General features: G+C 36.2%; 5 protein-coding genes, 4 long non-coding RNA genes and 1 other non-coding gene across 12 annotated transcripts; 6 read left to right on the top strand and 4 right to left on the bottom strand.

The window, feature by feature from the left end:
- Positions 1-21,270: 21,270 nt before the first annotated feature.
- On the top strand, positions 21,271-23,678 carry 2C05 (uncharacterized). The gene is made up of 3 exons (XM_008454047.3): positions 21,271-21,552; positions 22,822-23,027; positions 23,138-23,678. Exons 1-3 carry the CDS (start codon positions 21,463-21,465, stop codon positions 23,394-23,396), a joined length of 555 nt encoding a protein of 184 aa, XP_008452269.1. The 5' UTR covers positions 21,271-21,462; the 3' UTR covers positions 23,397-23,678.
- Positions 23,679-28,968: 5,290 nt separating this feature from the next.
- Positions 28,969-30,081, top strand: LOC127150049 (uncharacterized). Of its 2 annotated transcripts, XM_051086783.1 has the most exons (4): positions 28,969-29,078; positions 29,169-29,384; positions 29,460-29,651; positions 29,733-30,081. In XM_051086783.1, exons 1-4 carry the CDS (start codon positions 29,031-29,033, stop codon positions 30,009-30,011), a joined length of 735 nt encoding a protein of 244 aa, XP_050942740.1. In that variant the 5' UTR covers positions 28,969-29,030; the 3' UTR covers positions 30,012-30,081. The 2 variants fall into 2 exon arrangements, with proteins under 2 accessions (XP_050942740.1, XP_050942739.1); XM_051086782.1 differs by having other exon boundaries at positions 29,038-29,384.
- A 6,263-nt stretch (positions 30,082-36,344) lies between these two features.
- On the bottom strand, positions 36,345-38,630 carry LOC107991200 (uncharacterized). The gene is made up of 3 exons (XR_001763130.2): positions 38,393-38,630; positions 37,623-37,723; positions 36,345-36,560 (listed from the first exon to the last, which is right to left on the bottom strand). It is a non-coding gene; the product is annotated as an uncharacterized LOC107991200 (long non-coding RNA).
- A 3,661-nt stretch (positions 38,631-42,291) lies between these two features.
- Positions 42,292-42,487, top strand: LOC127150100 (U2 spliceosomal RNA). The gene has a single exon (XR_007822117.1). It is a non-coding gene; the product is annotated as a U2 spliceosomal RNA (small nuclear RNA).
- Positions 42,488-63,472: 20,985 nt separating this feature from the next.
- On the bottom strand, positions 63,473-90,175 carry LOC103493340 (plant intracellular Ras-group-related LRR protein 6). The gene is made up of 21 exons (XM_051086784.1): positions 89,926-90,175; positions 89,740-89,803; positions 89,526-89,662; positions 89,339-89,425; positions 88,742-88,817; positions 88,283-88,357; positions 88,126-88,195; positions 87,947-88,024; positions 87,775-87,835; positions 87,577-87,655; positions 78,508-78,603; positions 78,031-78,086; positions 77,845-77,912; positions 77,673-77,743; positions 72,075-72,212; positions 66,635-66,739; positions 66,128-66,252; positions 65,912-66,008; positions 64,497-64,571; positions 63,911-63,966; positions 63,473-63,784 (listed from the first exon to the last, which is right to left on the bottom strand). Exons 1-21 carry the CDS (start codon positions 89,988-89,990, stop codon positions 63,712-63,714), a joined length of 1,752 nt encoding a protein of 583 aa, XP_050942741.1. The 5' UTR covers positions 89,991-90,175; the 3' UTR covers positions 63,473-63,711.
- Positions 90,176-106,151: 15,976 nt separating this feature from the next.
- LOC103493339 (uncharacterized) lies at positions 106,152-109,290 on the bottom strand. 2 transcript variants are annotated; one of them, XM_008454044.3, is made up of 3 exons: positions 108,800-109,290; positions 108,301-108,382; positions 106,152-106,468 (listed from the first exon to the last, which is right to left on the bottom strand). In XM_008454044.3, exons 2-3 carry the CDS (start codon positions 108,374-108,376, stop codon positions 106,365-106,367), a joined length of 180 nt encoding a protein of 59 aa, XP_008452266.1. In that variant the 5' UTR covers positions 108,377-108,382; positions 108,800-109,290; the 3' UTR covers positions 106,152-106,364. The 2 variants fall into 2 exon arrangements, with proteins under 2 accessions (XP_008452266.1, XP_008452267.1); XM_008454045.3 differs by having other exon boundaries at positions 108,301-108,391; positions 108,800-109,288.
- Positions 109,291-111,159: 1,869 nt separating this feature from the next.
- LOC127150050 (uncharacterized) lies at positions 111,160-112,617 on the top strand. Its single transcript, XR_007821979.1, has 2 exons — positions 111,160-111,893; positions 112,480-112,617. It is a non-coding gene; the product is annotated as an uncharacterized LOC127150050 (long non-coding RNA).
- Positions 112,618-113,410: 793 nt separating this feature from the next.
- Positions 113,411-113,976, top strand: LOC127150051 (uncharacterized). The gene is made up of 2 exons (XR_007821980.1): positions 113,411-113,481; positions 113,712-113,976. It is a non-coding gene; the product is annotated as an uncharacterized LOC127150051 (long non-coding RNA).
- A 13,326-nt stretch (positions 113,977-127,302) lies between these two features.
- Positions 127,303-130,865, bottom strand: LOC103493338 (vicilin-like seed storage protein At2g18540). The gene is made up of 8 exons (XM_008454043.3): positions 130,027-130,865; positions 129,730-129,775; positions 129,214-129,263; positions 129,020-129,061; positions 128,626-128,739; positions 128,057-128,135; positions 127,909-127,980; positions 127,303-127,817 (listed from the first exon to the last, which is right to left on the bottom strand). Exons 1-8 carry the CDS (start codon positions 130,662-130,664, stop codon positions 127,770-127,772), a joined length of 1,089 nt encoding a protein of 362 aa, XP_008452265.3. The 5' UTR covers positions 130,665-130,865; the 3' UTR covers positions 127,303-127,769.
- Positions 130,866-130,995: 130 nt separating this feature from the next.
- On the top strand, positions 130,996-134,693 carry LOC103493336 (uncharacterized). Its single transcript, XR_007821981.1, has 3 exons — positions 130,996-131,498; positions 133,491-133,827; positions 133,907-134,693. It is a non-coding gene; the product is annotated as an uncharacterized LOC103493336 (long non-coding RNA).
- The last annotated feature ends 9,486 nt before the right edge of the window (positions 134,694-144,179 follow it).

Consider the following 144,179-nt stretch of genomic DNA (forward strand, 5'->3'; position numbering starts at 1 on the left):
TCCTTCCCATCATTTTTATTCCCTAGTAAGTTTGTTGTCTCATTTAGAAAAGACAACACATAAAATTAAGGTCAAACTCAAACCTGATCAATTAGCCTTATTTAGGAAAACAAAGTTTGGGCACTTTTCGGACCTAAATATTGTCTTTAATGGGCCACTCATCCACTACTTACTGTTAAGGGAGGTGGAAGATGAAGGAAAGGATTCTATAAGTTTCTTACTAGGAGGCGTTGTTTGTACTTTCGGTAGGAGAGAGTTTAACATCATAACTGGACTATGGGGTCCTAAAGAAGACTATATTCAGTTGGTTGGGAATAGTCGACTGTTGGAGAAGTTTTTCAAAGACAAGGAGTGTATTTATGTTAGCAACTTAGAGGATATATTTTTGGAATACGAGGGTTTTTTCAAAGATAGGCGAACCAAAGTCGACATTGGTTTTTTCAAGATTTCTGATGATTGGAATACATTTAATAATTATGATTGGGGTCGGATTATTTTTGTACGCACGCTAAGTGCCTTGAAAAGAGCCTTGGACAAGCAATATGCCAAGGGAAAGAAGAAATCAACATAGACAAAAAAATATACTATCAATGGATTTTCACATGCATTACAGATATGTGACTTCTTAATTCTTACTTCAAAACTTATGCATACATTTAAATTTAAACGATCGTTTAGTTATTTTAAACGATCGTTTAGTTATTTTAAACGATCATTTAGTTATTTTAAACGATCGTTTCGTTATTTAAATGATCATTTAGTTATTTTAAACGATCGTTTAGTTGTTTTTTAACGATCATTTAGTTATGTTAAACGATCGTTTAGTTGTTTTCAAACGATTGTGAAACCACTTGTTTATATATCTATATATATCTTGTGGCACTTCCTAAACTTGTTTGTCAAATGTCGAATAGGTTTGGGCATATGAGTCTATACCAACCATCATTGGATGTGGTGTAGATAAAGTAAACGATCATGCCATACCACGAATGTTGAGGTGAGTGTGCCAACAATCACCAAAGTCCCAAACTATAAGCCAGGTGTTTGACTCGTCAATGGTAAGTAGCAAGCAATAGTAACTTACTTAAGGATCGCATGATTTTGTGCTTATTTCTTTGTCCTAAATACATTTGCCTTTTTCTATTTGCAATTTATAATTAAGGCGGTCATTGAGATGACACCTGAAGAGGAGCAGTTGAAAATTGCTTCAGGTGAACTTTTTGAAAACTTCCGCTCATCAACCATTATTCAGTCGAAGAATGGTGGTTCAAAACGAGTAAGAGAATTTGTTAATGATGAAGATGACTTCAAAAAGAGTAAGAAACAGAAGTCCAAGTCTAAGATGAAAAAGGTTATTCGAAATCTCAAAGATCGAGTAGCGATTGTTGAAGGGCAACTTAATAGTATAAAATCAGATATTGACGAATTGAAGGGCATGATGTCAACCATATTGAAGCACATTGGACTTCAAAGAAAGGTTAGGAATGAAACTGTTAAGTGTATTGACGTTAGTTGTTTCATATTTGGTAATTACTCATACGTTAAGTTGCATGTTCTCGCTAATTCATTTTGAGGTTCCATAGGGTGACGAAGGGGACCGCAAGGTGTCTGAAGGCTTAGTAGATCATACATTAGAAAATAAAGAAGTGGATAATGCTAAGACCGAAGATGTTGACACAGGCGGTACCCCTAATTGGTTGAGGATGCCAAAGGAGGATGAACACATTGAACTTAAAAAGAAGGTTTGGTTCCATGTTCTTGCTAATATTGATGTTTAATTTCTATCATTATCCATACTAAGGCATTATGAGCTTCCATAGGACGACGAAGATGTGTTGGAGAAGAAGGTTGATATTAGTTTAGAGGAGCCAATAGATGTCCTTGATGATGACGATGTCACAGAGATAGAACCATTTCTCACTCAACGACCACACGTTCGGCCCGCCCGTAGCAAGCGTGCAAGTGTTTACCTATCAACCTCATTCACAACTCTACCTAAACGGTCTGTGACATCAACCATCAGCACCTCTCAGTCTGAACCAATTGTTTATGATCCTATGCACAAAATACTTGACGTCCATTTAGATAGACTTCGAGCTTGGATTACAGACAAGCATACAGACGATGAGGTGCGTGAAACCTTTCATGGGAAAAAATCGAAAGTTTTTTTCAGAGACTTGTTTATGTGTTGCCGGTGGTTGGCAGATGAGGTAAGGGATTATCTTATCATTTATGCCATTATAATTTTTTCATTGTTATGGTTCTATACATTTACTGCTTACTTTTGTTTCTATTAGCATTTGGATGCACTTTTTCTTTTCATTCGTTTGAAGATTAAGGCAGCCGGGATACCTTCTTCTCAGAACTTCACAACTGCAAACACAATCTTTATGGTTTGGAATCGTCACGTTACTTTATGTATGTATTTGCGTTTGATATGTGCCTTTCGGTCAGATAATTGTGTTTGTATGTTTTTCTTTACAGCGCATTTTAGTTGCGAAGTGGCTCCTATACAAAGAATGTATTAAAGAGAATCGCCCGTTTGACTGGGACGAAGAGTATAGGTTGGTTGACTATGTTGTCAGGTCAAAAGAGGACTTCCAAGATCCTTGGGCAAGTGTTGATTACGTTTACTCTCCATTCAATGTCCATGGCAACCATTGGGTTCTATTATGCTTGGATTTGGTAAGTTGTCAAGTGAAGGTATGGGATTCGCTTCTGTTACTTACAATTGCCGAAGATATGACAAACATATTACTGCCCATTCGGGAGTTGCTGCCAAAGTTGTTAGATAGTACTAGCTTCTTTGATAGGAGAGGTAGATCATCGACATACAAGGAACCTTGGCCAGTTGTCATTGTTGACTCAATTCCACTTCAACGAAATAATAGTGATTGTGGCGTATTCACAATTAAGTATTTTGAGTACATAGTTGTTGGTGTTGGTTTAGATACATTATGTCAAGAAAACATGTCCTACTTTAGAAAACAATTAGCATTTCAATTATGGACCAACACTCCTATGTATTGAAATATTTACATAAATCACAAGTATCAATTGGCTTTTCGATTATTCTCTATGTTGCATTTCAATTAGTATCAATTGGCATTTCAATTAGTAGTATCGATTATTCTCTATGTTGCAAAACTACTTGTAACTAAACGATCGCTTAATATTTTTTATGATTTTAAGAAGATCGTTAAGACTTTTCTAAACGATCGTGTAAAGATATGTGCACGATCTTTTACATTAGTGTCATACATATAAACGATCGCTTAATACTCTTCACCTGAACGTTTAAACATCGTTTATTAAGAAGATCGTTTAGACATCGTTTATTAAGAAGATCGTTTAGACTTTACTAAACGATCGCTTAATATTTTGACGTTTATTAAGAAGATTGTTTAGACTTTACTAAACGATCGCTTAAACATATGTGCGCGATGAGTATTTCTCTACACGAATATTTTGTGATATGTATCTAAACGAATACAAATATTAACTCAAATATTCTTTCTCAATTTTGGCCACGTTTAATTGAAAATATCACAAAGTATTTATTTTATAACAAAGTTTAAAATTATAATATGTTATTCTCTCTGTAAAAATTACATAAAAAATAATATAAACGAATACAAATATTAACTCAAAAGTACAAGAACGAAATATATATTTTTTTATTTAGCAAAAGTATTTATTCACCCAAAGTTCCAGCACATATTGTTGTCTAAACAGTTTCATGTTTGGCACAGTTAGACAACCAAGGTCACTACCAGTTACAAGGCATTCAACAAATTTAGAACAGAAAATTCCACAATCCAATGGACGCCCTTTCTGTAATGTGGCCTTCGATCTGCGTATTGACCAAGGGCCATATGTGAAATGATCTGAATGGAGGTTGACTCCAATTGCAATTACGAGTGAGGCGATGCATCGTGCAGGCATTTGAAGAGCTTCATCAACAAGTTTCTGCTCAACATAATTTGGCATTGAGTCGAACACGTAGATCTTGCATTTTCTCATATCAGCTGTAATAGCCAACAAGTGTTCTTTTATGTTGATGCAGCTAATCACGTAGTTGACATCTCCCCACCTTGGTATTTGGTCGTAATCACCAACAGCTGTGTTGAAATAGTATTCCACATCTTTTTCTGTCCATATAGTTAGGTGTGCTGTTGGTTCTGTCCATTCAACTTTCATATTATCTGGTGTCACCAGATGAGTATCAAAAATATTGTTCCAAACAATGCAGTCTGGTTTATTGATTCCAAGCTTGAAGAACAAGTCAAAAAATTTAGTCAGAATATAATGATGCAGTTTAACTTCTATACAAAACAAATTAAAGAATAACAACTTACTAGAAACGAAGAATGTAATATTCTAAAAGAACGCTTGTAAAGGTGCTTGAGATGCAACATTTTATTCTGCAAGTGGAATAATAGCAAATCCAATGTCTACAAAGAAAAAATAAACGATCGTTCAGTGAATGAAAGGAGAGTATAAGCGATCGCTTAAGAAATGTACATGTGATCGTTTACTTACTAAGCGATCGTGTAATATTAACTTAACGATCGTTTAGTTAATAGAAGCGATCATTTAGTTAATATAAGCGATCGTTTAGTTAATATAAGCGATCATTTAGTTAATAGAAGCGATCGTTTGGAAAGAGTACTTACGTCTCCATGTACCCATGTGTTTTCTTCAAGCTGTCTGAAAAAGTCTTTCTTTCTGGTTGTGGAGACTACTTTCCTTTGTTCATGGGTTGTTTTTCTTGATCTTTTCCATTGTAAGTATTCCTTCCATAATTTTGGATCCACTTGCCACATCGGATTATATCTATCTACTTCTCTGATTTCCACATCTGGGATAGGTATTGTAGATTCTGATATGATTTGAGTAGATGTTGTGGGTGGATTACCTTGTTCATCTTCATCTTGCACCTTTTTATTTTCTATTTTACATAGGTTTCTTCTCTTTATTGGTTTTTCTTGTTCATCTTTATCAGGCACAGTTACTGGTTCTTTTTCAACCAAAGTAACTGCTTCATCATTTTTTTTTAATCTCAACCTGTTTTGTTATTGTTTCCTGCAATGTAATCGTATTAAACAAGTAACAAACTATTAATTCAAACGACTACAAATTTGTTGTTTATACATACCAGTTGAGATTCTTCATTTACAATTTGTACAGTTTGATCCAATGGAGCCAATTCACAAAGTGCAAGAGGTTGGCTCACAAGTGGAAGGGTAGTAATCATTTGTGGCAGGTCTGTTTCTTTCTGAATTTTATCACTTAGACTATCCGATATATCTCTTATAGTCATTAGCAAGTCTGCATCCCTACCATCTATGCTTATATCACTACCACATTCCTGTTGATGTTCCCTAAACAAAATGAGAAAAAAATGAGAATAAGAAAAAAAATACAATTGTTAGGTATTTATAAACTAGTAAACAATGAATGAAATGTTAACCTTTGGGTTTCCTCTTGATGTTCAATATGTTGTTGTTCAGTATGTTGTTCTTCAGTAGGTTGTTGTTCAGTATGTTGTTCTTAAACAACATACTCATTGTCATTCTGATCAGTATGATCATTTCCTTGATTTTCAATTTGATTCTAATCAACAAATAATAACGAACATAAAATTAAAAAAAATATTGTATTGTTAAACGATCGTGTATATAAAAGTAAACGATCACATAACTTTGATAAACAATCGTCTATCAAAGTTAAACGATCGAGTAACTTTGATAAACGATCGTCTATCAAAGTTATACGATCGTGTAACTAATGTATTATGAAAACAAATTTTACCTGGACCAATTTCTTCAGCATCTGCTTCATTTCATACAGCTCCAATGACTGCTTTGTGATTGTTTCATCCATCCTACAGACTATAGAAGTCAGTGTGGATAAATCCTTACGAACTTCTTTTATTTCCTTCTTCAGTTTCTTGTAGGATTTTGAATTACTTTGTTCTTCTTTGTCATTGGACTTCTTTGATCTGAAATGTTTCTTCTTGGTGATTGGATGCATTTCATACTCGTCAGCCACTGTTTGACTTTGTTCTCTTTGGGGTGACAATTGTTCTCTTTATGGAGATGAGTATGATTGCTCCAATGATTTGTTGTTCATTGCTCCAATGGATTCATCGTCCTCCATTTGCATGTTATCATCCCCTCGAATTTGACTCTCCATGAAAGCCTTCTCTTGGGTTGACATATTAAGTTTAGGTTGAACAACAGTCTGCAATGTAATTGTATTAAACGATCGTGTAATTGTATTAAATGATCGCTGACAAGTTTTACTTACATTTTTGTTGTCGAATATGTTCTTCTGCAGCATTTTGTAAGATGGAGCTTGCGTACAATTCCATCTCAATATCCTAGGGATTAATCCCTTACTGTTTCTTGTGGTCAGGTGCTCATTTGCAGTTAGAGTACTTTATAAGCCCACACCTACAACATTTAAACAAATATGTTAAACTTTGATGTTCAATTGACATTTACTTAAAGTGTATGAACAAATAAAAATCACCAGAAAAGCAACCACGTAGCCTTTGATGTTGTAGTATAACACTGCTTTGGAACTTGTTGTCTTCTTCAGCTCGTATGCTTCTTTTTTTCCTTAGAGACTTGTCTTTAAACTGTTGAGCAGACGAGTGTAGAAGAAAGTTGACCAATCGAAGCTTTTAAATGCTTCTTCATCATCAACTCTTCCCAAAATATCCATGTCAAACTGTGTTTTCTTATCCTTCCCGACCATCACAGTTTCTATAAAGACAGCCAAGGCGACCTTCACAGCATCGTCATCATTTGTAAACTCAAAATTCTTGAAAATTTCCTCAAATTCCAAGCATGTTATTCGTTTCTTATTTTCTTATCCGAATAGAAGACTTTGTAGGCGCTTACTATCGCTATCTTTCTCCAATGGATTCTTTGTTGGCCACAATCCAGTTATGATGTTGAATTCCTTTTGGGTAAAACGGACGTTCTTCCCCAAAATTGAGAAACAGATTCCATCTGCGTTACCGTCTTCAGGTATCTGCCTCAGCAAGAAATGATGGATCAACTAGCCGTTGAAGACCATGTTCACATTCAGCAATGGACCAAAAATTGTTTTGTCGAACATTTGCAGCTGTTTCTTGGTCAGTTTATCCTTAATAAGACTGCCGATCTTGTGCACTTGGCATGACACAGTGGCAGAGAAATCCTTGTCGCTAGGTATAGCCATCCTGAAAATATAGTTAATCAGAAAGTAGTCAATTTAACAATCTAGAGAACTATATTGAAGACAGAAGTCGAATCCGAAACCCTAAACGCTTCACAATAATAATTTAAGAACACAATGATAGTTTTTCAAGACAGAAGTCGAAACATTTGAAATATAAAGAAAGGAAAAGTGTAACGTTATAGTAGAAAAAGTTTGGGAAAATACCTTTTGACGTTGACGAAAAATATGGACTGAGACAAAAATGGTCTGAGAGAACAATGGACTGAGAGAAAACGAAGGTGAGTGATCAGTGCGGTTGTGTATTGCGAAGTGACGAAAAACGAACAAAGAAGGCGGAACGTATATATCGGTTGTTTTTACCAAAGGGGCAATATTGTAAATTCGCGTACTTTTTTTTGAAATGTTGAATCGCAGTTGTAAACAATTCGCGGGTGTGTTTCGTTATTTTAAAAGATTGTTTAGTTTTGTTTGATCGATCATTTAGTTTTGTTTAACTGATCGTTTAGTTGTTTTCAAACGATCGTTTGGTTGTTTTTACACGATGTTTTGGTTGTTTTTAATCAATCGTTTAGTTTTGTTCAACCGATCGTTTAGTTGTTATCAAACGATCGTTTACTTTAGTTTTGTTTAACCGATCGTTTAGTTGTTTTCAAACGATCGTTTGGTTGTTTTTAACCGTTCGTTTAGTTATTTTTAAACGATCATTTAGATATTTTTAAACGAACGTTTAGTTATTTTTAAACGGTCCTAAAACCAGTTTCTTGTGTTCCTAAATGAATAAGCCAATTTTTATTTTCGTCTTCTTCATCCATCTGGAAGCACAGAAAGTAAGAATTTTGGGACAAATCATTAAGAAAACACATCATTAACAAACATTCATTAATTAGTGTAATAATTAGTACATTGGTAGAGAAATTTCTAATCTTGTATGCTCGACTTGTCGTTATATGAAATTGGATTGGTACACGTTAATCTGTTGTGATCTATTTGTTTACACCGACCACACTTATGCAATTTCGGAGCTTCACTAACACTTGGAATCCTCTTTTTCTTCGGTCGACCAACTCTTTTGACTACTTTCGAAGGTAAAACAGTCATATGTACATAGTCTTCGCTTGTCTTCCAATCTGACTGATTCCCAACTGGGTAGACGACCTCCGCATATGCAGCCAACAAACATTCATTAGTGTAATAATTAGCACATAAACTATAAACATTTATATTACGATCCTGTGTTGCAGCAATGGAATGTGAGCATGGTAGTTGCTCAGCTTGAAACTCCTTGCAAGTGCATTCTTTAGTTTGAAGATTCACGACCTCCTCCTTATCTAAATCTTTGACATGAAATTGGTAACAGTCAATTGGGTTGACCTTCATTGTCAAAGCTCCTTCTTATTTCTTTTGAATAACTAACTCTGCCCATTTGGTCAATGTAGACGTCACTTTAGTACCTTCTTCTCGACGCTCCCAAAACCAACGTTGTAGCAAAGCTCGAACATTTTCAAGGAATGAAGTAATAGGCAAATCTCTAGGTTCTTTTAGTATAGAATTGATGGACTCTGCTATATTTGTTGCATCATGTTATATCGTCTTCCTGGGCAGTGAACACGAGACCACCGTGCTATTCCAACATCATTTAAATATTTCCCTGAACCATTAGGAAATGCAAGAAGATGTCTCCATGCTTCTACAAACGTTGATTCACGATATGTTCTGATGCATTATAAAACAAAGTAGCAACCGTCTCATTCTTATATTTATCATGCAAATTTTGACTCAAATGTTGGACACAAAGGTCGTGGAATGCAGAGGGGAAAACTGATGAAATACCCTTGGAGAAGCATGTTTTCCGATCTGTCACCAAGCCTAGATTAGGCACCTCCCCTATTGCACCTTTCAATTTTTCTAAGAACCACTGTATTGAGTCATCTGTTTCTCTATCAACTACTCCAAAGGCTAGAGGATAGATCTGATTGTTACCATCTAAGCAAACAGCCACTATCAACTGACGCCGATATTTGTTCTTAAAAAATGTTATGTCCATGACTATGACTGGTCTAATGCAATTTAAGAATCCTCTAACACATGCACCAACAGCTATAAAAAGATATTTAAAGAAACGATCATCTTCGAGTTCCATGTGAAATATTGTACCTGGATTTGTAAATTTGAGTGCTTCACCATATCTACGCAAAAGATTATATGACTCTTCAGGATACCCTCGCACTCGTTCATATGCATTTTCTCTGGCACGCCATGCTTTCTCATAACTCATATTTATGTCATAGTCTTGCCTTATGTCTTCTATGATATCACGTGGTTTGTATATGCGATCGGGTCCCTTGAATTTGGACTTTATTAATTCTCCAACAACCCAAGATTTTGCTTGCCTATGGTCACGATTCAAAAACTCAAGAGAACATGAATGAACTTTGACATACTTTTTAATCTTGAATATATTTGAATCCTTCAGTCTAACCGCTCGCAATCTCCAACCACACTTCTTGTCGATGCATCTAACGAAAAGAACCTCTTTTGTAGACTTTTTTACTACAAACTGAAATTTTTTTTTCATTGCCAACACACTTAATCTCATTGACAAATCTCTCTTGCAAAAAAAGATTTGTCCTACATCCAACTCTTCACTTGTAGAACTTTTTTCTAACCACCCACTTCCTTTTGTCTTTAACTTCTGACTAGACGAGCTGTAGTCAACTTTACCTTTTCCTTTGCAATCTTTTGTAGGAGCATCTCTTTGTTTTGGGATGTCAAACAATTCATTGTACATCTCAACTGACTCCCATGTAAAAGTATCATCTTTTGAATGATATGACTCATATGATTCCCATATAGTCGAATTGCTCCCTATCATGTTATCACACAAGCCAACCTGAACTTCACCAATATCAACTTCATTCTCATCTAATGTATCCATTCCAATTGGAGGATGAGGGTTTAAATTTTGAACTTAGTTGCTCCCAGATACTGAATTGTAATCTTTGTTTAACACTTTCATGTTTCTGTTGCTTGTAGGCTCAAATGATAGGTATAGGGGGACCTCCAATAGATTTTCACTAAGAATATAAAACTTCAAATCACGGTCATTGCTTAACTCAAATGGAGGAGCTTCCTTTTTCCCTTTGATCTCATATATACATCTTATCTTTATGTCGAACTTTGTAGGGTCAACTTCTGCAAGGTCATATAATTCATACTGTAAATCTTTGTGCGTTATTTCTTTAGGGACAACAATGCCTTTTAACACTCATCCTTCATATTTTCTTCGTCCCTCATCCCATGCACCACTGTGACGCACTAAAATCCGAACATGTGTCATCCTTAAACTACCTTAAGTAGTTTTGTATCTTCAAAAATTGATTTGAACTTAAGAACCTACAAGATGCGTGCAAGATGTAAAGAAATAACAAAAATAACTGCAAGATGTGTGCGGGCCTAAGAGAGTTACTAAACATGCAAAGAATAGCTCTACATGGATTAGGAGGTGTACCAATTTGATTTTGAAATAAATAGTGAAAGTTTGGAACGTGCGAGATACGTGCGAGATGTGTGCGAGATACGTGCGAGATAAAGCATGAGGGCCTAAGAGAGTTACTAAACATGCAAAGAATAGCTCTAAAGGGATTAGGAGGCGTACCAAGTTGATTTTGAAATAAATAGTGAAAGTTTGGAACGTGCGAGATACGTGCGATATAAAGCATAAGGGCCTAAGAGAGTTACTAAACATGCAAAGAATAGCTCTAAATGGATTAGGAGGTGTACCAAGTTGATTTTGAAATAAATAGTGAAAGTTTGGAATGTGCAAGATACGTGCGAGATACGTGCGAGATAAAAAAAAAACTTTCATTCCTTCTATTCCTATTGCTTACTCCTCCTCTATTTGATCCAACTAAATCCTCATCCTCTAGTTCAATTCATTTTTCACTACCCATTGAACTTTCTAAGAACCTAAAACCAAACTTTGACTAAACTAATTTACGGCAAATAGCACCAAATACCAGACAATTACGGATTAAAATAGCACCAAATACCCCAACCAAACATTTACTTACAGCAGATAAATTGAAAATCGGTTAGACATGAAACTCACCCAAATAAGAGAAAACGCTCGAAGTTGATTGAATGGTTCGAAGAGGAGCGACGAAATGCACTGGACAATGACCGACGAAGGGCAAGCGACGAAGGCCAAGCGACGATGGGCGGAGTAGGTTTAGGTGTTCTACGCGAAAGAAAAGAGAAGGGAAAGGAAACTATACGCGAAAGAGAAGGAATTGATCGTAGAGAGAAGGGAAAGCAAACGTGGAAGAGGGAAAGGAAAAGAATGACATTTTTGTCCATTCACACCCAAATTGTCCTAAAAGTCTTTCTTTTGAAAACTTGTCCCAAAATTCATTTAAACCTCTTTTTTTAACCTATTTTTGGCAATTTCCCAACAAAATTTTGCTTGTGTATATTATTATATTAGTATTTGTGTTTGTGACTAATAGCTATAGTTAGGTTTAAATCTCTACCATTTAATTTTTTTTATGAGATCCAATTGACTAAAATGATTTTAGATTTTAACATCTCCTCTCTCTATTTAGAGACATCTTCACTTTCAAATTAATACACATTTGAAACAGCAACTTTTGTTATTTTTAATACGGGAAAAGAGTTGGTCCAAAGTTTTAGTGACATACCCTATAGGATTTTAGGAAGTAGACATAGGCCGATTGTGCCGAAATCACTACAAAATTACTAGTATCCAATTTCTTTATCCCTCTCCTATTTAATTTTACAATTAATTTGTTGATATATATATAGTTCATTGCATAAAATTAATTGCTACAAGTTGTGCCTGAATTTGTTTATTTCACTTTATAAGCCATTTTGATGGGAATGAAATTGTATGAAATTTTTGTCTAAATTTACTTATTAGGTTTAATAATTTGCTTAATTGGGTCCGCTTGATGAGAAGGTTTATTAATTTGTAGAAACCATATTCATCATCTCTCAAGAGTTGCCATACAGATCCTACAAAGAAATATTAGTCCAGCCAACGACTATGGTAGCTAATTAAGTTTCAAATAATTAGTCCAACACACGATCTTCTCAACTAAATAATCAACAAATTTTTAATAGAGAAAGAGGCCGGAAACGAAATTCTGGAAAAGGTCGTTCTAACAATTTCTTCAACAATCAAGGCCAAAGCTCATGGTCAATCTGATTTTGGAAGTCGATCCGGTAATTTTGTCTAGTGCCAAGTTTGCAATCGCCCTGGCCACACTGTACTCAACTATTATAATAGAATCAACTATGATTATCAAGGGAAGCATCCTCCTCAACAACTAGTTATAATGGTCATTGCTGCACATAATTCTAATTATCTCAGTAATCAAGGTCATCCTTCATCAACATGGTTAACGGACTCTAAATGTTGCCCATATCACTTTAGATTTTAGCAATCTTTCCATCTCAAATGAATGCAACGGTGAAGATGGTATCTCAGTTGGCAGTAGACAGACCCTTCATATTACCCACACTGGCTCAGGTAAAATTTCTTGCTCTCCAAATTATTTTCTTTCCTTACACAACCTGATGTAAATTCCAACTATCTCTTCAAATCTCATGTATGTTCATCAACATTGCAAAGATAATAATTGTCTAATTATCTTTTATTTTGATAAATTCACAATCCAGGACAAAGTTAATGGCCGCCCTTTGTGCCAAGAACCTAGTGTGAATGTTCTTTAATCTATCACACCACCTTTTCATCAACCATGGAAAACTCAACAGCTGCTCCTGTTGCAATACAATTCTCTTCATGTTCAACTCTTAAACACTGTCTCAAAACTCTAAATCTACCTTCTTGTACTAGATCTTATATTTGTGAATACTGCCTAAATGGTAAAATGCACAAATTCCCATTTCGACATTCTTAAACTTCTTTTCTTTACAACTAATCCATAGTGATGTATGAAACCTTGCCTCTGAAATTTCAATAAATGGATTCAAATAGTATGTTTTTTTTTATTGATGATCTTTCCAAATACATTTGGACCATTTTTATTTTATAGCAAAAAATAATTTAATGTCTTTCGTATTTTTCAACATTTTAAATAAGTTGTTGAAAATTAATTATTATGCGCGTTAAAACTCTTCGAACTGATGGGGAGGTGAATCCTTAAGTCGAAGTATATCTTCATTCCTTTGTAACAAATGACATATCGCATCAAAAGTCTTGTGCTTACACACCCAAACAAAATGGAGTCGTTGAGAGGAAATATCGTCATACTGTTGGAGTTAATATTTGTCTCATGACTCGATGCCTCTATCCCCACAAAATTCTGGTCCTTTATTTTTGCTACCGTTGTGTTTCTTATCAATCATCTTCCTTCCCAAAACCTTCAAAACAAGTTTTCTTTTGAATGTATTTTTCAACATACCCATGTGATTACACTCACATCTAAAGTATATTTACTTTTTCTATTAATTAATGAGTCGACCTCTTATACTCAAACTTCAAAAGAGCTGGTTTGGCAGAAAGTGATGCAAGAAGAATATAATGCTCTAATTGTGAGGGATTTGACTCTTACTCATCTACCTCCTAAAAAAAGCCATAGGTTGTAAAAGGTGTGTATAAACTCAAGAGAAATCTGAATGGTAGCATTATCCAGATACAACACAAGACTTGTCGCAAATGGCTATCTTAAACAAGAAAGCAATGATTTCGATGAGACATGTCCTATAGTGAAGAAGCCCACAGTTCGAATTATACTGTCTCTAGTAGCACAGTTTGATTGGAAGTTGAGACAATTAGATGTACAAAAATGCATTCTAACACGGTGAACTACATGAGGTGGTGTATATGTAACAACCTCGAGGCTTTATTGACAAATCTGCTCCAAATATGGTTTATAATCTACTTAAATATTTATAAGACCTCAAACAAGCTCCTCGAGCTTGGTTTAAGTGTTTCACTACTTACCTATTGTCCTTGAGAGATATTGTGCTTCAACTGTTGATACATCTTTGTTTGTGAGTCTTATGTTTATTTGGCTATAAAATTCCTTTTTATTTTTGCCTTGTATATACTTGGGATTTTTTTTCTTTTTTTTGGTCTTTAGTTATTTATGGAACTTGCATTAATTGGTTGGTTCTATTATGGAAGTTGATAAAAAATATTGTTCTTATTCTATTCGATTAGAAGATTTTTTATTTCCTTTGGTCTTTGGCCTTGTGGTGCCTTGTCTGTTTTTATTGCAGATTATACTGACTGAAGTATATGTTTGAGTTTTGGTGTGTTCTTTAGCAAAAAATCCTCCATATGGTTTGTGGTGTTGAGTGTCAGGGACATAATTGTCCAAGGTATTATTTACCGTTGGCCGTATGCCCGAAAACCCCCAAATCACTTTATCTTTATGTCTTGAAAGTAGTTTAGGTTAATTCTTTCGTTTAGGTGTCGTCGAGTCACAGTGTGACATTTCGGCTTTTTCATATGCAAGCCTGCCAAGGCCAAAATTCTCAATATGTACTATAGGGGGTACATGAACAGTCCGACCCCCGCCCAAGCCTTGTCGCACTCTTTGCATGCTGAGTTATTTTCCTTGCAATTGACAGTCTTCAATGCTTTCTTTATGACGTTTTCAACTATTTACTTTCTCTCTCCCGTTTTATAAAAACATTTTCCCAAGAACGGGAAGGGAGGCTACGTCATACCGCGAGTTTGTCCGCGGATTCTGATTATCGAACGGCTGACTTACTGATTGAGCTAAGCAAGTGCCGCACAATCGTGTTGAGAAGTTACGATTGTGACAAGTGGTATCAGAGCCAAATTGGCTAATTAATGATTACACTGAAACATGTCGTCGTCGAATCCATCAGCAAGGCCCAAAGAGACCGACTAGTAGAGATAGAAGAGCAGATGCTCTACCTAGTCGAAGTTCCCGACTCCATCCGCTACTTGGAGTCTCGTGTCGACGAAATTTCTGAGAAAGCTGACACGATCGATACGGTAGCTGGCCGTGTCGAAGGGTTGCCAATACAAGAGTTGTTGGCAAGGGTTGACGCCCTAGAAGAAAACACCAACGCCAGAAGAACTATTAACTACGAGCGTGGGGAGAGTTCCTCAAGCTTTGCTGCCCACATGGAAGAACGTGTCAGCGAGCTTGATAGTGCTCAGAAGACACTATTAAAGATGATAAACGACATGTCGGAGGATTTTAGAGTCACCCTCGATGTCGTTAGAAATGAAATCGCAGACGTGAACGCAAGACTGAGTCTCACGATTCGAGCAATGGCAAACCAAGCTCCAGCTGGAGGAGCAATTTCGGTTAGTAAAGTAAAAGTCCTAGAACCAAAGCCCTTCTGTGGGGTAAGAGATGCAAAGGCCCTGGAGAACTACGTTTTCGACCTTGAACAGTACTTCAAGGCTACAAACACTGTCACCGAAGAAGCCAAAGTGACATTGGCAACGATGCATCTGTCTGAAGATGCAAAGCTGTGGTGGAGGTCCTGATACGCAGACATACAGGAAGGACGTTGCACTGTAGATACTTGGGACGCCTTGAAGGGAGAACTCCGCTCGCAATTTTTCCTCGAGAATGTGGAAGTCCTGGCTTGGCGAAAATTGCGCGATCTAAGAAACAATGGCGAGATTCGGGAGTACGTGAAACAGTTCGCAGGGTTAATGCTAGACATCCGGGATATGTCAGAGAAAGACAAAGTTTTCTATTTTGTCGAAGGGCTGAAACCGTGGGCGAGGGCCAAGTTGTATGAACAAAGGGTCCAAGACCTCACGTCAGCATATGCAGCAGCCGAACGGTTGTTCGATCTGACAAGTGACTCTCAAGATGCGATACGTAACCAAAGTTCCTCACCAAGAAGGACAGGGATAGTCGCCCAAGCTCTCCCAAAGCTGTCGGGGGAGATAAACGTTCTGGTAAGGATCGCAAACCTTACCAGTTAACCACCGAAAATACATGGCGGAGGCCGAATGATCGAAGCCCAACCAAGCGTCCCCTCAGTTGTTTCATATGTCAGGGGCCCCATTTGGCAAGGGAATGCCCGAACAAAGTCGACTTTCATGCGTTTCAGGCCTCCTTAATTGCGGATTCAGACGATAAGTCAAATCAAGTCGAGGATGAAGCGGGCCTGATAGATGGGGGCGAAAAGACCCGAATAGGGGCCATAAAATACATGTCATCTCTCCAGAAAAAGTCAGGGGAGAGCTCGTGCCATCGAAAGGGGGCTTACTGTATGTTGACACCTGGATCAACCAAAAGCAGACTAAGAGCACTATGGTTGATTCTGGTGCAACCCCCAACTTCATCACTGAGGCGGAAGCTAGACGTCTAAGGCTCCGTTGGGAGAAGAATTCAGGAAGGATGAAGGCCGTGAATTCCGTTGCCCTACCTATCGTCGGGTTGGTGAAGCGAACGACGATAAAATTGGGAGGATGGAAAGGCCCCGTAGACTTTGTAGTTGTAAAGATGGACGACTTTGATGTAGTACTGGGAATGGAGTTCCTCCTTGAACATCAAGTCATCCCAATGCCTTCAGCCAAATGTCTAGCGATTACCCGATCTTTTCCCACAGTAGTACAAGCAGATATTCGTTAGCCTAACAGGTTCAAAATGATATCGGCCATGCAACTAGACGAGAGTCGCGTCCAAGAGGAACCACCATCTGTGGAGATCCTGCTTGGGGCGTTGGAAAAGCCGGGGGAGACAGTCCCCAAAGACACTCTTTGTGTCTCGAAGAAGCACCATGGTGTGACGCCAAATAGTTGGCCCAAGTCCTCGTCGAGGCGAAGGAGGACCGACCATGGGAAAGAGCCGCCATCAGAGGCAAAAGCGCATGCGAAGAATGCTTATCGCATGGCGCCGCCGGAGTTGACCAAACTTCGGAAACCATCAGAGATGTTGTTGAATACAGGATGTAGTATACCCGTACAAGCTCCGTATGGAGCCCCCGTCCTTTCCCTGAAGAAGAAGGACAGAAGCCCACAACAGCGCGTTGACCGTCGCACCCAGAGTAAGCTCACGGTCCGGCGTAAACGTCCACTCCCCATGCTCACGAGGCGGGTGGACTGCCCACGTGGAGTGAAGCATCTCCCAAAGTCAGACGACCGACCGAGGCAATGTCGAGTAAGAACAACGAAGGCAAAGGGACTCGAGAAAAATTGTGTCACTAGGCATGAAGCATACGAGTTCCCCGTGGTGCCGCTGGGTCTTACTGATGCCAAGGGAGGAAAGTGTTGTTCTATGCAGGGCCAGGTGAGCGTGCTGATTCATGTGGGGGAGTGCCACCAAGGTGGGTCGTCGAGAGAAGAAGACACTCAGTGGAGCGAGAACCTCGAGTGTCGGGTCGCCTTCAATGGTTCGAAGCAAGCCATGATCGAGGAGCCAAGTCTTGGGGTCGTCGATGCTACCAAGACTCCTAAAGTCGAAGCCGAGCAACTCAGCTATATGCTCAGAGAATACCTGCATCATTGTGTTGATGGCAGACAAAAGAATTGGGTTCAACTGCTGAAGGTAGCCCAATTCGGTCATAGTGCTCAGACAGACTCGCCGAGCAAGAGAAGTCCGTTTGAGATTAAAGGTAAGAGGCATCCTGTATTGCCACCTCTCGCCGATGGTCCTTATGTAGAGGACCGCCCTCAAGTTCGCAGAGTCGAAGGGGAATGTGGACAGATGGTCGAGATCGCTCAAATGTGCCTAGAAGAAGCTTCAAGGCCGACGGAAGAAAGAGTAGATCGAGAGCGATGCCCCCTTGAGTTCGAATGGATGACCAAGCTCCCAATTAACGGTGCAACAACGCCGTACGATTATCTGCCAACCTGGACCTGGAGGAAGACAGAGAAGTCGAGGAAGCCCTTGCTGACAGAGTAAGGACTGGTAGAAGGCCCACGAGGGAGATACATAAATTCCTGGTGAAGCAGAAGAAGCCCTTGTGGAGGTAACCAGCGGAAGGCCCGTCAAAGACTTTGAAGCGTGGATGCAGAAGACCGAAGAGCTCCAGCTTCGCCAGTTGACGAGGACGTCAACCGTTTAAGTGGGGGAGAATGTCAGGGGCATAATTGTCCAAGGTATTATTTACCGTTGTCCGTATGCCCGAAAACCCCCAAATCACTTTATCTTTATGTCTTGAAAGTAGTTTAGGTTAATTCTTTCGTTTAGGTGTCGCCGAGTCACAGTGTGACATTTCGGCTTTTTCATATGCAAGCCTGCCAAGGCCAAAATTCTCAATATGTACTATAGGGGGTACATAAACAATCCGACCTCCGCCCAAGCCTTGTCGCACTCTTTGCATGCTGAGTCATTTTCCTTGCAATTGACAGTCTTCAATGCTTTCTTTATGACGTTTTCAACTATTTACTTTCTCTCTCCTATTTTATAAAAACATTTTCCCAAGAACGGGAAGAGAGGCTACGTCATACCGCGAGTTTGTCCGCGGATTCTGATTATCGAACGGTTGACTTGCTGATTGAGCTAAGCAAGTCCCGCACAATCGTGTTGAGAAGTTACGATTGTGACATTGAGCACCCCTAGTTACTGATATTGAGGATTACTATATTGAGAATATTTGCACGGGTTAGTGGGAGCCTAGCTAAGAAGATATCTTGAGGAGTCTCTTTAGGAGGCTTGGATATTGAGATACAAGGGTTTATTCCTACTAGAATTGATTTAGATCGAACATCGACTTCACGCATCAAGTGTTTAGGGAGTGCCTAAACTTTTATCTTATGAAAGTTTGTAATACAAGATTGTCAATTCTCAATAAGCTATGTACTTGTGAACCTCTTGAATCTTAGTGAACTATCTTCTTATTTGGGCGCATGGCCCGGTAGATGTTGGTATGTTTACACCGAACTAGATTACTAATAATTTGATTGTGTTCTTTCTCCTCAGTCTTCTACATTTTGTCGATTCCTTTGTCAATAGCTTTAATCCTCCCAAGTTAACATTGTGTTTTTTCAGTGAGGAAGTAGAAAATTCTCTCACCTATAGTGACTGGGAATGATAATCCATATATTGAAGTGTTCATTAGTCAATTACGTCAAATTTTCAATATAACAAATCTTGAATCTCTTAAGTTTTCTTTTTTTTTTCTTTTGGACTCGAAATCACTCGTACTATTATTGTTATTTTTGTTTCTCAAGCTAAATTATATGCCAAGGATGTTCTGCACCGTTTTGGTATGAGCAATTGCAAATCATGTAACACTCTAATAACTTTACACTCATTTAATGATACGCCAAATGAAAGTTGTTCACTTGAGGATCAAAAAGCCTATCGTGCTATGGTGGGTGCCCTTCAATATCTCACCTTCACAAGACCATATATCAGATTCTCTGTCAGTAAATTGTCTCAATATATGCATTCTCCGACCCTCTATCATCTTATAGCTGCTAAACATGTTTTTTGATACATGAATGGTACTATGTCTAAAGGTCTTTTATTTCAAAAATCGACCTATCCTTTTTAGTTGCAGACTTTGGACTGGAAATACTCTTGATAAAAGATCTACAACAAACATTATTTTTTTGGGCAATAATGCAACTTCTTGGGCAGCTAAGAAACAAACATGGTCTTTAGGAGTTCAATTGAAGCTCACTATTACGCGTTAGCTACCACCATTGCAGACCTCATTTGGGTTCGTCAACTCCTTTGGGATTTAATGATTTTTGGCAAAAATAGTCCTTGTTTATGGTGTGACAATAAGTCTGTAATACAACATGCTCATAACCCGGATTTTCATCGACGAACTAAACATGTTGAAGGTAACTTTTACTTTATTAGAGAAAACGTTGTGGGGAAAGATATCCGTCTTCAGCTATTCTTGATAAGTTGTCTGTAATACTCTTGATAAGTTGTTAAGTAATTTCTAATCAAGTTGTTAATGAGTTGTTAATGATATCAAAATTATCATCACAATAAAATATAAAATCATATATGTATTATAGATCTTAGTCCAACGAATTCACATTGTCTACTTAAGACAAAGTTACTCGCCCTTATGTTTAAGTTTTTAGAGTAATTGTCTCCTAGGATAGAACAGATCATTTTTCTTTTAAGAGTAACACCCCGTCTAAAAGATCAACAAACGAAACTTTGAGAATCTACCAAACATTAAGATTGTGAAAATGAAGAGAATTCTTTTTGAAGAAGACAAAAGATTATGAAAATGATATTCCTTCGACCAAATAGAAAAGCATCTTATTTATTGATTTATTTGTGGTCATTCGAAAAGTCATGTCTTTTTCACTAATTTAATTATTAGTATTTTTCATAAATTGATGCATCACTCACAAGCAATTAACTATTTATTCCAAAAGTTAATATGTTATTAACAAATTATATCTATGAATTACTATAAATACTCATCCCCTGTATTTGATATCTTATGAGAGGGAAATAATAATAATTCTCATTACTTCGATTAAAAGTTCATAATATATTAATCCATTAATTTATTTATTGTCGAGTGAAAATTCCATATATTGAGTTGTCATTTCAGATAACTAAACCAAATTACATGATTTTGAAAATAAAATATTAGAGTCAAAATCTATAGACACGTTGAATTTTTATTTTTCTGCTTTATCTTTCTTCCTCTTTCTCTTTGAGTTTCATTTTCGATTCTATTTTCTTTCAATTAATCAACTACCTTGCGAGTGTTCATCAAACGGTTTTAACACCCCCTTCCTCTCTAACATCAGTGTCACTTTTACACTTCATAAGATCGTCTATGGGACTGACAAAAGTTAGCTACAACTAGTGTTTCATCTTGTATCTAAGTTTAACAACGAAATTCTTGTGTCTACACTTCACTTCTACGTTGATTTTATGGAATTTGTTTGTCCCAACCAACCCTTTTCATAATGAAGCTTAACCTACTCCGCATGGCCAATTTTAGAACAAAGGTCAAGCAAGCAAAAAAGGTTTAATACTGAAATTACATGATTGCCCCCCTCCCCCACCCCAGTCGACACAAAATTTATTACAGCAATGCCATCTGGACTTACTTTTGGTATTTACTCACTGTTTCCAATTATCTTTTGCTTTTCTTTTGTTTCCCTTCGAATTTTGAACACAACATATCTGTAATACTTATAGCAATCTTATTCCTTTGCTGTGAAAGACAAAGCAGAGTAGAAACTAAAGCAAAAAAGCTTTCAAGAAAGGCAGGAAGAGAGACAGATCTGCAAAGCTCTTCAGCTACTCAACAATGGCGTCAAAGCTACTGCTTTTCACCGTCTTTGTTTTTGATGTCATTGCTTTTGGCTTGGCCATTGCAGCTGAGCAAAGAAGAAGCATTGTAAGCTAATACTCTTTTCCCCTTTTTCTCTCTCTACTTGCAATTTATCTTCATTCTTGCATATTCCAGTGAAATTTTCTGCCTTCAATTGAAAATCTTGCTGATTAATAGCCTTTTTCTTCTGGGTTTGCTTAGTTCGTTTGATTTTGAATATAGGTTTTTTTAGCTGTAGAGAGAGAGAGAAAAAAGGTAGAATCTTTCCCTTCAAAATTGTTTTTTAGGTTAAAGATATTTAGAACTTTCCCACCAGTTGTCTCAGTGACCAAACAAAAGAAACCCTTTCGTTTCGTCTTGGAAAGCACTTGGATCTACTTTCTTTGGTGTTTTTAAACCCCAATTTGTGCTGTTCTTAGAGAAATATCTTGTGAAGGATGAAATATAATTCAAATTGTATCATATCTTTGCAATTACTTAGTTTAGGGCTTTTTAATGAGCTAAATATGATGTCTTCACTATGGAAAATTTGCTTGTGAACAATCATTTTGTACCATATCTTTGGAACTTCTGACTTCTTGATGAGCAAAATATGATTTCTTCACTAGAAATGTCCTGTTGTTGGGATTGAATGTGTACACAGATGGGAGGTGGTGATACAATGTAACAAATTTTGAAAGATTACTCTTTTCGTGTAAGGATGCTTAACCGTCATGCCGATAGTATTTGGGCTGAGCAGGAGATTCTACAAACCTTCTTCAAAGAGAGATCTGTAACTCTTGAAAGATAACTCCTTCATCTATGGATGCTTAACCATCACTCCGATATTATACTGGGCTGAGGTTGAGATTGCTCAAACTTTCTTTAAGGAGATATCTGTGGATCTCAGAGACCAATGTAAAGATAAATTTTTCTTCAAAGGCAGATCTGATACTCTTAGGTCCCACATTGTTTGGTTTTGACTCAATAGCCATTATTTTCCCTTACTTTCTTTACCTGCTCCCAACAAGAAGAGCCCAAACTCATAATTCAGTGGGACTGTTTGAAATTCAATAGTAGTCTTCTTTTTGTAAAAAGTTAGTTCAAGTACTTGTGCATTCTTGTCTGTTGTCCAAAGGGGTAGATATTTATCTCTAAAAACTTTGAATGTTTTAAAGGCCTCATATTATTCTTTCATAATAAGCTGCCAAAAGCTCATCGAATTGAGATAAGTATTTTAATTTCTTACAGATACACTATAAACTTTGAATCTCAAGTAGCTTTCTTCGGGTTTAAAAGTGATACTGGTATTTTCATCATTGGTTAAGAAAAACATGATTTGAAATTGTTTCACAGGCAAAGATAGTTGAAGACACAGGTGCAAAAAGAAACTATTGTGTATATGACTCAGACATTTCAACTGGATTAGGAGTTGGAGCATTTCTCTTTCTCTTAGCTAGTCAGATCCTAATAATGGTGGCTAGCCGCTGCTTTTGCTGTGGGAAGCCTCTGAGTCCCGGCGGTTCAAGGGCTTGGGCAGTCGTTCTTTTTATAACTTGCTGGTAAGTAGAGCAAACTAATATGTTTGGGATCGAATTCTTGTACTAAGGTGTTTTTTTATATTGGTATGATGCTATGATATTGTTTACTCTTGTGAAATAATCTGTTTCAGGGTGTTTTTTCTCATCGCCGAGATTTGTTTATTGGCGGGTTCAGCTAGGAATGCATACCACACCAAGTACAGAACATTGCTTACTGATACTCCTCCCTCTTGTCAAATGTTGAGAAGAGGAGTGTTTGCTGCAGGAGCAGCTTTCATTTTCTTCACTTCCATTGTTTCTCAGTTCTACTACGTTTGCTATTCGAGGGCCCGGGAGAGCTTTCAATCATACAGCAAAGACACTGGCGTTGGCATGAGTACCTACAAATGAGCTACGTAAAGGTCATTTTCAATCACGTTCCACTTCAAGATAGTTTTGCCTTTCACCTTTTGTAGTTTTTAATCCAGTTTATAGAAGCCTAATAGGTTGTCTTTCTCTACTACTACTATTCTGCTGGTATTAGAAGATGAACAGTTACGTTGCAGGACATTATTTATGTATTCTTTCATCCTTTTTGTATAACCAATGGAATTTGGTCCTTATCTGCCTCTTTTGATATTATTGTATGATGTACTCAAAGTTTATAATGGAAATGCTTCTCTCTTCTGTTAATTTAGGCATAACAATGAGTAGTATTGTTTGGCTTTTGTTAGAGGAAGCTATTAAATTTCATTCCAAAATTGGATATTTTCATGTCTGTCTCATATTTAGATACAGAATTCTTTTTGCTTTTCTTCTGCATATAATGAGAGAAGATTCATACACAGAATTTTTACCTTTGGATTTGGATTAACTTTTTGAGGGTTTAAAAACAGTATTTTTACTTAAGCACTTGCTTGATTGTGATCATGAGTGATAGAACTTTGAGTTTTGTGTCATGTGTTTAGTTGCTTTACGTTTTTTACTTGAAATTAATTGATTGAGACATATATAAGGAAAAAGAAAATTAAATTTCAACCTTTGAATTTGACAAATTGATTTAATACTTGAACTTAAAAAGAAAAAAGTGAGTTAAGATCTATTCTAAATTCTTAAGTTCAATAAATTGGACTTGACTACGCCTCATAAATTTTGTCATTTTCACGCTAGAACTGTTTTCTTTAGAAAAAACAAAAAAGAAATCTCTTGTGTTTCAAAATTGGTAAAGCAAAGGGAAAAAAGGATGCTAAGATCTAAATTTTTTGTCGGTGCTTAATTTTATGCAATAAATTCTTACACGTTGAAATGAGTTTTTCTTTATATAATAGTTGCAAATATAATAATTAAATTTAAAATATTAACTTGTATAGTAATATTTTTAAAAAGTTACGAAGATATCAAAATTTGTCAAAGTCTATTATTGATAGACAATCTACTACAATTGATAGATTTTGCTATATTTGTAATTTTTTAAAATATTATCATATACTTAATTATTTTTAAAATTGTTATCTATTACGATTCTCTTTTTGTATATATATATTAATATCATTTTTGTAAAAATTAACTCCTCCAAAAGACCAAAAGATCTTATAGGAATCTCAATTTTAATTTTTAACTTCATGAAACCTTAACTATCATTATATAGGGCTAAAGATATCAGGTATCATTATATAGGGCTAAAGATATCAGGTGGTAGAGTCTGAAAACAAGTTGGAAGAAGTGGCATGTTATCACCTCTTTGATCATAGGTTTCACATGCAAATCAACTTTGTAGACCTTCTTTATCTATTATATATGAAAACAAGGCATCCAATGTATTTTGTATCAGGTTTTTCTTAAAACCATTAAGGTGGGACGATTTTCACTATTTGTAATATGTTCTTAGTTACCCTCATCTCATCTTGGTAGGATTACTCGACCCTATATTATTTTTGGACTTGAATATCAAACCCAGGTTGAGTTGGATTAAGGTGTGTTGTTTTGTGACCAACCTAAAAATTTGATTTGGTTGGGTTGGAAACTCAAAAGACTATAATAAAGTTTATTTTAGATTGCTATGGTTTAAACAACAATTAAATCTTAGGTTATCATGGATTTACATTTTTGTAATTCGATCTTTTAGATTCTTGACCATTGAAGTTAATTTTTTTTTCTAGATCTTAACTAGAAAAAGATTCATTTGATTGTAAAAAATCAAAAGTTAGACTAAAGACCTTATTAAAGGTGATAGGAATTCACCTTTAAAGTCGTTGCAGGTACCCAAAAGAGCAATTACAGGAAGCAAGACGAAGAAGATTCAAGAGACTTTTACACTACATCATCAAATACTAGCAAATTCACATCCAGCGACAAATAATTTTGAGCAAAAATTCATATATAATTCAAGTGATCCATATGAGAATAGAGAGAAGGTGGCACAGAAAAGGTCCAATGGTTTGGAAGATGTCATGGAGATAAAAAGATAATGTGCATATTTCATGAAGAAAATTTTGTCAAATTTGTACAACATGCACTACAAGAAAAAGGAGATCTCCCAACACATTGTCGGAAGATGTACAAAAAAACATCGGGAAAAGGATCTTCCAACACATAAACGTCTGTAGGGTTGGGGTCAAGCGAAATGTTTCAGGAGATCATGGACATCTCCCGACGCTATGTGATGGGATCGAGATATCGTGGACAACTCATGGCATTAAGATATCGTACATAGACAACTCCCAATGTTGTCCTACGACATCGGGATTGACATAATTCCCAACGCTGCTTCAAAGCGTCGGGAGTTGTTTATTTTTTTATTTTTTTTAATTATAATCTTAATTTTTTTTGTAACTTGTGGTACCTTTTTTAGTTCCGATTTAATTTAAATTCAATAAAATTTTCAAACAATACATTTACAAAATTAATAACTACATTGAAATACAGAAGTTTAATTTACAAAATGTAACAACTTTGACTATTTGTACAAATGGAACAACAATAGAATAAAAACTCCTTACAAAAAACTAACTTTGATGTGGTCCACCCAAGGTAACAATGACATCAAGGCCTTCAAAGTGACATTTAAGCCCCACCTTCCTCTCCTCAAACTCACTCCATGACAAAGTACCCATAACAATCCAACATCTAAAAATGAAAAAAGTAAATTCAACTAAAGGTTACAATAACTGCAGTATAGCCATAACCAATCATCGGAATGCAAAAACTAAGTTTAACTAAAGGCAACCATAATTGCAAGATAGTCAAAACCAATAATCAGAATGCAAAAACTAAGTTTGACTCTAGGCTACCATAACGGTAGGATAGCCAATCATTTGAAATAAATTTATCTAACCAATCATTTGAAATAAATTTATCTATCTTCAATCACAAACAATTAAAAATTTTAAAAATACGTACCTTAAGTTTAAGATCCTCTTTGTGCTTGTGTCATTGCTTCAATCATTTTGTTCATTTCTTCCATTTATCGGGCATGCATCTTCGACGTTCTTCTTTGTTCTTCAAGCCTACATCTTTGTTTTTCAATCATATTTCTGTGTTCTTCAATCTGGTTTGCTTGTTCGTTCATCATCGTCCAGTGTGTTTGTTCTTCAATCTAGGATTGCGAACTCTCAAGTCTAACATTATTCGTCGAGAGAATCCGATCTCCCGACGTGTCGTTTATTGCGTTGGGAGATATGGTATCTCTTGATGCCTTTTTCTCCCGACGGTCTAAATCGGTGTCAAGAAATCTGGAATTTCTTGTAGTGATGACCACTAACACTCTGAGAATCAAGTCATTAATTGTTTAGAGAGAACTTGATCGAGCAAGTTTTGTCGCCTAAATCTTAATTAAATGATAAACTGAATCTACCACAAGCACTAGTCTTAATGACAAGACTTGGTCAAACACAAGGAATGCATTAGTTTTTCAAATGAATAGCTTGCAGTCTGGAGGTAACTGATGAAGAGGGGTTTGAAACAGAGAACAATAAATTGCAACAAATAAAGAACAGAAATTAAGGAGTAAAATTCAAAATTAAAATGAGCCTAGCTTGGTTTAAAGCTGAATTCCCTCCTCAATGTATTGGATCATGTGTTTCTCATTACCAAATTATAGTAATTGTTTACACCTAACTAAATCAATTGGAAAAGTCACATCAACATGTCCTAATTAAACTACTCAATACGAATTAAATCGATGAGAAACATGCAAACTCAATTTCGTATCAATTGCATTAAGCTCTAGGGCTAGCCAAGTTGAACATCTAATTGTCAAGCACCTAACTAAATAATCTTCGTCAATTCTAGATCGAATAGAACAATGATCATTCAAGTTAATTTGCAAGTTATCATAACCTATTGAAAGGAGTCTACGAACGTTAAAGCAGTATATTAGAAACAAAGCACGTTCTGAGGGGTCAATTGCAGAAGGCTATGTCATGAATGAATCTAGTACCTTTTGTTCACGTTACCTACGTGGTATAAAGACTCGATTCACAAGAGATGAGCGAAATGATGATACCATTGTAGAGAACGAGGTAATTGGTGACTTTGAAATTTTCAAGCAGAAAGTACGACCCTTAGGTGCATCAAGTGTTCGTGCTATATCAGAGGAAGAGAAACGACTCTTCCATTGGTACATACTGAATAATGCTGACGAAATATCAGAGTATCGCAAGTAAGCATATTCATCATCTTTGTAATTTTTAAATATTTGTTATATATTGTTCTTCCAGAAATTAAACTCATCTCTATTAGGAAACATTTGAGGCTCCAACGTCGACATGCTCAAAATTCTATGGATTTGTATAAAATACATGAACGAGCATTACCTGAATGGTTTTGAGCACAGGTGTTAGAACTGTGTCAGTCTGCAAACCTATCTGATGATTTCTTCTCACTAGCGATGGGACCATCCTTTGACGTTCGTTGTTACAATGGATGCATCGTAGGTGGTGTAAGATTTCACACTATTGAACTTGATTCTCGACGTAGTACTCAAAATAGTGGAATAATGGTCATTGGTGAAAGCGATGCAAGTGGAACTGGAGACAATAATTTCTACGGTGTTCTGGACGAAGTGTTGCACGTACAATATCCGTTGGGAAGAAATGTATGGCTATTTAAGTGTCGGTGGTATGACACGGACGTAAACAAAAGTCAAAGAACGACACACATTGAAGTAGAGTACAAATCTCTCAACACATCCCGTTTTTGGTACGCGGAGGAACCTGTAATTCTTGCAACTCAAGCACATCAAGTTTTTTATGTAGATGATCCAAAAAATGGTAACAATTGGAAAGTTGTGCAAGTCATCCAAAATAAGCGTATTTGGGACGTGCCAGAAGTGGAGGATGTTCAGAATGACCATATTAATATAGTACAAGTTGTTGTAAGCCACCAAGTGGATGACCACATCGAGGATGACACTCTATGCAGAAATGACGTTGATCCCACAATCGTTGAAAGACCGGTTGTGCGTCATGTCACTGACGACGATGTGGATGAACACTTGTCACATGCAAGCGATGAGGAATTATAGTGACAAATTAAACCACGTATGCACATATTTATATCTAGTTTATATATTTTGATTCTAGCTATGTGTTCGTATTAGGTTATTGAATGTTTGTTTTCTATATGTCCATAGTCATTATGTCATATCGACGATCAAATTTTATGGAGACGGACGATATGTTCCTCCAGTTTGAGGAGGATTTAGATAACATTGCGGGAAGGTCGTCATCTGTGGGCGACAATACGGGTGAGTCTAAGAATTTTCTTCATTTTTAACTTACAAATATTTCATGTAGGGGTTTCTAACTTTATATGTTATTGTCTATTTATTGAGCAGGGTCTTCTTCTCAACAAACGACTCCGACTCCTAGAAGACGTGCGCAATCTTGACTCTTAGAGTTAGAGCGCCACGTTGCAATAAATGGGCGCATTCTGATGACGATCGCCCCTGGAGCGGAGAAGCCTATTTCTCCACACGTCGTTTGCTTCAGCCAGGCGATAGGCGTGTGCGTGCGAAAGACATTTCCCGTCCGCTGTCTTAAGTGGATGGACGTTGGGAGAGAATACATTGAGGTCGTCAAGGGCGACCTCCAGGTAATTAAATGCACTACACATTTATATATGATTTCATTTGAAACATATCTAACTTTAACCAATCTAATGTGTTATGTTTGTAATGTGCAGCGATTGTTTGTGCTTGATTTCAATGATCAAGCAATGAACAGGTTTGTTGAGCATCAGATGCTCACGACCTTTAAAGAGTTCCAGGCCGACTGTCATAGACATTTCAAAAAGTACAGCGACCCGGAGGAGGCTCGTGCCAACCCACCAAACGCATTGGTTGGACGTGATGAGGATTGGCACTTCCTCTGCGACCATTATATCAGCCGTGCATTCCAGGTATTTGTCATGATTAATTATGATAACAAGTTTTTATATGTATAAGAAATAAACAATATAATTGTTTTAATGCAGGAGCAATCACGGACAAACAAGGCTGCTAGACAGAAGCAGCCTTACAATCATAGTAGCGGGTCCAAGTCGTTTCTACAACGACAGTATGAGCTCCCTGAAAGAAGAGGGCAGCCGGTCGATCGTGTGGAATTGTTCCGGGAAACACACGTTCGAGCTGGGACATTCGTGTCGCAAGCCGCCGAGGATGCGCATGTAAGTTATACCCTTATTAATTATCCACTTTTATTATATATTTTTGCGCGTTACCTAACATAATTTTTAAATTTGTTGCAGAATCAAATGCTGGAACTCCAATCCCAGCCTACCCCAAAGGGTAGTCAGCCACTCTCTGAGGATGAGATATGCGATCAGGTGTTGGGTAGACGACCAGGCTACTCAAAAGGCCTTGGTTGGGGACCTAAGCCGAAGGCCCGCAGAACGGCAAGTGCAAGCAGTTCGTCGACATCTTGTTCGCAGTCCACACAAAAAGAGATTGAATTACAAGCTAAACTTCATGAAGCTTTGGAACGGATTGAAGTACAAGATAGAAATCACCAAGCATTAGCTTCATAAGTGGAAGCTATGAAAAAGATGATTGAAGACCTAACTCGTGCACAACAGGGACCACCACATGATCCCTAGCTCTACGGTACGTCGTATATGTCTCTATTATTCTTAAGTTTTTGCAATATATGATTATGTATTAAACTTAGTTATTTTTATACCATTTTTAGGATCGAAGGTGTAGAATGACGCGCATACGCACCTCGTTGAGAGATTTTTCATTATGTTTATGTTTTTTCTATATTGAGAACTATATTTTGTTGTAGTCAACTTATTCGTATTATTAATTTTAATTCTATTTTTTTAATTTGTGTTTGTATATTTATTAATTTATTTTAATTTAATCCAAAACGTCGCGAAATATTTTTGAGCAATCCGAACATCATTGTGAATGTTTGAGCAAAATATTATAAGGAAAAGAGTAAAAATAAAATATTTTAAAAAATATATAAAAAATATTTCCCGACGTTCATTACGTCGGGAAAAAAAACGTCGGAAAATAGGTTTTCCCGACGCCGGGAGATGCGTCGGCATAGACGGCGTCGGGAATAAGGTTTTCCCGACGCCGTCATGCCGATGCATCTCCCGGCGTCGGGAAAGGCTTTCCCGACGCTGATTTGGTATGGCGTCGGGAAAGCCTCTCGCGACGCATTTCTCCCGACGTTCTTCCCGATGTCGTTTTGTACGTCGGGATATCCTTTCCCGACGTACTTTGCATTTTCACCGACGTATTTGTGCGTCGGGAGTACCCCCGTCTCTTGTAATGCCATGGACTAACATACAATCAAGTGTCATGCATTATTTGTTAATCAAACAAAGTTGTTGTTGCAATGTGATCGAGACGTGGAGCGGCCGACGTCCTCATTATTTAATCTTAAAATAAATTAGTTCGAAGTCGCCACCAACCATATTAAGGTGTGATTGGTCAAAAAAAGAAACATTGATCTGCTTAAATTCAGATTTAGGTTCGGGAGTCAATTGTGTGTAGATGAGGGGTTAGCACCCTACAACATCCATAAAAATTATTACCAGATTTTATCTTTTAAACTAAATTACAAAAGTTTACAAAACAAAGTTTTGATTTGGTTTTTTTTAAATGTCTCATGGTTTCCAATTCACATATAAGAAAAAGAATGAATTAATAATTATAGATGGCATAAGAGCCATAAAAAATGGAGTTTATATTGGTTTCAAATGATGATTTTATTCACCTCAATAATATTAAAATATCAAACTTTTGTATTTTAATCTCCATCGTAAGTATTTAATGAGAAATTTCATGTCGTAAGTATTTAATGAGAAATTTCATGTATTAAAGAATTAATAAATTTTAAAAAAAACACACACTCAATCTCATTTTAAAATATAGAATTGTTGATATTTTAAAAAAAATTATTAATTAACTTTCAGATGGAGAAATTTTATGTCTGTGAAATTTAAATAATATAACCCCCGAAGAAATATTACTTCTTCCCGACTTAAATTTTATATTCATATAAAATTAGCAAAGATAAAAAGAATTTTCTGCCATGCATTTTGTTCTTATGGAAATTGGAAAATCAATGAATAATAATAATAACCAAAAATTAAAATCATAAACTACACATTTGTTTTATTTTTTTAAGAGGAAAACAAAAAAAAATCAAATGTTTTTTTTTTTTTTTTTGCTTTTTAACATCTTAAATTACAGATATACTTGGGGATCAAAATTCAAATTATATGAAATGTAGGTAAATATAAAGATGATAACTTGAATTTTGAAATATTAAGGGGTTGTTTGGTGCGTAGGGTCGGAATCAAATGCCTGAAAATTAAATGCACATGGGCTTATCTGATGGGGTTTTAATGCCTGGGAATTAAAAATGACTGTGTTGTTGGAGTGTAGGATTTGGAAATCTAGGTTTATGCAGGATTTGGAAATTAAATCTGATGCATGTGTTTGGATGTTGGTTTTACATTCTTGTGTTTAACTTGCTTAGTTTTTTTTTTTTTTTTTTTTTTTTGCAAATTGTACATCCTAAATTTTATCATGTATCAATTATTAAATTGAAATGTTCTTTTTTCAAATTATGTACCTCTAATTCAATTTCTTTACTCTACTAATTTTTCATGACAATAATATAAAAACGAAAAAATTTTAACATTCAATAACAATAATTTTGATATAAGTTGCATTAACATAGTTGCTCTAATTATGAATATTACAATCCATCCACAAAATATAACAAGTCATTTAATTTTATGGGGTTTACAAAAGTTATAGTTAAGCAAGGGGTCTAGTTAGTTTCAAAAGTAACCATAACCAAAGGATCAAACAAAAGTGAAAATCAAGTAAAGTTACTTTAGTTATAGTTACGATTGTCTTCCTAAGATATGCATGCATTTCTTATACTTCCATTCTGCTAGGTAGTCAAGGAATGCATGCAACATTGTGGATCAAGTAATAGAGACTCGGCTACAATTAAACAATCATCCACGTCCATTCCAGGAATAGTCTTGTAATTCAGCATATAATCATTTGTGTAGGGATGATTCTATTTCCATTTTTTCTCTCTGCCATGTAGCAATCTTTCCAATTTCCTTGGAAGTTTCTCACATACTTGCACAAAATGTGTCCATAAGGTCCCCTGAATATAACCGTCTTTTCTTACTTGGTCTAGTTGATCTCGCATCATGTGCCATACTTGTTGGAGTGGATTGCATGTCCTCCCCCGAAGGTGGCTCGAGTCCATGTGGATTTAGAATATCAAAGTTTTCAAGATTAATGTCCATGTCATCTTCCTCAGTATCTCTTGCAATCTGTGAGCCCATTTCAACGGGTGTCTTACATCTACCACCAGTAGCCCTATCTCTACCAAACAAAATTTCCAAATCATAGAAGTAAGGAAATGGTTTATTTAGTAGGCCTTGAGCATTGGGGTGTCCCTACATGGAGTTAACATATGTAAGTATATTATATTTTACTTTTATAAAAAGTATAAATTATATTAATCTTCTTACCTTAACCCAGTCATCGAACACGAGTTTCTCTGCCTTAATGCACTTTCGTTCCTCATTCCAGCCAAACCCACTACACGTTGGCCCCATCATCTCTGCTATGGCAGTGTACTGCTTCTTTAAATTTTTTACTCTCAACTCTAGATTTAGAGTCACTTGTATGTTGCTTCTAGGAATTTTTTTCTTTCATTAGTTTTTGTACTTGTACCAAATATCCCTGTTTGAATGTTCCATTATCAACCCTCCAATCACCTTCCTCCATTAGTTGTAGTGAGCACTCAACTAACGCCTCATCCTCAATGGTTGTCCACTGATGCTTAGTGGCTTTTAAATTTGTCGACGCCATCTAAATTAGTACATGAATTTTATAAAAGTCAATGGATAAAAAATCTATAGATTGACATATAGATAACTTAGTTCTCATAATTTAGAGGAAATCCCCATGTATTTCTGACTCCAATTATACACAAAAAATAGTTCAAGTACAGATCATGTGATAAAATAAAATTATATAGGAAACTAAACTACGTATATTAGTTATACATTATTCCAATCCTCAAACATTTGGTTTGCAAGATTATCCCTCCATTCAGTCTAAAAATTAGTCGTTTCCACGAAGTTTATATTCTCATGTTCATCTCGCTTGAATCACCTTCACCAAGATGTGGCTCCTCAAATGTTTCCTCTAAACCCATTTCTCTATGTATCAAGTTATGTAAGAGGCAACATGCCGTTATTATTTTACATTGTATGTCAACGGGGTAATAGGATCTTCCTCGTAGAATGGCCTACCAACCCTTCAATGATCCAAATGCTCTTTCAATAACGTTTCTAGCAAAGGAATGCCTCATGTTAAATAGCTCTTTCGGGCATTTTAGTGGGTTTCCTCCACGCCATTAAGTTAGATGGTAACGTTGACCTCGGTATGGAGCGAGAAATTCTTTAGCATTTGGATAACAAATATCGCACAAGTAGTAGTAACCTACCCATGTTGTGTCCATAGTGAATTATTAGGGTATACCATATTAAATGAGCATATGGTCTAACACCACTGTGTGGGGAGAAGAGAATGCATCATCTTACCCTTTGGGACTTTTAAACCAGTAGGTCGTGACACTGCATCTCTAAGTACCCTCGAATCGAATGCAGACCCTTCTCATCCAGGCATGACAAATATGAACTCACCATTTTACGAACACACACCAAGTACATTTGTGGCAATGTCACCCTTTATAGACCTATACCTTGGGCGATCACTCATACTTACATTCACTTTCATGTGTGTACCATCTAATGCACCTAGAAAATTCTGTTAAGGGACAAAAGACATTTTATTCGACAATTCATGGAAGCACATATCCACTTTAAAGTAGTGGCGGGCCTATTATATACCTGAAACCATCGCCACTTCTCGTGCGAACATGAATGGGTCACTGGATTAGGTTGCTTAAGAAGGAATTCATGAAGTCTAAGAACTGCATTAAGAACAGCGTTGAAGTGTCTTGACACTGTTAAACCAGACCTTGCAAAATGTTGTCGAGCTACCCTATTCTTAACATCGTGTGCTACAATATGCAAAAAAATCACAACATCTCTTCAACATCCACATATTTAGTGGCTTCCAATCCCCCTCTTGTTCTTAACATAGTACACAAGATAGTAAAACATCTTTGATCCATCCGTGCACTCTTTTGACAAGCTATATCACTTTCATGAATTTTAGACAAAAAAAGTTAAGTTGCCTAATTTGGTGTCTTAGGTGTGGTGATTGGTTTTCTATTCTTCTGTCTCCAAGTCTCATTATCATATTGAACATTAATTAGCATCCATTGTTGTTGAGTTGTGCAAATGACAGTAAGTATTGCAATCAACTCATTTGATTCTATGTCCATGCTATTTTAGTACTTTAATTAACGATAAGTTCCTGACAAAACAAACACAATTGAGTTCCTAGTACACGAGGTTTCTAAAGTCCTAATAATGTTTGTTTCCTAACATTATGTTCCCTAACACAAAAACAATCTACTTTGAAGGTCAAGTTCTTTTGTTTTTTTTTTTTAATTATGTAACTCTTTCCTCTATATAATTTAGTTATGAAGTTTGAAAATTTTCTTGATATAGTTTTGATTTTAGAAAAGACAATAGTGTTTTTTAAGGAAAAAAAACTTGTGAAACGTACTTGATTTTAATTTAGCATTGCTTTTTTAAAAAAATACAAGATTATCTTCTTTTACAATTTTTTTCTTCAAAACAAAAGTTTTAAAAAATTATTTTTGATTTTTTTTTAATTACGTAACTCTTTACTCTATGTAATTTAGTTATGAAGTTAGAAATTTTTCTTCATTTAGTTTTAATTTTAAAAAAGACAATGGTGCCTTAATTGATTTAAATTTAACTTTGCTTTTAAAAAAGTACAACATTATCTTTACAAACAAAATTTCTTAAAAACAAAAGTTTTAAAAAAATTGTTTTTGTTTTTTCGAAGTTTAAAAGTTTTCTTGATTTAGTTTTCATTTTAAAAAAGATAATGATGTCTTTTCAAAAAAAATTATGAGACTTACTTAATTTTAATTTAGAATTGCTTTTAAAAAAATACTACATTATCTTCTTTTACAATTATTTTCTTAAAAATAAAAGTTTTAAGAAATTGTTTTCGTTTTTTCAATTTATGTAACTCAATTTAGTTATGAAGTAAAACAATTTTTTTTTTATTTAGTTTTGATTTTAGAAAAGACAATGGTATCTTCTTAGAAAGAAAAAAACTTACTTGATTTTAATTTAGCATTGATTTTTAAAAAGTATATTATCTTTTTTTTTTACAATTTACCTCTTAAAAACAAAAGTTTTAACATATTGCTTTGTTACAAATTTACCAACATTTTAGAAGTTAGTAATAAGTTGTTAATTTACCTATCATTTTAAAATCCAAAATAACAAAAATCATTGTAAGAAATTTGCTTTCTTCTTTAATCTTTTTTATCATTTTTTTACGACATATTCGTTTTTTGATATTAAAAATTTAATTTATATGAAATTTAAATTTTATAATTTAATTTTGCTTTTTTAAAATAGGTTAAAGCCAATCATTTTTAAAATTCAATTTGGTACAAATCTCATCTACTTAGTAAATATTATTATTCTTTGTATAACAAGCCAATATCGCATCAACCATAATTACTTTTAGGCAAATTTTTTTAAGAAAAAAATTAGTAACACTCATCCCATTTGTTTCTATAAAAAAATCAGAATCATTGTTATTCACAAACAGAGGTTTCAAGTGAGTTTTTTTTTTATAAAAAACAAGCATAGCCCCCCTGTTTTATTAAAACAAGTGAACAATATAAATTAACTTAAAAAAATAATATTACAAATTAAATTTCGCACAAAGTATTCTCAAAAGTTAGAACAAATAATTTGACAAATATAACACAATCATAATATACAAAACATGAATGTACTAACAAAGAAATTAAAAATGCAAAAGTTCATATACAAATGTAGGAAAGAAAATAGCACATTACGTAATGGTGTGTGTCTATGCAAGGCAAGGCTAAGACAAACCTACAATAAAAAAAAAAAAAAAAAAGCAAAATAAAACGGTCAATGAGATGAGATAAGTGGAACTAAGTTTACTTCTTGATAGTTGGAAAACAAAGAAAAATCCACATTAACAAAGTAAAATATACATACCATAAACAAAGTATCAAAGAACAATGAAAAAAGAAGGAAAATAATAGTATAAGAAAAAAATAATAAGATAATAATATATATAAAACAAAGTCTATATAAAATAAATGTAAAATAGTTACCACTCAAAGATATAAAAGAATGTTATGACCTCAATCTCAAAAAAACTAAATTTTAGATACAAGCCAAGGAGGTTGTATGTTTAGAAATGAAGGAGAAGTGTTTTATTTAAAACAAATGGGTGTGTTAACTAATAAATTTTTCCTTTCAAATCACTCAACCATCATTAATAAATGAAAAAAATAATAATTACTATGTATTAAATACAAATAGAATTAAATTAAGATTTCCAAAATTTAGGTGTCTCAACTACCAAAAGTAAACATTAAATTTTTTTTTAATACAAATACCCCATATATAAATAAAAATAAGATTTCTAAATTTAAATCTCTCTCGACTACAATTATCCACTGTCAAATCAGTTTTGTCTAATTTAAATTTCTCAAATACCAAATAAACAAACCAAGGGTAACCAAAATATTTTAAAACTTAAACACTAAGACTACACAAACTTGATTTACAAACTTTACTTTAGAAGAATAATAAAAAATTAAAGTTTGATATTTTAAAATAAATGGTTAATGAGCATCTAAGCTTCACATCACCAAAAATTCAAGATCAATATAATGTTAATGCAATGCACACATGAAGAACCTAAGATCATTATTATTAGATTCATAAGCAAAAATCAGGTGAAAAATGAGTTATTGAGCATTGTTTTTGTGCCTTAACTAAAAACTGTCATAAAACAAAACTGTAGCGTATTTTCAAAGGGCAGACACAAAAAGAAACATCACAAAATTAAGCTATTAGTCATGAACAAAAACAATTCCAAAAGAGAACAAACTCTTAAAACTAAGTGCAGATATAACTTACAATTGTATTGATCACTCATCTGCTCCAACTATTGTTCCCTTCTCGCTGACATAGATACCATCAAGGAACTTCCACATATCCTTGTTCTTGACATGACATTTCTGCAAAATAAGGCAAAGAAGAATAAGCCACTAAATGATTTGAGTGTGTAACGAACTTTGTATGTGAGTGTGAAGAAGACAAACCTTGTTAATAAGGGCACAAGACCTCAACACAAGTTAAATATCATTTCCATCCAAAACCAAACTATCCTCCACTTTTTCAGATCAAGTAATGGAAAAAAATGAATTAAAAACAATAGTAACTCCAATTCCACCTTGTTTTTTTCTCTAGAAGAAATAAGCTTTTCAATAATAATAAGAAAGTAAGCAAGAATCAGATTATCTAACCCATACAAAACAGATATAGTATATCACCTTCTTATTTTTAATATATTCATTTAGAAAAGTAATAAAAAATTTTAAAAGGTGTATCTACAGAACAGAAAAAAAAAAAAACAAGAAAAAAGAACCTTATTGCATTATAGAAAAAAACACAAAAGAAAAAACTTCCAATAAAGAAATGCATGCAGAAAAAACACAGGAAAAAAAGACCTTACAACAAAGATTCATGCAGAACAAGAAAAAACACAGAAAAAAAGAATCTTAGCAGAACAGAAAATATTGAACAAACAAAAAAAATTGAACAAAGTAATACATAACAAAAAAAAATTAGAACAAAGAAAGCATTAAAAAATTACAAAAAAAAAAAGCATTACGAATAGCACAGACCCGCCAATAAATCTATCTTTTCTCCACAGAATTCGATTTTCTCTTACTATTGCTTCTTTGTATGAGAAAAATAAAAAGAGACCTCCGCTGAAAGATTCTTGACAACAAAAAAAGAGAAATTAAATGAGGAGATGAAGAGACGTAGACTAGATGAGGAGGCTAGGGTTTGAATGACAACGTGAAGAAGAGATGGGGAGAGAGACAATGAGAGATCTAGAAGAAATTAAGAGGAGAGATATTTTTTTTCTTTTTTTATTTTGTAAAAACATTGAACTCCCGATTTACCCCTTTCTTAATTCCTTGTTGGGCCAAACGTGAGTTTGGCATTAACTTGATTTCAAAACCAGGGGCCACCCTAATTCATTATGTTTAAATAAACTGGACTTCACGAATAAAAAGAAAAAAAATTAGCAAATCAATGTGTTGTTGTGTATACATAACGATAAACGGATGACCAATTAAGTCTAACCAATTAATTAACATCAGAATAAATGTAACCAATTAATATCAAATCCAACAAATTCAATTAATATACCAACTCATAACAAATGTAATATACACATTGAACAATAAATTTAATAAAAATCAAATTAAACTAAAAATCAACGAAAATAAATCTTGTACTAAACCATAAATCTAATAAATTTAAAATCAAATTAAACTCAGTTCAACGAAATTGAGTGAAACCAAATCTAATGAAATTAAACAAAATCACGTTAAATTAGAAAAAGAAAAGAAAGACAATTTAAAAAAAGAAAAAGAAAAAGAAGTACCTCTCAAACCTTAATTTGGGGGAAAAGTTTCCTTGTTTTTTTTTTTTTTCTTTTTCTCAATTATCCCAATTGAAAGCAAATCAAGCAAAATGAGAAAAGATTTTTCTTAAAGTGAAAAAGAAAATATCCACATGGGAGAATGGAAAGTTCATTGCCTCTTGGGATCTTTATTTATCGTTAATGAGTTGGTTTTTTTTAGAGTGGGGATAAAGTAGATGGATCATTTAGAGACTGTGGAGAAAATGGGAGAATGATGAAGAGGGAAAGAAAAAAAAATCGTGGGTGAGAAAATCGGAAACCGTGAGATTATGTTTTTTTTTTTGGAAAACTTACATAAATGTAACAAAACATCAAACTATTTACGGCCCGTATAACAAGGCCCATAAAGTTAGCTATTTCATAAATGGGATAGATGAAAATGTAGCAACTATATTCAAAAAAATTAAGTATATAGCAACATTTTAAAAAAATTGCAAATATAGCAAAATCTATCAAAATCTATCAATGATAGAGTCTATCATTGATAGACCATGTAGCAAATGTTGGTCTATCATCGATAAACCATGAGAGTCTATCAACGATAGAAGTCTATCACTGATAGACTTTGCTATATTTGCAAATTTTTTAAAATATTGCTACATACTTAATAATTATTCTAAAAATTCCTACCTATTATAATTACCCTTCATAAATATTATAGGTTTGTCATTCCATCTTTATTTTGCGATTTGTATTCTTCCTGCTATTTCTTTCAATCTTCTTCGTTCTACGATTTTGTCTTTCGTCTTTTCTATTTTTTTTCTACAATTTCTTTCCATCATCTTTCTTATTTTTCAATTCTTTATCTACGTCGTTTAATCTTTCTATCGTTTTTCTTTTTTTTCTATTCTTTTTATTTCGCTTTTCCATCATCTTTCTACTTTTCCTCTTCTTTTTTTCGCTGCGATTTCTTTCCATCGTCTTTCTTCTTTTTCTTTTTTTACGTCGTGTACAAAAAATAGTAAAATCTAAAAGATCGTGTATAAAGAATTTTGAAAAAAAAAACCATTTAGATTGGAGTAGTCAAATGTAAACTATCGTGTAAAAAAGTAAACAATCGTGTAAAAAAAACAAAAGATCGTGTATGAAGAATTTTGATAAAGGATCGTGTAAAAAAAAGTAAACGATCGTGTGAAAAAAATAAAACATTGTATATAAAGAATCTTGAAAAAAAAACATTTAAATTGGAGTAACCAAAGGTAAACGATCATTTTAAAAAAAGTAAACGATCGTGTAAAAAAAATAAAAGATCATGTATAAAGAATCTTGTAAAAAAAATCATTTGGATTGGAGTAGTCAGATGTAAACGATCGTTTAAAAAAAGTAAACGATCTTGTAAAAAAAGTAAACGATCGTATAAAGAAATCTAAACGATCATGTACCAAAAGAATTAAAAAAATCGTGTACCAAATTTTGAAACGATCCTAAATCTAAACGATCCTATAACCAAATTTAAACGTAACCAAATTAAACGATTGTGTAACAAAATTACGATGAAATTGAAAAGATAAATTGTAGCCAGATTTAAACGATCGTGTATAAATTGTAGCCATATCAAAACGATCGCGTATAAATTGTAGTCATATCTAAACGGTCCCGTATAAATTGTAGCTTTATTTAAATGATCGCCTATAAATTGTAGTCATATCTAAACGATCGGGTATAAATTGTAATCATATATAAACGATCGCAAATATATTACGCGTGCGTTATTAACGACGTGGTTGATGGGACATTTTTTGTATTTTACACAGTAGGCCTCTAGGCTTTTTCCGTTTTTGGAATTGTTCTATAGATTGTAAATATTTTGCTGTTTTTTTATTTTTTAAAAGACCATTTTTTTCTATTTCGTTTTGTTTTCTTTTTTTAAAAAAAAAGTTAAATTAAAATAAAAACAAAACAAAAATAAATAAATAAAAATAAATATAGTTGAATCAACGATTACAAGATGATCTCTAGTTCAAAAACTTTAGAATACGTTGAAACAGACAAAATTCTAAAAACCCAAGCTAGAGAGTGATACTTTAGTCCCTCATCGACATGTCAACTGATAGAGTAATATAATGATACATAAACTAGTCAAAAGAACTCGGAAAATAGAGAAAATTCGAACTAAGAGTGGCTAAAATCGAACATCATCCTCTAACCTAGGCGATATGATTCTTCTTTTATAAAATCGTGAAGTTGCTCCGATGTTTATGTGATTTTCACCGAAGAACATCACTCTACCTTACATCACCAAGGGTCACTGACGCTATCAAGGTAGTGCCAATGCGGCCACTTTTTCAATGCTTTGCCTCACTTAATGCAATCACTCGTTTAAGCTTTATTTCGTGATTTACACTCAAATTTAGACCTGATATGCTCAAAACCTACAAAATTGCGATATATATATAATCATAAAACAATCTTGAATTAAGCGAGATTAGACAACACATTAGTTGTGATATTAGAGCTAGAGAATATAAAAGTTAGGATGTATTCCAATGTACCTCACATGTCATTAGACGTATCAAATATCAATTACATAGAAATAGGTTCCATAGCAATTACTTACTAATTAATTTCTTAGGCAATTAATCAAGATGTTCCTAACTGTTGTGAATTTATTTCATTAGTTACCCAAGCATATGTAAAAGTACAATATTTAAAGCATAATACTTGCTTTCATAGGACCGACCTCAATCTTTGTAGTCATCTCGACGAGTTGGTCTTCACACTTAACCAATTTAATTGATGACTTCAAAGTTGACTCTTTGGGTTGTTGTTTATATTTAGCCAAATTAATTTTTGGCTTCGTGGTCAGTCGACCATATTGGCCAACTAAATAGGTATTTGATTTTTCACCTGCAACAAGTATTCTTTTAAAATAAAGCTGAAATGTAGTCCAGTTTTTTATTAAAATAATAAAGTAGAATTAAGTAGAATGTGATTGGATTTGAATTTTGCATCGCAGGTACTTTCATTGTAGCATGAGCATGAGTGGTGGTAAGGAAGGACCTTCCAAATACTCCCACATCTTTTTCACCCCAAAATTAGCAAAGAAAAATGAACGTATAAAAGAGGAGACCGAAGTTAAGAATTCTCATACCTTTCTCGGCCTTTTGGCTAAGATCAAGTGTAGTATCTGTTCTTATCAGTTTAATATCTGATACGTGGGCCATCGGCCCACATGATATTAAATTTATTTTTTTAGGGAGAGGGCCCACTTCAATAGCTTGCTATTGGGGCCTTCAAGCGTCGCCCTTCCGTTGCACTACTGCTTGGGCCTGGCGCACCCCTCTTAACCCAGTTTAAGTTTTGTGACATACGAGAATTTTGAGCCCAGTTCTGTCTCTACTTAGTTTGAAATGGAAACGTAGAGTAATATAGGCCTCTCTTGTATGACGTTGCGCTTCAATAACTTTCTTTGTATTCAATATATTGCCATTTTGTCGTTCGAAAAAATTAAAAGAAATTCGTAAATTTAAGGAGAAATATCAATTTATAATTGGCCAACAACTTTTTGTTTAAGTCTGTCAATTTAAACCCCACCCCACTTAAATTTTGAAATTTAACTCGAACGTTTAAATTGATATTGAAATATTTTATTTGGAATTGTATTCAAATTTAAAAATATAATAAATAAATAAAATTGAAAGTTAGATAGTATTGAGAAACTTATATAAATGCAACAAAACTATTAATATTTAAGAATTTCTTATTTGTCCTTAATTGTTTATAACGATCTTTCAAGTCTGATATTTTTTTTCGATTTTTTCACGATCGTCGTTTTTAAGTTATTCATCTCGTTTTTTATATATTTTTTATCTTTGATCATTCTTTACCCTTTTCATAATTTTCGACAACATTCGATCTCATATTCATCATCTTCAATAACATCGTTTTTTTTCTTATCATCTTTGGACAATCAAGATCGTTTATATTGCTCTGTTAGGTGAGTATTCTAAATATTGTTTTTCTTTGAGATTATAAAATTTCGTTCAGTATTTTATATTTTAGTGTGAAGATAGAATGATTAGAATAAGTAGATATTACTATAAGACATCTTGTATTTGGTTATGAAGATCGTTAAAGATTTTGATTACTGTTTACGTCGATTTAAGAATCTATATTTCAATATGAATGTTATTTTTGTTTTTTGTTGTTTGTAAGAATTTAAAGTTTTCTTTTTCGTTTTGAATTTTTAAGAATCACTGTAAGAATTGTGAATTTCATTATGAAGATCGATGGTTTGAAGTTTTTTACAATAATTTTCATTGAATTACTTGATCGTTTACCTCTATCAACATCATTGTTTAACAATATACAGACGATCGTTTTGCTATATGAACACGATCGTTCATCTTTATGAACACGAAAATTTTTCAATATTTTGTATGATTAACGTTTTTAAACGATCATGTATCAAAATCAATACGATGGTTTAAACGATCAACGTCTTTAAACAATCGTGTATCAAATTCAATACGATGGTTTAAACGATTAATGTCTTTAAACGATCGTCTATATCTTATTCTATACGATGATTTAATTTATTATATACGATCGTCTATTGGTGTTAAACGATCGTTTAATATTTATTAACTTCTTTGCACGATCGTTTAGTATTCTCTTATTACATCTAAATACTTAGGTATATTTTTTTTTTCCAGATTAGAATGTCTATTCCTATTTTTTTTTTATAGAGGTCAATGAAACGACTGCAATGTTTCTAAGAATTACTCAATGTCTAGAATTTTGGTAGATATGCGAGTCAGCTTTAATTCTTTGGTTTCTTTGACATGTGAACAACTTGAATTGGATGAATCGGTAGAATTATCTGTTTTACTTGATTTTGGTAAAAGTAATGTTCAAACTGTGGTGCTAATAAAGAAGGACAATGGTGTTGCTTGGTATTTAGCTTTTGCTAAAGATGCAACTAGTAGACATCCACTAGTTGCCCATGTAATTGTTAATTGTTTGGGAATGTCTTCTTCATCTAATAGTGTATAGGAGAATGTTGATATGTCACTAAATATAGGTTTTTCTTCTTCTGTTTCAAATGATGAAGTTACAAAAGACATCTCCTATTATTCTAATTTGAAGGAAAAAAGTTTATTTGAAAGTAAAGAAGTGCTTTTAAAGTGTTTTTGCATAATAGAAGTGAATAACAACTTTCAATTTAGGACTACAGTATCAAATTTGAGGTCTCTTGAATTTAGATGTCTGCAAGTAGGCTGCAAATGGTATGCAAGGGCATCTCGTTATAAGAAGAATGATTTATGGATGCTATGAAAATACACTTCTGACCATGATTGTTCATTGAGTACTGTCCAAAGTTCTCACGTCCAAGCTTCTTCAACAGTAATTGACAATTGGGGGTGAAAATATTGTATACCTATTATTTATGTTGATGGGACATTTTTGAAGTGTAAGTTTGGTGGCATCCTATTAACAGCCTCATCACAAGATGGTAACAATCAAATCTTCCCTCTTACTTTTGCCATTGTAAATTCTGTAAATGATGTATCATGGACATGGTTTTTTTTTTTAGAAGATGCGAAGTCGTTTTTCGGAGCAAGCTAATTTAGTCATTATTTTTTATAGGCATCTTAGCATCCCCAAATGAGTTTTAAGAGTGTTTCCTAATGTTGAGTATTGTGTGTGCACAAAACATCTTTTAAGTAACTTGAAACTCCATTTTAAGGATTCACTATTTGATAAGTATTTCTTTAGCTGTGCTTATGCCTACACGGTTGAAGAATTTGAATACCGCATGAGATGCATGGAGTTTGTTTGTCCAAATATCAGAGATTATCTTAGTAGTGTTTGTTTTGAGAAGTGGTATCGGGCATATTTACGTAGATAAAGGTATAGAATGATGACATCAAATTGTGTAGAAAGTGTAAATTCAATGTTTAGAGATCTTAGAGACTACCAGTGGCTACGATGTTGTTCAATTAGGGATGTATTGCAAAAGTTGTTTTATGAACAAAGTAAAGCTGCTTCTACAATGAAGAGTCATTTGACTTCTTGGGCTGAGAACATTCTGTGTTTAGAACATGAAAAGTCAAGAAGATTATTGTTAAGATTTTTTTTTCATCTCGAAAAATTAGAGATAGATTGCTATCTTTGTCTATCTGATAGATAAAAATAGAAATTTGTCTGTTCTTGTCTCAGATAAGCACTGATAGATTGATATCTATATATATTTGATGTATATAGAGATTGAAATCTATTTGTTATTATTTTATTAATTGTCCTTATTTGTGTTATGTATTAGGTTGATCCAATAAGTACGATAAAATACCAAGTAACGGATGAAAATCAACAATTTATTGTGAAGTTAAACGTGGGATGTTGTAGTTGCCGAGTATGGGATGTTGAAAAAATTCCTTATTCACATGCTCTTGCTCTTCTGTGAATACTTAATTTAGATATCTATTCATATATATCTGAGTTTTATTATAGAAAAACACTATCAGCAACATACAATTGTTGTATTCAACCTGTTGGATCTCATTTTGATTGGAGAGTTGTAGATTCTGTCATAAAAATAATGCCTCCAGTCTTTAAACAACAGGTTGGAAAACCAAGAAAACAAAGAATTCCATCTGTGGGCGAATTTAGTAGTTCAACCAAATGTTCCAATTGTAATCGTAAAGGACATAATAGTAAGACTTGTAAGTAAGGTTTGAACAATTAATGAAAATGTGTACTTTCTCTCTTTCATTATTATGTATACATGTTTGATATTAAATTTGATGGAGATTTAATATCGTTTAGACATTAGTGTAATACATATAAATGATGCTTAATATTTTTCACATGTACGTTTAGGAAATTGATTTGACTTAAGTGCATGGTGATCTATAATATAATAAGAAGATCGTTTAGACTTTACTAAACGATCGCTTAAAGATGTATACACAATCTTTTACATTAGTGTGATACATATAAACGATCACTTAATATTCTTCACATGCACGTTTAAGAAATCGGTTTGACTTAAGTGGATGGGGGTCCATGATATTTTACATGGTCGTTTAGATTAATCGAAAAATTCGCGATCATTTAGATATTAATGTGGTATATATAAACGATTGCTTAATATTGTTTATGTGTATTAAGAAGATCGTTTAGACTTTACTAAACAATTGCTTAAAGATATATACACGATCTTTTACACTAGTGTGATACATATAAACGATCGCTTAATATTATTCTTCATATGTACGTTTAGGAAATCGGTTTGACTTAAGTGGATGGTGGTCCATGATATTTTACATGATCGTTTAGATGAATCAGAAAATTCGCGATCGTTTAGATATTAATGTGGTATATATAAATGATCGCTTAATATTGTTTATGTGTATTAGGAAGATCATTTAGACTTTACTAAACAATTGCTTAAAGATATATGCATGATCTTTTACATTTCTCTACACGAATGTTTTTATATCTTTATACAATTGTTTTGTGATATCAGTCAGTCAAAAGTTTATTAAAATTAAAAAGTAAAAAGTAGACATATACATGAACCAAATATACATTTATTTACCAAAAGAATTTATTTGCCCAAAGTTCTAATACATACTATTGTCTAAACAGTTTCATGTTATCCATAGTTAGATAATCATGGTTAACATTTGTTACAAGGCATTCAATAAATTTGGCACAGAAAATCCCGCAATCTAATGAACGGCCTTTTGGTAATGTGGTATTCAATCTCACTACTATTCAAGAGCCATATTTGAAATGTTTTGAATGCACATGCATTCCAATTGCAATTTCTAGTAAGGGGATGCATCATGCAGGCATTTCAAGAGCTACATCAACAAGTTTTTGTTCAACATATTTTGGCACTAAGTCAAACACATAAATCTTACATTTCCTCATATCAGCTGTAACAGGCAACCAGTGTTCTTTTATGTTGATGTAGCCAATCACATAGTTGACATCTCCCTACCCTTCTTTACTTGGAAAACACCAAGAGCTAAATTAAAATAGTAATCCAAATCTAGTTATGTCCATAGTGCTAAGTGTGTTGTTGTGTCTGTTCATTCAGCTTTCTTATTGTCTGTTGTCAACACATGATTATCAAAAAGTTTTTGTCTAACTATGCAGTGTTCTTTATTGATTCCAATCTTGAAGAACAAGTAAAAAAATTTAATCAAAATATAATTATGCAGTTTAACTTCTATAGAAAAAAAAATTAAAGAATAACAACTTACATTAAACGTCGAATCTAGTACTCTAAAAGTATATTTATAAAATTGCTTGATATGCAACATTTTTTCTGCAAGTGATACAATAACAAATTCATGGTCTACGAAAAAATCAAACAATCATTTAATGAGTAGAAACGATATTTTAAGCCATCGTTTAACAAATACAAGTGATCGTTTACAACATTCTTTTCCTTACTAAGCGATCATGTATTATATATAAACGATCGTTTGGTTAGATAAAGTATATTGTACTCGATCGTGTAGCTTTATATATAAAATGAAATTTGGAAAAAGTACTTACATCTCCTAGTATCCATGTAACGCCCCGAATTTCGAGGTAAAATTTTAGCATTTTATGTGAAATTTTTTGGAAATTTAAGACTTTTGTAAAAATGATAAAATAATAATATAATATTAGGTATTATTATCACTATAATTTCATTAATACCCTCATTATTATTTAGTATTAGTATTAATATTATTATTTAATATTATTATAATTATTTAATATAAATATTTTATTATAATTATTATTATTATTATTTAAAATATACGTATATATATATATATATATATATAAAATTTTATAAATTTTTTTCAAAAAAACCCTAGACGCGCGCGCCGCCCCCCCCCCCCAGTTTTTCTTCTTCCTTTCCCGACGGTCTTCTCCTTCTTCTTCATTCTCTTCTCCATCCGACAGCGGCACCACCATCCTCTTCGATCTCCTTCTTCTTTTCCGACAGCGCCAACTTCGCCTCCTTCGTCTCCGTCGTCGGAATCTCACCGTTCCAGCCTTCGTCTGCCACGGCCATCCATTTTCGAACGCCCTCTCGACCTCACGCACCCGGACGCCGCCGTGCGTCCTTCATTCCACCGTGTCCGCCGACGCCCTGTCACTCTCCGCCGCGTTGAAGCGGAGCCGGTCGTCGGACTCCTCCAAGCCGCGAAGCATTTCGTCGTCGAACGCCGAAGACCGATGTTCGTGGTCGCCCCGGTTCCAAGCTGACCCGACCCGAGACCCATTTCCAGCCGAGCCGCGAGCCAAAGACTGAGTCGAGCCGCGAGCTGAAGACTGAGTCGAACCGAGCCGAGCCGAGCCGAGCCGAGCCGAGCCGAGGACCGAGCCGAGCCGAGCCGAGCCGAGGACCGAGCCGAGCCGAGCTGAGCCGAAAACCTCCAAGCCAAGCCGAGCACCCTGTTTACCGAGCCACCTAAGTCTTCCTTCCTCCACTCCGGGTCACGGTGAGTTTTCGGTAAGGATTGTTTTGATGATTTCCCTAATGTTGCTATATCCGATTCGAGTTGAATATTGGAATAAGATTTGGTCCTATTTTTCATCTCTTGAAGGTATTAAGGAGTTGACGTTTAAGTTCTCGGGTTCTGCGGCAGGCTTGTTTGAAGATAGCTTTCCTTTCCTTGGGTAAGTCAACGGATGCTCCTTAGGACCATTTAATATGACTTCTACTAGTATCAGCGATTAAAACCTTCGTGTTTTCGTTTAGGTGGATCCGTTGAGCATGGACTCGATCGAGGGGCATAACCGAGTTTCAGGTAAGGGTTTCCCTACTACTGGACCTCGAATCGAGGCTGGAAACGTAATAATCCACAGGGGATTACACGTTAGTAACTGTACCGAATAAATGTATGTGTGATTGACTTTTAAGTATTGTTGCTATACTCTTGTCTGATGTAAAGGTAACGCGACCGCTAGTTGTAGCTTGTGTGCTATCGGGTGTAAGGAGTTGCTTGCGGATAGACCCCGATGCTGGATGTTCGGTATAGGGTGGTTATGTTAATGGGCTACGTTGTAGATTGGGATTTTATGTCGATGGACCCTGAAGTTTACGATTAGGTACGTGGTAGTCATTGGTCTTGACATTTATCACGGAGTTTGGTCGGGGAAGGACGGTGAGTCCAATTTTGATTGATTGGTTGACCGGGTCTAGGGGTTATTAATGGTGTGCGGATTGGAAACGCGTATAGCAACTGCGGGTGTAGTTGTTTAAACCTATACTATCTGACTGACAAAGCCTATGGCGGAACTGTAATATGAATGTCGTTGGGGTATGACTGTTGTAGACGGTTTAGTATGGACTGAGGGATAACGGTTAGCTTCATCTATGGGGTAGTGTGCCTTACGGATATGTGCATCCTTCGGGAGCACTAGACTGATGTGTGCATCCTTCGGGAGCACTAGACTGATGTGTGCATCCTTCGGGAGCACTAGACTGATGTGTGCATCCTTCGGGAGCACTAGACTGATGTGTGCATCCTTCGGGAGCACTAGACTGATATGTGCATCCTTCGGGAGCACTAGACTGATGTATGCATCCTTCGGGAGCACTAGACTGATGTATGCATCCTTCGGGAGCACTAGACTGATATGTGCATCCTTCGGGAGCATTAGACGGATATGTAGGGTACCCCCGAATAGGAAGTTAACTGTTGTTCCCTAACGGGCCCAGTAGTGGGTCCCTTACTGGGTATGTTTATACTCACCCTTTTCTCTTCTTAAACTTTTCAGGTAAGGGCACAGCGAGGGGCAGACCGACGAGAGGCAAGAAGGACGCGTGAAGGCCATATGGACGCGTGAAGTAGATTGCTGCACATTTCCAATTGTTAAACTTTGCTCCTCAGTTACTTGTTCATTTTCTTTTTCTATCTCAACCAAAGTAACTGCTTCATCATTTTTTTTGTATTTCCTACAATGAATAATATTAGATAAAAAAAAAACAAACTCTTAATTCAAAGGACTACGCAGTTGTTGTTTATACATACTAGTCGACATTCTTCATTTACAATTGAAATTGATGGTGGCACTTCGTGAATTTGTAAAATTGTTCCAATGAAGCTATTGCAAGGTGTTTGAGAGTACTTGATGATGGTAGTATTGTTGGGTTTTATGTCCTAAAACTCATAGATATTAAATATAATGTGAGTCTGTGTTTTGTGTCCTTATGGCTAAAACGATCCTTGCCACTCGTCAGGTACGCTCTCATGAAAGTATATGTATAACTCTATATGCATTACCTTACCTAAGTTAAACTGCAAAGTTAATTACCATTTATGACTAAAGGGATCATTGGTGGTTGTTAGGGAAATGCCGCCAAGGAGAGGTGCACGTAGGGGTGGCCGAGGAGGCCGAGGAAGAGGAGCAGGACGCGTTCAGCCTAAGGTGCAGCCTGTAGCCCAAGCCACTGACCCGGTTGCGCCAGTTACTCATGCGGATCTAGCTGCCATGGAGCAGAGGTTTAGAGATTTGATTATGCAGATGCGGGAGCAGCAGCAGCCTGCCCCGCCAGCTCCAGCACCAGCTCCTGCTCCAGCTCCGGCTCCAGTACCAGTTGCGCCCCAGGTTGTGCCGGATCAGTTGTCAGCAGAGGCTAAGCACCTGAGGGATTTCAGGAAGTATAATCCCACGACATTCGATGGGTCTTTGGAGGACCCCACCAGGGCTCAGCTGTGGTTATCGTCTTTGGAGACCATATTTCGATACATGAAATGCCCTGAGGATCAGAAAGTTCAGTGTGCTGTTTTTATGTTGACTGACAGAGGTACTGCATGGTGGGAGACTACAGAGAGAATGCTAGGTGGTGATGTGAGTCAGATCACGTGGCAACAGTTTAAGAAGAGTTTCTATGCGAAATTCTTCTCTGCTAGTTTGAGAGATGACAAGCGGCAAGAGTTCCTGAACTTAGAGCAGGGTGACATGACAGTGGAGCAGTATGATGCGGAGTTTGACATGTTATCCCGCTTCGCCCCCGAGATGATAGCGACCGAGGCGGCCAGAGCTGATAAGTTTGTTAGAGCCCTCCGACTGGACATTCAGGGTTTGGTCCGAGCTTTCCGACCCGCTACTCATGCCGATGCACTGCGCCTGGCAGTGGATCTTAGTTTACAGGAGAGGGCTAACTCGTCTAAGACCGCTGGTAGAGGTTCAACATCGGGACAGAAGAGGAAGGCTGAGCAGCAGCCTGTTCCAGTGCCACAGCGGAACTTCAGATCAGGTGGTGAGTTTCACCGCTTCCAGCAGAAACCTTTTGAGGCAGGGGAAGCTGCCAGAGGGAAGTCGTTGTGTACCACTTGTGGAAAGCATCATCTGGACCGTTGCTTATTCGGGACCAGGACTTACTTTAAGTGTAGGCAAGAGGGTCATACAGCTGATAGATGCCCGTTGAGACTTACGGGGAACGCGCAGAATCAGGGAGCAGGTGCTCCACACCAGGGCAGGGTCTTTGCTACCAACAAGACTGAGGCTGAGAGGGCAGGCACGGTGGTGACAGGTACGCTTCCAGTATTGGGGCATTACGCCTTAGTTTTGTTTGATTCGGGATCGTCACATTCTTTTATCTCTTCCGCATTTGTGTTGCATGCCCGCTTAGAGGTAGAGCCCTTACACCATGTTTTATCAGTATCTACTCCTTCCGGGGAGTGTATGTTGTCGAAGGAAAAGGTGAAAGCATGCCAGATTGAGATAGTAGGCCATGTGATTGAAGTAACGCTGTTAGTCCTGGATATGCTCGACTTTGATGTAATCCTGGGTATGGATTGGTTGGCCGCTAATCACGCCAGCATAGATTGTTCCCGTAAGGAGGTAACGTTTAACCCTCCCTCGATGGCCAGTTTTAAATTTAAGGGAGAAGGGTCAAGGTCGTTGCCTCAGGTACTCTCAGCCATCAAGGCCAGTAAACTGCTCAGTCAGGGTACTTGGGGTATGTTAGCGAGCGTGGTGGATACTAGAGAGGTCGATGTATCCCTGTCATCAGAACCGGTGGTGAGGGACTATCCGGATGTCTTTCCTGAAGAACTTCCAGGGTTACCTCCTCACAGAGAGGTTGAGTTTGCCATAGAGTTGGAGACGGGCACGGTTCCTATATCCAGAGCCCCTTACAGGATGGCCCCCGCAGAGCTGAAAGAAGTAAAGGTGCAGTTACAAGAATTGCTTGATAAGGGGTTCATTCGACCGAGCGTGTCCCCTTGGGGTGCGCCAGTTTTATTTGTTAAGAAGAAGGATGGATCGATGCGTCTATGCATTGACTATAGGGAGTTGAATAAGGTAACCGTTAAGAACAGATATCCCTTGCCCAGGATCGACGATCTATTTGACCAGTTGTAGGGAGCCACAGTGTTCTCTAAGATTGATCTTCGGTCGGGATACCATCAGCTGAGGATTAAGGATGGTGATGTACCAAAGACAGCATTTCGTTCCAGGTATGGACATTACGAGTTTATTGTGATGTCTTTTGGTTTGACGAATGCTCCGGCAGTGTTTATGGACTTGATGAACAGAGTGTTTAGGGAGTTCCTAGATACTTTTGTGATCGTGTTTATCGACGATATCTTGATATACTCCAAGACGGAGGCCGAACATGAGGAGCATTTACGTATAGTTTTGCAAACACTTCGGGATAATAAGTTGTATGCAAAGTTCTCGAAATGCGAGTTTTGGTTGAAGCAGGTGTCCTTTCTGGGCCACATGGTTTCTAAGGCTGGAGTCTCGGTGGATCCAGCTAAGATAGAGGCAGTCACCGGCTGGACCCGACCTTCCACAGTCAGTGAGGTTCGTAGCTTTCTGGGTTTAGCAGGTTATTATCGATGGTTTGTGGAGAACTTTTCTCGTATAGCTACTCCTCTTACTCAGTTGACCAGGAAGGGAGCTCCTTTTGTTTGGAGCAAGGCATGTGAGGACAGTTTCCAGAACCTTAAACAGAAGCTAGTTACCGCACTGGTTCTTACTGTACCCGATGGTTCTGGCAGTTTTGTGATTTATAGTGATGCTTCCAAGAAGGGTTTGGGTTGTGTTTTGATGCAACAAGGTAAGGTGGTCGCTTATGCTTCTCGTCAGTTGAAGAGTCATGAGCAGAACTACCCTACACATGATTTAGAGTTGGCAGGAGTGGTTTTTGCTTTAAAAATATGGAGGCATTACTTATATGGTGAAAAGATACAGATCTTCACGGATCATAAGAGCTTAAAGTACTTCTTTACTCAGAAAGAATTGAATATGAGACAGCGAAGATGGCTTGAGTTAGTGAAGGATTACGATTGTGAGATACTGTATCATCCAGGCAAGGCAAATGTGGTAGCTGATGCTCTTAGTAGAAAGGTATCACATTCAGCAGCACTTATTACCCGACAGGCCCCATTGCATCGGGATCTCGAGCGGGCTGAGATTGTAGTGTCAGTGGGGGCAGTCACTATGCAACTAGCCCAGTTGATGGTACAGCCGACTTTGAGGCAAAGGATCATTGATGCTCAGGGTAACGATCCTTATTTGGTTGAGAAACGTGGCCTAGCAGAGGCAGGGCAAGCGGTTAAGTTCTCATTATCCTCTGATGGTGGACTTTTGTTTGAGAGACGCCTCTGTGTGCCGTCAGATAATGCGGTTAAGACAGAATTATTATCTGAGGCTCACAGTTCCCCATTTTCCATGCACCCAGGTAGTACGAAGATGTATCAGGACCTGAAGCGGGTTTATTGGTGGCGTAACATGAAGAGGGAGGTAGCAGAATTTGTTAGTAGATGCTTGGTGTGTCAGCAGGTTAAGGCACCAAGGCAGAAACCAGCGGGTTTATTACAACCCTTGAGCATACCGGAATGGAAGTGGGAAAACGTATCCATGGATTTCATTACAGGACTGCCGAGAACTCTGAGGGGTTTTACAGTGATTTGGGTTGTGGTGGACAGGCTTACCAAATCAGCGCACTTCGTTCCGGGTAAATCCACCTATACTGCTAGTAAGTGGGCACAGTTGTACATGTCGGAGATAGTGAGATTACATGGAGTGCCAGTGTCGATTGTTTCTGATAGAGATGCCCGTTTCACTTCCAAATTCTGGAAGGGTTTGCAGACTGCTATGGGCACGAGGTTAGACTTTAGTACAGCTTTCCATCCACAGACTGACGGTCAGACTGAGCGTCTGAACCAAGTTTTAGAGGATATGTTGCGAGCGTGTGCATTGGAATTTCCAGGTAGCTGGGACTCCCACTTACATTTGATGGAATTTGCTTATAATAACAGTTATCAGGCTACTATTGGCATGGCACCATTTGAGGCCTTGTACGGAAAATGTTGTAGATCCCCGGTTTGCTGGGGTGAGGTGGGTGAGCAGAGATTGATGGGTCTTGAGTTAGTTCAGTCTACTAACGAAGCGATACAGAAGATTACATCACGCATGCATACCGCTCAGAGTAGGCAGAAGAGTTATGCAGATGTGAGGCGGAAGGATCTCGAATTTGAGGTAGGGGACAAGGTGTTCTTAAAGGTAGCACCTATGAGAGGTGTCTTACGATTTGAAAGGAGGGGAAAGCTGAGTCCCCGTTTTGTTGGGCCATTTGAGATTCTGGAACGGATTGGCCCTGTAGCTTACCGCTTGGCGTTGCCACCATCACTCTCGACAGTTCATGATGTGTTTCATGTTTCTATGTTGAGGAAGTACGTGCCAGATCCATCCCATGTAGTGGATTACGAACCACTAGAGATTGATGAAAACTTGAGCTATACTGAACAACCCGTTGAAGTGCTTGCTAGAGAGGTGAAAACGTTGAGGAATAAAGAAATCCCTTTGGTTAAAGTCTTATGGCGAAATCACCGGGTAGAAGAGGCTACAAGGGAGCGAGAAGATGACATGAGGTCCCGTTACCCCGAACTGTTCGAGGAATAAAACTTTCGAGGACGAAAGTTCCCTAAGGAGGGAAGAATGTAACGCCCCGAATTTCGAGGTAAAATTTTAGCATTTTATGTGAAATTTTTTGGAAATTTAAGACTTTTGTAAAAATGATAAAATAATAATATAATATTAGGTATTATTATCACTATAATTTCATTAATACCCTCATTATTATTTAGTATTAGTATTAATATTATTATTTAATATTATTATAATTATTTAATATAAATATTTTATTATAATTATTATTATTATTATTTAAAATATACATATATATATATATATATAAAATTTTATAAATTGTTCTCAAAAAAACCCTAGACGCGTGCCCCCCCCAGTTTTTCTTCTTCCTTTCCCGACGGTCTTCTCCTTCTTCTTCATTCTCTTCTCCATCCGACAGCGGCACCACCATCCTCTTCGAGCTCCTTCTTCTTTTCCGACAGCGCCAGCTTCGCCTCCTTCGTCTCCGTCGTCGGAATCTCACCGTTCCAGCCTTCGTCTGCCGCGGCCATCCATTTCCGAACGCCCTCTCGACCTCACGCACGCGGACGCCGCCGTGCGTCCTTCATTCCACCGTGTCCGCCGACGCCCTGTCACTCTCCGCCGCGTTGAAGCGGAGCCGGTCGTCGGACTCCTTCAAGCCGCGAAGCATTCCGTCGTCGAACGCCGAAAACCGATATTAGTGGTCGCCCCGATTCCAAGCTGACCCGACCTGAGACCCATTTCCAGCCGAGCCGCGAGCCACAAGCAGATCCAGCCGAGCCTCGAGCCAAAGACTGAGTCGAGCCGCGAGCTGAAGACTGAGTCGAACCGAGCCGAGCCGAGCCGAGCCGAGGATCGAGCCGAGCCGAGCCGAGCCGAGCTGAGCTGAACACCTCCAAGCCAAGCCGAGCACCCTGTTTACCGAGCCACCTAAGCCTTCCTTCCTCCACTCCGGGTCACGGTGAGTTTTCGGTAAGGATTGTTTTGATGATTTCCCTAATGTTGCTATATCCGATTCGAGTTGAATATTGGAATAAGATTTGGTCCTATCTTTCATCCCTTGAAGGTATTAAGGAGTTGACGTTTAAGTTCTCGGGTTCTGCGGCAGGCTTGTTTGAAGATAGCTTTCCTTTCCTTAGGTAAGTCAACGGATGCTCCTTAGGACCATTTAATATGACTTCTACTAGTATCAGCGATTAAAACCTTCGTGTTTTCATTTAGGTGGATCCGTTGAGCGTGGACTCGATCGAGGGGCATAACCGAGTTTCAGGTAAGGGTTTCCCTACTACTGGACCTCGAACCGAGGCTGGAAACGTAATAATCCACAGGGGATTACACGTTAGTAACTGTACCGAATAAATGTATGTGTGATTGACTTTTAAGTATTGTTGCTATACTCTTGTCTGATGTAAAGGTAACGCGACCGCTAGTTGTAGCTTGTGTGCTATCGGGTGTAAGGAGTTGCTTGCGGATAGACCCCGATGCTGGATGTTCGGTATAGGGTGGTTATGTTAATGGGATACGTTGTAGATTGGGATTTTATGTCGATGGACCCTGAAGTTTACGATTAGGTACGTGGTAGTCATTGGTCTGGACATTTATCACGGAGTTTGGTCGAGGAAGGACGGTGAGTCCGATTTTGATTGATTGGTTGACCGGGTCTAGGGGTTATTAATGGTGTGCGGATTGGAAATGCGTATAGCAACTGCGGGTGTAGTTGTTTAAACCTATACTATCTGACTGACAAAGCCTATGGCGGAACTGTAATATGAATGTCGTTGGGGTATGACTGTTGTAGACGGTTTAGTATGGACTGAGGGATAACGGTTAGCTTCATCTATGGGGTAGTGTGCCTTACGGATATGTGCATCCTTCGGGAGCACTAGACTGATGTGTGCATCCTTCGGGAGAACTAGACTGATGTGTGCATCCTTCGGGAGCACTAGACTGATGTGTGCATCCTTCGGGAGCACTAGACTGATGTGTGCATCCTTCGGGAGCACTAGACTGATGTGTGCATCCTTCGGGAGCACTAGACTGATATGTGCATCCTTCGGGAGCACTAGACTGATGTATGCATCCTTCGGGAGCACTAGACTGATATGTGCATCCTTCGGGAGCATTAGACAGATATGTAGGGTACCCCCGAATAGGAAGTTAACTGTTGTTCCCTAACGGGCCCATTAGTGGGTCCCTTACTGGGTATGTTTATACTCACCCTTTGCTCTTCTTAAACTTTTCAGGTAAGGGCACAGCGAGGGGCAGACCGACGAGAGGCAAGAAGGACGCGTGAAGGCCATATGGACGCGTCTGGTTTTCTTATTGCTTCCGCTATGTATTTTGTCAGAATATTTGGTTTGTGATTTTAAACTGATGACTTGAGTTTTTATTTGAAATTTTTGTGACTGTGATTTAAAATAGGGCCCGACACTGTTTTCTTTTTGTAATATTTCTAACGTTTTAAGAAATCGTAACCGGTCCGTTATAAATTTTATGTTGTGTGGTCGAGTTTTGGTATTGAGTAGTGACCTCAGCTTAGTCCGGAAAGTTGGGTCGTTACAATCCATGTGTTTTCTTCAAGCTTTTTGAAAAAACTCCTTCTTTCTGGTTGTGAACACTACTGTCCTCTCTTCATAAGTTGTTTTTTTAGATCTCTTTCAAGATAAGTATGCCTTCCACAATTTTGGATCCACTTGCCACACGGGATCATATCTATCTACATCTCTGAATTTGACATCTAGGACAGGTATTATAGGTTGTAATATGACCTCAGTAGATGTTGTGGGTGGATTAACTTGTTGATCTTGATCAGACACCTTTTTATCTCCTATTTTACATAGCTTCCTTCTTTTCATTGGTTTTTGTTATTCATTTATTTTCTCTAATGCACAATGTTCACTAAGGAAAAAATAAAAATACAATAATAATTGATGCAAATTACTTCAGAGTTCTTTTATATACATACCAATATAGATTCTAAACCAATTGTAGAACTTTGTTTCTTCGTTACTGGTTCATTTTCAACCGAAGTAACTGCTTCATCATTTTTTTGAATCTCGACCTGTTCTTTTGGTCTTTCATGTAATGTATGATATTAGACAAGTAACAAACTCTTATTTTAAAGGACTACACAATTGTTGTGTATACATACCAATTGAGATTCTATTTTTTCAGTTGAAGTAGATTGCTGCACATTTCCAATTGTTAAACTTTGCTCCTCAGTTACTTGTTCATTTTCTTTTTCTATCTCAACCAAAGTAACTGCTTGATCATTTTTTTGTATTTCCTACAATGCATAATATTAGATAAAAAAAACAAACTCTTAATTCAAAGGACTACGCAGTTGTTGTGTATACATACTAGTCGACATTCTTCATTTACAATTGAAATTGATGGTGGCACTTCGTGAATTTGTAAAATTGTTCCAATGAAGCTATTGCAAGGTGTTTGAGAGTACTTGATGATGGTAGTATTGTTGGGTTTTATGTCCTAAAACTCGTAGATATTAAATATAATCAATCGACTGCCATTAATAAAGTGTTTTATTTCAATAAGTGTTATTGATTATATTATTAGTTTTGTCTTAATAACCTAAATCTAATAAACTAACATCCTAAGCTGTTTGATGAATCTTGAACAGTATGTAGAGACATACGGGGATCAATGTTCAAGATCAACTTAAAGGGTCTATAGTATAAGGTTAAGGTTGGGTACCTTATCCTGTTAACACTGTGGATACGGCTCACTTTGTATTTGATACAAACACATTGATCCAATGTGTTCATGTATGCGACATGCAAGTAAGGGTATCCTATGCAATGAGTTTGCATAAGACTGGACCACGAAATAGTAATCACTAGATGTAACTCCGTTAACTAGTTGGATTTCTATTTCATTAGGATGGCCTAGGTGACTTAGTCTTAATTCTGAGTGTATTATGAACTCCTGTTTGCGAGGGATTGTCCTTTCATTTATATGGGTGAGAGTGCCAAATTGTCGACTCAATATGCTTATCATTTTGGGGACAAGACCGAGTGGGAAACTGGGAACATAATCACACAAGATGGAATTCACTTCTTCCCACCTTTAGGGTAAGTAGATAAGTGTTCCCTTAAATGGTGTCTTCGGGACTTGAACAAAGGGTTCTACCCTCTCTATGCCACGAGAGGGGTTTCTATTTAGTGGTTGGACCATAAACAGGTTGTTCATTAGAGGAGCACTGGTATTTAAGAACTAGAGGTAACCCAGGGGTAAAACGGTAATTTGACCCAGCTGGTGTTACGAACACTTGTGAAGAACTAACTTACTGGTATTGGTCTATATCCGTGGACACAGAAATATATCTACAGTGTGAAGAGTTCAGTTATGAGTCTTTAATGGAGTGTACACACAGTTAACGAATATTGATTAATGTAGTTAATAAGTTTAGCTAATTAATCTCATGTCGTTGTAGCTTCTGATCTGTAGGTCCATTAGGTCCCCTTCCTAGCTCATAAAGAGTAATGAGATTTATTTATATTGATTGTAATTTGAAATGTTCAAATTTACTTTGGGAATTAATATAATGTATATTGATACATTATAATATAAAGTTCATTAGACTTTATTATATAAATTTAATTTTGGATATGATTCAAAATTAAATAAAGAGAGAATAAAATATTTGAATAAGTTCAAATATTAGTTTAATTTGAATTAGATTCATATTAAAACTATAAGTTAAAATTTAATGTGTATATGATACATATTAAAACTATAGGTTATGAGAGAAATTTATATTTAAATATATTTCAAATTATGGATTAAATTAAATATAATATATTTAATTTAGAAATTAATTAATTGAAGAATTAATTAATAGTTTAGTTTAATTTGATTTAATTAAATTTGATTTAATTAAATTAATTAAATTAAAACTATAGGTTATGCGAGAGATATTCATTTAGATATGATTTAAATGAAAATATTAATTAAATATGATTTAATTAATTATTAAATTAATTAATTATTTAATTAAATTAATTAATTAGTTTAATATATATATTAACTTAATAATTATTATTAAGTTAATAGGGAACGTGGGTGGTTTTTCCATGTTCCCATTTATTATCTCCAACTTTCCACTTCTTCCGTCTGAAGAAGTGGGAATACTTTGCATAACGGGGAGTGAGTTCTACGAAAAAGTTCTGCGAAAAATTTGGCTCTCCCATTTCTCTCTGACAAAAAAATTTCTATCTAAGAAAAATTCTCTTATTCCAATTTTGGTTCCCTCAAACCATCTCAATCAGAGAATAGGAAGGTTTCCAAATGGTAGTGCCCAAATTGGTGATTTGTAGATTCAGAGTCGTCAACGAGCATAAGTTTTCTTCTCTGTATTTTTATTCAAAGCATGTTTAACCATAAAAATTGTTTTTGTAATTTTTTTGCCAATGTATTGGTAATTTTAAGGTTCCATTAAAATTGGGTTTCTGTAATTTTTCGCTGTAAAGGGTTTTCATCCCTGCAGGAAGAAGGGTCATCATCTGTGGAGATCCTAGTCTTACCAAGAAGAGAGTGAGTTTGAAGAATATGATGAAATCATGGGAATGGGAAGATCAAGGATTTTTAGTCGAATGTAAGTCGATTGAAGGGAAAGTAATAGTTGCAACCTTTAATGAGGAAGAAGATGAACCTACTATTGACACTATCATACCTTTGCAGTTGTGAAAATTTGAAGATGTGTTTGAATGGCCAGAAACTTTGCCACCTAAGAGAGGAATTGAGCATCACATACACCTTAAACAGGGTACCAATCCAGTGAATGTACGCCCCTATCGCTATGCACACCGACAAAAGAAAGAGATGGAAAGATTGGTTGATGAAATGCTAGCTTCAGGAATAATTCGACCCAGCACCAGCCCTTATTATAGCTCTGTGCTTTTGGTGAGAAAGAAGGATAGGAGTTGGCGGTTTTGTGTAGATTATTGTGCCCTTAACAATGTCACCATACCAGACAAATTTCCAATCCCTGTCATTAAAGAACTATTTGACGAATTGAATGGAGAAAACATGTTTTCCAAGATTGATCTTAAAGTTGGGTACCATCAAATCCGAATGCATCCGAAAGATGTGGAGAAAACGGCATGCCGCACCCATGAAGGGCATTACGAATTCCTAGTCATGCCTTTTGGTTTGACTAATGCTCCTTCTACCTCTAATAAATGCAGTTTTTAGGCTATACATAAGGAGGTTTGTATTGGTCTTCTTTGATGGCATACCAGTGTACAGCAAGGGATTGGAAGAACATATGCAACATTTGGAACTGGTGTTGGAAACCCTAAGAGCTAATGAGTTGTATGCCAACTTGGGTAAATGTAGCTTTACGAAGGAGAGAGTTGGATATTTGGGGCAAATCATTTCTAAGAAAATGGTGGAAGTGGATCCCGAAAATATTAGAGCCATTAGAGAATGGTCAATTCCAACCAACGTGCGTGAGGTGGGGGGTTTTTTGGGTTTGACCGGCTATTATCACAGATTTATACAAAATTATGGTAGCATAGCAGGACCTCTTACACAATTATTGAAGAATGGGAATTTCAAATGGAGTGAAGATGCCTCTGTCGCTTTTGAGAAGTTGAAGACATCCATGATGACATTGCCAATGTTAGTCATGCCAGATCTCAATTTTCCTTTTGAAATTGAAACGGATGTGAAAAGATATGGAGTGTGGTTGTTTTAACTTAAGCCAAACGTCCCATTGCATATTTCAGTCGTACTCTAAGCTTAAAGGATAAAATCAAACCAGTTTATAAGAGGGAATTACTAGCAGTCGTGTTGGCGGTGCAGCGCTGGAGACCATACTTATCGTGTCGAAAGTTCATTGTGAAAATTGATCAGAGGTCCTTGAAATTCTTGTTGGAACAGCGTGTTGTTCAACCTCAATACCAGAAATGGATTGCCAAACTACCATGACATTCTTTTGAAGTGGTTTATAAGCCAAGATTGGAGAATTCAGCAGCTGACGCATTGTCTAAGGTGCCCCCCATAGTCCAACTTAACCAAATTTCAGCTCCTGCTCTCATTGATATGGCCAAAATACAAGAAGAGGTTGAAAATGATCCGAAACTTCAGGAGATCAAAGACGTTGTTGATCAAGGACCACAGAATTTTCCTAATTTTATAGTATATCAAAGGGTTTTGCAATTCAAAGGAAGGTTAGTGATATCCAAGACTTCTTCTTTGTTACCTACTATTTTACACATGTCCCATGATTTAGTATTTAATGGCCATTCTGGTTTCTTGAGAACATATAAGAGAATTGTGGGAGAGTTATATTGGGATGGTATGAAGAGAGATATAAAGAAATATTGTGAAGAGTGTTTGATTTGCTAAAGGAATAAAACGCTAGCCTTGTCACCAGCTGGGCTGCTAAATCCTTTAGAAATACCAGATACAATATGGTTGGAAATATCTATGGATTTCATAGATGGCCTACCCAAGTCGGCGGGATACAAAGCTATATTTGTGGTGGTGGACAGGCTGAGTAAGTATGCTCATTTTTTACCTACCAAACACCCTTACACAGCTAAATCAGTTGCTGAATTATTCGTTAAGGAAATTGTTCAATTGCACGGGTATCCAAGATCCATTGTATCAGACAGGGATAGGGTGTTTGTCAGTCATTTCTGGACTGAATTATTCAAGTTGGCAGAACGAAACTCCATCAGAGTTCAGCATACCACCCCCGAACCGGTGGCCAAACCGAGGTGGTGAACAGAGGGATCGAAGACTATCGTCAGTGTTTTTATAGGGAAAGACCAAAGGAGTGGACAAACTTGCTGCATTGGGCTAAATACTGGTACAATACAACTTATAATAGCTCTATTGGCATTACACCATTTCAAGCTGTCTATGGAAGATTACCATCCCCGTGACTATACTATGGCGACATGGACACATCTAATTCCACTCTAGACCAGCAGCTCAAAGATAGAGATATTGCTTTGGGAAGTTTGAAGGAACATCTACGTGTTTCTTAAGAGAAAATGAAGAAACAAACGGATATAAAGCAGAGGGCAGTTGAGTTCCAGGTTGATGATATAGTATTTTTAAAACTTCGGTCATATCGACAGGTCTCTTTACGAAAGAAGCGCAATGAGAAGCTGTCTCCAAAATACTTTGGACCTTACAAAGTATTGGAAAGGGTGGGACCTGTTACTTATAAGTTGGAGCTGGTTCAATTACCATTCATCCGGTTTTTTACGTCTCTCAGCTTAAGAAAGCACTCAAGGATCATAATCAGATTTACCAAATTGAACCATCTCTCTGAAACTCATGAATGGATAACACAATCGAGGAGGTATATGGGTACAAAAAGAATCCTAATACGGAAAAAGTTATCCTAATATGGGTACAAAAAGAATCCTAGAGTTCCAAAATGGAGGATATAAAATAAAAAATTGGAAATAAACAAACTTAAAAGTTGTTTTCTAAGAACGGAAAAAGCAGAGTCACGATCAAACAAACCCTACAAGGTTATATATTTACAACCCGTCTTCCAAATACAAATTTCCACTTTTTTTTCCCTAAAAACAAGAAGAAATTTCCACTTGACCAATCATCAATATCTTTCTCTACAGATCGCATGAAAAGCCTAATGTCAACTCACTCAGTCAATTTATCCTTCAAATATGCTAAAATTGCTTTGGTTCCTTTGTCCAAGATTGCCCTCCTAATGCTGTATGATAAAATGTGACGATTGGTTATTGGTTAATACATATTTACACAGAGTGTACAATAAGATTATTCAAGAGGTTTACTTTTGTGCTGAAATGGAAAAAAATGAAACGTAGCATTGTCGCACCTTCTTAGCGGATTTCCATCCAGTCTAAGTACCTGTAGGCTGGGTTCAAGCAAGCTCTGATTTAAAAATAAAAATGGAAGTTCTTAGTTTGTGTTAGATAAAAACCATAGAAAACTATAGAATGTTTGTGAGATAAGTTGAAGAGACATGTTAGAGAGACTTAAAGAGAGAAGAAATCTATGCTTGGGAGTGAAGTGCCCACTGCCCACTTGGTTTCCATTAAGCCCTTGTCGTATCGAACTTTATTATCCATTAGGTTTGGATTTAGTTTAACTCATCATTGCAGCCTCAACAGTGACCATTATAGTTTCCACAATTTACTTGCAATTTTAGAAATGTTTCTCAAAATTTTACAACTAAGGTCTCATTTTATAAGCATTTGAAAATTGAGTTTGTTTTCACTATTCTTTGCAGAAGTTGTGCTGCTTAATATTCAAAAACCAAAAACCAAGAAACAAATTGTTAACCAAATGGGCCTAACCAGATTAAGCCATCAAGAAGACATTAGATGCAGTAAGATTTATCATGCAAGGTATCTCATGTACACAAAAAGTTTCTACAAAATCCTATCCAAATCCATTCTTACCAGCTGGGGAGGGAGCATTGAAATGTTATTATCTGATAGGTCCAGTTCAGCAAGGGCAGCTAGATTCTTCAATCCCTGCACCAAACCAAATATGAATCCGAGAACCACAGTAGAGGATTGAACTAGTGGAACATATAGGGGAAAGTATAATATATGTCTAAGCTTACGAACTTGAATAGAACTTGCAAATTGAGGAATTAGAAGTAATTAGTAAATGGTCTTTACATTCGCCCCCAGCCAAAAATATGAAAACCGATATTTATCTCCCAACAGCAAAAATTTGAAGCCCATGAATTTAATCCTAGAAACTGTTGTACTTCAAAGACTTGAAAAGTAAAAGTAAATCATCAAACTAGAAGAAACTGCTGTGCTTCAAGTGTTCACCAAAATTGCTAATCATTAAATAATATGTCGTTAAGAAACATGGGAAATTGTCATTTAATAGGTTTTGTCTCACTAGCACTTTTTTAGAAAAATGAGATTGACCATCGTGAATTTCCAAATATATTAAAATTTTGATGGTTTCGGTAAGACATTAGAAGATTCTACCCTTTTTCGAATCTTCCCAAATCTTGACTAATTTTTTCTTTTTTATCTTTTCAAATTTTTAAAATTATCCTATCAACTACTAAAAATATAATTGGTAAACTATCCAGGTAACCGATATTTGAAAGAAAAAAAATATGGATCTCGGTTCATCCCAAACAAAATTCTTCCGGAAAAGCCTAAAAACTTGATAATCTTCCGTTCATCCGAGCAAAAGTGCGAGAAAGTCTAAAAATTTGATAATTTTAGACTTTTTCGATATAATTTTATCCGGATGAACCTAGATCAACCAAATCTTTTAGCAATAACTAACTCTTGTCAAATTTTCTATTATAACTTGCCAAATTTCATATTAATATATAAGATTTCTATTCAAATCTTGTCAACTTAACTATGGAAAAAAATAAAAGATTCAAGAAATTGTATAGAAAATGATTTAAGATCCGAAGAAAATTAGTTAACATTTGATATTTAAGGAAAGATTATAGATGAAAATTTGTTATAATCAAATTTGAAAAATGGGTAGTTTCCAAATTTTCTCAGAATACAAAAAAAATTAGTTAAGACTTGAGAAGATTTAAAGAATTGTTACGATCTCGGTGGATCTCGATCTACACCGGAAAACCCAAAACAATAAAAAAGTTGGAAAATTTTTGTGGTTAAATGATTTTTCAAATGATGTTAGTTTTAGGATACAAAACCTATTAAATGCCATTTCCAACAATTTCCCAAGAAACATCTAGCCTAATCAATCTCTTTTCAGAAATAAGAACATCCGCTAATCAAACTGATAACATCAATTTGAATCTGACCCGTGAAGGCCTCTTGGATTGGAACTCCACTTTTAATTAACTAACAAAACAAGTTACCTCTGGAACTAATTGAATTGAATTTTGACTCAAATCTAGTATCCGCATGTGCTTTAAGCCCAATATAGATGATGGAACTTCATGTAGCCGCATTCTCCTGTTAATTAAAAGTCATTAAATGAGTGTGTATCTTGTTAAGACAAAAGAACATGATGCATGACAGCACGGTATGCATCTTAAGGGACTGGAAAATATCCAAGTTTCTTGTGAAGTAACCTTAGGTAAAGCTCTTGCAGAAGTGGTAAGCTGGAAAATGTTGGGTGCTCAGGTAAGCAAGCTATATTACCACTAAGATCTAGAACCTGTAGCATGGAGACAGCCTGAAACCCATCTGACGAAATCTACAAATCAAGTAACATCACCGGGTTAGGTTTTTATAAGTAAAGAAGCCAATTATAGAAGAACAGTCGACTTTTCAGCACTTGAGAAAAAGGACAGGCCAGTCCAGTGTCTAGAATGTCAGAAATAAGAAACGCAAAACTTCGAAACTATGTGTCACCAGTCTATCATCGAGTAACGACTGCATGGCCTTAAAAATATAAAGATGCAGCTAAATCCTAAGAGAAAATAGCATATTTCGGAACTTAAGATAGACGTCTAAGTATCAACAAACCTTATTCTAAAATGTTGCAATGATTCAAACTCTAGAACATCACTTGAATTTAAAATAAAATAATAAACAAAAAAACAGAAAAAAGGGTTCATAGATGAATTACTTTTTACCTGTTTAAGTGGGTTATTGTCCAGCTTTAAACATGTGAGATTAGGTAGCGTCTTGAGAATTGCACCTGGCCAATCTTTAATCTTGTTCCTAGACAAAATCAAGATCTGCATATATTCGATGAGTTAATGCCATCAATTATCAAAAATATTTAACTAAAAATAGCTCAAGTACGTGGCTTTCAAAGCTAATCCCGTATCAATCCTATTGAAAGCAATAAACATTAAACTAAGCTTACGTGGAAACCCGAGAACCGGGAAAAAAACCACGATCTTTTTAATTTTATTATTTTATGATAATCATACAATAGATATAAAAGGGGAATAAATAGAAAAGTACAAAGAGATATAAAAGGAAAAAATATTTAGGGTAAATCTCCCCAATGGCTAAGCCCACTAATTCTAACGCTCCCCTTCAAGTTGGGACGTAAATATCAATAAGGCCCAACTAGCTAACACAAAAGTCAAAGTTTGGTCGGAGAAGCCCCTTGGTGAGGACATCAGCAACCTGTCAGCTCAAAAGGATGTATGGAAAGCATATGCTCCCATTGTCAAGTCTTTCTTTGATGAAACGCCGATCAATCTCAACATGTTTAGTTCTATCATGCTGAACTAGGTTGTTAGCAATACTAATAGCAACTTTATTATCACAAAAGAGCTTCAATGGAGTCTCACATTCCTGATGAAGATCAGACATGACTTTCTGGAGCCAAATTTCCTCACATATTCCCAAACTCATAGTTCTATATTCGGCCTCAACACTGCTCCTAGTCACAACACTTTGTTTCTTACTCCTCCAAGTTACAAGATTGCCCCAAACAAACGTACAATAACTAGAGGTAGACTTTCTAACAACAACAGATCCTACCCAGTCCGAGTATGGGATAAGTAAATCAATTTACTCGCAAGGCGTAGATATTGTTCTTTATCAACTGGAACTTGATCATCAAAGTTTCTTAGTTTATAGTTAAATTCCAATAGGAGTGTCAGCAGAACGACATCCCAACGTACCTGTCTCGATTAGCAAATCAATGGTGTATTTTCTCCGAGACATGGCCTTCTTTATATCTGGTCACCTCCATTCCAAGGAAATATTTCAGATTTCCCAAATCCTTGATTTCAAATTCATTACCCATTCTCTGCTTAAGTTGACTGATTTCTATCTGATCATCTCCAGACAAAACAATGTCATCCAAATAAACTATTGAGAACTGCAATCTTTCTTGTCTTGGAAACTTTTGTAAATAAAGTATGATCATAATGTCCCTGACTGTAACCTTGGAACTAGACAAAGGTAGTGAATCTGTCAAACTATGCTCTAAGTGATTGTTTTAGACCATATAAGGATTTCTGGAGTTTACAAACCTGCTAACCAAAAAAGCATTTTTAACATCTAGCTGATATATAGACCAATCTTTGTTTACAGAAACAAAAAGTACTCTGACAGAAGAAAAAGTTTCTGAATAATCAACACCATAGGTCTGAGTAAACTCTTTTGTAACTAACCTTGCCTTGTGTCTGTCAAGTATTCCATCTGCTTTGTATTTGAGAGTGAACAACCATTTGCATCCCACAGGCTTGCCTCCCTTGGGTAGAGCACAAATCTACCAAGTGTTATTCTTTTCAAGGGCTTTCATCTCTTCCATGACAGCATTCTTCCATTCAGGAAACTCTAAAGCAATGTAAATATTTTTCGATATTGTGGTAGAGTCAAGACTGACAGTAAAGGCTTTGAACTGTGGTGAGAAATTCTTGTATGACATATAATTAGATATAGAGTGCTTTGTACAAGATCTAATACCAGAAGATCAATAGAAGGATTATACTTGTCAATATTCCCTATATGACCTTGTTCAGTTTGATTGTTACTGATTTCTGTTCTGACTTCAGTCTTATCACCACTGTCATTTTTTTCCACATTTTTAAGAATAGCAACATCAGACCTGTCATTCTCACTCATTGTATTATTAGTACAAGGTTCAATAGGATTTTCCATTCCTTGATCTCGAGGAGGTTCGGAGTCTTGGACTGGAGTCGGTGGCTGACTAGTAGGGGACCCAACTTCCTTTCTAAGATTTCTCCTATAATACGTTTTCCAGGGAACTTGGTTTGTGGGTTGGATTATAGGATGAGGATCAATGTCAGACACAGTACTAGGAATAGGTTCAATAAATTCAAAGGTGCAATTAAACTCTTCACTCATACTCTCCCCCTGAAGATGGCTAACGGATAAATAAGGTCGGTCCTCACAGAAAGTAACATCTATAGTGACAAAGTATTTCCTAGACGGCGGGTGAAAACATTTATAACCGCGTTGGTGAAGGGGATACCCAACAAACACATAAGTCTGAGCTCGAGGGGTAAATTTGGTTTGATTAGGGCCAAAATTGTAGACATAAGCAGCACACCCAAACACATGAAGAGTAACCTAAAAAACAAGACGAGTAGAGGGGTAGGACTCCTTAAGACATTCTAAGGGATTCTAAAGGTGGAGGATACGAGAAGGCGTTCTATTAATTAAATGAGTTGCTCTAAGAATAGCATCTCCCTACAGGTATGAAGGAAAGGAAGTGGAAAGCACAAGGGAATGGGCTACTTCCAAAAGGTGATGGTTTTTCGCTCGGCCACTCCATTTCGTTGAGGAGTGTAGTCGCACGAGTTTTGGTGAACAATCTCCTTGGAGGCTAGAAATTCACTAAGTTTATGGTTTTGGAATTCCCGACCATTATCACTTTGAAGAATAGCAATTTTTTATTGAATTGTGTTTCAATAGTGTGATAAAAATTTTGGAAAATAGAGGAAACTTCAAATTTATCGACGATAAGATAGACCCAGGTAAGACTGGTATGATCATCAATGAAAGTTACAATCTACCATTTATCAAATGAGGTGGTGACCTTAGAGGGACCTCAAACGTCAATATGGATAGGGGGAAACAGTTGTGTGGGTTGATATGGTTGTGAAGTAAAAGAAACTCAATGTTGTTTTGCCCGAATGCACACATCACAAGATAACGAGAAAGCATCTGTTTTAGGAAGGAGATGGGGAAACAAATATTTCATCTAAGTGAAGTTCGGGTGACCCAACTGAAAATGCCACAACATAAAGTCATGTTCAAAAGTGCTAAAATGGGAAGACAGTAAACTAGTCTTAGAGATACTACTACCGGAGGTATCATCATCAAAGATGTAAAGTCCCCTGCTATGCCGGGCAATGCCAATCGTCCTCCCCGAGCTCAAGTTTTCAAAGCAAACAAATTCAGGCAAGAAAGTAACAATGCAGCTCATGGGTGATCTTACAGATAGATAACAAATTGTAAGAAAGCTTAGGCACATGCAAAACATTCTGGAGAGAGAAACCGTCAAAGAGAACTATTTGTCCTTTCCCAACAATTGGGGCTAAAGAGCCATCGGCTATCCAGATTTTCTCATTACCGGCACAGGGGATATAAGAGACAAAATGCTCCGAAAAACCTATCAAGTGATCTGTTGCCCCCGAGTCCAAAATCCAAGAATTCTTCCCATCAACACTGAGGGGGCGTTTAGGGCCTGGAGTGAGTTATTATAATCAGTGGTTATTATAATCTGTAGGTTATAATAGTCTGTGGGTTATTATAGTCTGTGTTTAGGGTGCAGATATTATAGTCTGAGTTATTATAGTCTGTGTTTGGGATGCAGATTATTATAGTCTGGGTTAGTATAATCTGTGTTTGGGGTGTAGATTATTATAGCCTGGGAAAATCAAAAATGTTTTTTTCACTCTTTTTTTTTTGCAATACACATTTTATTTCAAAATTATTTTATTCAATCTCGTTAATTGTGTAGTTCGTTAAATAAATTTAACTATAATCTCCGTAATGTAATTTTCTCATTCGTTAATTATGTAATGTTCAACATAATTAATTGTAGACAATCGAAATTACATATTTAGTAAACATCACAAGAATGACATAAATTAAGAATGTTCATAGTGCATACATTTCACAACACGTTAGCAGTTTAGAACAAATGACAAAATAATTTCAAGTGATGATAGTAATTAGAAGAGTATTAATTACTAACTCTTCATTTTCATTATTTAATTACTAGTGTTTTTCGTTAATTTGTGTTTTTTTTTCAAAAATGATTTTTAAAGCAAGTTATAAGTTTGTTAATTTTGTAAAAAAATTATATAAGTTTTTGTTTGATTTTAACCACTACATACCGTCATTTTTTTCTAAATGCATTTGCCATACTATTATTGATTCTTTATTTTTCCTAAGTATGATACAAACTTATTCTTTTTATAATAGAATTTTATTATTATTTTTCTCTTTTATCATGCTATCATTTTTTTGATAACACAAATTGTTTTAAAAAAATGCATTATGATGCATATCTTTTCTTCTTTAGATTTATTATACTAATTGGTTATTCAAATTTTGTTTTATGCTAAATCTTTTCATAAAATAGATTTTTAATGAAAAAAAAAATAGAATCGCATTTTTTCTAAAAATTATTCCTTTGATTTATTTAGAAATAAAAGCTCAAAAAAAATTTTGATTCAGTGAAAATACATGTATAATTTCATTTTACCCCACCTAATTACCAATATTTATTTCCCACCTAATTACCAATATTTATTTTTATTATGTTTATTTATTTCTATAGCAAACATTGTCAAAAGTTGTTGATTGTCTTATTTGTTTTGTTCTTTTTGAAAACTTGAAATAAATTGATAAATTTATGAATTACTATTTTTCTTAAGTTTAACACAATTGATTTTTTGTATTATGTTTATGCATTAACCGTTTAATACAGTTCTTTTTAATTTTTGCAAAGTAGATTTTTTCTAATTTATTTTTTTCTAAGAAAATTCATTAGATGAATTTTTTTGTGGCGTAATTAAAATTTTGTAAAATATATAATAACCCTTGGAGGAGTGAGGGATAGTGATAAAAGGAGAAATGGGGGAGTGAGAAATAATGTGAGAGAAGAAAATGGAGGAGTGGGGAATAGTGGCAGAAGAGAAATAGGGAATGAGTATAATAGTCCTAATTCTAATCCTCGGGTTATAATAACCTTTGGGACAAACATAGAGTGGGCTAAAATAGTCCACTCCACTCCTTCTTAATCTGAGGGCCAAACAGCCCCTTAGAATGTCTTAAGGAGTCCTACCATTGTTGAACATTGTTGAACATCAAACTAGCTTAGAATGTCTTCAGGGATTCTAAGGGAGTCCTACACGTTTTATTTACTGGCAAAAACACATGCAAAATGCAGTGATAAGGAAATTTGACCTTTGTAACTGCAGCAATAATATTTTCCTATAGTTCAAAATTTACACTGAAGTTCCTAACATCCATACTTTTGGAATCAGCAGCTGTTTGTCAAAATTGAGTTATTTCCTATGAACTCAACTATATTAATCATATGTTGATTAGCAACGCATAAATTATGCATACCTGTAGTGAAGTGCATGAAGAAAGTTCAACTGGTAGCTCCTGGAGGGAATTCTTTGACAGATCAAGTTTCATGAGTTCACTGGATTCCCAAACTTCTGATGGCACAGCACTGAGCCCTTGCCCTTCTAGAGAAAGCTCCTTAAAGCAGGAAAAACATGAATTAAAGATAGAAGGGAAAATCACATCCACATTAAGATTAACTGCTTCAGTAACAAAGAGTAAACAAAGTCAAATGCAACAATTTTATCAGCAACGATACTTTGATAACATATTTTAGGATTCTCCACAGATTACCGTCGCACCTAATTTAAAACTTTCTGCTATCCCATTAATGAAAAATGAACCAAGCAGTTTTCGTTGCTTGCTTGTAGTTAGAAACTTTGAGATTAAATTAGTACCTTCTCATCAAATTCTTGCACCACTTGAACCAGTTCAGTAAGCACCTGTTTGCTAAAACTTGTGCTGTGTTTCTTGTTTCTTTTTTTCCTTATTTTGATACATGTGAGTGTATGGACTAGTTTATGTGCACCTCAACTAATCTCACAGGACAACCCCTCTGACCCTACAACATTTGCGTGTCAAGGAAACTTGATCTCCATTCTACCATCGCTGAACATCAACTAGCCTTTGTCACCAACAGGCAGATTCTAGATGCCAATAGCCATGAACTGATCGATGAATGAACTCTATCTCATAAGGAAGGTGTAGTTCTTAAATTGGATCTTGAAAAGCTTTTGATACTAATTTGGAGTTTCTGAATGTTCTTCAGGCTAAGGGTTTTAGTTTTCTTTGGGACCTTGGATAAAGGGTTGTATCTCTAGTGCTAATTATTCTATTATTATTAATGATAGACCACAAGGGAAAGTCATCCCTTGCTAAGATATTTAACAGGGTGATCCTCTATCACTGTTTATTTATTTTGGTTGTTAATTGCATTTTTGGCTCACAGTGCTCGTTTGGGTAATATTGCCACCCTTCTTTTGTTTTCTGAAAAGAAACAAGACCTTTCATTGATATAATGAAAAGACTCCAATGCTCATAATACAATAATATAAAAACTAAAATAAATGTTCAACTACAAGATATAAACTAAAATCAAGTAGGGTGTGTTTGATCCAAGAAATTGTGAAGTAGGAGTTGTGAACTCTACTCCTTGTTTCGCCTAAAGAGTTGGTGGGTTCCACTACTAAAAAACATCAATTCTATATCTTATCAACTTCTATATAGTGGGCCAAGGATTTCTTAATTCTCTAGACTTCATAGCTCCTTATTTTCTCACTATTTCACTCTTTACCCCAAAAAGAGAATATGAAAGCATTCCGATTCAAAGAAACGTCTTAAAAGTAATAATTAAAGAAAGCCTTTGAATGAGATCACCATGAGGATGGTAGTGGACCAGGCTCCATGCGAAAAGACCAATAAAGAGCTTTATCATGTAAAACCCATTGATTCCTTTCAACCTATCTCGGACAGGAGAGCCTTCATTGCAATTGACCATAAGATTTGAGAAGCGTTTGCCAAAAAAGGGTCCACTAATTGCTGAAGAATTTTGTCCCGAAATGACATGACGAAGATCCATTGAAGATGGAAAGAGAAAATTTTCTCCCAAGCCGATTTAGAGAAGCTACACTCAAATGATAAATGTTGTAAGCCTTCACCTTGAGCCAAACAATAGAGGGCACACCGAGGGAGAGAGACAATGTTGTTGCAAATTGTGTTGAACGGTGACAGTACCATTAAGAGAACCAAATAGCATAGTCCAAATAAGAACACTAATTCTTTTTGGACTTTTGGACTTTCAAAGTGCTTGATAAACAACTTTCTCTAATGGGGAGGCCACCATTGGCTGCTTAAATAAAGAATTAACCTTGAAGCATCCAAAGGAAGATAACACCTAGTGCCTTGAATCTGGAGAAGGTTGTAAAGAGTTCAAACAACACAATAGTTGCTGAAAATTAGAAATTTCCTCTTCTTCAAGAAGCCTTCTGAAAGTAATATGCCAAGTATTAATATTCACATGCCAATGTAAAAAGACAACCATTGGGAAATAAAGCAACTTCATACAACGTAGGAAACAATGCTTTGAAGGAAATATCTGAAACCCAAGTATCCAGCCAAAAACTCATTCGCCTTCCATTTCCAAGCTCGAAACCAGCTAGGAGTTAACTTTCACCAAGTTTTGGATATATATATTAATTCAAGAACTTCTCAAACTCTCACCAACTTTTCCAGAAGAGTGCCAGCCATGAATGTTAGAACCATGGATACTTTCAATAACTTCACCCCAAAGAGCTTCAGGTTCCCGTATGAATCACCAACCCCATTTAGATAATAAACCCATGTTCCTGGATTTCAAATTACCCAAACCTAGACCTCCATTAATCGAGGGATTAGAAACCAAAATCCATCTTGCTAAAGGGTTTACATTGCTTCCCTTTGACCTGCCCAAAAGACGGAACACAATAGGCGTTGAATCACAAAAACCACTGAGGGAGGCAAGAGAAAAAATGACCTGCAGTACATAGAGTTGGATAAAACTGAGTTGCAAAGAGTGAGTCAACTACCACGAAATAAGTTAATACTTTTTCCATCTATCAGGCTTCTTATGATTCTTATCAATGATTGGTTGCTAAAAAAGGACTTGTTTTGGATAACCTCCAAGCGGTAGACCAAGATAGATAAAATGACGTTTTCCTGACTTGCATTTCAAACGACTGGTAATTGAGAACACCCAGCCTATAGGTGCTTCTAATTTGTGTTTGAATCATCTTCAATTTGCTAACGACAAGATCTTGTTTTCCATAGCTGATCAACTGCTTAGGAACACCCTTTTGAGATTGTTCACATATTTGAGAAGGTCTCTGGTCAAAAAATTAATCTTTACAATGCAAGTTACTTGGACTTCATATTGCGAACTTTGAGATGGAACGGGATGTTGTCTACTTTTGGTTGCAAACAAGGACATTAGCCATCTTCTTTCTGGGTCTTCCTTTAGGTGGTAATTCAAAAACTTCTTTTTGTCAACTTGTCCTTGAGAGAATTCAACACAAGCTCCACAATTGGAAGTATGCTTTCATTTCGAAGGGTGGTCGTCATGCACTTATCTGAGCGTCTCTTGCTAGTTTGCCAACTTCCATCTTATCTTTGTTTCGTATACTGACTAAGGTTACAAAACTTCGGATAAGTTGTTTTGTGATATTTTCTGGGGAGGCTTTTTGTGGTGATGGTGGTATGCATAATGATGATAATCGGGAGACTACTCAACTTCCAAAATTGATGGATGGCCATGGAATTGATAATTTTTAGCATAGTAATTTTGCTTTATTGGTTAAATGGATGTGGAGATTTCTTACTGAAGAGCATGCTTCATGACAGAGGCTTATTGATGCTAAATATTATGGGTTGACTAGGAGAGGTTAGCCAAGAACGTTTTCTTTTCTTTTTTTTGAAAGGAAACAAGTCTCTTTATTAATAATAAATGAGACTGATGCTCTAAGTACAAGAGTACTAAACTAAGAGCAAAATAATTGATTTCATTTTTGTACTAAATTAAGAGTAGAAAAATGAAAGGGTTGTAGATTAAATTGCATGTCTTAGTAGGCTTTACAGCTGTATGGGCATTGATTATGCCTTTTGGGAGGAAAGGAGTTAATGCTTGACTTCCCCAATGGCTAATTCATTTCCTTAGTAGTATAAGCGGCTGTACCAAAGAATCCAACCCTTCTTTAGGATTGCAAGGCATTGACTGGGTTTCCCCAATTAAGAAAACCGAGGGGCCCAAGATAGCTTTCTCTCTTTTTTTACTACACCTTTTCGAATTCCAGCAGAGAATTCGCAATAACCTTTGAGTTTACCTTCTCTGGCTCCGGTGGAGCAAATTCAAGCTTGTGAAGTTTCAACTGGTTAAATTTTTCTAACTGGATAAAAGGATTTCTGGTGTACTGTGTACACATCCTTTCTGGTAGGAGAAACTCAAACCGATCATTTAATGAATCACATTCAACCCCTTCATCCTTCAGAACTTGATTTAAATCTAACAACATCCACCAGATTTGAAAAGTCATAAACAAATATGTCTCCTTTGATTTTACTGGGTGGATTGACTAAAGAAATATCGCCGAAGTTCAAAAAAATATTTCCTCTATTCTCATCATTGATTTCAAGTGTTGCTGGAATGAACTCTCGCAGATTCTCTTTAACTTGAATTTTAGCTTATGATACATTAACAAAATTCAAAGTCCCCAATGATATGTTTAATAAGCCCCCAAAGTAGGCCCCAATAGTTTCAAAGGTTTGAATATTCCAATAGTCTAGAGGTAAATTCTTAATCGAGATCAATCCACCATATCCTCTTGCAAGGTCTGCTATGAATTAACTTGTCCCATTTATCAAATTTTAAATGGAAGGCACCAATATTCTGCCATTTCCTAGGTTGCTCTATCACTTCATCCAAAGATCGTTGATCAATATCAGTTAGAGCATTGTCAGAAAACAACGGATTGATGGTGACCTCTGATTGGAAGGGAGTTTGTAGACTTTCTTTAATCTAGACCTAGCTACTAAACTCAAAAAGACATGCGACAACCCAAAGATTGTTGAAATCTGTTTGGAAGACCTTTGGATTCTCGATAACCCACTGTTGGTGATTGCTTTGTTTTTCTATGTCCAAAACAGGGGAGATCTTATTCTGCTTAAATTTGTCTGCATAACTAACCTTCTTCTCATCTTGTGGACGGCCAAAAACTTCGAAGTGACTGCTTTTCGGCTTGATCTGTGCTGAATAATTATGCTTGGATTTGTAGCTTTCCAACATTTTCAGAAATGTTTGCCATCCCTTTTTTCTTTGCCCAATAGAATATGTATGAATGATCATCCTCCTATTCTCGGCCATAACTTGCATCTTAAAACCCACCCTTTCTCCACTATGATCTTTGAGGCTTCAGTTCGCCATTTTCGACTCTTTCTTTCTTGTAAAAGTACTGCTTTTGTAATTGTTGACATAGATCTTCAATAGCCTCTTGGAACCAGCAGAGTTGAGAGCTTGATAAAGATAGTGTTTTTTTTTTTTTTTTTTTTTTTGCTTCCTCATCTTCAACTTGGAATAACTCATTCTTGAACCAAATACTGTAGGGAGAGTCTAGAATTCTGCATCTTTCCACCTCCATTTCTAACTGATTTGCCAGAAAACTGAAATCTAAGAGAGTCAGAAGGGGAAGAGGATGGGGGAGAGAGAACAAAGAACTTACCTTCCATCTGTTTAGCCAAGAACTATTCAATTAGGTTTATTTAAATCCCTCGAAGATTAGACTTAATCGCTAGTCGTGTGCAACGTTCCTTTGGTGATGGGAGTTCTGCTTCTTTTTGGATTGCCTCTTGGCATAGTCGTGGCCCTATTGTGACAGCATTTCCTAGGCTTTATCATTTTGATTTCCAACTGCTAATATGGCTGATGTGTGGATTGGGACAACCAATGTAGCTAGGTAGGTAATGGCTCCAAAGTAAGAGCTCAACATTTACATATTACATCATCAATGGATAGAAGAAGAAATATATAAAATTTAAGTTTTAAATTTTTTCAAAAAGATACTGTAGGCATACCTTTGAAGTGATAGACATTCTCGCTGCCATTGTTATTACGTCCCCTCTCTGAGTGCTACTAGCCTCAGGCCCTAAAAAAGAACATTATTTAAACACCATAATGAAGAGAGACTGCAGATATGAAATAACATATGGTCTACCCGATTAGTCAAAATAAAATTAACTACTGAACCTTCATTTGCAGGAAGTCTACTTCGAAGAAACTTCAGCAAAGCAGGTGTTGGCCCAGAAACTAGTGAGCTAGAATTGGACGAAGCATCAAAATTTAGTCATCTTTGCATTGAAATGAAACAATGGATAGCTATTTATAAGCATTAGGTAGACAACTAGTAAGAATACACTCAACAGAATTCCCCACCTTCGAAGGGTACGTATGGGATTGCCTGTGAGCAAGAGCTTTCTCAAAGTAGTCATCTTACCTACACAGAGGATCACAATTAATATCTCCCGTCAGTTCTCCTTTTAGTCCTTCAAGAAAGGCACTAATACCATGTTGTTTCTAAATTTTTCCAGCCAAAACTAAAGTTGCTATACATTCACCAACTCTAACTTTCAAAAGAATGCAAGAGGCATTCTCTGTGCTTATAAAAAAAATACATGTCTGCTCCCAGAAGCAGGCAAGTGAAGTGAAGGCAACATTTCCTCAACAAGTTCCGACTCTACATTGATCTATGCTTATGAAATAATAGTAATTGATACAATTAAACTTTTACTGCCTCTAAAATGGTCTATTAGAGAACTAGGATCAAGTGGAGTAAAACTTAGTTCACTAAAATCTACAAACACTACATACAGTATTTGTAAGTATTTCAAACACGCTTAGAAATCTGCTAACCTTACCTATTTCTGGGGGCAGTCCACTCAATGAATTGTTTGAAAGGTCTAGGACCAAGAGATGTAACTTGCATGCCTCAACTGGATACTCTTTCAACTGCATATAAGGAGGCATGTTCACCAGAATCCCAAGTATTACCAAAGTAGTTAAGAGTATTCATTTAATGACATGTAAAGATAAAGAATACAATTACATGTACGATATTAGATAGTAAATCCAGATGAAAAACCAACTTCTCCTGAGCAAACAAACAAAAATAAAAATAAAGAAGTGCTATTCTCCATCTATGCAAGATTTGCTGATACTTTTACTCAATATCATATGGATAATTATGTACTGAATTGCAAGGTTTTAGCATACGTTTTCTCCACCGGGGAAAATTATTTTATTTCATGTTCACCTCAATTTCTAGACTGGAATTTGGTAGTTCATGAGAAAAATGTTGATTGAAACTCAATCCTGAGATTGTAGTTAAAAATTAGGTCAGAAATTATACTGCAAATTAAAATAATATAGAAAGTTATAGTTCATACTAAGAATTTAAGAGACTCTCTCCAAGATTAATCCCAAAATATGTCTGTCTCCAACTTCTCCAACGTGATATTCATAACAACTCCACTAACAAGCTGAAAACTCATGTCCCTAGTAGCCTAATAATGTTCCTAACACTACTCTGCTTCAAGAACACACTTCCTCAAGGGTTGTTGATCTTTTAGTCAATTTTCTTTTAAGATAATTCAGTTTGTTTAATTTCTTTATTTTTCTTTATATTTCTTTATAGAACCCACTGCCTCAAAATTATTCTAAACCTGATCTGCACACCGTATGTAAACTCCTTCCTTCCAGTTTGTCTTTCTTTTCGTTTAAATTAGTCCAGGCCCATTACCATATGGTCCCATCTAATTCCAGAAGCTTCTCCACCCTTGAAGTTGTGAAGTACATGAGTGTACGGCTTCCACAATTCCCTCTTCTTTCTTTCGAGAGATTTATTTTCTTTCCTAACAGCCCTTTCTTTAATAATAACGTACGGGGAGACTTCCACCAGGTCAAATTCTCTCTTTCGCAAAGAACAAATAATAGAAGAATGATTTGAGTCAGACTTGGTTCGGGGATTGGAAGAGGTTTGCACACAAGCAAGACCTGCAGAAACATCCACAGCAACCGAAAAAGCTGGGACTGTGGAGTGGGCCCCAATCCCAAGATAGACTTCTGGGACACTTCGAAACAGGACTCTAGTTTATGATTTAGCTCCTCAACCCCAGCCTGCCACTATCAAGTTATCAATAACTCAGGTCACTTCAACAAGTTGAAGACATTTAAGCCAGCAAGCTTTCACCCTCTTCATTATATTTTCACCTCCACCACGTGGCAGAATCTTCTCTTTCACTTCTTCATAGATATTTGTCTCTCTTCTGCCATTAGGTTTCGGGGATTCATTGATTAGTAAAACTCCAGTACTAGAACCTTTTACCTTCATGCTTAGACATTTGTGTACTCCCTTGGATAGTTTTCTTTGATTCTTCTGGGGTATACCGTATACGTATATCCCACATGAATTTCTTCTGGCATAACAATAATTTATCAATTGCAGACATACCAATTTGACTTAAGTAACTCCTTTAGCCCTCGAATTACATCCCTCCTCTGTGCAACTCCATTTTTTATTTTCTAACACGAAGCCTTGAGCTAGTTTGCAATCAATTTCTCATAAAGATATATTAAATCTCACCATCTCCCACAGCTCCTCCAAATACCTATACTACAATTCCTCTCAAGACACTGTTAAGACACTTAACAAGAAAACACCCAATCTACTAACTTAATGGCTGATATATATATATATATATATATATATATATATATATATATTTTGTTAGAATTAGTACTTTTGGAAAGAATAAAATATAAGATTTTATTTCCTAAATATTTCCTAAATCTTTTCCTTTCTTATTCCTATTGTACTCTATTTATTCTCCCTTTGTACCTATTGTTTTTGTTCATAAGAAAAATAATAAAAACTAAAGTATCGTGGTTTTTCTCCCGGTTCTCGGGTTTCCACGTAAGTCTCGGGTTGTTGTTAATTGCTTTCAATATGGTATCAGAGCAAAGCAATAACGAAACCCTAGAAAATAACCTAGGAGAAACCCAGATCGAAACTGAACCCGTCGCCGCCGCCGTCACCGCCGCCATGGAGAAACTGCTCCAGAACCTATAGAAACCGCCGATCTACCCAACGAGAGTGGTTCCGCAGCCGTACGCGCCGCCGTCTGACCAGAAGATGATTCACGCGCCGCCGCCGTTTCACGTCACCGCCCATCCCGTTCCTTTCTACGCGCCGTCGAATGTCCAACCGTCAAACCCTTCCGGCCATCCGCATCCTCACGCGCCGTCTACGAGCTCCGGACAGCAACCCTCAACCGTAAATCTGTCAAATCAGTACAGTAAGCAGCAGCTGTACGTTCACTCTTTACAACAACCGTTGTTTTCTAGTAACGGAATTGATCAACCCCAAAACAGATCGGACATTGAAGCGGGCGAATCTTCAACGCATTCCAAACCAACCGAGTTGCCGATGTATTCCAAGAACCCGGTAACTTCGTTCCCTAATTCACAGTCAAATTATATAACTGGCTCTTTGGGTTCGTCTACAGGGAATTTTTCAGGCGAAAAATTAAATGGTCAAAATTATTTTTCTTGGTCCCAATCAATAAAGATGTTCCTCGAAGGTCGATACCAGTTCGGATTCTTAACCGGAGAGACTGTACGTCTTCCACCAGGAGACGCCTTGGAACGACTCTGGAAAGGAGAGGACTCACTTATTCGGTCCATGCTGATTAATAGTATGGAACCATAGATCGGCAAGCCTCTACTATATGCAGCCACAGCAAAAGATTTGTGGGATACAACTCAGACCCTTTACTCGAAACGACAGAATGCCTCTCGGTTATATACACTGCGAAAACAGGTCCATAATTGCAAACAAGGGACCCTGGACGTAACTACCTATTTTAACAAGCTCTCTCTCCTCTGGCAAGAGATGGATTTGTGCAGAGAGACAGTTTGGGACACACCAAATGACAGTACACAATATGCTAAACTTGAAGAGGTTGACCGTGTTTATGACTTCCTTGCAGGACTTAATCCCAAATTTGATAATGTTTGTGGTCGTATACTCGGACAAAGACCTCTTCCCTCCCTAATGGAAGTTTGTTTTGAAGTCCGCTTGGAAGAGGATCGCACTAATGTCATGGGTGTATTGACTACCCCTACCATTGACTCCGCTGCCTTTAGCGCTCGGTCCTCAAATCATGACAGTGACAAGAATAATGGGAAGTCAATTCCTGTGTGTGAGCACTGCAAGAAACAATGGCACACCAAGGATCAGTGTTGGAAACTCCACGGTCGTCCCCCAGGAGGTAAGAAACGGTCCTCCAACGAGAAACAGAACTCAGGACGTGCCTACATTAGTGAGACTACACCTGCTAGCACTTCTCAATCAACGGATCCTACTGCGAGCCAGACCAAGACTCCGACTCTGGGTGCCATTGCTCAGTCAGGTATGCCTCAGTCCCTTGGGCTTATTAGCGTTGATGGGAAGAATCCCTGGATCTTAGACTCGGGGGCTACAGATCACTTGACAGGTTCTTCGGAACACTTTATCTCATATGCCCCGTGTGCCGGTAATGAAAAAATCCGAATAGCCGATGGCTCTCTAGCTCCGATCGCTGGCAAAGGACAAATAGTTCCCTTTGACGGTTTTGCTCTCCAGAATGTTTTGCATGTCCCTAAACTGTCTTACAATTTGTTATCTATAAGCAAGATCACTCGTGAGTTGCATTGTAAAGCTATCTTCTTACCTGAATCGGTTTATTTTCAGGACATGAGCTTGGGGAGGACGATTGGCACTGCCCGGCATAGCAGGGGACTTTACATCCTTGATGATGATACCTCATGTAGTAGTTTGTCTAGGGTTAGTTTACTGTCATCCTACTTTAGCACTTCTGAACAAGACTGTATGTTGTGGCATTTTCGACTGGGCCACCCAAACTTTACATATATGCAATATTTATTTCCCCACCTTTTTTCTAAACTTGATGTCTCTTCTCTATCTTGTGATGTGTGTATCCGGGCTAAACAACATCGAGTCTTTTTTCCCTCACAACCATATAAACCTACACAACCGTTTAACCTCATCCATAGTGACGTTTGGGGTCCTTCCAAGGTCACCACCTCCTCGGGAAAGCGGTGGTTTGTAACTTTCATTGATGACCATACCCGTCTTACCTGGGTCTACCTTATCACAGATAAATCCGAGGTTCCATCCATTTTCCAAAACTTCTATCATACTATCAAAACACAATTTCATACAAAAATTGCAATTCTTCGAAGTGATAATGGTCGGGAATTCCAAAACCATAACCTTAGTGAATTTCTAGCCTCCAAGGGGATTGTTCACCAAACCTCATGTGCCTACACTCCTCAACAAAATGGAGTGGCCGAACGAAAAAACCGACACCTTGTGGAAGTAGCCCGTTCACTTATGCTTTCCACTTCCCTTCCATCATACCTGTGGGGAGATGCTATTCTTACAGCTGCTCACTTAATCAATAGAATGCCTTCTCGTATCCTCCACCTTCAGACTCCCTTAGATTGTCTTAAGGAGTCTTACCACTCTACTCGTCTTGTTTCTGAGGTTCCTCTTCGTGTGTTTGGGTGCACCGCCTATGTCCATAATTTCGGCCCTAATCAGACCAAATTTACCCCTCGGGCTCAGGCCTGTGTGTTTGTTGGGTATCCCCTTCACCAACGCGGTTATAAATGTTTTCACCCGCCGTCTAGGAAATATTTTGTCACTATGGACGTTACTTTCTGTGAAAACCGACCCTACTTTCCTATTAGCCATCTTCAGGGGGAGAATGTGAGTGAAGAGTCTAACAGCACCTTTGAATTTGTTGAACCTACTCCTATTACCGTGTCTGACATTGATCCTCATCCCATAATCTTACCCACAAACCAAGTTCCCTGGAAAACATATTACAGGAGGAATCTCAGAAAGGAAGTTGGGTCCCCCACTAGTCAACCGCCGGCTCCAGTCCAAAATTTCGAACCTCCTCGAGACCAAGGTATGGAAAACCCTACAAAACCTTGTACTAATAATACAATGAGTGAGAATGACAAGTCTGATGTTGCTGTTCTTGAAAATATGGAAGAAAAGAACCGTGATGATGAGACTGAGGTTAGAATAGAAACCAGTAACGATGAAGCTGAACAGGGTCATACAAGAAAACTTGATGAGTATGATCCCTCTCTTGACATTCCAATTGCATTGAGAAAAGGTACCAGATCATGCACTAAACATCCCATTTGCAACTATGTTTCCTATGATAATCTCTCTCCACAGTTTAGAGCGTTTACAGCAAGCCTTGACTCTACCATAATACCGAAAAATATCTACACTGCTCTAGAGTGTCCTAAATGGAAGAATGCTGTTATGGAAGAGATGAAGGCTCTCGAAAAGAATAGAACTTGGGAGATCTGTGCTCTACCCAAGGGACATAAAACTGTAGGATGCAAATGGGTATTCTCTCTCAAATACAAAGCAGATGGTACGCTTGATAGACACAAGGCAAGGTTAGTTGCAAAGGGGTTCACTCAAACCTATGGTATTGACTATTCAGAAACTGTTTCTCCAGTTGCTAAATTGAATACTGTTAGAGTCCTGCTATCTGTTGCTGTGAACAAAGATTGGCCTCTATACCAACTGGATGTTAAGAATGCTTTTTTGAATGGAGACCTTGTGGAGGAAGTCTACATGAGCCCCCCACCAGGATTTGAAGCCCAATTTGGTCAGCAGGTGTGTAAACTCCAAAAATCTCTATATGGTCTGAAACAGTCTCCGAGAGCATGGTTTGACAGATTCACTACCTTTGTCAAGTCCCAAGGGTACAGTCAAGGGCACTCTGACCATACTTTATTTACAAAGACTTCCAAGACAGGAAAGATAGCTATTCTAATAGTTTATGTGGATGACATTGTTTTGACTGGAGATGATCAAACAGAAATCAGTCAACTAAAGCAAAGAATGGGTGATGAATTTGAAATCAAAGACTTGGAAAATCTGAAATATTTCCTTGGAATGGAGGTGGCTAGATCAAAAGAAGGTATTTCCGTGTCTCAGAGAAAATACACCCTTGATTTGCTAACCGAGATAGGTATGTTGGGATGTCGTCCTGCTGATACTCCTATTGAATTCAACTGTAAACTAGGAAACTTTGATGATCAAGTTCCAGTTGATAAAGAACAATATCAGCGCCTTGTAGGTAAATTAATTTACTTATCCCATACTCGTCCTGATATTTCCTTTGCTGTGAGTGTTGTCAGCCAGTTTATGCAGGCTCCCTATGAGAAACATATGGAAGCTGTTAACAGAATCCTGAGGTACTTGAAAAATACACCTGGTAAAGGGTTGATGTTTAGAAAAACAAATAGAAAGACCATTGAGGCATATACTGACTCAGATTGGGCAGGATCTGTTATTGATAGAAAGTCTACCTCCGGTTATTGTACCTTTGTTTGGGGCAATCTTGTAACTTGGAGGAGTAAGAAGCAAAGTGTTGTGGCCAGGAACAGTGCTGAGACTGAATACAGAGCTATGAGTCTGGGAATATGTGAGGAAATTTGGCTCCAGAAAGTCTTGTCATATCTTCATCAGGAATGTGAGACACCATTGAAGCTTTTTTGTGATAATAAAGCCGCTATTAGTATTGCTAACAACCCAGTTCAACATGATAAAACTAAACATGTTGAGATTGATCGGCATTTCATCAAAGAAAGACTTGACAGTGGAAGCATATGCATTTCGTACATTCCTTCAAGCCAACAGATTGCTGATGTTCTTACCAAGGGGCTTCTCCGACCACACTTCAACCTTTGCGTTAGCAAGTTGGGACTCGTTGATATTTACCTCCCAACTTGAGGGGGAGTGTTAGAATTAGTACTTTTGGAAAGAATAAAATATAAGATTTTATTTCCTAAATATTTCCTAAATCTTTTCCTTTCTTATTCCTATTGTACTCTATTTATTCTCCCTTTGTACCTATTGTTTTTGTTCATAAGAAAAATAATAAAAACTAAAGTATCGTGGTTTTTCTCCCGGTTCTCGGGTTTCCACGTAAGTCTCGGGTTGTTGTTAATTGCTTTCAATATATATATATAAGCCAAAATACTGATAACAGTCACAAGATGATGAAAATAAAAACAAACAACCATAAAAGAACATACCAGCTCTCTTCACGATGAGCTGGGATATCCTTAGGCTACAGCAGTCTTTACAACCCAAGATAGAAATAAAAATGACCTAGCTACCAAATACCTAAAAGGTCCTATATATAGCTCTCCTAAAATTCCTCACAGTGGGCTCCTCAGCACGATCCTCTTGCAGTCTCTTTTTCAGAACGTTTTTTTCTCTATTAAATGATTATTCAACTACCTTCTTACCCCTCCTCTTGTAAGTATTAACAATAGGAGGTCTTACAGACACACTCCCCATGAAATCACAAAACAAAAAACCTCCTAAAGAGGTCTTCCCTACAGACATTACATTTATAGTAACGTCTTCCTTTCTTCTGGATCTAATTTGAAATCAAATGTTCTTGTAGTACTAATTTGATAGAAACCCCAATCTAGAAATTGGAAAGTACGAAAATTAAAATTTTGTTATAATATGAAGAAAAACTATAATAGCAAATTCCAATAGTTGTTAATGGTTTCAAAGGTAACATTTTTCCTATTAGATAAACATGGAGTTCCATCTCAAAAATAATTGGTAATGAGAAGAATAACCCACGTATTTTATAAAGATTGGAAGGTCTCTTCATCTCTCTGATGTGAGGTCCTCGGCATGGCCCCTCAAAATAGTGTCTTTCTGGGTTCACTAGTCCTGGGTATCTTTTCTTTTCTTCCTTGTTTTGAACCAAATGCCCATTTTAGCATTATTATCTCTGATACCATATTAGTGTATCTTGTAACAATTGCAACATCTATTCATCTTTTGACGTGACATCCTCGACACTTCTCCTTAACTAATTCCGAGGTATGTCCATCTCCTACCCCTCCAATTTACTCTATTTATTATATAACCAACTTCACTATTTAATATGCCCCTCACAAACTAACAATACTTCTGAAAAATATCCATCGACTGCTTGGCTGTAAAATAACATTCCTCCTTCATATGAATCGTAAAATAGGTATCTATGTATTATGTTGCATTACCAACCAAGAATTGTGGAAGATATTATTCCAAATCCAACCTAATCCACACTAATTTATGGGCTCCAAAAATGAATTTGAACCCCCCTTCTTTTTCACTTTCAAACTAGGGAATTGGAAAACTCCACGCTGTCTTGTATGTAATTTATTCACACTAATCATATCTAATGGAAAGTGTGCCCATAACCACAGACCACAGTGCTGAATTTCATGGCAATTTCATTTCATTAATAGAGTGAGTTATATGAGCCTAGCAAAAGGGTATGTGTTAGAACTTTTGAAGTTAAATATTCATAACTTAAGATAATGAACTTTTTTTTGGTTTACAGCATTTACAAATTTTTATAGTACTGGTCTAGAACATAAAATTCGTTGAGCAGAAAACATATACAAAATTTGAGAAAGAACAAACGCGAGATAGAAAAATGAATTGTCATCCAAAATGTTGCAAGGATTTTTGCGATTTCTTTTTATGAGCGCATTCTTTCGAGTTTCATATTTCTCAATGAAAGTTTGGTTTCTTTAAACAAAAAAGTTATGAAGTTCAAAAGATCATGCTATACTGCAAATATTTTATATGCTCAGCAACGGATGGGACTGAAGAAATCAAGGTAAATTTTGTTTATGTTTGAATGCTTTGCTCACTTATCCCAGGTTTAGCCTAGCCAACATCTCAAAGAGCAGTAAAGTTTCCTCCAAGTGTGTTCTGATATATTATAGTTTCCCTATTCTCTATTCTCCATTTACAGAGATGAGGAAAAAATATAGGTAAGAACTATATGAAGATGAACAGACTACCTGGTTTGAGTGAAGATCTAAAGTCCCTAAATGAGAAAGTGCCCCAATCTCCACTGGTAGTGTACTCACTGAATTATTCCTAGAATGAAATCACATTACTTAATCAAAATGAAATTTTAAAAGAAGAAAAGGAACAAATCATAGAAACCCATTACAATCACCAAGTGTAAGTTTGTAAGATTATGGATCGAACACTACCCCATATATAACTCTGCAAGCGCACAACAATCCTTTATTGAAGGTGGAATTGATGAAATTTCTGCAGAGAGGACATATTTATATTTAGAAAGCCTTGTTAAAACATGAAAGAAAAAGATCAAATTATTTGAGGTAAAGGAGATTAAGTGAGCTAATCAGCCAAAAAACTCACTGTTTTGAAATACATTTAAACAAATGAGGCGTGACAGGCTACCAATATTCTCAGGCAACTCATTAAGCAGATTCTTTGCTGCAAATATTGAATTGTAAGATTATATTTCTCTAATCTAGTAACGGAAAATATAAATGATTCAACAATATCAGATGGACAAGTAAAGACTTCAAAATTACATGCATTAAGTTCAGTGAGCATAGTCCATGATGCAATCAAATTTTTGGATATCACCTTTAGCTTGTTCCCCTGCCAAACAAAGAGGTTACATTAGAAATAAATTACCATTTTGAGTACTAGACCAACCCGATTAAAACCAATATTCTCTACCCTTACCTCCATATCAAGCTTCGTCAATTTTGAGCAGTTTGCAAGTTCAACAGGCAAGCTGGAAATGGAGTTGTTTGATGCCTGAGGAAGAGTACAATAAGAAACCTTGCTTGATACATTATGCTAAAACAAAGTGCCTTCTTATCAATAATTATTAGTTGGTAAATACCAAACCCCCCAACTGAAACAATCAACCTTGTAACCTTCATAGCAACTGAAGGCAAATTTAGCATAGATGATAGAATAGGCAACATTTAACATCTAGGATATCAGTAAGGATAAACTAAACATAAGACGGTAAAAGAAAACATGTCTCTTAATTCATTGTACTTGAGGGAAGGTATTACAAAGTTACTATACTAAGAGACGGAAAGGGCCACACAAGGTCAGTCAAGGTAGACTGCTCAAGTAGCAAACCATTTCGGGATGCGAAAGTGAGTGAAGATCATAGTAGGAAACAATTACCTTTAGATCTGACAGATCTGAACACCTTCCAAGTCCACCTGGTAGTTCCTGAAGGTGATTGCTTGAACAGTCAAATCTAAAAGGAAACGATTGCCACAGTAAGGGACAAGTTCTCTATTTTTCCATGTCCACTTGGAGGCTCAATGATAAAAAAATGAAAAAATGAAAACGGATTTAAAAAACTAAAAAGGATTTCTTTTACAAGTAGGAACTACAATTATAAGTGAATAGTTGCAAAAATGGTAAATCCCACGTATTGTTTTTCTTTTTTTTAGAGGAGAAAGAGAGGAAGAATAAACACTTCTATACGAGTCTACAAAAATATTTTCTAATTTGCAAAACTAAAAATCACTTCAAATAAAGAACACTGAACATTGATTTTTTGCTGATTTCAATCAATTCTTCAGTTCCTTATGTCCTTGTAACACCATTCCCCAAGATGCTCGTAGAATTAAAAAAAGTTACAAACTTAGGTATATGAGTTCATCAATGATCTTCTGAAATCCCATTTCAGAAGATATTCTGCTCGATTCTCTCCTCATAAATTATGAACAAAAATCATTCTACGAGGGGTTACATAAAAGGGGAGAGGAATACTTGACAAGTGCAGCGGCGGATCCAATTTCATCAGGTATTCTCATTAATGAATTGAAGGACACATCTAAGAGCTTTAGTGCAGGAAGCCTGTAAATCAAATTAATAACGACGTAAAAATTACCAAAATACAACCATCATAAAATTTTATCTATGAAACGAGTATTGAAAACACTAAATCAGAACTCACTCTCCAATTGCAGCTGGAAGTTCAGAAAGTTTGTTGTGACTAACATTTAATACAGCAAGAGAAGACAAATTCCTCAGTTCTTCACTCAACAATTGAATATTATTATGAGCTAGAATTAGCTTCTGTAGCTCCACAGCCTGCAAAAACAAACCAATGAACGAAACAATGTAAAATCAAATCTTAAATCTCCAAAATCGAAATCAAAGAAGTTTACCTCCCACCACTTCTCGTCCGCCTGAACTGCATCCAAGCTCCTATAAACCTCACTTGGCACATCACTAAGGATAATATAACCAAAATTCAGGCAAATGCACTTCGATCAATAACAACATTTAAATATTACCTCCTTAATCTTAGCTTTTAATGGATTTCAAAGTAACGATCAGGATTTTGAACTTACCTGAGAGAGCGATTGGAAAGATTAAGAGAGCCGGATGCTCTTGCGGCCTTTAAAATCCGATCCATTGCTCCAATGCTTCGAGTATAATCAGAGGAGATTCCAGAACTTTGGATTCAGATCTATGGGCGTCGTTAGGGATTGAGAAGGTCAAGTATTTAGTTCTTGTTTGTTCGATTCTCCTTGTTTAGGTTGAGGGAAAGGAGAGCTCCATTTCAAGCTACCATTACCAACTAACTGCTTATAAATATGAATTTACGGTTTCCAACTTTCTACTTTCCTTCAATTATATATACTTCAACCGTAGAAACCAAACGACAAAATATATGTCTATTTCTTTTTCATCCTTTTTTATTGGAGTCTTTTAAAAAATATAAAAAAGCCACAAAATATTTACGTTATATAAAACAATTTCGAAAGTAGAAAAAGTCGAAGGCCCACCATGTAAAATACTAAGGGTGTGTTTGGGCCTCGGGTTTAGGGGGAAAAGGAAAAAGAATTTGGGCCAAACTTTGTTTGGCCCAAGTATTTTGTTCAAAGGAACCCTAATCCCCTTTTAACCTATCTTCTCCTACTGCCTTACCCGTCGTACGCCTCTCCTAACCCTACCATTTTCCGATCCGACGCCGTAGTTCTTCTCGCTATTTTCGTTACGTTTTCCCCTCATTATCTTTCCTTTTTTTCTCTGATAATCTCCCTTTTACCGATCTCTTCTCTCTTTGTCTTGAAATTAATTTACATCTTCTTCGTCTTCTTTCGAAGGAGATGTTTGTGTTCTTCGTGCTCCATTTTTTGCCATACTCTTCCCGAAACCCTTCTCAATCTCTCTGTTTCGTTGATCGGTTGCCACCAACGTGCGTGACCTCCAAAACGTTTCTTATCCTCTCTCCATATTTTCATACCCTTCGTATGCCGAACAAACCCTTGCTGCTCTCCACTCTTGCCAGTCCTAGAACGAGTTTACTACACTTTTTTATACCGAACAACCATTTTATGGTAGATGCTACACTAAATCGGTGAAAGGAATTCGAGTACGGGCATGGCGGAGCACAGCAGGGGTTCTCGGTGTGCACCAAAGGTATGGTCAGCCTATGATGAGCATTGTGGTGGTCAATCTGATTGTTTTGTGCAATTTTTGTTCTTATTATCGGTCCAATTTTCATTCCTGTTCGCGGTGATGAGTTTAATTTAGGCCTTATGTTGAATTTTTGTTTAATGCCTCGTCTGTGAAGTTGATTAATCATCCGCGCTCTCTGTTTTTCACATGTATTCCGAATTTGTTCTATCATCATCACTCTCTGTTATTCACATGTATTCTAAATTTGTTTACTCATCCTGACTCTCTGTTTTCACATGTATTCCTTTGTTTTCTGTCCATATGTGATCATAACTTGTTCTGCCTCCTAATGTGCTAAATTTTGTTGGAATTCTGCATCTTGAACATGTTTTGATTTGTTTTAGAACATCTTCCATTTCAATTGTTGTATTCAATTGCTCTCACATCCTTAATTATATCTATTCCTGTAGCCTATGTAATAAAATGTCATGCCTACTGTTGAAATAAATGTCATGCCTACTGTGTACTTCTGTTGAAAAAAATTAGCTCCTACTTGCTTCAAGTTTGACTGAATTTGTGAAATCCCCTTTTTTATGGGATTCTTGTTGGGCTTAATTACTGCTGGTTCATACTTCCTTTACTATATAATGGAGCCTTCCTCCTTCCATTCCATATTCGACTAACTTTCCCTTTTGGTATACTTGCATTTGTCTTTGGTATGTTATTCAAATTCCTTTGCTGTACTTGCATTCCATTCTTTGTTCTATGGTATGTTTATCATGTTTCCAACGACACTTGATATTTGTCTTCTATGCTAAAAGATATTTTCAATTAAGCTCTTGTGTTTCGCCTTCTTTGCCTTTGTCTGTATTTTACAAAACACTGATTTTGTAAATTTGTTTGCTTCTGCACTGTCACAAGTAATGCTTTTTTTCTTTCTGCACTATCACAAGTAATGCTTGTTGTTTTCAATGCTCCATTTTGTTTCCGTACTATGTTGTGACACTGATCATTGTTTTCTGAATATGTCTCCATGAAACATATTAGAAGGATCTCTATTTTATGTCTGTATTTGGTTGCTTCTGTTTTACGTATGATGTTATCAACTCTACCGCAAAAAATGGTACCGTAAATGCGTTCTTCTTGAACGTCTTTGCGGGAATCAAATTAACTCTGAGGCTACCTTCTTTTACATACATTATGTACTCACACTTTGTTTGATTTTTTGAACCGTTCCATGGATTTGTGAAGTTTCATTTGTGGTTAAGGTATGTTTCATTTTCGTTTTGTCATTCATTTTTTTACAATACGTTATCTTTATCGGCACGCATATGTAATAACAAGCTCATTTTTTATCTATATCTTCAGGTTGTAAAGGTTTAAGCATTCGTAAACGAGGTACTACGGTTATAAAACTCCTTCTTTGACGAAGTCGATGTATATGTCAGTACTTAGTTGTTTTTTGTAATTAATTCTTTTCTTTCCTTACAATTTATTTATGTTATATGAAATGCTTCGAACAGTAGCGTATAAATTGTATTATTCTTATAAAGTCGTTTTAACTTAATAGTAGTTTTCCTTGTCTAAACGCAAACCCTTTGCTCACTTCACTCTTCTGGTGGTTTTTTAAAATTTCATTAAAAAAATTACTGTGCAGCTGCCCTCTTTGCTATAAATTTTATTAAGTTTCTGTTTTGACATCCCACCAAATGCAACTCTAAAATTGTTATACTTTCAAATTTTTCTTGTAATAATTACACTTTTGATCCCGAGATATAGGTTTAGTATCGTTTTTAATCAAAAGAGTTTTCAAAACCAACAAGAGAGTAAATTTTGAATTATTTAGAGTACAATAAATAATATAGAAAAGTTCTAACAACGTATCTTAACGTATATATATGTACGTCAGTTGAATATGGTTTAGTTTGACACGCTATAAAATACAGATTGAGTGGTCAAATTGGAGACATATGAGTGGATGATGCATAGTAATGAGAATAAGGGAAAGTACAAAAAGAAAGAATTTTTTTCATGAATCTTACTATTTATATTAATTTTAGAAGCCTGTTTTCTAAAAGCAATATAATTTATACTACTTTGAATTTTTTTTTTATATAAATGTCATGTTAGACAAATTATATGGATGATACTATTTTGTTTTAGTGGATTATTCTTATACATTCTCAAATTAAAATAGAGATCAAACTTTGAAAGCTATATAGCAATTTGTGATTTCTTTTTACAGAGTGGATAATCTCTCTATTGAAAAAGTAAAATTAATTGAAACGTTCACGATAGATTTCAATTGAAAATTAGCAATATGTTTTATTTTGCAAATTTAAATACGTATACTTCCATATATACATAAATGGAAACATAAACATAAATGAAGTTTTCACAAACGTATTTTCAAAAAAGTAGTAGAAGTCAATTACTTAATTTGTAAACATATTAACTTAGTTTATCTTTGAAGATATTTCCAACATTTCAAAACCAAGATTGGTATTATGTGATTAGGTTAACAACATTCGAAATTAACGCGTTGTTAGGATTATTTTCCAACAGGGTGTCAATCTATAATTTATAATGGACGAACACGAGTTGGCGTCTATTGTAAATGCGTTCATAGCATCCCAACGACAGTTGTTACTAATGTTGGAGCTCTTGAATAACGATACGAAGATGATAACGCACATCCCGTATGAAACTAGGCATAGGATTAGACAGTTAGCTTACTTTCGCATGATTCATGGCTCAGACCTTGTCTGTCGCCAAAGTACGAGAATGGACCGAAGATGTTTCGCCATTCTGTGTCACCTACTGAGGACCATTGCTGGGCTAACGTCGACGGAAGTCATCGATGTTGAGGAGATGGTATCAATGTTCCTCCACATTCTTGCGCACGATGTAAAAAATCATGTCATTCAATGAGAGTTCATGCGGTCGGGTGAGACAATTTCCTGCCATTTCAACATGGTCTAGTTGGCCATCATTCAACTTCATGAGGAGCTTTTGAGAAAACCACAACCAGTGCCTAATGAATGCACATATCAAAGATAGAGGTGGTTTGAGGTACACATTTATCTCGAACTACGTACTTCCAACACAACGACGTTAGTTCTGCTCAATAATTTGTAGTTATGCGTTGCAGAATTGCCTAGGTGCATTAGATGGAACATACATAAAAGTCAATGTTCCAGTAAATGACCGGGTTAGGTATAGAACACGCAAGGGGGAGGTGGCCACAAATGTACTTGGTGTGTGTGACACGAAAGGAGATTTTTTTTACGTACTTGCCGGTTGGGAAGGATCAGTTGCGGACTCACGCATCCTCCGTGATGCCCTTTCAAGACCTAATGGGCTTAAGGTGCCCAAGGGTAAGTAACAACGGCATTGTACCTATGAATGCAATTTTAATCGTGCATTGTGATCACAGGCTATTACTACCTGGTTGATGTCGGGTACCCAAATGCGGAGGGTTTCCTGGCACCATACAGAGGCCAACGCTATCACTTACAAGAATGGCGTGGCCCTAAAAATGCACCTTCAACGTCGAAAGAGTTCTTCAATATGAAGCATTCGTCTGCTCGTAATGTAATCGAAAGAGCATTCGTTGTCTTGAAGGGTCGATGGGCGATACTGCGGGGAAAGTCATACTACTCTGTAGAAGTTCAATGTCGCACAATACTCGCATGTTGTCTCCTCCACAACCTTATCAATAGGGAGATGACAAACTTTGATATACAAGACAACATAGATGAGGTTGATTCCACCCACGCGACTACTGTCACTGATGACATACATTACATAGAGACGTCAAATGAGTGGAGTCAATGGAGGGACGACCTTGCAGAAGAAATGTTTAGTGAATGGGAGTTGCGTAACCAATAGAAAAATTAAATGTTCCCCGTTCATTTTCATACTTAAGTAGTGATTGCAATAGGTCTTATTTTGTCATATTTTTTGTAACATGATTATTTTGAATGTATTGGTTACGCAAGTAACTTACTGCCAAACTGTTTTTCAGTAGGAGTTCACTGTACTATGAAACTAATCGTATGTATGTTATCTAATCATATGGAACTTAATGAAACTAATATGTTTGCGTTTTACTTCTAGCATGACAAGTTCATCGAGACTACCTAAACATACTTGGACTAAAGAGGAAGAGGCAGGCCTCGTGGAGTTGTTCAATGCTGGTGGGGGGAGGTCCGACAATGGAACCTTTCGTCCTGGATACTTAAATCAGCTGGCGAGAATGATGGCCTTCAAGATCCCAGGTTGTAATATCCATGCTTCAACCATCGATAGTCGAATCAAATTGATGAAGAGAATGTTCCATGCACTTGCGGAGATGCGTGGCCCAACTGTAGTGGTTTTGGGTGGAATGATGAAAAAAAATGCATCGTCGCTGAAAAAGAAGTCTTTGACGATTGGGTAAAGGTGTGTTACTAGTCATTTGAACACTTGTACTATTATTTCAATACATGGACTAATAGTTTATTATTGCACTTATACAGAGTCATCCGGCGGCGAAAGACCTCCTTAATAAGTCGTTTGTCCACTATGACGAACTGTCGTACGTGTTTGGCAAAGATCGTGCAACAGGAGGTCAGGCTGAGAGTTTTGCAGACATTGGGTCAAACCATCCTGCTGGGTATGACGCATTTCCTGCTGACACTGCGCCAGATACGGACTTCCCGCCAATGTACAGTCCAGGATTGAACATGTCGCCTGATGATTTGATGGAAACAAGAACCGCTAGGGTCAGTGAACCTAGGAATGTTTCAAGCGGGTCTAAGCGGAAACGTCCAGGACATGCCACAGATAGTGGGGACATAGTTCGTACTGCCATTGAGTACGAAAATGAACAACTTCATCGCATTGTTGAATGGCCTATCCTACAACATCAAGACGCTAGCCAAACACGTCAAGAGATTGTTCGACAGTTGGAGGCCATCCCTGAGCTCACATTGATGGATAGGTGTCGCTTAATGCGTATACTTATGCGTAACGTCGATGACATGAAAGCTTTCCTTGAAGTTTCGGACAATATGAAGTACCCGTACTGCAGCATCATTCTTCAAGAAAACCGATGACTAGTTTGTTTGTTGTATTTGTATTAATGAAACTTTTCTTACTTGGACTATATGTTCTTCTTCTAACTTGTTATGTCTTATTATATAACGAACTTGAAATTCTGTTGAAGTTAATTAGTTTGTATTTTCATTTCGCTTTCAAATGTAATGGTATGAATTGTTGTATTATCCTATTAATGTAGTGTTTTCGTTGAAGTTTTTTTTACAATATTTATAAGTCGCGTATACGTGGAAATAATTTGGTTTAAATACGCTAATGAATTTACGGATTTACGAATTAATTTTGGACGACATAACATAAGAGAAGAAACAAAATTATTAAATGGGACTCAATATAATTATTTTATAAAACGCATATTTGTTACTCACATGGGTACGCAAATTTTTTTTTCAAAACCTATTTACAGAATTATGTTTAGGTTATTCTAATCACATAATTGAATATTGATCATGAAAAAAAAATTATATATTTTTTATTCTTATATTAACATTCCTTATTTAAAAAAAATAACATAAATCTAATTAACGTAATCTTCGCCCCAAACAAGTTTTATAAAAATACTACACTCATAACTCTTCCTCCAAACACATTTTATAATAATACTATAATAATAATCTTTCCCCCAAACACATATTATAATAATACTACAATAATAATTCTTCCCCCAAACACATATTATAATAATACTACAATAATAATTCTTTCCCCAAACACATATTATTATAACACTACTATAATAATCCCTTTCCCAAACACATAGTATTATAACACTACATTTCATATTTCTTCCCCCAAACACATATTATAATAACACTACCAATAATAACTCTTCCCCCAAACACATATTATCTTAACACTAGGATTATCATAATCCTTTTCCCCCATAACTCTTTCCCTCCCCCAAACACACCCTAAAAGTGCATGTGTAGTATATTTGGTAACGCTATTTATATTGTTTGGTAAACAATCGTTTAGATTTGTTTTTACAATTCTATCGTTTAATTTGGTTGCATGATCATTTAATTAATTGGGTTACAGGATTATTTAAATTTGTCCATTGTACCCCAAATCTAAACCATTTTTTTTTCAAAATTTGGTATAGGATCGTTTAGATGCTACGTAATTTAGATGTCTAACCAATTTTTTATTTGGTTACCTAATATAAACGTAAAAAAAGAAAGAGGAAGAAAGACATGCACGTACCTAAAAAAAAGAGAAAAACAAGAAAGAGGATAGAAAGAAATAGATTTGGTTACCTAAATCTAAAAACAAAAAAAAGAAAAAGATGGAAAAAATCGCATGAAGGATAAAGAAGAACGAGCAGAAAAAGATGGAAGGACAAATCTTGAATATTTAAAAAATAGTTAAATTTATGGCCATAAATATTTCTTATATTTAGGAAAGTTTTCCCATTTTTATTCTTTTTTCTTTTCATAATATGTGGATTATAAATATTTATAAGAATAATGAGTAAAAATTAATGTAATTTGTTAAAGCGATAATAGTTCAACTTGCATGAATAAATGTTGTCATCAATCAAGAACAATTCTTTCTGCACTAAGAAAAAAAAACATTATTTGCCAGACAGAAAAAAGGAAAAAAAAAATCAATTTTTAACACTAAATTTGTCATCAATTTAAATTAATTTCATCAAATTAGACTCCGTCTTTTAACTTTAAAAAATGTTTTAATTCCGCTCTCTTTAGCTTTTTATCCAAATATTGTTTAAAAACTATATTATGTGTTATATAAATTATAAAGTACGTGTATGTATGGCATAGTAGGTTAGGACATATTAGTATTGCATCAATTAATAGGCTTAAAAGTTTGCATCTTATTAATGTATATGAATCAGATGAATTATTTAATAGGTGTCCAGTATGCATAGAAGCTAAATTTCAAGAAAGCCTTTTAAATAATGACACATAGTACATAATTACATAAGCTAGTTGTAAGATCCTGATCCAAAAAAGGAAGTCCTGTTGAAGAGGAACTCCATTGAGATAAGCTATTTTGACCAAGCATAGAAAGAGACATTTTGTGAAGAAAGGATGCAGTTGGATAAAAAGGCGATGTGAAGAGGAGTTTTTTTAATCTAAGATCCTTCGCGTGGAAGTAGGTAATGTGTGAGGTTGCAGGCGATGAGGAAGCTTGCGTTTAACGCTAAGGACTAGGCAATTCAGGTGGTAGGAAGAAGTACCTACTCCTAAAGGTGTGGGGATATGGTAGGAGTTTGGTTAAAGAGACTAGACGACCCTCTGAGGAAAAGTAAATATATGTTGCTTCTCGAGAAGAAAGAGAGTCAGACAAATTAAAGAAGTTTAGTTTTCCAAGGAGATAAGGTTGGCATCTCAAGGGAAGTGTCCATTCGTATCCAACGTTTAGCTTATGTGTCGAGTTGGAATTAACTGCATAGCATGGTGGAATAGAAAGGAGATACGTGTAAAGTGGGGAAGTGACCCTTAGATGTGAAAGGTCGCTATAAATAGGACTAAAGACCGAAAGTAGACCAAAAAAAATGTTAAGACGTTTTACTATGTTATAGAAAGGAGATTTTGGAGTGTTGAGAAGCTGGTTGGGGAAAACCATTGGACAAGAAAAGGGAGTCGAAAGTCGAAGGAAGAAACGGTTGAGGCTAAGTGTTGTTGTGAGTGACTCTTAAAAATGAATGTTTGTTTGTGAGTAATCCTTCTAAACAATGTTTGTTGTGAATGATTTCATGAATAAATAAGTTTTCCAAATGAATGCATGATGTTCTTCACTAAAGCATTGTAGTTATTATCTTTACAAGCAAAGAAGGTGTTTTATGAATGATTGAGTTTTCTTTTGTAATCCTTTCGTTAATGCTTGTTTTATCTTATTGGTTGAATGTGATATGTTGAGCTAATATCTCTCCATGATATTGGTGTGGTTGTGTAACGTGTGATGGTGATTGATCTATCACAAGATACTGGTGGAAATCCTAGGTTTAACGCAAGATACTAGTGGAAGTAAATCCCAGGTCTATGCGAGTAAATGCTGATAGAAGTGAATTCTAAGTCTGAGCAAGAATGAGTTGCTTTATTGATGCTAGATGCTGGTGAGTGTGAATCTCGAATCTAGACAAGGAATGAAATGTGAGATGTTGGTGAAAGCAAATCTCAGGTCTATCGTGTGATGCTGGTGAAGTTAATCTCAGGTCTAGGCGATGAGACGCCGATGAAAGCGAATCTCAGGTCTGAGATTGAGATTGTTATGAGACGCTGGTAGAAATTTCAAGTCTATCATGTGACGCTGGTGAAAATTCCAGGTTCAACGTATGACGCTGGTGAAGTAAATCTCAGGTCTAGACGGGTAAACGCTAGTGAAGTGAATCCCAGGTCTAGGCGATTAGATTTGGATGGGAGAATCTTAGGTTCCGGTGGTGAGCAATGAATTTTTGTTGATTTGAACACGTGGCACTGTTGCGCCGCGCTGTGTTTATAGATTGTGTTGAGAACTTGTGTGTGATGCGGAAATCCTTGTGTTTATGGGTTTAAGTTTATTGTTATAAACCTGTTGAATTCCCCAAAAAGGTATTTCTTAAACCCATCACTCACTAAGTCTTTGACTTAAGTTTTAAGTTTTTCCTCCTTAGGTTGTTAGATGTTGAAGTCAAGTAAAGAATGGAAGTCAGGCATATAAGCCAAGTAAAGGAGGGAAATCTAGGTTGTTATGTAAACTTGTGTTGCGATGCAAGTCGTGTCATCTTATCTTGCGTTTAAAGAGTCAATAGGTACGAACTTCACTCCTTAACGCTAGGGCTTTAACTCAAATCGAAGAAAGGTCGTCTTATTTTCCTAGGTTGGTGAAGCAAAGATGATGAGCGTGAAGGGCCTGAGGTAGGGAAAGGAAGCCTTGAAGCTTGTCCCTAAAATGGTTGCTGGGCGACCAAGGAGAAGGATAAGAAAAGGGTTATTACACTTCTAATCAACTTGCCCTAAGGAGCAACATTTCGGTGGATGAAGGCATGCGGATCAGAACTTAGCTTTTATTTATATATGCCTTGCAAGAAAATGCAATGTAACTGTTAAGTGTGAATCTTATGTAAACTGTTAAGTCAATAAAAGAAGGAATTATGTTTATTCCGTTACTTATTAATTGTACTTACCACTTAGTGAATGATTATTCCTTATTATGGCAACTTGGCAAGAGTGCTAAGTGATGGAGTAAGTCTAAAGGTTGTTTGTTTTTCCACTGCATTGAGCAAGTCTCTAAGGTTCGAGGCAAAGGCTTCATGATGAGACAAGTTGAAGAGAGTTGATTCGCTTAATAGACGTTCATCGCGTCATCTCACAATGAGATACATGACGCTTAATAGACCATCTCGTAACATGGCCCCCATCTGGTCGTAGGCATGGCATTCGGGACGGGGCGTGACACTAATTCACACACCATGTAGGTGATTTTAGAAATTAATATGAGGAGAGGTGGTAAAAATTACTACATATTTTTTGTTGAATGATTACTCTAGATATACAAAAATTTACCTTTTAGAATCAAAGGATTTAGGAGTGGGAAGGTAGTATATATAGAGACCTACTTCTTGGAAGTTATAAATTGCGTTGGCGGTGATAGTATAACTTTGTCTCTACATGTGCATTGCCATTACTTACAATTGTAATCATGCTTGTGTAGAATAATGGATATATTTTTATTTCTTTTTAGTTATAAAACATTTTCTTATCATTCAACTTCTTTTATCTTCCTTTACAAAAATCAATCAACATTAACAATCTGCACCATGATCGTGTTGAAATTGCTTCTAAAGTAGTGGTAACCATGACACACAACAACTATATATTTCGGATCTGACTACAAATAACAACTCCCTTTAGTTTCCTTTAACTTCTATAACTCTGCCAATTTAGTTCATTATATTTAAAAACTTGAGCTATTTAGCTATATCTATTTAACTTTTTAAATGATATTTTTATTTACGTCACTGATACCATAACAAGTTGATCATGTAAAGTGGTAAATCTAAACTTTACTTTAAAAATAGTACAAATTCATATTGATAGTTAAGCCACATTCATTTTTAACTAATTCAAAATTAACCAAGCAACATAACTTTAATTACTCAAAATTAATTTAATATTTTTATTTTTATTTCTAATAATAAAATTAATGATAAAATTTATTTTGATAAAGATCACTCCTGAAAACAGTTTTAGTTGCAATGATATATACTAAAAGCAATTTTGGAGACCAAACTATAATTTGTGATATTACTTAGTTGAGAATATATATAATTTGATACTAATTCGTTTATTGAGAAAAAGAAAACCAACATGATTCGATTAGCTATATAAAAATAAAAAAAATATAAAACATTAGCAAAAATTATATAGATTTTAACTTTCCTCTTATGTAATTATTAGTAAACTGTTCAAATCGAGGATGGAATTATTGCATAGGAATGTGCTAGAAACTACAGTACCCCCTAGCTAAAAATGTATGATTGTGTATATTTTCATCTGCTTGTCAATCAATATCAGATATTCGATTATTATCCCAATGATATTTTACGGATTGTTATTTAATTATTATCTTGTAATTAATATCAATATATTTTTAATTCTAAAACTTTTTATCGGTTGATTTGAATTTTTATTTAATATTGATTGTTATCTTAGTGTTATCGTCTCTTGATTGATTAGCGTATGGAAGAGAGGAAAGTGAAAGAGAATAGAGTGGTGTATAAGACAAAATATTAAACAAGGTTGTAACATTGCAGCTTTATTTTTATGTTTTTTTTTAAAGGTTCTTTTTATTTAAGATGTGAAATAAGATTATTTAAAAGTGCATGATCGGAAGGAGATGGCCGTGAAGAAAACATATAGATTACACCATGTTGGGCCTTCTTAGTGGGCTGAGTCAACGTGAGTAGCTGGTCCAGATTCACCATGTTGGGCGGTTGCATCAGGCTTACTTTTGGCCCAATTGATTTTAACTTCATGCAAGTCTGTAGAAGCCGACAATGGATGGAAGTTATAAGAATCACAAAGTCCATACGCAAATTTGCTGCATGCCCAAGGCCTATTTGGACAAACATAGCCCAACATGCAATTACCGTACGGTTCTTGTATTATTGGCCCAGGCCTATACCACCCTCCTGGTCCCGGCTTTAGCCCAATTTTTGGACCCCCAAATACAGGAGGCAAATCGACTCCGACTCCGACCCCGAACCCATTAACACCTTTCGGCCCAGCTCTTGGACCGGCCTCAATACCACTTACCCCTAACTTATGTCCTCCACTAGCTTTTGGTCCAGCTTTCGGTCCTGGTTCATCATCGACATCACTTATCCCTCCTCCAATTCCTAGCCCAGCTCTCGGTCCGGCTTTCGGACCGATACCGATATTGCTTACCCCTATATCGACTCCTGGGCCAGCACTCGGATCAGGTGTTGGCGAAGACATGGAACCGAAGTCAAGTCCATGGTCATAATTGAAGACTCCGTCGGCAAAGGTGTAGCTTAAGCAGAGGAAAAGAAAGGGAGAGAGAAGGAAATATTTGAGGGAAGCCATGGTTTATTTTATGATTTGGATGAGTGTGAAGTGAAGATGAATAGAGGGGTTTTATATATGAAGGGAAGGGAAGTGAAGTTGGAAACGTTTGGGGAAGGTTAAGTAAACTTAGTGTGTTTGGTTTTATTTTCCAGGAATCTGGTGGTCATCAAATTTTTGTTGTTGTTATGTAAATTAAAGATTACATGTTTATTCATGTGGGATTAGTTACATAAGAAAAAGGAAAGTACAAATTTTGAGAAAAAAAAACAATTTGTGCTTAAACAATATGTCTAATTTAACACTAAATATCGAAAATTTTCCATTATATTTATAAATTTTGAATTATGCTTAGATTTGATTAATGCAATTAAACCAACAGTATAACTCAGACTTATTCACTTGTTAAAGCATAATTGATTGCTCTATAAATTAAATATTCAAATTATTTCCTTCCTCGTTGAATTTTATTGATGTGCACGCTCATATTAATTCAAAAAAAAAAAAAAATCAATTATATGTCACAATTGATCCATTTAAGTCTGTGATAACGTTTTCGTTTTTTATTTTTTTATGTTCTTTATTTTGTTTTTTATCTTTTTTCCACATTTTTCAAGAAATAGGTTTGCTTGATGCTTATTCTACCTTAAAAAAAAGTATTTTTAATAATTGAGCCAAATTTAGAAATTTACAATAAATGGTTTCTCCTTTTAGTTTCTGTTTTATATATACTAGTTAGTAAACATGTACATTAAACGTGAAATTTGTCGTTTTATTTTAGTATATAAAAAAGTTAAATTTATATAAATAGTATAGTATGAATTTGTATATTCAAATATAGTAGAATCTCATATTATTAGAACATATATAATTTTTATGAACATGAAAGTAAACACACAAGAAAATATTAACCACCAAACTTTCTCTCATCAAACTGTTCATAATTTGTCATAATCGATCATTTTTTATCTTAAACCCTTCTCCGTTTTGCTCTGGCCGGAATTGGAAGCATAAATTAACAAAATATCATTTTAATATTTACATTCCTATGATGAAAGAGAGAAAAGTTAGGAAAAAAATTATAATAATAATTTTTTATTTTTTAATTGATTGTGAAAAGAATGATTGAATTAAAAAAATTACAATTGAAGAAGAAAAACAGCTCTAGAACAAACTCTTTCATCAACCAAAATGAGTTTCAAAATCGATATTTTTTTTTTCTTGACCGCAAGATTGGATGTTTGTTTTTTCGAAGAACTGTCACTTTATTTCTTTTTGAAAGGCTTCAAATCTCTAATCAAACAGTAGGATTCATATGTTGACGTTTTTCAAATCAATATACTTTTAAATATAGAAGATTTGAAGAAGATACCCAATAATGTTATTAGAAAAAAAAATCAAATGAACATTTTATATAATAGTGAAAGTTAAAAAGTGTTACAAAAAGTTTTGAGATTTTAACTCTTTAAATTTATATTTTTAATTAGAATAATTAATGTAAGATATTTAATTTTAATTAATTTAAAAAATGTAAATGAAAAATCTTCAAACTTTTCACATTTCATATTTTATTTTTTTTAATTCAACTCTTCACATCCTAAAAGAAAATCGTATACATTATTACAAATAACTAATGTGAGAGAATCCATATGAATTTTTTTTTAAAAAAGATAGAATAAAAAATAAATTTACCACTGAACCAAAAGGAGATTTGAAAAACAAAACTTAAAGCAAAGGTATAAAGGAGAGGAAAAAGTTTCTCCATTTTCAAGCCTTTATATATAGTATATAGATTAGCATTCCAACAATGAACCAATGACAACATTGACCGTGTTGATGTTGTGGATTCATATTTCATGAGACAAATATCTTATGTTTGGTTTCATTTTGTTTATAAAAAATATAAGTTGAATGGACAAGAAACCAAAAATAGGAAACAAGAATATTATTGAATGAGTCCAAAAAATACAAAAGATGTTCACCATATGAATTTATGAAGTTCATGTAGAGAAGCAAAATAGTGATTCAAGTGGAAGGTTACTTTAATCTCCGTAATCATATTCGAAAACTAATTTTAAAATTATACGTAACTAAAGGTCAATCAAGTTTGTGATTTGATAATGATCATTTAGAACAAGAAATGCAATAAAAAGATAGATTAAATTATAAAAAGAATAAAAAGTAACTCTCTTACAAAAGTTTCAATATATCCTTGAACTATCATTAAAGTTTCAAAACTACCTTACAAAACTACCTTAGCGGTAGAAATTCATTAGGATGTTGAGCAAAAGTTGGAACCTAAAACAGTGTGATGTAACCTAAGACAAGAATTGAACTGTCACACTATTTCAATTCATCACCACGCTCTTCCATCTTTAGGTTTTTATTCCAAGGGCATAAGTACAGGCTTCATTATTATTGTTGTAGTTTGGCCCAAAGATAACATCCAAACTATAGCTTTGTGTTTGATATTTGTTTTATTCTAGAGATTCAAATGGTGTGTGGGTTTCGTGGAGAAGAATGTTATGAGAAACAATTTCATTGATGTATGAAATTACAAAGAAACGGTGAGATTTCCCAACTTCTCCAAGTGGTAGTAAGAAATACAAAAGTATTTCGTTTGTTTCATGCAAAGAGAAAGCTTTGGTGAAGTTAACCCAAAGATATGGATGTCCTGATAAAATGGAAGCAAGGAGGAGGTGAGTTTAAATCGAGGAAGTAAGGAAGCCGTTCATTTGAAGGCACTCACAAGGTTTCGTCCAAAAGGCAGTAGAGGATGAAGTTGTCCTGTGACTACATCGCATTCTAACAAAAAGAGCACCAGTGTGTGAAATAGCCATGTAACGCATTCAACGTTGAGGCGAGCAATTTCCCAGGGGAAGAATGTGATTTTCTTTAGATAGAAGGCTGTGGAGACGAATGGTTAGAAATTGATAAGAATGGGTTTAACTTTCTCGAACACATTGGGTACCTTATAAAATTGAAAAGCCAGGCCGTTGGTTTTGTGCATAGAATGGAAAAGATTTTTCTTTTGTTTGAGTATAACAATGGGATGAAACCTTTGTCTTCTAAGAAAAAAAATCACTATAATTACCTTCGAGCTAAACTAACTTTACTAGAATGGAGAAAAATCTTGTGATGAGATAAAAGATGGGGTAGGTTGATGGGGAGGATGAGTCTTGAGAATTGATCAGTGCCATTGCTTCTGTTAGAGGACGATGTCGTTTAAATCAGATTTCCGTTACGGTACATTGAGGAGGAATCTACTATGATCGTGGTAGTGAGATTTGTGAAGATTCAAACTTGTCGGAGAAAGAAAGAGCCGAGAGGTAGAGATAGAGATAGAGGAATTTCTAAGTACAATGCTCTGCCTCGAGGCGTTCCTTCTTCCTTAACGATCATACTCATCCCGAGTGACGAAGAGATTGGCTAAGGTGAGTTGTTGGAAAGATAATACCCTACTCTAAAGAATGATATCAAAGTAGAAGGTGAATACGTTTTTTAAAATTGTGAACTTCTGAGATGTGTGTTTCTGAATCCCATTTCTCAAAATGGACCACTAGATATTGACTTGGTAAAATTATTGTATTCCATGAATTCAAAAAAAATCCAAGTTCATCGCTCATAGCTCTAATTATTTCACATGGTTGGAAACGCACACTATTGAGTTGTAGCCACCATAAGGGATGGAAGCAATTTGAAAACGCATAATCTTCATACTCTGGAGCTCACAATTCAACAACGCTCTAAAGGGCCTAAACATTTTCAACATTTCCTCCAGATTCCACATCTTTAAGACTCTCAGTCAACATTCTTTGCCTGTTCTGTAATCGTCTTTCTTGAGCAACCATATACATACCTAGACAAGTGACAATAATTATCAAATTAGGAAGCTTGTTACCTTTATGAAGAGAAAGAATGTTACTCTTAATTTATTAGATGAAAACTTCGTGCAAAAGATTTATTTAGAAAGTAAAGCATATTTGGGCATGATTTTTTTAAATAGAAACTGCTTTTATTGAAAAAGAAAAATGAAAGAATACAAAGGCATACAAAAACCAAGCCCACAAAAAATCCCTACTAAAAGGAAGGGTTTCCAACTAGGTAAGAAATTGCCTAGGCAATAATTACAATAAGTCTGTAAAACCGAAGCAATGAAGCCTACTGAGAAACATGAAACCTCACCAAAGATCAAACCTTGCTAGGATCCTCTTGAAACACTCTATTGTTCCTCTCCCCCAAAGGTCCTACAATAAAGCACACCTCCACAAACCAAAGAGAACGACCTTTCTCTTTTAAATGCCAATGGAGAACTCCCCAATCACCAACCGAGCATCTCTCTGACAAACAGTAAAAAACAAATTCCTGCAAAAAACCGTCCGAAATAGATCTCACAAACTGACATTCCTAGATAAAGTGATCCGCGTTTCCATCTGCTTTATGATAAAGGATACATAAAAAAGAACCCATCAACAAAGGCATCTTTTCTCAAAAGCCCCTCCATCGTATTCACACGACCAAGCAACACTAGCTACAGAAAGAACTTGTCTTTCTTTGGAATCTTAATCCTTCTTAAAAAAACATCAAAGACCGACTCAACCACAGGCGAGAGATCTAATAAGATCCTAAAGAATGACTTACAATAAAAGTCCTCTAAAGGGTTAGAAGTCCATACACGAACATCCCTTCTCTCAGCCTATAGTCAAAACCCTCAATCAAGGAATATGAGAGCCCAGCTCCATCGTTTCCCTATTGGACAATGGCTGACGGAAACCAAAAGAGAAAGAAACAGAATTTCCCAACCAAATCAAAAAGTTTGATACAAGACAATTATTCAGAGTGGACAAATGATATAACCCAGAAAACACAAATGAGAGGGGCCTATCCTCCACCTAATGATCTTCCTAAAAAAAATGTTTTCTTCCCATCTCCCACAACATAAATGACAAGGTGGGAAAAAGAAGGGAGTTGACTAGCAAATTCTGTCTGCAAATTTTGGTGTGTTTTTAGTGTGTGCCTTTGACCCCTCTCGCCACCCAATCAAAGGGATGGTGACCATGTTTGCTCACAATAAACCTTTGCCACAAGAATTCAGGCTCACAAAGCCATTTAAATAACAGAACTTTGTTGCATAACCTTGAATTTTCGAGATCCCCCCAATCCCAATCTCAATCTAATAAGCATCAACCTCCCAACTTTGGAGAAGAAATTTTTCTTCCATGAAGCTAACCTCTTCCTTATCTTTTCCACGAGGCATCCCAAAAAGAGATAGCTCTCGGATTACCCTGGAGGGGGAGACCAAGGTAGGAAGAAGGAAAGGAACCAAGTCACAAATCACAACCAACCAATTCGCGCATCTATTAAGCTTTTCCTACTCTATACCCAAAATCTGGCTTTTATATTAATTTTAAGTCCCGACATCACCTCAAAGAACCCTAGAATGTTATTAAGAGTAGAGAAGAATTCCTCTTTGCCGGAGCAAAAGAACATCATGCCATAAGCAAATTGCAAATTGCTTCAACCGCATTTAATCATTCAAATCAATCAAACATTTGATCTTACAAATTTCATACTGTCAAAATTGATTTGAATGACTTAAAACACGTTGAAGAGGGATTTTGAACCTGAAAAAAACATGATTTAAACCATTTCAAAATAACTCCCAAACATGTCAAAACTAAAAGTGCTTACCGATTGCACTTCCTAGAGCACAAAGCCAGAGAACCCTCGAGGACCATTTGTCGCCAATGACTCCTCTGCCTCCCATATCCTTCTGCAAATACTGAGCAAATAGCTAATTTTCACAGTTACAACACTCAGAGAATCGAGCCTCCAAAAGGGTCAAAGAACATAGGTTCATGTTTTAATAATTGGAACCCAATTTGGGACAATTTCAAATGATTCTTCTATATTCAAGAAAGAAATATACGCCTCCTCACACCAGTTATCCCTCGATAATTGGTTCTATATTCAAGCAAACACTGAAACATTTTAGTTTTAATGTTTTCATTTGGATTGACTGAACGTTGGTGGAAGAAGAAATCAACAAATTAATTATAACAATAATCATGCTAATTTTGATTTTATACAAGGCGGGTGAACAGAATAAATCAATGAAACAACAAAAAGAGAAAAGAAAGAAGGAAAACATTAGGGTGGATCTGAAAAAGGAGCGGTGGCGCGATCTTACCAACAGCAGGGATTGGGGATTGAGAGAGTTTAAATAACTATGATTTCCCGGAGAGGTGAGGCTGTGAGAGGGAGGGAGATGCCGGCGAGTTGTTCAGAAGGTGGGTGCAGACGGTGAGACTATTTCAGGTAGGAGCGGCGGCGGCTGACTGCAGCGTGCGGCGGAGGCGATGCAGTAGCTGGGGAGGGGCGCTGAATTAGAAATAGATGTAGAAAAGAAAAGAAGGCACGATTGTTTTGGTAAATTTGTCTGTATGAGTATGACCCATTCGATCGGTCCAATTTGCGAAATGACCCTTTTTTTCTCGAAAAATGCTAATTGATACTCCGTTTACATAATAAGAAGATGAAATCACCATATTGCCCTAACCTTTTGCAAAACAAAAACACCAAAACACCCTAAAACAACACCGCTAATGAAACGACTTTGTTTCGCTCATCTCGGTATTCCGCATTCCAACCATCTCTCTGTGTTTGAAATCCGTCGATCTATTTTCAGTTTTCCTTTACAATTACGTTCTACAAATCAAATTTACCCGAAGTGCTTATGTCTGAATATGCTTTGAATTTTTTTGTGTACGTTGGTTCTAGGTTAAGTAATCCATTTGGTTTGTTCGATTTTTCTGGCTTTCGGTCTGTAGCATTGAGGTTGAAGATGACAAATGTTGAGGATTCAGTGAGTCTAAGCGAGAGATGGTGAGAGCAAACTCAGTGATTGGCGGGAAAGAGGAAGAAGCAAAGCATTCGGGTCGGATCTCTGCCTCCTTCGAGGTCAAAGAAGTCAAAAAGTCTCGCTTTATTTTCAAGATCGAGAAACCTTTTCTACAAGCGAGACATATAAGAATGAGACACGCGAGATTGACACTAGGAAAGCAAAATAGGATATAGCGAGACAATTGTAAGCGAGTCTAGCAAGACCAGAGAGACACTTATGAGCTGCCTAGAGAAATACTTATGAGTGAGCCTAGAGTGACATTTATGATTTAGCCCCACTAGACAAAAAATCGAATGTTTTTATTGATTTTTATTCTTTTTTCCTACAAATCCGTAAATGATTGAATTTTTATATATGTTATGCAAGACTAATTTAAAGATGTCAACGTGTTTCAAAATACTTGTGGTTGATTGGTTTTTTGAGCAAGCAACAAGCTTGGCTCACATTGCACATATAAACAAGACAAGGTTGAATATAAGCTGACTCCATACTAGTTAGAGATGTTCAAAAGAACAGTTTTTGAGCAATTCATTGACATGGACATGGTATTCAGCAGTTTAATAGTCCGTCATATGTTGTTGAGAGAAGTGAAGACGAAGAGAGGTGACTCGATGAGCTTTTTATGTTGGAGGAAAAATTGTCACTTTTTCTAAGGTTGATTTTCTGTAGATGATCAATTTGTGGTGATTCCCCATGCGAGTTAATCAAGACGATGAGTCTTCACTTGAACTTCTAATAAAGTACTTTGGTAAGCAATCATGACCTCATTCCACAAGTAAGTATGCCTTGTCGCACTCTTTGCAAACTAACACTAGAAGAAATCTGGTCTTTAATGTCGGGTGGAAAAAATGAAAAATAAGCTTTAATGTCGGTTTTTAAAAGGCGGATGTTTAATGTCGGTTTTAAACCGACATTAAAGCTTTATCTTTAATGTCGGTTTAAAACCGACATTAAACATCATGTTTTTTTAGAACCGACATTAAAGGTCTTTTTTATTTTATTTTTTATTTTTTTAATTTTTGTAAAAAGTTGAATTTTTCTCTCTCTTACTTTACTCTTTTCTCCTTTCTTCTCTACCAAACCCTAGACTTTACTCTTTTCTCCTTTCTTCTCTACCAAACCCTACGAAAGAAGGTTTTCTCTCAACATTTCTTCCCTTTCTTCCTTTCTCAATCTCATCACTTTCTAATCTCCCCTTGGCTTCCAGTCAAAACCTTCATATTCCCCACCTTCACCATCGCCGCCGTGAAATCCGCCTTCCAGAGGCTCCGACTACTTCGATACTGTCTCACCGTCGCTGCCGTCAATGGGTCATCTTCCATCGCACTTAGGTAACATTTTTACTACTACTATTATCGTAACAAACACCCCTTATTTTTCTTATTTTTATGCATCTAAAACTACATTTGGGAAGGAAGAGCAAAAGGGATAAATGGCAAAGGCAAAAAGTCATAGTAATGGAGACTGCCTTAAAAGGAAGAAAAATGAATTTACTTAAGTTTGCCGTAGTACCCATTTCCAAGTATAGAGGAAAATCACAGGAGCAAATCAAAAAAGATGAGGAAAGCACCATCTTCATCACGATATATGAGGATGAATCTGAATACACTACTTGGCCCTTAATATTACGAAGGCAGCAAGGATATAAAATTGTTGGAGGGTTTTGTGGATAGTCAAGCTTCTATTTTCGCGGAGGAGGATCTAAATCAGTTAAAGGCAGCTCTTTCTGAAGCAAGACAAATGATTAATTTGCTTTTGAGCAGTCATCCAGAGAGTTTCCTGAATGCAGTTATTCGAGAGAGAAGTTACTACAGTCTGGACCACAAGAAAGTTGTCACAATATCTGAGAAGCTAAAAGATTCTTCGGATCGGTTATTCGGAACCTTTGGAAGTCAGACAATGAAGCAGAATCCAAAAAAGAAGTCACTGGATACTTTGATAAAAAGACTCAGGGACGTGAGCTAATTGAGATAAGCATTTCATGCTCTGTTTTTCCTATTTGTTTCTCTTTCTGCTGCTGATTGAAATAGCAGTTATATCTCTTATTGGTTCATTCCTAACTTTGTTTCCTTTGTCTCCCAATTGTTGTCTTCTGTTTGATTAGAGATGTGCACATTTTTTGTATATTATCACATTTATGTAGTTGTTTCATACTTGTTTATCTTTGGAAAGTATCAGCAGCATTTCATCCATGGAGACTCGGACTTGGAAACCTGGTTGTGGTGATAGTCTTATGTGCTGAAAACTGGCCGCATCGGAGACTGATGATCAGAACTGAACCAAGTCCGTGTTTTGTGGATTACTCATAGACATAAGGTTTAGATGGGCTTCCTTCCATAAAATCATTGATTGATTTCACAGTCAATACCGCTTACAACTGGTAATTTGTCATTTACCTTTAGTGTTGCCATTCTTTAATGATAATCTTTCATTTTTGCTTCATATATTATTTATTTTTTATGATGTCACGTATACATGGCCATCATGCAGGATATAGTATATTTTGGGGTTTAACCGTTTAACTTTTAAGTGCCATGATCGATTAAAAGTTTTGAGTGTTGTGTTTGTTCGATCTTTGTTATTTGTTTGTTGTATCACATTCTTTACAATATAGACGAAACAATAGATTCTGTTTCACTCTCAAGGTCGATCGTCTTAGGTTCAGTAGTGTAAATATGAGATGGGGTGTGACAATTCAAGACCTATTTCAAGTTGGAAGGAAAAATGGAAAATTTTATTTCTTTGACGTGTCACGAAACTAGTGTATTGTGTGTGTCACATCTCGCTAAGCCTTGTTACTGGTAGCTACAAAGAAATTAGAAGGGTTAAAATACGAGTTTGGTATTTGAACTTTCAAGGGACATCTAGAACAAGGAGTATAGTTGTTAGGTGCCAAGTATGAGGAGTTGTGTAATTGTTCAGCCCATTGTGTAAAAGGTAAATATGACATGGAATTATGTTTATAGTAGTAGGTCCACAGAGTCTTTGGATCAAATCAGAAGCGGAGTTAACTTCTCAACTCCAACTCCTTGAGCCAAACCGGTGTATCAAATGGATCTCAGAACTTCTAGGTTTGTGGCTATTGTCGTAGTTCCCATTTTAAATTAGGCTGTAAACTTTTAACCGTGTCTTGTTGGAAGTTTTTACTAATAAGTTCATGCTTAAGCTTCTCAACATGCTCCGGCTATGGCGACTCCGATGGGTCAGCTCTCTTTTCGCAAGGTATTACACCATCATTTCCTTTATTTATTTATAATCCCGATCAAAACTTGAAGATTGGGTTTGCGGGATTGTTAGCTACTGGCTTTGCAGATTTGGAGGAATATATATTAGATGGGAGAAGAAGCAGCTGTTTTGGCTGCAGTTTGCAAAACAAAACTTGAAGAAGAAGAAGAAGAAGAAGGTATGAAATTTCTTTTTCCCTTTTATTGTTTTGGAGTAGATAGTTTATTTATATGCATTTGTGGACCAAGTAATTTTTCAGAATCTATGTTGCTGGTTTGCGAGAAGAGATTGTTGCTGGTTTCAGAATCTATTTTTCAGAATTAGTTTTTAAGCTTTGACTTTGTTTTTTAAAACACTTAATAAAAGTTGGTATTATAACCTACAAACTATTATAACCTACATACTATAATAACCAACTCAACATTCCAAACTCCCTCCTATAGTTCTTCTCCCGTTGTGTACTTGCTTGTTAAGGCCTAGTGCGCTGCTAGGTCTCTTTAAGTAGCTTGGGATGAACTTCAGGGTCTGTCACATTGCAATGACTGACTGCATGGTTGAGATTGAAGTGTGATTTGTCATTCCTGCATTTCCATTGATTTTCTTTGTCACCATTGTGTAGGTCTGCCATGACATTGGTTATTATACATGCATTTATTATGCAGCTAGTAGGACGCTCACTCTTCTGTCTTGGGTTGGTGCTGTGATTAGTAGCTGGTGCAATTTCATAACTGTCTTGTATGTTGGTAAGTGTTTATAGATTTTGCTTCTTAAAACATTTACATCTTTAATTTCTTTGATGATATCATTTACCTATAACCACTAAAGAGATTTAGAGTGTTTTTGGTTGATTTAGATATTTGATATCATTTAGATATTTGTACAATAGTGTTCTTTGAGCGTTCCGATATTATATGTAGATAACAATTGTTTTTGTCGTGCTTGATTGAATGTAGATAACTGTATATTTTTCCAGGTCATTTTCTACTAGAGGAGGATGATAAGTTTCTAGATAAGGTTTGAGCTACAGTTCAGGAAGAGGAATGTCAAGCCCTTGCTGCATTTGGTGCCTGTTTCCAATATTAATAATTGTTTGAAGAAGCATTTTCGAGACCTTTAAAATGTCGTGATCTTTGAATTTATATAATTCTGTTTGGTTGCAGTTAATTTTACAAGCGTGTTTTCATTGTTGGTGGAATCAGACTTGAATAATATGGGATTTATGTGCTTTAAGATATAAATGGGATTTATTGTTGCTTTAAGATATGAATGGGATTTATGTGCAAGTGCTAATAGCATTTTCATTGTTGGTGGAATCAGACTTGAATAATATGGTTTCCTACGGAATGTGACTTGTAGTTTCAAGTTTGTAGTTAATTTCACTTGTTGGATTCAATGTTGGTTTATAAAAAATGGACAATAATACAACAATTAAATAAATATAAATTTCTAAAAATGGACAAAAACAAGCCTTTGATGTCGGTTTTAAACTGACATTATTGGCCTCTTTAATGTCGGTTTTAAAATGACATCATAGCCCAATCGACATTAAAGGGCTTCAATAACACTATCAAAGATGTCGGTTTAAAACCGACATTAAAGCCAAACCGACATTAAAGGGCTTCAATAACACCATCAAAGATGTCGGTTGAAAACCGACATTAAAGAGGCCTTTAATGTCGTTTTTAAATCGACATTAAAATCCAACCGACATTAAAGGCCTTTAATAACGCTCGCAAAGATGTTGGTTGTCAAGTGACATTAAAGCCCTTTAATGTCGGTTTTAAACCGACATTAAAGGTCAAATTTCTTGTAGTGTAAGTCTTTTCTTTACAACTGACAATCTTCAATGCTCTCTTTTATGATGTTTTCAACAATTTATTTTCTCTCTCACATTTTATAAAACCATTTTTTCAAGAACGTGAAGGGAGGCTACATCATACTGCGAGTTTGTTCGTAGATTTCGCTTTTTGAACGGTTGACTTATTGACCGAGCATAATAAGTGCTGCATAATCGTGTTTGAAGGGTTACGATTGTGACAAGTGGTATCAGAGCGAAATCGACTAATTGACAGTAAGATCGAAATATGTCGTCGGCGAATCCATCGGGCAAGGCCTAGAGAGACCGACTGGTAGAGCTAGAGGAGCAGATGCTTTACCTAGCTGAAGTTCCCGACTCTATTCGCTTCTTGGAGTCCCGTCTCAAAGAGATTTCTGAGAAAACTAACAAGATCGATGCGGTAGCTGACCGTGTCGAAGGATTACCGATACAAGAGTTGTTGGCAAGAGTCAACACTCTAGAACGAAACGTTGGAAGAACTGGTAGCCACGAAAGTGGGGACAGTTCGATGGGCTCTGTTGCCCATATTGAGGAGCGTGTCCAGGAGCTAGATAGCTCTCAAAAGACACTTTTGGAGATGATAAACGACATGTCAGAGGATTTCTGAGCCACCATCGATATCGTCAAAAATGAAATCGTAGATGTGAATGCGAGACTAAACCTCACAATGCGATCAATGACAAACCAAGCTCCAGCTGGAGGAGCAATTTCGGTTAGTAGAGTAAGATTCCGGAACCAAAGCCCTTCTGTGGGGCAAGAGACTCGAAGGCCCTAGAAAACTATATCTTTGACCTCGAGCAGTACTTCAGGGCCACGAACACGGTTACAGAGGAAGCCAAAGTTACATTGGCAACGATGCATCTATCTGAGGATGCCAAGTTATGGTGGAGGTCCCGATATGTTGACATGTAAGAGGGACGTTGTACAATAGATACTTGGGATGCCTTGAAGGGAGAACTCCGCTCACAGTTCTTCCCCAAAAATGTTGAGATCTTGGCTCGATGAAAGTTACGTGAGCTGAAACACTTCAGTAGTATTCGGGAGTATGTGAAACAATTTGCAGGGCTGATGTTGGACATACGCGACATGACAAAGTTTTTTGTTTTGTCGAAAGGTTGAAGCCGTGGGCAAAGACAAAGTTATATGAACAAAGGGTCCAAGACCTCACATCAGCGTACGCTGCAGCCGAGCGGCTGTTTGACCTATCTAACGATCCTCAAGATGTAAGACGTCATCTAAGTTCCTCGTCTGAGGGAAATAAGAACAACCGCCCAAGTTCTCCGAAAACTGCTGGAGGGAACAAACGTTTTAATGGAGATCGTAGACCCCACTAATCGAATACTGGAAACACCTGGCGAGGACCAAGTAACCAGAATGTGCCCAATCATCCTCTCAGTTGTTTCATATGTAAGGGACCACACATGGTCAGAGAATGTCCGAACAAAACTGCGTTCAATGCATTTTAGGCTTCCTTAGCCTCATATTCAGACGACCGACTAGGTCAAACCGAGAGGGAAATAGACCAAACGGAGGAAGTTGATAATCCTCAAATGGGGGCCTTGAAATTTTTGTCCTCTCTCCAAAAGAAGGTGGGGGAGACGAGCAGACTAGTGGAAAGAGGCTTAATGTACGTTGACACCTAGATCAACCAGAAGCCGACCAAAAGTACTATGGTTGATTCCGGTGCCACCCACAATTTTATAACGGAAGCAGAAGCTAAGCGTTTGAGTCTCCGTTGGGAGAAGGATGCAGGAAGAATGAAAGCTGTGAATTCTGCTACCCTACCTATCATCGGGCTAGTGAAACGAACGATGATAAAGTTGGGAGGATGGAGTGGCCTTGTAGATTTTGTGGTGGTAAAAATGGACGACTTTGACGTGGTGTTAGAAATGGAGTTTCTACTCGAACACCAGGTGATCCCAATGCCTTTGGCCAAATGCTTGGCGATCATTGGATTTGCCCCCTTTGTTGTACAGACCGACCTTCGCCAGCCAAATGGGTTGAAAATGATTTCGGCCATGCAATTAAAGAAGGGTCTCACTCGAGACGAACCTACATTTATGGCCATTCCACTTGACTCGTCGGAGAACCTAGGGGAGACAGTCCCTAAGGATATTCTATGCGTATTAGAGAAGTATCATACCGTGATGCCCGATAGTTTTTCCAAGTCTTTGCCACCTCGAAGGATGATTGATCATGAGATTGAGCTAGTGCCAAGGGCAAAACTGCTGCGAAGAATGCTTATCGTATGGCGCCTCTGGAGTTAGCTGAACTTCGGAAACAACTAGATGAGTTATTGAATGTAGGATTTATTAGGCCTGCAAAAGCTCCGTATGGGGCCTCAGTTCTTTTCCAGAAGAAGAAGGATGGGAGTTTATGATTGTGCATCAACTATCGTGCCTTGAACAAGCTTATGGTTCGCAAAAAATATCCATTTCCCATAATCACTGACTTGTTTGACCGCTTACATGGGGAAAAGTATTTTTCGAAATTGAATTTGCGATTGGGATACTACCAAGTGAGAATTACTGAGGGAGACGAGCTTAAGACAACCTGTGTCGCCAGATATGGAGCGTTTGAGTTCCTCGTAATGCCATTTGGTCTTACCAATGCCCCTGCAACCTTTTGTACGTGATGAACTAGGTCTTCCATGAATATCTCGACAAGTTCGTAGTGGTCTACCTGGATGATATAGTGGTCTATAGCACGACCATGAAGGAACATAGAGACCATTTGCAAAAGGTTTTTCAAAAATTGAAGGTGAACCAACTGTATGTCAAAAGAGAAAAATTTTCCTTTGCACAAGAGCGAATAAACTTCTTAAGCCATGTGATAGAGTGTGGCCGAATCGGGATGAAAGAAGGGAAGATTGCTGTGATACGCGACTGGGCAGTACCGAAATCAGTCTCGGAGTTACGCTCCTTCCTTGGGTTAGTAAATTACTATCGTTGATTTGTAGAGGAATTCTCCAAACGAGCAAGTCCGTTAACCGAACTACTGAAAAAAGATGTTCAATGGAGTTGGGACCTCGAGTGTCAAGCCGCCTTCGACGGCCTGAAGTAAGCAATGATGAAGGGGCCACTTTTGGGGATTGCTGATGTGACCAAATCTTTCGAGGTTGAGATAGATGAGTCAGATTATGCGTTAGGGGGCGTGCTCCTACAGAATGGGCACCTGATCACATACGAGAATTGAAAGCTGAATGCAGCCGAAAAGAGATATACCGTGTCTGAAAAAGAGATGCTTGTAGTAGTACATTGTTTGAGGGCCTGGAGACAATACCTATTAGGTTCGTCATTTGTGGTGAAGACGGACAACAGTGCAACCTGCCACTTCTTTACCCAGCTAAAGTTGACTTTGAAGCAAGCAAGATGACAGGAATTTATGGCCGAGTTTGACTTCGAATTTGAACATAAGAAGGGATCGAGCAACCAGGTTGCTGATGTCCTAAGTCGGAAACATGAACATGCGGCTATATGCCTGTTAGCTCACCTCCGAACGAGTGAGATTGGCGGGTCAATCAGAGACACCTTGAGAGAGTTTTTACAGAAAGATCATGCCGCTCAGAATGTCATGAAGTTAGCTAAGGCGGGCAAAACACGACAGTTTTGGGTCAAGGAGATCTTGTTAATAACAAAGGGTAATCGGCTATACATTCCTAGAGCAGGGGACTTAAGGAAGAAATTGTTGTACGAGTGTCACGACACTCTATGGGCTGGCCATCCCGAATGGCAGCGGACGTACGCCTTGTTAAAGAAGGGCTACTTTTGACCGAACATGGGAGATGATGTCATGTAGTACACAAGGACGTGTCTCATTTGCCAACAGAATAAAGTAGAGAAAGCGAAGGTTGTCGGACTTCTCGACCCTCTGCTAGTTCCAACATGACATTGGGAGAGTGTTTCAATAAACTTCATCATCCATCTTCCCAAGGTAGGTGACTTTGAGGCCATCTTGGTCATCATTGATCGATTTTCAAAGTACGCCACTTTCATCCCCACCATCAAGCAGCGTTCAGCTAAAATGACGACTCAATTGTTCTTCAAGCATGTTGTTAAGTTGTGGAGAGTCCCGACAAGTATAGTGAGCTACATGGATGGTAGATTTATCGACTCCTTTTGGACGGAGTTATTTACCTTCTTGAGGACGAGTTTGAACATATCCTCAAGCTACCACCCTTAGACTGACAGTCAAACTAAGCAATTCAACTGCATGCTCGAGGAATACTTGCATCATTTTGTAAATACAAGACCGAAAAATTGGGTCCAGCTGTTGGACGTAACCCAATTCTGTTTCAACGCTCAGACAAGTTCATCTACTGGGAGAAGCCCGTCTGAAATTGTTTCGGGCAGGCAACCTGTATTGCCACACCTTGTTGATCATCCCTATGTAGGGAAGAACCCCCAAGCCCACAATTTTACGAAGGAGAGGAAACAGACAAATGACATCGCCTGTGCGTACCTAGAAAAGGCATCGAGGCGGATGAAGAAGTAGGCAGATAAGAAGTGACGACCTCTTGAGTTTCGGGCAGGAGACCAGATACTCATCAAACTATGACAAGAACAGATCAGGTTTCGTGGACACAAAGACCAACGTCACATTAGAAAGTACAAAGGACCAGTAGAAGTGTTGAAAAAGGTAGGGAATACATCTTACAGAGTAGCGTTACCCACATGGATGAAAATATACCCAGTAATTTATGTGAGTAACCTGAAACCCTACCATCAAGACACCAATGACCTGCAGCGGAATGTTGTAATTCGCCCCATTATCAACCTTAGTCAGAAAGAAGACAAAGAAATTGAAGAAATTCTGGCTGAACGAGTAAGAAGGGGCATAAGACCCACACGAAGGATCTACGAGTATCTGGTAAAGTGGAAGAACCTTCCTGTGGAGGAAACAAGTTGGGAACGTGTTGAAGATCTAGAAGCCTGGATGCAGAAGATAGAAGAATACAAGCTTCGTCAGTTGACAGGGACGTCAACCGTTTAAGTGTGGGAGAATGTCATAGGCATACTTGTCCAAGGTGTTGTTTGCCTATGGATGTATGCCCGAATACCCCTAATTCGCTTTACCTTTATGTCTTAAGAGTAGTTTAGTCTATTTCTTTCATTTTCGTGTCGCCGAGCCACAATGTGACATATCGGCTTTTTCATATGCAAGCTTGCCAAGGCATAAAATCTCAATATGTACTATAGGGGGTACCTGAGTAGTCTAACTCCCGCTGAGCCTTGTCACACTCTTTGCAAACTAAGCCTTTTCTTTGCAATTGACAATCTTCAATGCTCTCTTTTATGATGTTTTCAACAATTTATTTTCTCTCTCACGTTTTATAAAACCATTTTCTTAAGAACGTGAAGGGAGGCTACATCATACCGCGAGTTTGTCTGCGAATTTCGATTTTTGAACGGCTAAATTGTTGACCGAGCAGAACAAGTGTTGCACAATCATATTTGAAGGTTTACGATTGTGACACAGGGCATGGGCAGGCCTTGCCGCATGCTAACCTTACCGGGGGGAGGGGGAGGGGGCATGCCGAGCACGCCTTGCATCTTGCACGACCCTCTTTCGTGCGTAGGGCTGGCCGCACGCGCCTTGCGTGTGGCTATGTGTCCAACAAGCCCACAAACCTCAAGCCAATCTCTTCCAACATAGAATCCACGCCCATCTTGCCTAACACAACACATTACTCGGCCAACCACCTCCACGATCTAAAACTCAACTTTTTGGTCAGAACCTTACTTTCACTTTAGGGATTAATATCTTAAAATCTAGAGCTCAAATGAAAATATTTTCTTCTACAAAGTTGCTGAAAAATGCCTTGAATTTCTTACCTCAAAAGTTCAGCAAAAAATTCCACGAATTGCGTTCTGTAGCCTCCTTGGAGTTAAGACTGCTAAGAATTTCTCTGTAAATGATATTTCTCCCTTCTTTCAACTTAACCTCAACCTTCATCTCCTCAAAATTCACTAGCAGCCCCAAGTTAGAAAATATACTCAAATTCTAAACTTTTGGGACCAATTTTATTAAAACACATGAGTACATTGAGAGAAATTTCAATCTAAAGGGACCTATTTATACCGAACCTTGCATGACACATTCTTGATAGCTTTTATTTGCCGAAATTTAACCTAAGCATACAATGACACCTGTAAAGCACTTCACCGACTCCACCTATTCATCATCTCGCCTAACCTCACTCAAAAAGTCCAACCAAAATGTCTTGAGTCCTTGGAAATACCTTACTAACCTTACTTGGCATGGCTGCTAACCTTATCTCTCATGGTCATGTCTTCCACACTCACTAACCTCTATACAAGCTTCCTTGCATGGCCTAAATGGTCAACTAACCTCGAAAACATGCATTCTTGCCTAGCAAGGCAAACTTGCCAAACACACTTAGGGGGCGTTTGGGGCGTGGAGTGAGTTATTATAATCTGTGGTAATTATAGCCTGTAGGTTATTATAGTACATGAGTTATTATAGTCTGTGTTTGGGGTGCATATTATTATAGTCTGGGTTATTATAATCTGTGTTTGAGGTGCAAATTATTATAGTTTGGATTATTATAATTTGTGTTTGGGATGAAGATTATTATAATCGGGAGAATCAAAAGTTTTTTTTTCATTATTCTTGTAATACACATTTTTTCCATAATTATTTTATTCAATCTCGTTAATTATGTAGTTCATTTAATAAATTTAACTATAAAAAATCTCCATAATGTAATTTCTCATTTGTTTAGGGAATCATGTTTGAAATTATGTTATAGATACATCCCTAGAAATCGTCTGACAAATTTCAAAAGAGATTAATCCCACAAAATTTAATTCCTCCACAATATGTTTTTAGTGAAATATAAATATATAAAGTTTCATAACATTTGTAATTAAAACTTAAATCAATACAAACCAAGCTTCTTGTAGTAGTATACAATGTTTTTTTTCTTTTTTAGGACATTATTGCGATTATTGTCTTCGTTCATCTAACTTTATTTATATTATATTCTTATTCTCTCTTTCTTTTTTTATAGGGTCATTTTCAAATATATCAAAATAAAAATAAATATTTACAAAATATAATCAAATTTCGGATATATATGAATAATTGCAACTGTTATACAATTTTTTTTGTTCTCTTGGTTCTATTAACTCCTATTTGTATTTTTATACCTATATTTTGAACTTAAATTTTCTTCAACTTTCTACAAAAAGAAAAGTTCAATAGGATTAGAGACTTGCAAATCTCTTGAGTAAGCATTCGAATGTGTAAGCCAACTTCTTTCTACTTCATTATTAAATCAACTTCTCTTCCTAGATCCCGTCTTCTTATTCAACAAAATTTGTCTCAGTTTCACCTTTAGATACAAAGCAATGAGTGTGATGATTGTAGCATGTGTGGGCCATAAGTCCATCCATTGAGCAAATGGGTCAACCCACATAGAACAATGAAGACAATAAACTGAAAAACCCAGATGGCAATGCCTTTAACATTGCATCCAAAACCCAAGTTTCTTCAATTCATTAACGCCCAAAATATAAGATTCAAGCTCCAACAATTTGCCAATAACAGAATCGTACTTGGCATTAATGATAAAACAATACACGCATCTCTAATTCCTAATTCATGGAAATAAAATAGAAAGCACAGATTAACCACATCATCCAAGTGGAAACATTTTACAATCCACATTCCAAAAAAAGAAAAAAAGAAAAGTAACAATCCGCTTCAAACTAAAAACAAAAAATCGATCTCCACCCCTATTTAAACTTTTCATCAAAGTTCAACCAACAAAAATAAGGGAAAAGAGAAAAATCAACAACATTATCAAGAAATTGAAAGCCACACCAACCAATGCGCTATCATCAGAGAAGTAAAAAGAAAAGTTAGAACAAAAAATGGAGAAAGAATATAGTAAACATGAGAAAGAAAACCAACCAGTCGCCAATACATCAAATTTCATTCACATCCATAGAGAAGACGAACAAAAAAAAAAGAAGACGAGAAGACGAACAACGAAAAAACAGAGGAAAGCTGGAGAAGAAGAGAAAACAATGAAAAAAAGAGAGGAGAAAGTTGAAGAAAAAGAGAAGACGAACGGCGAAAAAAAAGAGAGGAGAAAGCGGGAGAAGAAGAGAAAACAACGCAAATAAAAAATAGAGGAGAAAGTTTGAGAATAAGAGAAGACGAAAAAAAAGAGAAGAGAAAGTCGAAGAAGAAGAAAAAACAGATGGCAAAAAAAAAGAAGAAGAAATTGGAGTGGTGAATAGTGGGAAATGGGGGAATAATGAACAAGACAATGATGGAGTGATGAATAGGAGAAGATTTGAATAAACCCTAATTCTTGGTTTTTCTTAAGCAGCGGGCCAAACGTGGAGTAGGCTATTGGGTCAAACATGCCCTTAGAGGTTATTTCAACCTTCTTGGCCACACATCCACAACTTCAAGCTTGCCTTTTCCTCTTATCTACTCCTCATATGGCTGCCTACCAAGCCTCAAAATGACTAGGTCATGGACTTAGCTAAATTTCTCCCTTTTCACTTAACTTTTCTTTAACTTTTTAAACCATTCCTTCTTAGCTTTCCTTCTTTCTACCTACCATGACACACTTACAATGACACTTCTCAAGCCTACTTTTTGAACTTAACTTCATTTAAAATCATCCTTTCAAACTCTCTGAAAAATTGAAGTTTATGAGGGTTCGGGTTTTACAACAAAACTGAAGATGGGATTGAGGAAATGTTTTGTGATGCAGAAGTGAGAGGTAGCCACGAGGTTGCACTATAGAGGATGATCGAGATGGGGCTCCTGAAAACAAAGAGGATGGTGGTTAAGAGCCTCCTGAAAGAATGAAGAAGGATGAACGTGAACCTTTTGAAGATGTGAGTTATAGGGATGGAGCCAGACATGACCCATATGTCTATTCATATCTACGAAGCATTGACAACTTGATATAGAGGTTGGACAATTGTATTTTGATGTTAGACGACCTTTTGTCAAAGGTTGAGGAATACACGACCAATATAAAAGCACAATTGTCTGCTACTATGTCAATGCTATAGTCCATGTGCAAGGTATGTTTCAAGTATTGTTTGTCGTAGTTTAATTGACATGTACTTGAAGTTACTAATACATATGTTTACTAATGAAGGGATATATGGTGTTTGAGGTGATAATGTGCCCAACTCACGTATAGGCAACAAGGCCATGATGTCACATATGAGAGAACGAGTGCGATCACCCACATCATCGCCATATTGATCCCTATCACCACATCGACCGTTCTCTCCCACAAGGGTTCCACCTCCTAAGCCTAGTGGCTCTATCCTACCCATTGTGGCCCTAACTCCCAAGCTAGTGACATTACTTTAGGCATCATGGTCAAACCTCTCAAGCTTAGTAACATTACCTTACCCATCGTGGTTGACCCTCCTAAGCTTATGGACTCTACCTTGTCCATCATGGTTGTACCTCCTACGCTCGATATCTTACCCCACCTATCATCTTTCCATCCTCTAAGCCTAGTAGATTAATCTCACATTACTAAGCCTAGTAGTTGTATCTAATCCATCGTGGTTCTACCACCTTATGAGCTCGGTGGCTCTACCTCGCCCACCCTCTTTCCACCACCTGAGCCTAAAGGAATGTACTAACATGCAACATAAGGAATAGGATCAAGTATCATCATAAATGCTTCTATTTATGAAAATTAATATGCTTGAATATATATATATATATATATATATATATATATATATATATATATAGGAGACATAGTTGTGAAAACTCTTACATTTGAAGCTTGAATTCTCCTTGGTTTGTTGATGTTTTGATCATGAACAAAACAAGAACCTCTATAAGGATCTTCGCTACTATTTTTGGGATTTAGAAAAACATGGTGGGATCTCAAGTATGATTAATTTGAGAGAAAAACGAGTTTTGAGAGAGTTTGAGCTAAATAGAATTTCAGCAAATATCACTAACATTCATTAATCTTTATCTCAATTAAACGTCATGTATATAATCTTTATGTCATCTCATGTCAGAAGTGTTTTCTTGCAATGCAAACAATCACTTTTAATCTTGGTATTAACAGAAAGTGGCATAATACCTTATGAAAAAAAAAAAATCTTTGTCATCATTAACTTTGTACTGAGATTCACCACAAATTGGGCAATGTTGCAAATCTTCAAATTCTTTCCAATACAATACGCAACCATACTTACACGCATGAATAGACTCGTATCCTAAGCCTAAGTCACACAATTTCATTTAGCTTCATAGAATGAAGTAGGTATAGTAGTACCCGTTGGAAGCGCTGCTTTTAACAGTTCTAGTAACATGTCAAAGGATTTGTTACTCCAACCATTGAGAACTTTGATACTTATAACAGTTCTGGTAACACACTTATAAGTTCTTAATGACTATTATTCTTTAGTGTGGTACTAAGCACTTTAAAAAACACTGATTTCAGACCTAAATACTACACCAAAACCGATAAGCACAATGGAGGATTAATTCAGTTTCCAAAGTCTTTAATTGAAGTATCAACAACATAGAGGGCAAATGATTAATTTAGTTTTTCCATGTCAGAAAGCATAAGTTTACAACAACTAATAAACTCATCGTTCGTATTAATCTTTAAATTACATAACAAAACTCTTCATTTTGTAAGTGCAACACTAAAACTTAAACTCACCAATATTGATTCCCAAGTTAATTCTTCTTCAACACATTAAAACTTGATTTATAAGAGTGTAAACAAAAAGCCACTTTTTCCATCCTATTTTGTGGTTAATTTTTCGTCTTTTGAGCTTCCACAACAATAATATTTTTTTTTTTTGGATTTTGAGTTAACAATCTCCAAAACTTAAACTAAAGTCCTTCCATAATGACATTTTTCCCTTAGGAATAAAACATAAAAACTTATTAGGGAGATTCTCAAAACAAACAAAGCTAGATAAAGCTACAATTCAACAATTTCTAGGGCGGTTTTTAAAGGAACTTCTAGAATCAATGATTCATCAAACAAATTCTCAAAATAATGTAATTTTAGGGAACTAAGAAATTTTAAAAGACAAAGAGATTTAAGGGCAAAATTAATAATCTAGGTAAATAAATTACATACCGAAAGAGAAAAGACATGCGATGGCAGCAGTGGCACTGCAAGACAGGGGTGGATGGACAACGATGACAATTTCTGAGCGGTGGTGGTGTGCGTTTTCGATCTGGCAACGATGTCGTTCTTCTTTCGATTTTCTTCTTCTCCTTCAGATCTGTTTTACAAAACAAATTTGAGTTTTTAAAGGAGAACTCTCGACGCAGCCTAACAAGCTTCAGGAGTTACCACGACTCCCGATGTGTACATGAACGACCATCGAGAGATACACAATCGTTATTTAAATGATTTATTTCTACTGATGCCTCACGGTATGCGTTAAGAGATATAAGGGTACTCCCGACGCCACCAACAATGCGTTGGTAGTTTTCCTCTATTTTTCGATGCCTTTGTTAAGGTGTCAATAGTTTACCTCTACCTCTCGACGCATAACGCATCATAACATTATGCATTGGTAGATACTCGATCTTCTGATGCGCTATTTATTGCGTCAAGAGATATGGTACCTCTCGATGCCTTTTGTCCTGGCGGTAGACATCAAAAGATCCAAAAATTATTGTAGTGAATCTTATTGCATAGGACGCCGTCACTCACATGTCTCTCATAAGCGTCTTGAGATCACTTCACTTGTACTAAATACAAAGTGGGCTACATCAATAGTATCCTTAGAATAAAGTGTCCAAACTTACTCATATACTGTAAACCATTAAAACTATTACTCGAACTTGACCCACAATCATGTCTTTACATAAAGTTCAAGTACCCATACTAGTTGAGGAATTACGTTTATTGGATTTTGAGTTTATAACAAGCAAATCTCCTATTCGTCAACAACTTATTGAATAATACTTCACTAACAACTTTATTGAATAATAGAATAGTTTAACATTCACAAATCATATGTTTTATGACATAAAACTTAACAATTGCGGCATTCAAAAATTCTCTATTTCTTGTAGTGATGGTATGATTGAGATTGCTCTACTTAGATTAACTAATAATTTCAATTTTGTATTTAAAAATACTTTGACCAAACAAATTTTTCAAACCTATTTTTGTTTTTATTAAAAGGAGACAACCTCTTAATAACATTAATATAATAATAATGGGACAAAAGCTCATAATTAACTCTTCTTTTTGTTTTATGTTTTTTTCTTTTGAGTATAAGATAAAAGAGTTCGTTATTAGAGTTAATAGCTGATTAATTGAGATAGTGATTAAAGTTGATCACTAAAAGTAATCGTCGAAGTTGGCTACCAAAAGTGCGAATCATGCAAAGTTTGACATCGAGACGGCAAATATTGATTGTCAACAAAAATCCTTAGAGGTGATTGTCGTCAGAGGTGTTTATCGAAGCATAGTCATCAATACTAGTCAATGGCGGTTGTTAGAGTTGAACGTTGAAAGTTGTCATCAAAGCATGACACCAAAGTTGGTGATTAACAAGTGGAATTGTTAAAAACATCAAAGAAATAGTATAAGAGAGGAAGATCGAGTCAGTAAACGTCCAAACTTTAATTATCAATAGTGGATTTCAGAATTATTTATGAACCAAAAATTGAGTTTGGGTTAAAAAAAAAGTCAACTCATTCCAAGTGCTCCTAGAAGTTACTTTGAAAGAAAATTCTTTACGTTCTTGTTAAAGAGAACCCTAACAATCCATCCATTATTCAACCCTTGACAGAAAAAAGATGACTAGAAATGCCATTTCTTCTCTGTCCATTTCTGAGGACAGTGGGCACAACATAGGCTCAAATTCACGACCCACATTTCGACTGCTAACTATAAAAGAGAGTGACTTTTACACCATAGATAACATGACACACTTTATGCAAAATTACCTTCACTATTCCAAAGGCAAAAACAAGTCAAAACCATTCCTGTACTGCCATGGGAACTGGGATGGTGATGCTACAAAACTACAAAGGTTGGCAGAAATGATTGGATTGTGGAGAGCTTCCCTTTGTTTGGAAATTCAAACGACATTCGGGAACTGCAGGAGTTCTCGAGAGCGGAGCCATGTAGTACCAAACTCGAAATAATCAAGCAAAATAAAGCCTCTTCTTTCAGTTCTCTCACAGGGCCACATCTGGGTCCAATCTTCGTTGAATGGCAGCTGCAGCCTATAATAAAATGTAGCAAAAATTTGGGAACAGCCTGAGAATGTACATCCAAATGAAACCGCAGGAAAACTTTGTTCACATTTATGCCTACCTCAAAGTTTCCAAGCTTGTATTGGTAAGCCATCTCCTCCCTGAGTCGAGCTTGTTCTTTCATTGCTTGTGCCTGTGAGAAATGGAAGTAAGAAACTTGCCATAAAGTTGGATAATACGAACTACTTTCAGAGAGTAAAATCACTGACCATTCCTGTCTGCATAGAGCGCTTTAGGGCTTCCACTTGTTCTTCCTTGTGCTTTTCACGTTCTATGAGTAGTTCTTGCCTAAAATGTAGAGTGTAATTATTAACCAAACCAAGACTGTTTGAACAACTTGACCGTCTATGATCTTTTAACATTCGATAATAGTTTTGATTGCATTTAAGTCCAGGGAAAAGACAGCAGTTCAAATGTAGCACTTCAATTGGTTAATTAGTTTTAGTAGTTGTTTCCTGAATTTATTTTTAATTAGTCTATCAGTTAGTTAGTAGATGATTCTTCAGATCTTGTATCGGAATGATTTGATATAAGTTGAAAAATTGAATAAAGAATTTCTTCGTGAATTCTTAATGAGCGGTATTGCATCATGTTAGATATTATATTAGATTTACCCTCACCCACTAGCTTAAGCTATTGGGTTGAATTGATAACTTAAGACTCCATCATCAAACATTGACATCGAACCACTGGATGTGCAAAAATTTCAAAAATTGAGGTGTATTTAATCCTCCAAGTGAACAGTAGGTAAAGACAAAGGAAGAAAAGTTGAAAGTACCTCCTCTGTTCTTCATCATCAAACACAGTGCGCTCCCCTGCCACAACCTTTTTGTGGCCTTTCTTCATATCTTTTTGTATTTTACGCTGGTAATAAGCATCAAGATTGTAGTACCTGAAATGACATCAAATAATGGAAGTGATTGACATTGGAAGAAATAAAATGAATAGTAGTCTAATAAGCGAAAGCATACTTAACAACATGAGTAGATGTTGATCTTCAAAGAAAAATTTCAGTTAATTCTTTCTGGTTTTAAAATACTGTATCAAAATGCAACTACAAGAAATATTGACCATAGCAATGTTCCATCGAGCAATCTATGTCTATTTATTTCTTTCAATATTCTCAAAAAAGAAGATAGTAGCTGCAGATACAAAGATACTCAGAACCTTACTTTTTGGATGGAAAAGTAGCTGTGTTATGGTCCTCCATGAATCTGTACAAAGTACAAACAATCATCACAAGATGAGTATGATTGAAGTTATTTACAGTTTCAACAAGTTTTCACAAATAGATTAAGTGAGAATTAGAATAGTTAATACAACAGCTATCTTCAAAATTCAGCAGTAATGACTGTGAGGAGCTTACTCCTTAAACATTTGCTTCTCTTCCCAGTTAGCTAGGCTTTCCAAGTTAACCTAAGAGCAATGTAACATCAAAATAGTATGATTAGCAAAAATACCATAACTATGTAAGCAGTCAGATCCTAATTCTACCCACCTTGCCGCCTTAGTAAACTTTTATATTCAATCCAAAACATAGGCACAATACTTAAAGTAATTTAAGTCCTAAAAACAGCAAAAATGGGTTAACTGGATTGAGTATTGGAAGTCTTCTTCCATTCCTAGACGGTCAAGTACCATGAAAAACTAACTTGGCTCTTGCTAATTCAAATCCATACTGAAGAGATGAAACACTGGGGTTGGCTCCATCGTAATGAAAGCATGAAGTGTGTTAGAAATGAAGGAAATTCAAGTATTGCATAAAACTATTCCACAGACTTTGTAGTTCGAACAGAACAGCAAGATAATGCCACAGCTTACAAATATCATAAATTAGCATTGTTGAGCTAATGGAAATATAATTGGGCATAAATCAATTTACCTTTTTTATTTCAGCCAACCATGCAGTGAACTCTGGTCGCTTGTTCCTAAAAGACGAAGTTAGTAAGATCAAATTGAAGAAACCAAGAAGCAGTATAGAAACGCTTTCACAGTATAACAAAACCAAGTTCAGTTTATTACATTACATGCACGGAAACTCATCAAAGGCAAGATGTTAAGCAAATAGGAAGACAGAAAACAAGAGGACTCAATTTAAAAGGAAAAGAAAAACACACACACACACAAAATTTGTGCAGTAAGCAAACAGAAACATCGATGGAATTCAATATTGACATACCACATATCAGTTTCTTTGATAATCCCGTACTTTCCCCAAGAATTGGTCACTGCCCCCTTCTTTCCTCGTTCCTTCTTCTCCTTCTTTTTCTTCTCCTTCCTTCGTTTCTCTTCCTCTCTCTCTTTTTTCCTCCTCTTCTTCTCCTTCTCTTTTCTCCTCCTCTTCCGCTCTCTCTCTTTCTCTCTTCTCCTCCTCCTTTCCTTCCTCTTCCTCCTCCTCCTCTCCTCCTCGCTCTCGCTATCCTCTTCCGAACCCGAACTACTTGAAGCTGATTCAGAGTCCGAATACCCCGACTCCGAATCATACATCGAGCTATCAGATTCAGTATCTTCAGAATCAGAGTCCTCCTCACTACTACTGTATCGTCTACGGGATTTCCCCTTTCTTCTCGAACTCCTCCCACGTCTCTTGCCATGTTTCTCATCGGAATCCGAATTTTCCCGCGATTTTCTTCTTGATTTGGTGCGTTTTCGTCCTTCGTCTGCATCAGAACCGGAATTTTCACGATCTTTCTCGGAATCCTTACCGGAGATCCTCTTTGAAGGAGCACTGTTGTCTTCTCCTTCTCGTTCGCCGGGTTCGTCGTCGTCGGAACTTCCTCTCTTAGTAGTTAGCTCGCCATTTCGATCTCTCGCCATTTGAGTTGGGGGTTTAGAGTGATTTTGAAGCGACGTTCGAACAAAGAAGAAAGAAAGATGGGAAATGAGCGTCGAACTCAGAAGCCTCGAGACGCAAGATTCTGTTTTAGGAATAGGCAACGGATCATCCGAATGATGGGCCGTCTCTCTTCGGCCTCGGAGGAAGCCCAAAGCTGCATTACATTACTCACCTAGTTTGTTGTTCAGTTAGGGTGTCTTTGAGCCTCGGGTATAGGGGAATTGGAAAAAATATTTGGGCCAAACAAGTTAATGGGAATTAGGGTTATCCTAATCCCCATTTAACCTATCTTCTTCTACATGTTACCTGTCGTATGCCTCTCCTAACCCTACTTTATTTTTCGGTCGAAATCCTTCGTTTTCCTCTCATTTTCCATTCTATTTTCCTCTCATTATCTTCCCATTTTTCTCTGATTATCTCCCTTTTACCGATCTCTTCTCCCTTCCTCTTCAAATTCATTTACATCTCCTTTATCTCCTTTTCGAAGGATATGTCCGTGTTGTTCGTGTTCCATTTTTTGCCCTACTCTTCCCAAAACGGTAATTATCCTCTCTCTATTTTGCGTTTCGTTGATCGGTTGCCATGGACGTGCATGACCTCTAAAACGTTTCTCATCCTCTCTCCATATTTCCATACCCTTCGTCTGCCGAAGAATCCTTGCTGCTCCCTACTCTTGCCGGTCCTAGAACGAGTTTACTGCACTTTTTTATACTGAACAACCATTTTGTCATACATGCTACACTAAATATATCGGTGAAAGGAAGTCGAGTAGGGGCATGGCGGAGCATGACAGGGGTTCTCGGTCTACACCAAAGGTATGGTCAGCCTATGATGAGTATTATGGTGGTTTGTCTGATTTTTTTCCTTCAATTTTTGTTCTTATTTTGGGTTCAATATGCATTTCTGTTCGCAGTGGTGAGTTTAATGTTATGATTCTATTCAATTTTTTTTTTAATATTTCGTCTGTGAACTTGTTTAATCATCCTCACTCTCTGTTCTTCACATGTATTCCTTTGTTTTGCGTCCATATGTGATCAATTTTGTTTTGCCTCCGTATATGATCAATTCTGTTGCAACTCTGCATTCTGAACATGTTTAGATTTGTTTTACAACCTCTTCCATTTCAATTATTGCATTAAATTGCTCTTAAACCCTCATTGTGTCTGAGATTTGTATCTATTCCTGTAGCCTATGCACAACAATGTCATGCCTACTGTGTACTTGTGTTGAAAAATATGACCGACTACTTTCTTCAACTTTATCCACTTTACCCACTGTTTTCTTTGGTCTACTTGCATTCCATTCTTTGGTCTTTGGTATGTTCATCATGTTTGAATGTAACATTTAAAACGACACTTCATATAGGTCTCCTATGCTCAAAGATATAGTTAAAACTGGGCATAGGATTAGACAGTTAGCCTATTTCTGCATGATTCATGGCTCAGACCTAGTGTGTCGCCAGAGTACGAGAATGGACCGAAGATGTTTCACCATTCTTTACGACCTACTAAGGACCATTGCTGGACTAATGTCGACAGAAGTCGTCGATGTTGAAGAGATGGTAGCAATGTTCCTCCATATTGTTGCGTACGACGTGAAAAACCGTGTCATTCAACGGGAGTTCATGCGGTTGGATAAGACAATTTTCTGTCATTTCAACATGGTTTTATTGGCCGTTACTCGACTTCATGACGAGCTTTTGAAAAAACCACAACCAGTTCCTAACGATTGCACAAATTGAAGATGAAGGTGGTTTGAGGTACACATTTCTCTCGATCTACGTACTTCCAACCCAACAACGTTAGATTTTCTCAGTAATCATCAGTATGCTTTGCATAATTGCCTAGGTGCATTAGATGGAACATACATAAAAGTCAACGTTCCAGCAAGTAACCGGGTTAGGTATAAAACACGTAAGGGAGAGATGGCCATAAATGTACTTGACTTGTGTGACACGAAAGGAGATTTCGTTTACGTACTTGTCAGTTAGGAAGGATCAGCTGCAGACTCACGTATCCTACGTGATGCCATTTCAAGACCTAATGGCCTGAAGGTGCCTTAGGGTAACTACCTATGGCGTTGTACATATAAATGCAATTTTGCAATTAACAGATGCAACATTTTAATCGTGAAATGTGATCACAGGCTATTACTACCTAGTTGATACCGGGTACCCAAATGTAGAGGGTTTCCTAGCACCCTACACAGGCCAACGCTACCACTTGCAGGAATGAGGTGGCGCTGAAAATGCACTTTCAATGTTGAAAGAGTTCTTCAATATGAAGCATTCGTCTACCGTAATGTAATCAAAAGAGCATTCGGTGTCTTGAATGGTCGATGAGCGATACTATAGGGAAAGTCATACTACCCTGCAAAAGTCCAATGTCGCACAATACTCGCATGTTGTCTCCTCTACAATCTTATTAATAGAGAGATCACAAACTTTGATATAGAAGATGAAATAGATGAGGTTGATTCCACCCACGCGACTACTGCTACCAATGACATACATTACATAGAGACGTTCAAAGAGTGGACTCAGTGGAGGGATGACCTTGCAGAAGAAATGTTTAGTGATTGGGAGTTGTGTAACCAGTAGAACAATTAAATGTTCACCGTTCATTTTCATACTTAAGTAGTGATTGCACTGAGTCTTATTTTGTCATAGTTTTCGGAATATATTTGTTTTCAGTGTATTGATTACGCAAGTAAATTAATGGCAAACTGTTTTTCTGTACGAGTTAAATGTACTATGTATGTAATCGTAGGAAATTAATGAAACTAAAATGTTTGCGTTTGATTTCTAGCATGGCAAGTTCATCGAGACTACCTAAGCACAATTGGACTAAAGAGGAAGAGGTAGGCCTCGTCGAGTGCCTCGTGGAGTTAGTCAATGCTGGTGGGTAGAGGTCTGACAACGGGATGTTTCGCCTCGGGTACCTAAATCAGCTGGTGAGAATGATGGCCTTCAAGATCCCAAGGTCTAACGTCCATGCTTCAATGATCGATAGCCGAATAAAATTTTTAAAGAGAATGTTCCATGCACTTGCGGAGATGCGTGGTCTTACCTGCAGTGGTTTTGGGTGGAATGATGAACAAAAGTGCATCATTGCAGAAAAAGAAGTCTTCGACGATTGGATGAAGGTGTGTTACTAGTCATTTGAACAATTACTGTAGTATATTTAAAAAAAAGGACTAACAATTTATTATTGCACTTGTACAGAGTCATCCGACGGCCAAGGATCTCTTTAATAAGTCGTTTCCCCACTATGACGAACTGTCGTACGTGTTTGGCAAAGATCGTGCGATGGGAGATCGGGCTGAGACTTTTACGGACTTTTGGGTCAAACGATCCTGCTGGGTACGAGGCATTTGTCGCTAACGTTGCGTCGGATATGGACTCCCAGCCAATGTACAATCAGTGATTGAACATGTCGCTTCATGAATGAATGGGAACAAGAACCACTCGGGTAAATGAAGGTAGGTATGTTTCGAATGGGTCTAAGCGAAAACGTGGAGGATAGGCCGCAGACAGTGGGGAGGTAATTTGCACTGCAATTGAGTACGAAAATGACAACTTAATCGTATTGTTGAATGGCCTGTCCTACAATGTCAAGACGCAAGCCAAACACGTTAAGAGGTTGTCCGACAATTGGAGGACATCTCTGAGTTGACATTGATGGATAGGTGTCGCTTAATGCATATACTTATGCGTAACGTCGACGACATGAAAGCTTTCCTTGACTTTCCCGACAATATGAAGTACCTGTGCTACAACATCATTCTTCAAGAAAACTGATGACCAGTTTGTTTATTGTATTTGTATTAGCGGCTTTTCTGAGTTTGACTATATGTTCTTCTTCTTACTTGTTTTGTCTTATTATCTCACGAACTTCTCTTTCTGTTCAAGCTTTATAATTTGTATTTTCATTTCGCTTTCCTATGTAATGGTATCATATTGTTATACTATCATATTAATGTACTGTTTTCGTTGAAGTTTTTTTTTACAATATTTCTAAATTGCGTACACGTGAAAATAATTTGTTTAAATGCGCGAATGAAATTACAGATTTACGAATTAATTTTGCACGACATAACATAAGAGAAGAAACAAAATTATTAAATGGGACTCAATACAACTATTTTAGAAAACAAATATTTTATTACTCACAGGGTACGTCAAAAAAAATATTTCAAAACGTATATACAAAAATATTTTTGGGTTATTCTAATTACATAATTGAATATTGATCATTTACAAAAGAAAAAAAAATTAAATTATAGATTTTTTATTCTTATATTAACATTCCTTATTTAAAAAATATCCTAAATCCAATTAACGTAATCCTTGCCCCAAACAAGTATTATAATAATACTACACTAATAACTCTTCCTTTAAACAAATTTTATAATAATACTACAATAATAATCTTCTCCCAAACACATATTATAATAATACTACAATAATAATCCTTCCCCAAACACATGTTATTATAACACTACTATAATAATCCCTTTTCCCAAACACATACTATCACAACACTACCTTTCATATTTCTTCCCCCAAACACATATTATAATAACACTACCAATAATAACTGTAACGACACAACTTTTTATACTAAGCTGAGGTCATTATTAAAAAGAAACAATAACGATAGACACTTTCTTGAAACGAGGGAAGACTAAATTTTCATTAAAAACGGAATATTTAAACACTGAAACATAGACATGGAAGCAAAACTGAGTCCACATATGGCATGTCACGGATCCTTCTCTGTCGCTCGCCAGCTTTCCTCTACCTTTACCTTCGCCTGAAATATTAAACATAGAAAGAGTGAGTATAAACATATACTCAGTAAGGGACCTACTACTAGTCCCGCTAGGTGTCTGTTAACTTCCCATTAGAGTCCTGAAAAGTGGTACCCAAGAACTGGCACGTTCCCAAACACGTGCAACATGTGATCTCGGAGGAACATAACTGGTCTTCGGTGATCCTAAAGAAACACCTAGGACAAACTGGTCTGTAGTGTACCCGGAGGAAACACTAAGACAATCGGGCTACGAGCGATCCCGTCGAATCACTTGAATCATGTCTATGTCAATGCCAGACTGACGGTCCCGTTGAACTACGCAGTCCTAAAAAGGTGGTGATCCCGAAGGACACCCATGTAGGTACGACTCTAATAGACAAAGTTAACAGAACACCCTATCCATAGCATGTAGCATAACATAACATCATAACATTACATGAGTATTAATCTTAACGTCCTTAATCATGTGATTAATATATCATGCATCAATATCAGCATCAACAGTCGCCAACATAATACTACCGGTCATTAACATAACATCAGTCATCATCATCAACATACTACCAGTCATAAAATGACATCAGTCATCAACATAATCTCAGTATAATGACAATCATTAACAATAGCATCAAATTATGCATTTTAGCTACCATCAATGCATAATCATAAATACATGCGGTCTCTTGAATTCAGTTCGAAGGTCTAGTAGGAGAATCTCTTACCTGGAGATTTTAGCCAAACAAAGTACTCCTTAGCTAACAGTAAAAATTCTTCAATTAACTTGATCCTAATCATAAAAGGAAAACTCGGTATCTTAATTAATGAAATTAGCAATTGGCTAACATCCAAAAATTCTCCCAAAATAATTAACTTTCTAAAAAAGGGGTTGAAACTAATTCAACCTTGATTGGAAAAAATCCAAGATTTAAATCTTAAAAACTTAGCCAATTGAACCTTTAAAGAAACATCAAATAGATCCAAAATTAAATTAATAAAATATTAATTTAATTTCATTGGCTTACCAAGGTTACTCAAATGGATGTTGTAAAAAATCCTCTTATCCTTGATGGAAAAATTCATCACTTTAAATCCTCCAGCTTTCCAAGGAGACCAATCTTAACTTCAACTAATGAGACGGCGACAACAGAGGGTTATCTTAGAGAAGAAGATGAAGAACCTTTTTCTTTTTCCTTTACTTTCTAACTTAAGCATTCCAATGCTATTTATAGACCCAAATAATAACAATAATATTTATTATTATTATTTTCTTTTCCTTTTAGGATATATATGTATATAATACTAAAGATATACATATATCTTTATTCCCATTATCTTTCCTAAATAAATGCATTAAATGCACAAAATCTTAGGCATTTATAACCATTAATAATAATAATAATACTTCTTCTTTATTATTATTTTTCTCTCACCAAAATCTACAATAAACATATATATTTATTTAAACCATTATTCTCTCTTCTAAATAAAGATATATCTTTTTCGTCCAATCAAATCAACCATCTCTCTCCTAATGGATTATCTTCTTTTCCAAACAAATAATTATATTCCATAATATAATTAACTACACTTTTTCAAATTATTAATTGAATATATATATCCATATATATATATATATATATATATATATACTCAATTAAATCCAATTCCACAAAAACTAACTTTTCCCTCCAAAATCTCAAATTAACTTAAATCCTCAATTATTTTAATCAAAAAAATCTTTTCCAATAAATCACTTATAACTTCCAACATGAATTATCTTAACTCAACCACAACAATTTCACTCCATAAACAATAACTCAGCTTAGTATAAAAAGTTGGGTCGTTACAATAACTCTTCCCCTAAACACATATTATCATAACACTAGAATTATCATAACACTAGAATTATCATAATCCTAGGATTATCATAATCCTTTTTCCCCTATAACCCTTTTCCTCCCTAAACACACCCTTAGGATTTAGGATGTGTTTGGGAGAAGGGTTGGGTTATGAAAGGGTTAGTGTTATGATAAAACTAGTTATGATAAACCTAGTTTTATCATGACCCTTGTTTGGGGGAATGATTTAGAAATGTAGTTTTATGATAAGAGGTGTTTGGGGGAAGAGTTATGTGGGAAGGGTTATGATAATGTTATGAATTAGTTGTGTTTGGGGGAAGGGTTATGGGGGAAGGGTTATGGGGATTTTATGATGAGATATGTTTGAGGGAAATGTTACGTGGGTAGACTTATGAGGATTTTATGATAAGATGTGTTTGGGGGAAGGGTTAGGTGGGTAGGTTTATGGAAAATTTATGATAAGATGTGTTTGGGAAAGGGTTATGTGGGTTGGGGGAAGGGTTATGTGGATTGGGTTATGAATATTTATTTTTATGTAGTAATTTTTTTTAATTCACATTTTATATATAGGAAATAAATTATTATTGCATATTTTTTTACGAAAGCGTCGAACCCCTCTTATTGCAAATTTTTTTTCCTATGTCTAATGTTGTTAAATTAGTGAAGACAAATTGATGAATTTCGAAATAATTTGTTAACAAAGTGTACTAATTTTATTCTAAAGTCATTTTTTTAGAAATAAAAATTTAATTACGTGCTCTAATGCATGCGTCCATATTTATATTTATAGATTAAATTACTTATTACATAGAACTTGAAGTAAATATTTCGCAAATTGTTACTATTTGTCGTAATTTGAAATAAACATGTTCAACCGAGTCGCCATTGATGTAAAAGGGAGAAAAAGAAAATATATCCATAAACGGTATTGTACATACAAAAAAAAAAAAAACTGTTCTACAATAGGAAAACAAATAAATCAACATCATAGTGCAAGTGTAGTAACAAAATAACAATGATGGCAGCGATGTCAGCACAAACTATCTTGAGATGTCGCGTAGGATGACTCTGCAAAAGCTCGCCCTCTCATCATTTGGCATCTGTTTGAAACCTCGCATGTCGTCCATACGAGACAAGAGGTGCCTTTGCAACAATGACCTATCCAAAATGGTTAGTTCCGGCATCTCACGCAATATGAGGAAGAATTCTTGGTGCACATGGTTGTCATTAGCAAGAGCGCATGCAGGCCACTCCGTAATCATCTTGAGTTGGTCATTTGTACACTCAAGCACCATATGTATGACTTTAATCTCGATCTCACGCTGGCTTCCCCTCTTCCTCTTCGATTTGCTTGATTCGACCCTACCTTCAGACACGCAAGAAGATCGTGATGCGCGTACATCCTCCTGGGATATGTCAATCCCTTGGCTGTAGACTGATGGGAACTCCTTGTTCCCATTGGGCATGTCAAACCCCTCATTCCCACTAGGCTAGTTAGACCCCATGTTAGTGAATGTCTCAACGAATCAACCTGTTGCCCTCTCGCGGCCGAACACATATGCAAGTTCGTCATAATAGAGAAACGGTTTGTTAAGGAGCCCCTTCGCTGCAGGATGCGAATGCATAAAAAAGAGGACCACTTAAAAGTACTCGTACGAAATTTGTGAAGAAAATGTACACTGCGCAAGTAGAGGGACATTTAATTTATGTTTCTTACCCTAACCTAGTTATCGAAGAGTTCCTTCTCCGCAATTATGCATTTTACATCATCATTCCAATTGAACCTACTGCATGCTAGTCCTCGCATTTTTGCGATGGCCTGGAATATTTGCTTTAAGTGTCTTTATTCTGCAGTCAATTACAGTGGTTGCTCGGACCCGACATCCAGGTAATTTTTTGGTCATCATGCTTACTATTTGGGCTAGGTAACCTGGCCGAATTGTACCATTGTCCGATTTCCATCCCGCATGGACACCAAATCCACTGAACACTCTACAAGAGTGCCCTTCTCTTCCTTCGTCCATACATGCTTTGGGGCACGCGACGATGTTGCTATACTGAGAATGACAAACCACAAAGAATTCATGGAACCCATTAGTAATTTTATATTTCCTCATTTACTACACAGAAATGAAGAGGAAACAATATTATGACATATAATATATGTAAATAATGCACGGTTACATTACATATAAAATAACAACAAAGTCTACATAATTTAAATTGGCATACAACCGGTGGGTTATAATTTTAAATGCACTTTAGCTAAGTGTTAGACAACTACCATTGTGTGAACATTGCTTCAGCAAAATCATCGTGCTAGTTAGATCACTCGGTTGTCGTGTCAATGAATTGAATGTCTTCTGTAGCGGTGGTTGTGGCGTATGCGGAGTCCCCCTTATCAATGTTATCGTAATCTGTCATTTCTTTGTTTATCAAATTATGTAGGAAACAACATGCAAGGATGGTGCGACACTGCACTTGAAGGGGATAGTAGGACTTCCCACGAAGTATTGCCCAACGACCCTTAAGAATATTGAAAGCGCGCTCAATCACATTCCGTGTCGAAGAGTGCTTCATGTTGAAGTATTCCTTTCCAGTCGTTGGAACATTTCCATCACCACACCACTCTTGCAAGTGGTATCGCTGGCCTCTGTATGGTGTGAGAAATCCCTCAGCATTTGGATAACCCGCATTGCATAGATAATAATATCCCGTATCGAAAAGCAATCATCTATGGGCATTCCATATGTAACTTCAAAAAGGATAACGAAAATGATAATTGTAAATACCTTTTAGCACTTGCAGTTCGTTTTTATTGGGTAAGGGCATCCTGGAGAATTTGCGAGTCTGTTGCGGATTCTTCCCAATCGACGAGGACATATACGAAATCCCCTTTGGTGTCGCAGATGTCGAACACATTAGTTGCAATTTCTCCCTTCTGCATTCTGAACGTAGGGCGATCTGCTGCGGGCACGTTCACCTTTATGTACGTCCCATCCAATGCCCCAAGGCAATTTTTTAGGTTTAGACAAAGAGGCTTACATTACTGTGACATACTAGTACGTGACAAACTTACCACATATATACTACGCCCACCTCGAGACACTTCCAACGTTGATCAGTGCAGTTGTTTGTTATCGGGACATATTTCTTTATCAACTCGTCGTATAGTCGTAGGAAAACTAACAGGACGAGGTTTAAATGTCCCGAGATTGTCTCTCCTGATTGTATAAATTTCCGTTAAATTACGCGATTTTTCACGTCATGCGCAATTACGTGCAAGAACATTACAACCATTTTCTCAACATTGACAATCTCTGTTGACGAAAGACTAGCTACATTTCTAAGTAAGTGACATAGAATTGAGAATGTTTGATTGTCCATGCGGGTGCTTTCACGACAACAAGATTAGACTCGTGTATCATCCGAAAGTACGCTAGCTACCTAATTCTATGCCTTGTATCATATGGTGTCTATGGGAGACACTTATTGTTGTTCATTAGTGCCTCCAACGTTAGGAGCATTTGACGTTGGGCCATTGTGAATGCACTTAGGACTCCAAGAAGGGTTTGTTGATCCATGTGAAATTACCTAAATTGTCTTAAAAAATATGTTACTAAGTATGTTATTACAATGCTCATATACAATGCACATAAAGTTAGTATATGGAAGATACGAAGAAGTATTCCAAGACAAATACTGTGAAAACCATGGCAACACATGTTTACGTAATGTATGAAAAAAATATATTCGTTGTTTAGTACATATAAAGTGCTTCCTATTTACTTTTAGTCATTGAGTTTACGATAATTGAAAAAACCCTTTGCGAAAACAAATACCTTTATTTGTTACTATTTTGAACATTATATGAAAAGTTATACTAAATTGGGTTTCCAATTAAATTACATACAAAAGTATGGGTTAGATTTGTAAAAAAAGTTAAATACAATTAAGTTTGATAATGAATGCACACTACTACAAATATGGTTAACGACGCAAGTTTTGCGTCATAAAGACTTTCAACGACACAATTTTCGCGTCATTGAAGCCACTGTCAAGAAAGGCTATTTAACGACAGTTTGAAAAACGTGTCATTAAATATGCTTAGATGACACCAAAATTGTGTCATTAATACCTTTACCTTGACGCAATAAATATGTCACCGTAATCTATAACTCGACACCAATATATTGTCATCAATACCCTTATATTGACGCAAATCATGTGTCACCGTTATCTATACCTTGACACTAATATATTGTCATTAATACTCTTAGATTGACGTTTTAAATACGTCACCGTTATCTATACCTTGACACAAATATATTGTCATTAATACTCTTACATTGACACTTTAAATGTGTCACCGTAACCTATTACTCGACACAAATATTGTCATTAATACTATTACATCGACAATTTAAATGTGTCACCGTTATCTATCACTCGACACCAATATATTGTCATTAATACTCTTATAACGATGCTTTAAGTGTGCCACCTTTCAATATAACTCGAGACTAATATATTGTCGTAAATATTTCGTTACACAAAATTGTTGTCAAGAAATGTGCTTTAACGACACTGTTTCGGTTTAATAAAGGCTTATATGTCGACACATGTTTGGTATCGTTATTCTTCATTTTCACAACACATATTTTTCTGTCATATATTTCTTCTTTCAAAAAACTTAAATACTAAATTTCAACATTACTCACATATGTTTGGAAAGATATTTATATTGATAATAAAAAATATAACTTACATTATCGGTAAAGGTTTTACAATAATCCAAAAGATAATTTACTGTAATATTACATGTATTTGTGACCTAATCTAATCAAATTGACGCATAAATGAACTTGATTGATACCATAGTCCATGGATTCTTCAACTACCTGCAAATTTGAAAAAAATGAACCTTAGCCAACATTCATTACGGAAAATGCATAAGCATAAACATAAACATTAAGTACATGCTAAACATATAAATAACCTTCTTAATAAGCAGACTAATAAACTTTTCAAAATAAGCGCCCAAAGTTCATACAGCCAAGGTTTTTAATAAAAGACTCATAAGGAACGCAAAAGATAAAGAAAAAGACACCGACTACATAAGCATAAGCATAAGCATAGTATATAAATGTTGCAAATGTAAGTTTCAATTCAATCTTTAGATTCCAAGCAATGTTCTAGTTTGCATCAAATTGAGACTTAGCATAAATTTACCCTTAGCCCCCCTCCTCCAAAGCCATTACAGAACAACATGATTCCTATAACATATGTCTAAGCGGATTGAACAAAATAACTTTTCAATGACTACCATAATTGCAGGATAGTCAACATAACAAAGTATCAAGTTCCTAAGTACATGTCAACACGATTCCTAAAACATATGTCTAAGTGGATTGCACAAAATAACTTTTCAATGGCTACCACTATAGGATAATCAAAGCAACATTCGTAAGTACATGTCAACATGATCCCTAAAACAAAATAGTTAAGTTATGGTTGCAAAACATAAAGCACGCTTACTAAATCCTCACCCTCATATCTTGATTACCCTCCACAGAGGCTTATGATAAATTAAGTTAACATCATTACCAAAGTTATTCCAAGAAAAAAAGTTGCAACCAATGTTAAACAACAAACAATGTAACAAATAACAAACACTCTAAAAATTTACATAAGAAGGTGACTCCAAAAATCCAAATAATATATAAAATGTAGTTGCAAAATAAGTAAGTTTCAAAACTTTCTTACCATGAGGATTGGGATGTGTTGTTATCAAAGACCTCTTGTAGTTTCTCTTCTATCAAATTCAACCCAAAAAATCGAGTAGACAATATATTGATCCAAATAATCTTTGTTTTTTCCCTCTGAACCATAGCACAAGAAAACATCATCATTAACATACAAACATATACAAATCTTTAATGGCTTAAATTGAGAAGTCATAGTTTTGTATCTTATCCTCGTATAGTTTTTAATTTAGTTTATCACTATTTATAAATGTTAAAATTAGATGATAATGAAACTTACAAAGCATGATACTTCATAGATTAGCACAAGTTTGAAAAAGTAAAAAAAAATCATCTAAGTAAGAAAAAATTAATTTTTTTTACTAATTGGAAAATGTAATATACTTACAAAAACCAGAACCAAGAAAAAGGATAAGGAACTCATCAATTTAACTTACAAAAAGAAAAAGATTTACTTTTAGTGTAGCTTGGTGGCAAGTTAGTATGTCAGACCCAAAGGAATGATTGCTAATAAAAATTCTTGAAACCAAAGCTTGAAAGGAAAGTGGTTAGTAGAAAAAGGAAAACATAAAAGAATATGTAGGGAATATCAAGAGAATTTGTAACAAAAATCAAAACAAGTTGTTTTTTAGATGCAAATTTAATTCGCAAATAAAAAGTAGAAAAAAGGGAAGAAACTCTCAAATAAATTGAATACTCATTGCCCTCTTACCTCTTAGAAGATTACCTTTCTATTGGATCAAAAAAGATTGTTAGAGTTTTTGGGAGAAAAATGGCAGAATGGAGAGAGAAGAGTAAAGAAGATTGCTAGAGTTTTTGAGAGAAAATGGCAAAATGGAGAGGGAAGAGTTTTGGAAAAATGAAATTTAGAGAAAATTTTGGTGAAAAATGGAGTTTGATGGATGAATTTTGAAAGGAAAGTGGTTAATAGAAAAAAAAACATAAAATAATAAGCAGGAAATATCAAGAGAATTAATAAATTGAAAAAACACTATTAAGTCTCATTTTAAAATATAAAATTGTTGATATATTTTGTTTATAAACAATTTATTAATTAA

The sequence above is a fragment of the Cucumis melo genome, chromosome 6 (assembly GCF_025177605.1).
Source record: "Cucumis melo cultivar AY chromosome 6, USDA_Cmelo_AY_1.0, whole genome shotgun sequence".
Taxonomy (NCBI): domain Eukaryota; kingdom Viridiplantae; phylum Streptophyta; class Magnoliopsida; order Cucurbitales; family Cucurbitaceae; genus Cucumis; species Cucumis melo.

Bases quoted from the DNA above. Each gene is read 5' to 3' on its own strand.
- 2C05 (XM_008454047.3), top strand. From the start codon at position 21,463: ATGGCGTCAAAGCTACTGCTTTTCACCGTCTTTGTTTTTGATGTCATT. The intron at 21,553-22,821 runs GTAAGCTAATAC...ATTGTTTCACAG, and splicing joins CTGAGCAAAGAAGAAGCATT to GCAAAGATAGTTGAAGACAC. The intron at 23,028-23,137 runs GTAAGTAGAGCA...AATCTGTTTCAG, and splicing joins GTTCTTTTTATAACTTGCTG to GGTGTTTTTTCTCATCGCCG.
- LOC127150049 (XM_051086782.1), top strand. From the start codon at position 29,106: ATGATTTCATTTGAAACATATCTAACTTTAACCAATCTAATGTGTTAT. The intron at 29,385-29,459 runs GTATTTGTCATG...GTTTTAATGCAG, and splicing joins ATATCAGCCGTGCATTCCAG to GAGCAATCACGGACAAACAA. The intron at 29,652-29,732 runs GTAAGTTATACC...AATTTGTTGCAG, and splicing joins AAGCCGCCGAGGATGCGCAT to AATCAAATGCTGGAACTCCA.
- LOC103493340 (XM_051086784.1), bottom strand. From the start codon at position 89,990: ATGGATCGGATTTTAAAGGCCGCAAGAGCATCCGGCTCTCTTAATCTT. The intron at 72,213-77,672 runs GTATGCCTACAG...TCCTGCTTTAAG, and splicing joins GAATGTCTATCACTTCAAAG to GAGCTTTCTCTAGAAGGGCA. The intron at 66,740-72,074 runs GTATGCATAATT...GAATATATGCAG, and splicing joins CTTCATGCACTTCACTACAG to ATCTTGATTTTGTCTAGGAA.
- LOC103493339 (XM_008454044.3), bottom strand. From the start codon at position 108,376: ATGGGAGGCAGAGGAGTCATTGGCGACAAATGGTCCTCGAGGGTTCTC. The intron at 106,469-108,300 runs GTAAGCACTTTT...TCACTTGTCTAG, and splicing joins TGCTCTAGGAAGTGCAATCG to GTATGTATATGGTTGCTCAA.
- LOC103493338 (XM_008454043.3), bottom strand. From the start codon at position 130,664: ATGGCGAGAGATCGAAATGGCGAGCTAACTACTAAGAGAGGAAGTTCC. The intron at 128,740-129,019 runs GTAAGGTTCTGA...ATGTCATTTCAG, and splicing joins GCTACTTTTCCATCCAAAAA to GTACTACAATCTTGATGCTT. The intron at 128,136-128,625 runs GTACTTTCAACT...TCTACATTTTAG, and splicing joins GATGATGAAGAACAGAGGAG to GCAAGAACTACTCATAGAAC.